General features: G+C 34.5%; 2 protein-coding genes across 2 annotated transcripts; one reads left to right on the top strand and one right to left on the bottom strand.

Annotated features, from left to right (window-relative positions):
• The first annotated feature begins 26988 nt into the window (after positions 1–26988).
• LOC129224474 (dehydrogenase/reductase SDR family member on chromosome X-like) lies at positions 26989–41920 on the top strand. Its single transcript, XM_054858927.1, has 7 exons — positions 26989–27191; positions 29925–30032; positions 32087–32158; positions 33026–33127; positions 34487–34694; positions 36801–36993; positions 40325–41920. The coding sequence occupies exons 1-7, from the start codon at positions 27074–27076 to the stop codon at positions 40532–40534; spliced, it is 1011 nt and encodes a 336-aa protein (XP_054714902.1). The 5' UTR covers positions 26989–27073; the 3' UTR covers positions 40535–41920.
• A 3300-nt stretch (positions 41921–45220) lies between these two features.
• Positions 45221–124514, bottom strand: LOC129225223 (uncharacterized). The gene is made up of 24 exons (XM_054859796.1): positions 124418–124514; positions 118369–118462; positions 115714–115790; positions 113717–113846; positions 112477–112649; positions 104665–104761; positions 103604–103761; positions 101615–101776; positions 98213–98342; positions 95581–95738; positions 89720–89839; positions 89549–89632; positions 86618–86750; positions 85480–85592; positions 80259–80319; positions 77018–77132; positions 69699–69793; positions 59141–59256; positions 55794–55866; positions 55149–55394; positions 53725–53973; positions 52662–52910; positions 45660–45695; positions 45221–45550 (listed from the first exon to the last, which is right to left on the bottom strand). The coding sequence occupies exons 2-24, from the start codon at positions 118451–118453 to the stop codon at positions 45450–45452; spliced, it is 2961 nt and encodes a 986-aa protein (XP_054715771.1). The 5' UTR covers positions 118454–118462; positions 124418–124514; the 3' UTR covers positions 45221–45449.
• Positions 124515–144179: the final 19665 nt, after the last annotated feature.

Raw genomic sequence — 144179 nt, 5'->3', positions numbered from 1 at the left:
TATGTGCATTAAATAGTTTTTTATTGAATGTGTCATAGAAATTTGTGTAAGTGCATTGCAAAAATGATATATATATATATATATATATATATATATATATATATATATATATATATATATATATATATATATATATATAGGTTTTCGCAGAAACAATAGAAAATAAATACGTAAAACCTGTGTGTAACGATACTATCTATAACGATAACCTGTCTATTACGATATTTTTTTTAGGTCCCAACAGTATCGTTGTAGACAGGTTTTACTGTAGTAACAGTACGAAGTAATATCAAATTAAAAAAGAAAAAATATATATAGATGAACCCAACCCCGATACTATAATTCACTTTCTAATTTCTAATTACCTTTGAAAATTTGAATGAATTTCATCTCACGCAGAAAAATCAGGGTTTTCTGTTGACGTTTCATATTAATATGTATAAGTATTTTTTCACCCACATATTAGACGGTTTAGGTAAATTTTTTGCTTAAAATGGGAAAAAACTAATTATTAGGGGATTTATAATTGATTCTCTCTCGGGGGTTCTCTCAATTTGTAAATGAGCACGGGGTGTGGCGTCCCCGAGGTACCTAATCTACCCAGTATCGGGGGGTTTAGCTGGGCACCGGGCGTGAGACCAACGATCTCATCCCGGAAAACAAACCTTGTTCAGAAATCTCAAGAAGCTAAATCCGGACGGAATCTATAGAGCAGACGACGTGAAATGAATAGGGACTTGAAAATAGGGGCATGGAATTTGCGTATCCTATATACTAGGGATTAAGCATTGAAGAAAACTTTTTCGAATATTGAGGCAGTGGCGGATGGGGCCGGCGGGCAAATGCCCGGTGGGCCGCCTCTGTTTGGGCTGCATTGAATTTTAAAATTGAACAACACAAAAAAAAAAAACATGATTTTTCTTTTCTTTCCCTTCTTAAAAAAAAGAAAAAAAAAGACTATTTAAATATCTTTGGAAATTTCATAATAATCCGGCCCAGATCTAAAAATTTTGGGTCCCCTTGCAACTTGGAACCCCGTCCCTTCTCCTACCACCTACCGTCATCAAAGATGACCTGCAATTGGCATTTATTAATTCAAATTCGAAAAGCTTCCAGGAGAGTGATCACCTAAATCATGCAGAAACGCCCTCGCTCCATCTTTACAGATCATCTAAAATTTCACTTTTAGGACTTCAATTCAGAAAATTTTCAGAGGTCATCAAACCCTCCTCCCCTCGTATCAACAAAGATGGGCTAAAGTTTTTTTAGGGGTTCAATTCCAAAAAGATTTCTGGGAAGAGCCCCCGAACACTTGATAACATTAGCGAATATCATCTACAACTGCGTTTTAGATTTCAAATTTCAAAAAATTACCGAAGGAGCGTCCCCGAACAGCTTAACCATTACTAAAGATTTTCATAACATTACCAAAGATCGTCAAAAACTGCGTTTTAAGATGAGCTAACTTCGCTAAAGGTCGTCTTAAATTTCGTTTCATGGCCTTCAATTACAAATTATCTTCCGAAGACTCCTCCCCTCACGTCATTGAAAGTCGATGAAAATAACGTTTTTTTAGCTTCAATTTCGAAGAATTGTCGATCCCCTTTACTTTATCAAAGAAGACTTACAATTCCATTTTTTAGATTTCAATTTCGAAAATTTTCCTGGGGAGCACCCCCGAACCTCTTCACTCCCTAACATACCTAAGATCATCAAGAATGCATTCTTAAAACAAGAAATAAAAAACAATTCCGGGGGGGGGGAGAGGCGCTGGATCTTTGCGCTTATTTCAACATTGTCAGAGATAGTCTAAACCTGTAATTTTTAAGTTTAAATTTTCAAGAATTTCTAATGACAGCCATCCTATCCTTAACGTATTTAGTGATATAAACAGCGTTTATAAAGTTTCAATTTCGAAAAATAGTTGGGAAAGCACACCCGAAACTCCCTCCCCCCTAACTTATGCAAAGATCGTTAAGAAGGTGACTGTACAAATAAGAAAAATTTCCGGACCTCGGTCCCCGAATCTCTTTTTTCCTTAGTATCACCAAAAAAAAAAAAAAAAAACCATATAAAGCTGCGTTTTTAAAGTAACAATTTTGCAAAGATTCTCCAGGAGAACTCCCGAACCCGAACCTCTTCTCCCCCTAACATTACCAAAGATAGCCTCAAGTGCATTTTTAAGACTACAAACCCGAAAACATTTCTAAACCCCCGGAGTAAACGTTACGGTTCGGTTCAAATTGTCAATACTTAGATCTTCTAATTATTTGCTCTTAAACTAGAATCTGAACCCATTTTCTACCTCTGTTTTTGAGATACATCTGAAATAACTAAACGACCGCTCATTTCATACATACGTAGTATGTATGAAATAAGCGGTCAAGTGTAAAAATGTTACAAGAGTAAAAAACGTAGACGATACTTTTTTGACTTAGCGACGTGCCTTAAGTCCATTAGACATCGGCTGATGTTAATAAAGGGCCAATGTTTCCATGAGGGCTTGACATGTTGTCCACCTGAAGCCTTTTGAGAATCTACTCTGCGGAAGATTCCTCACCTTATCCGTTTTCCTCTACATATATATGTGATTCCTATATGTTCATATACATGTAAGATAACCTATACATGTATGTTCCTAGAACTTGAATTTCAACAATTTTCTGGGGTATCACTTCCTAATTCTCCTCCGCAAGAATCGTTTGAATTTTCGCTTTACACGTTCATTAAAATTATACACTCTGTTTTCACGCGATATCACGTGAAAAGTTCCTTCTCTTCAATCGTTATTGCTCATAAAGCCTGCATATACTGACTTAGGGGCCGGGAGGGGGGGGGAGAGCAATTTATCGATGACAAACTTTTCGAAAAACTTCAATTTCAAAAAACATCGCCCTCCCCCACAGAGAATCAACTGTCGTCTAAATTGGCGCTTTGAGAACTTCAATTGAGATATTTTGCCTAGAAACAATTTCTGTACCCCTTTTCTTCTCTTAGTGTTTCCAAAGATAACTTACACATGCGATGTTAAGCTCTGATTTCGATAAAATTTTGGGGGAAATCTCCAAATTCTCCCTCCCGCAAACATCGCCTAAGATCATCTAAAAATAGTCTAAGAATACGTTTTTGTAGCTATAATTTCGAAAATTTTCCGAGGGAGCGCCCCCGCCCTCGAAACCCTCCATCATCTGCACGAATATTACACTTTTTAAAGTGCTATAAAGCATGCGAGTTTGTAACTTTAATTCCTTCTCTCCACATTCGTAAACGCAATTTTCCTAATATGAGTCCTCCTGAAACTTCCTAAAACTTTCTAAAACTCCTCCTAAAAGTGGAATCTGTATCCGCTCTCCCTTTTACATTAAAAAGAAAGGAGGAGGGGGGTGGGCATCTCCTTTTCAAGGAGCAACTCTTAAAGGGCCGGCTGGTTAGTAAATGCCAGGGCTGGTTCATGCTGTACCATCCGCCACTGGATTGAGCGTACTAGGAAAAGAGGGTGATCAGCTACAAGGTGATTGGACAGTGTCGAAGTGAGATTTGAAGATCTTAGAAATAAATAGGTGGATAAATTTAGCAAAAAAGTCGTACTGCCTGGAGGAAACAGAGCAAGCCTTGGCCTGCCCCAGGCTATAGTGTTGTTGAGGAAGTAGATAATTGATTCGATTTTAGAATATTGAGTTGTCACCCGGTATGAGATCGTATGGCTTTCAAAGAATTGAAAAACAGGAGGGGGGGATTGAATTGAACGATTCCATGTATATAGATAGGCTAAACTGCATGAACCTGTTAATGATAAAGCTAAATTAAATATTTTAGAGCCCGATTAGCCAGCAAAGCGAGGTCAAATAACATAACGATCCAATGGAGTCTGTGTAAGCAGTTCCAGAGGTTGAGGAGCAGCAGGGACCATAGTGACCCCATTGTATAATTACTAACAAATCTATTCAAATGAAAAGCCGTGCGTGACCCGATGGGAGGTCACGCACGGGAAGTCACTGCAACCTCCCAAAAATTCCCTTATTCTGTATTTTTTGTCGGACGATTCGGCAAAATCATCACAATTCGGCAAAATTATCATCTTTGGCAAAATTTGGAGCAACAAGTTGAGATGATTCAGCAAGTTGAGAATTTCTGTCCTGCCGAAAATTTAAGTTCGGAACGAAAAGTTTACTTTTACGGATTTGAAGCATTCATTTATGCTACTAAAAACTAGGACAATTACTTAGCTGCTTGTTTCTTAATTCAAAAGTAAATGATTAAAACATATTTGAGGCAGTGAGAAGGAAAAGATATGTTAGTGGACTTTTTCAAGTTTCGAGTAAAACGCGTTTCAAGTTCAGATCCTGGGTAGGCTTTTATATTGACATTTATTCTACTAAAAACAAGGAAAATTACTTAGCGCTTGTTTCTTAATTCAAAAGTAAATAATTAAAACATATTTGAGGCAATGAGAAGGAAAAGAGATGTTAGTGGACTTTTTCATGTTTCGAGTAAAACGCGTTTCAAGTTCAGATCCTGGGTAGGCTATTATATTGACATATATTCTAAAATTAGTGATACCCGCACGGCTTTGCCCGTAGTTGAAAATTAAAAGGTCATTCGGTTCGCCTGTATATTTACAAGTAATGTATGACGAATTTCTCGCCAATTTGCTATGTTCATTCGCTCTCCCATTCCACGTCATGATAATTTCGTAATTTACTCGTCCATCTTAATATAATTTTGCTCCGGAAAATGTTCTTAAAATTGAAATAGAAAAAGAACAAAATCGAATTTTCGAAAAATCGCTTCGAGGTGCACACCCCCATGCTACAAACTAACTTTGTGCCGAATTGCATGAAAATCGGCCAAACAGTCTAGGCGGCTATGCGCGTCACAGAGATCCAGACGTCCAACAGACATCCAGACATCCTCCAGACAGAGAGACTTTGAGCTTTTTTATTAGTAAAGAAAAACAAGAAAAATTACTTAGCTGCTTGTTTCTTAATTTTAAAAGTAAATGATTAAAACATATTTGAGGCAATGAGAAGGAAAAGAGATGAACTTTTTCAAGTTTTGAGTAAAACGCGTTTAAAGTTAAGATCCTGGGTAGGCTATCATATTGACTTTTTTTTTTCTTCTAAATCATGCTGTATAGCAGCGCCCATCATATTTACTAATACCATTACCATCTCGTGCCCTAAAACAGAGGAAAGGTTCTCCTACCATTCGCACTGATTATCTCCAAATTTTAAATTTTAGCACACACATCCCTTTCAGGGTGTTTCCATAGGGCATAGGGAAAACTCCATGTACGCCGAATACTTTAAAATTTTTTTTTGGACATATTATGTATATGGTCTTATACACATATTGTGCATAATGGATTACGGACCCTCAGAAAAATTAATGAAAACATCACGGATCCCTTTGCTTCTCACTGCCTTTTATATATTCTAATCGTTTGCTTATGAATAAGTTGAATTACTGTAACGTGTTTGAAAAAGTAACAGACAAATTGCACCGAAGAGCACGAATTTCAATTTGCGTAACCGATTAGATTTCTTTCCTTCTTTTTTTTTTTTTTTTTTTTGACATTAAGGAAAAACACTTTTCGTTCAAGTTAATTTCAATATTTTTATTCGTTTCCATTGTTGAATATTAATTTATGAAATCTAAAAGCATATTTTACTTTTTCATTATTACAAAACAGTGTCGTTTTTAAACAATATAAAATTCGTAATGTTTTCGGTATTGTTGTCTTTTGTGCTCCCATCGTACGTATCGTAGCTAAATTTCTCAGTGCAGTCTTCACCCATTTTCAACATCTAATAGCATCAACTGACATATGTTATTAAAATAGAAAGAATTTTATTGTTCTTTATCTGGTAAGCAATTTTATGGAAGATCATAACGGGGAACGCCTGGTCCGTTTTCAAAAATTTTCGTCAAACTAGCTTTGGAAATTGACCAAAGCTAGTTTGACGACTGCTTTTAAATGACAGGCTTGATTTTCATGTTTGTCAGTTTTTTAAATTAGCTAATTTTTGTTCCATTATTTGGAATCTTTTTAGGCACATAATCATGAATCGCAACACTGAATTCAATTCAAAGTTCAAAGATTATTGCGAAGAAATACAGAAGCACCAGTATGAAGTGCAAAAAGAACCTACTATGCAACTTAAAGACAAAAGAAGTAAGTATGATCTTTTCGAGAGTCGGCGTAGGGTTATCAATACAGCCTGAATTATATGCAAATACATATATATATGCATATGCAACTGCATATTTTTGCTTCTTTCGGTCATTAATGCCTATAACTGCATAAAAATGACAAATTTTCCAAATAAATGCATATTACTGCGTTTTTGATTTCCTTTAAAAAAATTTCATAAAAGATTAATTGTAACCAACTCTTTTAGTTCTTCAAAAAGCACGAAAAACCGAGCGACTTCAGAGCCGGATCTAGAGGGGGGGGGGGTGGCAAAATAATCATGGCCCCTTCCAAAACCTCATGAGTGTAGAAATGTTTTTAAGAAAACAAAAAGAAAGAAAATATTATTAGAAAATAACAAATTTTAACATATTTGTTTTACTTTAAAAGAAATTTAGATTTTATTGGATGATAAATTATAATTATATCCCTCTTCTCGAAACAGAACTATTTTATTTTAAAAATTTTGCTCCATCGTTCACATCATTCCTTGATGCCAACTTTAGACAACTGGATGATCGATAATGTTGCTGAACACCTACTGCTCACAAAACCAAAGAGAGCCTTTATTTGCGTTTTTATGACTTTAATTAAAAAAATTTTCTGGAGAGAAACCCCCTATTTCCATGCTGCTCCAGGAATGCTACGCAAAATAAATAAAAAGTGCATTTTAGGACTTTGATTAGGAAATTTTTATGCGAAGAGTACTTTACCCACAGCCTTTTTCGCTTAACTTGCATAAAAGCGGTTTAAAATGGGTTTTTAGGGCTAAAATTATAAACGACTTTCAGTAGAAGCCCCCTCCATCTCTCCCCGGTTAATACCGTGATGACAGCTTTAAAATGAGATTTTTGAAGATCCACTGATTTCAAAAGACGGTGACCTCACAAACCTTCCATCCTTTTCTCTAACACGTCCAAAAATAGCTTAAAGTTGTGTTTTTAGAGCCTCAATGATGGAAAAACATTTCCAGGAAGCAGAGATCCCTTGCACCCACACTCTCCCTTTAATAATGTCAGACAGTATTGCTTGAATATGCATTTCTAGGCTCGAGAGCTAGAAAAGCACCCATCTCCAAGTAAAACTTCATAATAAATTACAAATAAAAAAAAATGTGGGGTCTGTGCCCAAACACTGAATTTTCTTCCAACGTCATCAAAAACAGCCTTAAATGTGTTTTTAGGCTCCAATTTTGAAAAATTACTCGGAAATTTCAGTTTAGTAGCATTTTTGAAGCAGATTCCCAAGTCCAACCCCCTCACGTAATGGCTCCAAAGATAGCCTGAAATTGAGTTTTGAAACTCCAGCTTCAAAATATTTCTGGGGAAGGCAGACCCCCCTAACCTTTCCTTTACAAAATAGCCTGTTTTTAGAACTTCATTTCAAAATATTTCTGAATTAGAGCTGTCTGACGTCTTTTTAGTGACATTAGGACATCCCATAATGACACAAAACATAGCCAACAATAGTTCTCCAGACTTTAATATCGAAATCTCTGGAAAGAGTCTCTGAGCTTCCCCAATTCCTTAAAGACAGCTAAAAATTTTGCTTTTTGGAATTTCCGCGGGAGAGCCACCAAATCTTTCTTTCCCAAAGATAATCTAAAATTAATTTCAGTGTCGAATATAAAAAACAAGGGGGAAAAAAAAAGAGAGGTATCTGTAACATCCAGTCCTCCATTGTTAGTAAACTTAGACTTTTATAATTTAAGATTTCACAGTCGAAAAATTCCCAGAAGAAAACCGCCGGCATCTTGAAAAAACTGAATTTATTTTTAAAAAAAATAACAAGGGCCCCTTTTCCCTAAAATTACCAAAAAAAAAAAAAGAAAATTAACTTGAATTCTGAAATCTGGAACTCAAATTATGTTTTTCGCAATCACGAGTTGCGACAGGACTCTGCTTATTTAGGGGCTCTTGTTTCTAGAAACGGCTCCTGACCTCCCAAGCCTACCCCTCCTCCTCGGCGGTTACGTGTGTACAGTTAGTTGTGTGTGTGTGTGTGTGTGTGTGTGTGTGTGCAGGTGTGTGTGTGTAGGCGCGCGTGCGTGCATGTGTAGGCTTGTGTGTGTGCGTAGACCTGTGTGTATGCACGTAGGGGTACGAAACAGGGAACCCCGCTCTGCTATGCCATCTGGGGCTTCCAGAGAACGGACCTTTCGGCCGGGGCCCCCTTACCCGTAAGGGAACGAGATCTAAACCACTTACGACTCTAGACACCGTGGACCCAGGTACGGACCTGACTCCGGTGGTGCCCATTGCCTACTCACTGTCCCACTCGATAGCCGTTGGGCAGATACAAACCTGCTCACACGCAAGTAAAGAGTGAGAATGCACGTAGGGGTGTGTGTATGCACGTAAGCATGTGCATATGTGTGTAAAGGCTTGTGTGTATGAGCGTGCATGTGTGTAGAACATGGACGCCACCGACCAGAAGAAACGGAGTCCAGGAGGCAGTGCTCGGAGCCGCGCCTGCCCAGGCCGGTGGGCGGTGGTGCTAGCAGAGGCCCCTGGTCCAAGCTGAAAAAGGAACCACAACATCAAAAACGGTCAAATGAGAACAATAAGCAACCGTGATTGCTCAAAAAAAAAAAAAAAAAAGCACCTAAAACTGAGATTTTTTACTATAATGTAGAAACATTTTCTAGGATCAAGACCCTCTGTGCTTTGCTACCAAAAGTCTAAAACTGCATTAAAGACTTGCGTTTCGAAAAAAATTCGACGAAAATCTCCTCCACCCCTGTCTATCCACGTAATCGAAGACAGCCTAAAATTGAGTTTTAAAGAATTTTAAACTTTTGATATCTTTTTCTTCAAAGCAATCACTTACACATAAAGATCTTTTTCAGTATTAACCTTAAGTTTTATAAATTCATCCTATTTATGTTTTTATTTTTAAATTCATACTTGGTGTAAAAACTTGAAGATGGGTACAGGCGGTGAGTTGTCGGAAAAAACAATGATCCGGAACTGTTTGAGAGGTGATCATTAAGGCAAACATTTTAAGAAGGTTGGTAAAAATTTTAAAGTGTTTCCTCCCAAAATGATAGGCTAGATCCGTCACTGTGCGTCACCATGGATTTTCCACAAGTCACTCGATTTTTTATGCGCATATATTATGCTATTAATGCGCATACTATTTTTCCCAATTACCAAAAATTAAAATTTATCGTCAAAAATATGAAAAATGAAGGAATAGAGTATGCCAATCGTGTTTTTTTTTTTTCATATGAGAAAAAATTTCTTTCCGTGAATAAAAAAATATTAGTGCATATTTTTTAATTTTTAGTGCGTATTTTATGCATTTTTAGTGCATATTTACCTGAATGTTTCGAAAACTTTATTGTGCGTATAATCCGGGCTCTAATAAAGAATTACCTTTAGAATCTTTTTGGAAACAAAAACTGTATGAATGTAAAAGCGGTTGTTGCATATTCTTAGATAATCTTTATCCCACTAAAAATATGGAATTTAGAGCGAAAATTAACACTTTGTGTTTTCTCCATTCAAAGAAATGGGAAAGAAAAGCATAAAACTGAGGGAAGGGGAGAGGGAGGGGGTTCTAATATGGACACCACAAGTATTTTGATAACTGAAAGGAACTTGGTTCGTGTACTCATGTATGTGCATTAAGTCTATGCTTTTAAATAGAGATGATCTCACAAACAGTCATGTCCATTTATACTCAGAGCCCGACTAACTAAAATTGAGAGCCCTAGGCCCACAATAATTTGGAGGCCCTCTGAAGACTCTATAGCAAAATACAGTGACTGATTTAAAAATCTGAGGCTCGGCAGAATGCATTTTTGGCTCCTCTTTGTCCATCACAGAACTAAGTAAATCATTTATTGTGTGCATTTATGAATCTCCTTCGAGGCCCCTCATAATTTTGACAGGGTAAATTCACTGCTGGCAGAATTAATAAAAATTCTCCTCTAAAGAAGTTTTTTTTTCTATTAACAAATCATTACTTTTCTACTATTATTTTAAAAATACGTGTATTATTTGTATAGTTGTAATGCTATGCATAATTCTTCAAGTAATTTGGGGCCCCTTAGAAAGATGGGGCCCCAGGCCCAGTTGGCCTGTGCGGTAATCAGGCCCTGTTTATACTTGTAAAGACAGCCACTGCAGTCTTTCATGGATAACTAGGAATCGGTCTCTTTTCCTCCAAAGTACTCCATCTCTTGTTAAGAGCACGTTGCATCATATGTTGTTAGAGAATTTTACTGAGGGTCAGGTTAACAAATAATTTTGAAGTATGGAAGGAAAGTGGAGGATTCATTCCTTCTTCCTTAGCCAGTAAAAATTCTTTGGGAACTGTTTTGGGCATTCAAAAAGTCCTGTAGCGCATTCTTAGAATATGACATTATAATTACTCTTAAAAAAGAGTGACAGTTATTGTTTTGCAAGAGCTTCAACTTATCTTACATCAACTTGCATTTAGTTTTTTGATTTCATATTGCCTATAGCAATAATAGTATATTAAAAATGAGATACCTGTAGTTTTGTGCATGAAATTCATCTTTTGATTTAATAGCTAGGTTAGGCTACCCTAAACGCTTCAGTTTAAAATTCCAATAACATTACTTGTGTTAACCACATATAGTGTGGATGAGGGGGGCGTGATCTCATATTAGTGTTCAAAGGAGGGCATAGAGCCTAACAGGTCGAGCACCCCTGCGCTGAAGCAATCTTTTTAAAGAAAAAGCTTGTTTAAGAACTTAAGTCTATTTTTTGTCATTGTAAAAATCAAATTTTTTAGTTTTCTTTTCTGTTTGGCAGGAGTGCGTTTTGCAATTGATGACGAAAAATCTGAAAACAAGACAAACGCTAGAAAAATCAGCACTGAAATATGTACATGTTGCTTAAACTCAGAAGTCACTCTTAAACCGCTGACCAAAGTTATTTTTTATGACGTTCCACGTCAGAAGCTTGATGACGTTTCGATGACAAAGAAAGATTTCGTGCGACATCAGACTATGCCGAGGTAAAATTTCGAATTATTTCCCTTTTGTACATTGAAATACCTAGCAAAATTCTTCCCTTCGGCCAGTAGTCTATGGGGTGCTCATCCGTAGGGAGTAAAGCCGGAGCCGCCGCGAAAGTAACGGAGAGCATCTCTGCCTCGGAATGTATCGAAATTTTCATCATCGACGTGTTAATGTCGATGTTTTTTCTAACAAACGATGTTTTGCGTTTGATGTTTTTCCTATATCAAGGTTTTATAACTGAACCAAAAATGCTCCTAAAAATGTCAAATATGCTTGAAGTTACGACGAAAGATACTTGCGACTTATCCATCACTCTGGAAATATTTCAGTAAAGATATCTGTCGAAGAGAGAGAGGAGAGAGAAGTATACTTACATTGCAGAAAAGTTAACAATCCTTTTTTCCAGCTCACTATTAACTAGAATTTCGAGTGTTGGGGGGGGGAGGGGGCGATATCGATGATTTGTCATCGATATGCGAAATTAAAATATCAATGACATGGATGCATCGATCAAAAAATAAAAACATCGATGTTTTGAAACATCTGTGTTCTGAACTGAAACATCGAGTTTATTATTATTACAGTGCTCGTCACTAATAAAATCACTGGATTATAAAATCAGCCGCTTTATAGAATCAAATCTGGAAGAACAGAATCATTTCTATATCGAAACATATTAGGTTTATCCTTTAATAAAATCATCTTCGCCGTTTTATAAAATCAAACTTTTGGAGAGCATATGTTAATTCTTCTCTGAATAGAACCAGGATTTTATTTTTTCTTTCAAGGATTTAAAACATTGCAGTACTAATAAAATAACGAATTCCACATAAACAAAAACGAAAAAAAAAAAAAAGGTGAACGTTGTACGTTTTTTTTCGGGGTGGGGGGAGGGGGGAATTGAATGAAAAAAAAAGAAAGAAGAATGAAGCAGTCTTAAGAGAAGTGTTTCAGAGGCATATATTTAGTTGGTGCTGCCTGTTTCCACTTCGCAGAACTGTTTCGACATGCATCCCTACTCACTCACCACTGAGTCAATCAGTTCGTGCTCATTCAGCTATCTACAGGGGTTGACAGTTGATTATTTTCACAATTGAGTTAAAATTGTTATCTAGCAAGTCGTGACGACTTGAGTGTGAAAGATTAATTCGAAATTTTGAATTAGTATGACAAGCTTCCTAAACGTAGTTAGTGTGATGCTGCAATTAAATTAGGGATTTCTTAATCTTTACTTTCAAATTATCTTATTCAAACAACAATAAGTCAATATTTTAAGACCCTTGAGAAATTTTAAAAATTCACCTTACGTAAATTAAAATGTCAACTGTATTTTGCAACTGAACTAAAATAATACAATACAACTAGACTAAAAATAAAATACAACTAATCGTAATTTATTTCTTTTCTAGAGTATTTATACTTAAAAACGTTATATTTTTTTCAGTGCATGAGTGCCGGTTTATAAAAACAGCCGCTTTATAAAATCAAATGTCCTCAGAACGAATGTGATTTTAATAAGCGGCGGGCACTGTATATGTATGTAACTTTTTGTTGTTCAAATTTTAAACATCGACAACGAATGAATATCGAACGCAAAATATTGTAACGGATTCGGTGCGACTTCCACTTTCTTGAAATGAAGACACAGTTCTTGATAAAAACACAGGAAATTTATTCACACTATGTACAGGAAAGATCTTCAACAACTGCTAAATTATTCATCAGCAATTAAGCAATTATCACACAACACCGTAAACTCAACGTTTACACACGTATTTACTTCCAAATACGAAAACAACACAGCGAAATGCCTCGCTATAAACAGAGCAAAATACACACTCTCAGTTCGAAATCCTCAATCGAAACTCTCCGTTTATCCATCGCTAACGGCTTTTATAAACATCCAAGAATTTTCCACAACATTCTTTCTGCTTCGAGAAATGCGTAGACCGTTATCAAATTTTATCAATGAAAATAAAAAGAATAGGGGGTTGTATACTTTAGCCATATGTTAAGGGGTTGTATATTCATTACGGGAAATTATTTACAGGTTACGTTGCTACAATAATTACTATTTACAGAATTTGTAACATTGCCCCCTTCCTAAGGACTGCACGTCCCGGGCAGTACAATCCCCAGAAAGGGTGTAATGTTTGATGAGCGGATTTTACATCACTTTCTGCAGGGAAAACGGCTATGTCTTCTCTCATCGAGTGCAGCTCATTAGTCTTGAAGTCGAGAGTGAAGTCATATTTCTTCAAAAAGTCCAATCCGAGAATGAAGGGGTCCGTGATATTAGCGACGAATGCCGTATGATGGTAGGTGGCATTCCCAAACACTATTTCCAAGTCCACTTTACCGTCAATCTCGATTTTGTCACCTGTCACAGTCTGGAGATATACGCGTGGCGATGTCTACAGCAGTTTCAATCCAAATTCACGAGCCACATCTGTCCTAACGATTGTCACATTGGCTCCAGTGTCGACAATCAGTTTGCAAGGATTCCCATTTACATGGGCGTAAATGAAAAGTCCATCACTGCCACTACTAGAAGAGGAAATCTGCAGAGCTCTGGTGGTGGTGATTTCCTTCCCTCGCGTAGCTTGGCGAGCCGGACAACTCCTTCGCAGGTGTCCTTCACTACCGCATTTCCAGCACTTCTGCTCATGTTTCTTTTGGACTGTTATGCTGCTCAAATGTCTTGTCAAGTCACCGAGTTGTCTTTCAAGTTCAGCGAGGTGGGACGACCTGGAATCAGACTCATCAGCTTCCTGAGTCCGGATTAGATGGCGATCCACACGGGTTGCTTCTTGGGCGGCCTCGTATCTCATCGCATACACAACGGCAGAATTCAGGTCTTTGACATCCGCCATCCGTAGAGCTTTCTGGATTTCCGGATCTCGAACCCCGTCGATGTAGTAGTTGAGTGCCAGGTTGTCTCGAACATCCGCAGGGCAGTCGTAAAAAGCAAGATGAGACAGTCTCTCGATGTCCGCCGCAAGCTCTTGCAGGGTTTCCCCAGTTTTCTGGAAACGGGACTTCAACTGGAGTCGGCTGAAATCTTTCTGGCACTTTTCACCGAAGCGAAGCTCCAACGCAGCTGTGAGGGATAATAGTATTTTATTTTCATGTTCTCATGCGCTTAATTTGTTGTACTCTTGCTAAGTTTGGTGTTTTTTCCATTATTTTAGCTCAAAATTACTTTAGTTCTTGAAACTTTACCTGCATGTAGACTTTGTCTACTATATGCCAGTTTTAAACACTGCGCTTACGGGATTGGTGAGAAATTTTAGAAACATCGCCAAGTTGGCATCATTTGCAGCCTTATTCTGGGCGCCAAGTTTGGCTATAGATCACCAAATGTCGCCAAGCATGGCAACATTTCAAACATTAACATCTTTAAAAAAATTGTTCAACTCTAATAATGAATGGATAACTCCTATACTGTCTCTAGAATGTAGTACATAGAATGTTTCTGAATTTCGAAATAAGAATGTTCTTGAATGGCAAATGCTAGAATGTTCATTCAAGATTCAACGCTATATAAGGTACGTCGCTTCAGTGGGAGTCAGCCTAGCTTTAAGCGTCAGCCGAATGTGCTGGAGAACTTTTAGCTCTGTTTATGTGAAGCCTTACGCTGTGATTTTAACTTAGTGTTTTTGCGTTTTTGGATGTAAATACGAGTTTACTTTTCTATTTACGGTGTTAAATGATATCATATTTGCCGAACCGAGCTATCTACGGTCTCAATCAGTTCGAACTTTGAGCGTTTTACTGTAACGCGCAACAATTCAGTATTTTAAAGATTGTGTTTCACTAGCAACGAATTGACATAGTTTTCCACTGATCCGACGGTTATGCAAATCGATATGTTTCATTGCAGAACCGACCCCCCTTGGCATCCTCACATAAAAGAGCGGTGGACGCACATCTCTGTCCCTAGTCTTCGTGAAACCACCTATCAGAGGGAATTTCGGCCGCCTATGGTTCTTGGAGCTCCTTCCGGCAAACATAATGGACTGCAGTCGCCACTAACTTTGAGTAATAAAAATAGGTAAATTTATTACAAAAATATTAAATACCTTTATACCATAAACAACATTTCCTCAAATTAAAAATAAGTGTTCTCAGATCCCACATGAAGCAACAGGGGCACTCGAAGTTGTTTCTTCGGGTCCCGTTGAAGAAAGGAGTCCCCAAAAGAAGCACTCATAAAGTCAAAAATAACACATTTTTAGAAAAAAAAATAGAAAAAGAAAAATCTAATGACTGAGTAAATTAGGAAGATGGAAAACCTGACAAACAAGCAAATAATCAATAAGGAACAAGAGAAACAGAACAAGGAAAGCACATAAAAAAACGGTATGACTGAAGCGGTTGCCCCAAACGTTCTCTGCCTTGTCAATACTAACGCCCTAGAGTCTAGATCGCAGTGGTTTAACGTCTTCCATCTAGTATCTTATGCCTTTTTCTTCCTATGTCTGCTGTAATGAAATAGCATGTTTTACTCCTTGATTGTGGATTAACATGCAGTAATTAAAGAATCACAATCAAGGGGCAAAACAAGTCACATCATCATAACCGACATAGGAATAAAGCACCGTTTTAGACCCAACATGGCGGACGTGTCGCTATTTGCAGAGTACAGTGACGTCTCAGCGCTACAATCTAGTGATGTACAGGGTGATTGTAGTTAAAGTTCCGATTTCAAAACGGTCTAATTTAAAAACTACTGGTCAGAATCACATATGGTATTTCCCCAAAACAGGCATGTGGCCACAGGATTTTGTTTCGCGAAAGTATTAATCGCATTGGGTTTTCTGCTCAAAAATTTACCCCTCAATTTTTTTAATCATTATATAAAAGAATGATTTCAAATCGTAAAAGAATTATTTCTTGACAATGCATTCAAATACACAATGCAAGTTATAATTTAATATTTTCAGTGAATATTGCCAAGAAACAGCTGAAAAATATAAACGATGGCTCAAAGGAGAAAATATTAAAGAATCTGTGTGTGAAGACTGCGCTAAAAAGTGCCCGACATTGAAACATCCTGCCCTGGAAACCGAGAAATCTCTAAAGGGTTCTGCTGATCCAATCTGCATGAGAGGAGATTGTAATATCAAGAAGACACACCTGAACTCTGATCCAAAGATTATTTTCCAACGTGGAGCGATAATTTAAAGCATACTAGTTGCTTCTTCACTTTCAAACATATTAATTGTATTTTCATCTAAAATTAGCATTATCTATCAAATCATCACATTATCTTGACTTGAAATAAAATGATAAATAGTATACTGCATTCTATTTGTATTTGTATTTTTTGCTTGAATAATAGGGACGTTCCGAAATTAAGATTTGGCGAGCTTTAGGGGGAGGCTGGATAATGCATGTATATGCATTCTATTGCGTTGATGCACTATGTTTAGTACTTTGCCTTAGTGAGCTATACCAGTTACTGAGATAGAGGTACTGAATTTTGGATTGGTGGTTAGTGCAGCTAACTCAAGCAGTTAGTTTGAGTTAGCAGTTAGTGCTAACTCAAGTTAGTAGGTCCTTAGCTCTTGCATATATTTCTTTTTTTTTTTTTAATTTTTACATATCAGTCAACGGTTAAATAATAATATACAGCTATTTGTACGATACCTGAAAAAAAAAGAGTAGTTTTTAATGTGTTTTTGCATTGTGTATTCTCGTGCAAGACGCGTATCATCCAGGTGAAAATGTTTCTGGGTGATTCTCCGGCATTTTGCTTTGTGGCTGTGTGTAATTGGTCGATTAATATGCTCTGGCCGATTTATGATCATAATGATTCTTTTTAATGCTACCAATTCCTCCGTCACATTTTCTTCTTTTCTTTTCTTTTTGACTTTAGAAATAGTTAACAGTTTATTTCCGAGAGACGATTTTTCTCCTCTTTCTTAATTTTCATAAATAATTTCCAAATTTCATGCAATTTCTTCCAGCCAATTTTTATATTAATGTTAATAAAATCACATAATAATTAGATATGAAAAGCATAGCACCTAGACCGTTCTGCAGATTTTCATGAAATTTGGCACAGAGTTAGTTTGTAGCATGGGTATGTGCAAATCGAAGCGATTTTTCGAAAATTCGATTTTGTTCTTTTTCTATTCCAGTTTTAAAAACATTTTATCGAGCAAATATCATAACATGGACGAGGAAATAACCAAATTATCATAACATGAGACCGTAACATTGGCGAGCAAATGAACATAGCAAATTGGCGAGAAATTCATCATCCATCATTTGTAAATATACAGGTGATCCAAATGATCTTTTAATTTTCTACTGCGGGCAAAGCCGTGCCAATACCGCTAGTTTAAAAATATTAGGGCCAGCCTGTGGTCAACAGGTAAATTTAGGAGCATTTTTTTAATTTAAATTTAATTTATTTTTAAATTATTAGTAGCCATTTAATCCAAGTTTTTATTCATTTAAAAAATATACAAGGTTATCTAAAAGCATTATTCTAAAGGGGAAAAGTATATCGACTCATGAAAGATAATGCAACATTATATATGCGTATTCATTCAAAATAAAAAAAAATAAATTAAAAAAATATTACTTAAACCATCAGTTTGTAAAAAAATAAAACAATGTTCTTAAATAAAACTAATAATGTTATAAAGTATTTGGAAGTTTTTCTTTTTCGTTGGAGAGAGTTAAGTGGAGGTTCCAGTGAGATCATATATACATTCGTTTATTTCTGTTACATTTCTCTCCTTCAAAAGATAAACAGAAATGTCATTAATAGCCATAAAAATAAAACGTAGCTACAAGGCAGTGCTGATATGAAAAGTGTGTGGGGGGATAGAGGGGGGGGGGGTAAAATAGTTTTCGCATTCTAATTTAAAAGTCCAGTAATTTAATTATTTTTTGTAATGTCATGTGAATTTCAGCTGTGAGAATTTTTCTTAAATTTTTCATTCAGTTTTATGTACTTTCTAAAACTATTTGTTTTTACTCTGTACACTTTCATACTGCAGTTCTAAAATAAGGTATGCAGCAAATTAAGTTTATTTATTGTTCATAAATGTATTCACCATAGTTATGCTTAAAAAAATATTTTGAAAAATTTCCGCCGATTAATTCGCCAAATTTGGCCGATTACAAATAATCTGCAAAGTGGCCGATTAATCGGTGCATCCTTAATTTCTAAGGAAGTAATAAAAGGAAGAAGTAAAATAATTTAGTGTTTAGTTTACTATAGTGGAGGATTTCTAAATTGGCTACAATCTGGTGTAGCTTACGGCGGATAACTTCCATAGGCAGCAAAGTGTTGAAATCAGATATTTCTTCAGCATTCATTAGAAACCTATTATCCCCTAATTTCTTTCAATTTTGCAAGAAATGTAGTACAGGCAGTAATTGTTTCATCATAATATAGACGGCAATTTGTTTCAACTTGTTTGCGGCGAATACTTTTAATACATATAACATATTACACTTAAAATGATTAGTTCCATATGAAATAAAAGTTACTGAAAACTGTTATCTAAAACTAATTACTAATGTCAAAATAACCCATAAATAAAAGAAAACAGCACCTGAAAAAAAAAAAAAAAAAAAAAAAACTAATGAAAATCGATTCTGTCTTAAAACACATGTTGAGTACCAAACTACAGATAATGCAGCCTTCTAGCAACTATTCGGCCAAAGTTTTCTCCAAGACACAACACCAGTCACGTGATATATTTATGAACCAACCATCAGCAAAGAAGGGGAAAGCTCAGTCTACTCTTATTACTAGTCTATAGAAATAACAGACTTATTACGAAAATAAGACTACTCAAGCACAAATTTTACGACCGTGCCAGTTTCCGAATTATCGAAATATACCTGCAAAGACCGAATCAAAGAGCAAAAATTGAAAATCAATTCAAATTCAATTACAAACATTTAATTTGTCAACAAATAGAAGATAATAAACATTACAAATCATTGAGATTTTTCTGATCATTTTTAAACAATTAAATTGCGTCAAAGTCTTTCTTGATCAGAAGACATTTTAAAATGATTTATCTTTCATATTGCTGTATCAATTAAGATATATGTGTTCGAGCGAAAAATAGTAAAACTCAACCCCTCTGCTTGGAGCGATTAACTCCAAAGTTGAATCAGCGCCTACTCTGTTTCCGTGTAGGATCGTATTTATTCCACTCCTTTTTGAGCCATAGACGCCAGTGTCGAATCAGATCATGTACCCTCTAAGCCGAAGGTCTACCTGCTGATCGATTATATTGTTTGATTTCGTTCATTATTTCTCAGGATATAGCAGTAACGGGAAAAAACACATTCGATTGCTCAACCCCAGCTTGAACTATTAGCTCCAAAAATGAGTCACACCTGTACAGTTTAAGAACAGCATATGGACCAAAACTTGTTCGATTCCGCCGATTACTTCCACAATAGAGCATCACATCACACCCGAGGCTCCCTCGTTCCTATCACAGTAGTGACTTGCCCAGATTAGAGACCCTCGGGAAGTTCCACAATAGAGCAGACACACATAACAGAGAAACGTTTGATTGCTTCGGTCTCCTTGGAGGAATTGGCAAAAAAAAAAAAAAAAAAAAACTAATGGGCACCAATTTACATAGGAGCACATATGTGTGCCAAATTTCTTTCGATTTCATGCATTACTTTTTGCTCTAGAGCGGCCAAAAAAAAAACAAAAACAAAAAAAAAAACGGAGAGTTTACACACATACAGACACACACATAGACAGACAGTTTCCAAAAAGCAGTCAAATTAAGAATTTTCGAGGGTTTGGGGGCAGCTTGCATGTCACGTGATCCGTGAGTCTCACGTCACATGAATAGAACACATTGTCCATAAAATACACCGCCAGCTCAGTTATTCCATCAGCGGACTGCAGTTTCGTGCTTTTTAGCTCTCATTAGCCCAGAATTAGAAGAAACCAAGTTGGAGGCGGAAAATCTCTTAATGGAGCCAAAACAAACTGGTAGCTAATGTAAAATCAGCACACCAGACGAGTGACCGTAGCAATGGTGCGGTTACCCCGCCCTAAGCCACTCCTTAGCCCTGGCTTGGGGAGGTAACTTACTGCAAAATACCTAGCTTTGCCTTCAATCTTTGAGTTTGAACCGCACCATTGCTGCGGTCACTCGTCAGGTGTGCTAATTTTACTTTAGCTACCCCACTTTGTTTCGGCTTTCTTGGCTCCTTTAAGAGGTTTTTCGCCTCCAGCTCGGTTACTTCCTATTTTGGGCAGATGAGTGCTAAATGCACGAAACTGCAATCCTTGGATGGAATAAATGAGCTGGCGGTGTATTTTATGTATTTCTGCTTTAGCCCTGGCTTTGGGCGGTAACTTACTGCAAAACACATTGTCGTTTTTCAAAGTTCCTGCCTTTCTTGTTATGATTTTCATTTATGAATTATTTTAATAGAGCATGGGACTCTGTTTTATTGTGGAGATAGTTAATTATAATAGATATTAGTACCTTCGGTTTTTATAGATTTATACCCTCGGGGGAGCCTGTAACCCCTAGAGGACGGATGGCGCGTCCCCAAATGGCGGGTCGGGAAATGCTTCCATTGGTTTTTCCGTAGGTGTGGTAGAAGGGAAATAAAATATTTTCCGTGGACCAACAGGCAGAAGTCCAACCTTCTCGGAGGCAATGGCAACAACTTTTCCATGGGAGATCATCTATACATATAATAAAATAAGATGTTTGTGTGTGTGTGTGTGTGGCGCGCATCCCAGGAAAACGGTAAGGCCTAGAAAGATGAAATTTGGTATACAAGTGCAGTTTTTGCTGAAGATGTGCACCTCGGGCTTCGATTTTTGATATTTTAGTTAGAAAAAAAGTTATTTAATGTTTTATGTGATTTTTAGCATTTTTTAGCACTTTTAACCTCACAGACCCCGAACCAACCACGCCAGACGAATATTTTTTGTACTACAGTGTAGGAAATTTAATTTTAAATATGATAAATGAAAAAATTTTGAAGATAGAGCAATTTTTGTATTTTTTATAGATTTTTGAAAAACCCTTTAATTTGCATTTTTTTCTGGGTTTAGTTTTTTTCGAAACCCATCCTGCGAAAAGTATTGAACCCTCAATTCTAAAATTTTAATTGGTAATATCAAAAATGTTCTGCCCCCTTCAGAAGAAAAAATTTTTTAAAAATACCCAATAGTTTTTTTTTTTTTTTACAATTTTTTTAATGCAAAACGCAACGCGAGCTGTCGCTTGCCGACTGAGTTCCAAATCCAACTGAAATCGTTTGCCTTCTCTTCACCTTTTTTATTTATTTATTTATTTTTTTGCAAGCGTTACTTTTTGCTACACTACGGGAAACATAGAGCCTTTTTTTTTGCGGGCTATTTTGATTAAATAAATAAGGCCCGCGATTTTTTGCATGATCTGTGTTTCTGTTACAAATTGGCGGTTATGTTAGGTAGATATAGAAATAGAGTGGACAAAAAATGTTTTTTTTTTCGAAATAATACTTATATAAATAAATAAAGAGTTACTTACTGCCAGAGGTAGATATGGTTTGGGGTCGAAATGTCGCCACCGAAATGTCGCGGGACAAAATGTCGCGGCCAAAATGTCGCCGGTCCAAAATGTCGCCGGGCCGAAATGTCGCTTGTCCAAAATGTCGCCAGGCCAAAATGTCGCCGGTCCAAAATGTCGCCAGGCCAAAATGTCGCCGATCCAAAATGTCGCCGGGCCAAAATGTCGCCGGTCCAAAATGTCGCCAGGCCAAAATGTCGCCAGGCCAAAATGTCGCCGATCCAAAATGTCGCCGGCCCGAAATGTCGCCGGGCCGAAATGTCGCCGGTCCAAAATGTCGCCGGTCCAAAATGTCGTCGGGCCAAAATGTCGCCGATCCAAAATGTCGCCTGTTCAAAATGTCGCCGATCCAAAATGTCGCCGGGCCAAAATGTCGCCTGTCCAAAATGTAGAACCGAAATTCGCTCATTCAGTTGGTAAGAAAAATGCAAATGTACAAAAACGCTGTTTAACACCAAATTTGCAGAATAAATGATTACTGCCTTTAATGAATGTCTCCGTTAAAAATGGGACTGGACTAACTGAGTTTCTTGATGAATTCTAAAAAGATTATTCCGTTTTGGTTCGCAACTCTCGGCTGTTTTTCAGCAAACAAATAGAATACAAGCGTTACGTTATCTTATTTCTTGGGACTCGCTATCTACCAACTGTAAAACGTTCTGACGGCGTTCAGTTCTGACGTTCGATAAATTATTTTAAACTTTTCTTCAAGAATAGTGTGCGTTTGTATGTGACCGACTTTTTGGGGCCATTCTACGTCAAAACCTGTAGTAAGAATTCGAACGATACCCGCAAGTACCCATATATGATTTAGGGCTGCGTGGTTTTTTTGCGTCAATTCGTTCAAGATAGTGGAGTAACTGAACGTTTTCATCGATATGCGTGACTGTCATTGCTCAAAAAATGATGAACGGAATCAAATAAAATGTTAGGAAGCAGCAGGGGGACAGATTTTGGGGCCAATAACACCAGAGGGTGGAGCAATCGAATGTTTTTTTTTCCTTTCTTTTTTATTATCTGTGACTGATATATCTCAAAAAGTAATACAGTAGACCCTCGTTTTCAGCAGGTTTATTTTACGCGGTTTCGATTATACGCGGTTGAAGATTTGACACCTTTATTTTATTTACGCAGATGAGTTTCGGTTTTACGCTGATGCGGCAATGCAAACAGATAACATTTTCCTCTCTTTCAAAACCCAAGCTCCTATAGATTGCAGATTACTCGTAACCAACTGCATTTTGGCGTGCTAATAATCGAACTTGGGTCCTTGGAGACATTTTTTGCGATTGGTTCCAGAGCTTTTTCCATTAGAAGTAAAGTGATTAAACTCACACAGTTCAGAACTCACTGGAAGAAGAGCTTTTAGGAGTGACAAAGGAGGTCAAAACCAACGAGGATACCGACTCCGGTGACACACAACCAAAAACGCTCACATTGAAAATTTTGAACCATTCGTAGACAATAGAAATAAACTTTTTTTCTGATTTGTTAGTAAAAGAAGATTTTATCAAGGAAATGACGCAAGTGGTCATGGATGCGTTAATGCTCAGCAAAGAATTAGAGGAAAAATTCTTAATGACTACCAAAAGACTATCATAGCCAGCTCTTCTTCATAAACAGAACACGAAATTAGTTTGTTTTCTTTATGCATATTATGCATAAAAATCGATATAAGTACACATTAAACTTTTTATACAATTAGTCATCACTAGAATGAAGTATTTTTTTTAGCTACGGAACCTAATCCCTATTTTGAACCCATTCCCTATTTTTGATATTAGGTCTCAATTTACGCGGTTTCGATTTACGCAGCATTTCCGTGGAACATAACACCCGCGTAAAACGAGGGTCTACTGTACAAATGTTAAGACAAAATTTGGTCTACAGGTATATCTTAAAGGGCGAGTTGCTCATTTATTTTTGGCTTCAGTCATCCCAAAAGGATGGATCACCGAATAATTTTTATCGTTTTATATGACTGCTATATCTCAAGAAGTAATGCGAGGATTCATACAAAAATGTAGTATGCAAGTGAAATTGAACGAAAACAAGCCTTATTTTCGATCTAAGTTGCGTTTCGTAATCGTTTACGTGAGTCAGTGTAATTAAATAAACAATGAAAAATATACTGAATTTAAGTATGAGAGGTTGAGCAAGATATCAATAAAATCTAAATTAGCCGTGTATTCTTCTCATTTTTGTAGCACTTTAACTAGCGTGGGTGTTAAATAAAAACTGAGTTTGCATTCTTATACAATTTGCGTAGTAAAAATTCAATATTTAAAACAGCAATTTTTTCTGAGAGGGAAAAACTTATTTGTTTATTATTATTATTATCAGTATTCTTTTCTTTCTGAATTACCAAGCTATATTGAGCTGGAACTATTACTTTTTGAAACTCATTTTAAAAATAAGTCTAGGTCAAAATTGATCTGAATAATCTCATTGATATCAGTTATTTCACCCTACATTATGAAATTTTTTCTTTTCTATTTAAAATTGGAAAATGTGATTCAGCTGACAAGCGCTACTTCGCAAGCATGAAAGTATCCTTTTGAAAACCTCTAATAAAATAGCTGTTCTGAAATTGTCCCCCTTGATGTTCTATCGAATATATAAATTTCATGAATGTTGAGAATTGAAAATATTTGTCATCGCGTAGAGTCGTTTTTCAAAAATCTGAGTGAAAGACACCTGTTTTAGCAGTTACGGGTTTCATTGATTTCAAAAGTTTTGACGGTGAACATTTCGACGTAATTTCAGAATTTTACTCATAAGACATGGGAGTTTCCACGGCAATAATCTGTCATCTCTGTTAAACATTTGTTTTGCTGTCCCAAAATCCCGGTCGCAAAGGACATACAAATGTCCTCTCCAGTTTTTTTTTTTTTTTTTTTTTTTTTTTTTTTTACAGTTCTTAGGGTGATGTTAAAAAATCTATGAGAAAATTAAATTCCCACTCTGGCCCGTGATTTCGAATTTTTCCAGTGAAAGGGGAGAGGGAGGATAACGGGCATATAACCATAACCAATGCAAATTTCATAGGATTGCTATAAAAAGCACTTCCACTTGTATATATATAAAAAAAATTCAAAGTCGGGGGCCATTCCACCTGATCCCCTAAATGACTGACTTGTCGCTAAGGTAATAATATGCTAGAGTGAAGGAGTTATTTGTTTTTACTTCATTACGCCAAAAAATACAAACCGCCTATTCTCTTGCCATATTCACATCGCGCCTCACTATTCTTTCATTCGCCTTTAGAACAGTTTAGTTTTACTTCCATACCAATTTTTTGTCTGAATCCTTGCGTTACATCTTGATCCTTTGCGTTACATCTTGAGTATTATTATTAATCAGATTAAACGAGAAAGAGAAATCCGTTGCAGCAGCCTTTCGCATGTTTACGTTCGTAATAGTATATAGAAAAATAACGTATGTTTTTCTGAAAACTATTAATTTTCTGGAATTAATCTGATGTTTACGAATTAAGACAGGAGAAAACGTTTGGAATTTTTGAAGGAACTTACTTTGAAAGGCAATTAATATTCTTTCGCAACTTTTATGCTGAAAAGCATCGACGTACATTTAAATTTTTCGTACTAATTGAACTAGCGAATTTTGGGCCGGCGACATTTTGGACCGGCGACATTGTGGACTGGCGACATTTTGGACTGGCGACATTTTGGGCCGGCGACATTTTGGACCGGCGACATTTTGGGACGGCGACATTTTGAACCGGCGACATTTTGGACTGGCGACATTTTGGACTGGCGACATTTTGGGACGGCGACATTTTGGACCGGCGACATTTTGGGACGGCGACATTTTGGACCGGCGACATTTTGGGACGGCGACATTTTGGACCGGCGACATTTTGGACCGGCGACATTTTGGACCGTCGACATTTTGGGGCGGCGACATTTTGGACCGGCGACATTTTGGGACGGCGACATTTTGGCCGCGACATTTTGGCCCGCGACATTTTGGCCGCGACATTTTGGGCGTATACCGGTAGATATACATAGATCGTATAGATAGATAGATAGACAAATATAGAGGTCGATATAGTAGATGGAACAGCAAGAAAGAGACATGCCCGTCATTTAAAAAACTTCAACGGGGTGTCAATGCCCCCCCCCCCCCACACACACCATGACTTTGAAAAAACAATGCTTTCACATAAAAGTAGGAGTGCTTTTTGTTATTTTTCGACAAAATTTGCATGAAGAGTACGCCGTTTGTGTCTCCCCTCCCCTCCTTTAAAAGTATTCCAAACGACGGAACTGGAGATAGGTCTAGAAAATATTTTATTCAAAATACTACTGATATAGAGAGATATAGATTGATTGATAGCGCCACGAAATTTATTTAAGCAGCCGCCGAAGGCGGCAACATTGGCGTAAAAAGGCAAAGACAATATTGATACATAAAGAAAAACATTAATACCGTCGCTAAATTGTCTAAGCAGCCGCCGAAGGCGGCAACCCTGGCGCAAAAAGGCGAATGGCGTAAAGAGGCGGACCAGCTGGTCGCCGAAGGCGGCTAGTTTAAAATATATTATCTGAATGGGGCCGTGGTAGACCGATCGGTAGAGTGTCGGATTCGGGGCCGGAGGGTCCTGAGTTCGAACCTCGATGGTCGAAGACCCACCGTCGTCATTGAAGAGGACTGGGCGACGTTAAATATGCTCGTGGTCTCAATGTCCTCCAAGTGAAACGATATCTCTGGGGGCGCTAGCACCAGGTAGCTATTAGCTCCTGGACTAGTTCTAATTCTCATTAACTGTTCGATCCGGTGATGGTGCTGCCATCTATCGGTATAAAAAATAATGGAGGCAAGGCACTTCGTATGCAGTCCTCGATACAAAAACAGTTGTAGTCTCAGTTGTGACTTGGAATCGGAAATATTATCTGAATGCTACCACGTCCGGGGCATTTGGCGCAGGTTCCATCGCCACATATGCATCCCTGGAAATGAAGAGGCACACCAACTTGCCAAAAGGAAGGGAGGAATCTCAGTAATGATGAAATTTCCGTTAAGGTCTCTCTTGATGATGATAATGCGATCACAAAGTTTCGTTTAAGAGAAAACACTATCGGTAGCGCTATGCAAACGTAACCTTTATTTCGCCAGCCTAGGTTTTTGTTGGGCCGTCATTTTCGAATTGTCACGGTGACTGCAGCGGTTTAAAAACGTACACATTCCAACGTGAACGAAAAGCTGTTGCAGTGTAAATCGTAAACATTGAGAGCTTTTTAATGTACTTTATTGCAGATTAATTAGTTATTCCCAATATATATTGAAATGACGAGAAATTGTAGCATTTTTGAAACTGTTATTCTATATACATTTTCTTTGTGGTATTTAATAAATGAATGGCTTGGCCGATTGTTTTGGATGAAGTCTGGCTTGTCGGGCCAAGGTTCGTTTGTGCATAATATACTTTTGTCTTTTAAGTCACCACTCCCTTCCTATATACTTTAAGGCCTGTTATCAGGGTTCGCATTCCAGTTCTAAATCCATTACAAGTTTATAAATGAAAATTCTTATTCCTCATTTTTTAAATTATCATATTCAAAAACTCTTCCCAGTTTTTTTCTTTTTCTTTTCCTGTTGTTTTTCATTGTTTCACGCAGATTCTTTTTTTCTGGATGTTGTCTTAATTGATGTTTTAAACGTATTTAGCTTATGCTTCAGGGTCACTTCACAGTATTTTGGACAATTATGTTGAGTTCGTAGCATGAATCTTTTTCCATAACTATTTCATTTACTCTTTACTGTTTTATTAGCCTTTTTTTTGTTTTGAATTTTTTCTTACAACACGCAAGCTCAAAAATGTGCTAATGAAACAATAAATTAAATAGCTACGGCAAAAAAAGTCATGTTATGGACTCTTCATTTGTCCAGAGTGCTGTAAAATGGCCTTTCAAACAATGTATTCCGAATAGTTAAACTGCATAGGTAGTGAATCTATGTTTATGTGTACAGAAACAATTCCTATCTTTAAAGGAATTTTTTAATTTCTCATAAAAATATTGTTTAATTTTGAGTGGCATTTCATGATATTTGTGACATGGGGTGTCTGTAACAAAACTTGTTAAAAGGTTAAAATTTTTATATGTATTGAAAAAACATATTCCAAAGGACATGAGTGTCATATTTTTTTCTTTATTTACTTCATGTTATCCATGTAATCGCAATCCAAACATCAAAAATACAAATTTCATCGTTATGGACTCTACATTGAATTTTTCGTTAATAGTGACTTGAACTGAATTTCAAGCCAAAACTGGTGCTTGGGACAAATAAAGTAAAGAATCATCTCAAATACAGATAACAATTTTAATCAAAAAGTGCATTGGATAAAAAATTAGTTGTGAAAATGATGATTGTCGAGTCCGTAACAATAATCGGAAGGAAAGTTTTGTTAAAATTTTTATTTATGCATTTTATATCACTAAATTGATTATTTTCTTTCTCACCTATAGTGTTACAATATTCTTAAATAAGTTTCATGATTATTTAAATTCAGTATTTTTTATTAATTTTCTAAATTTGGTTCGGACTCTACAAAACGTTACGGACTCGACATTCTGCAACTGTTTAAACATAGCTCTTTCTTTACCGAAATGCTTAAACAGCCTGCACAGAAAAAAAGAACTAAAAGTAAGCCCTTTAAAAGGAATTACATCTTATACTTTAAAAAAACTTTGACTTTCAGAAGAGTTTTGACTGCACAAGTCTATAGGAGGGGTTAGGCACATTGGTCGGCTTCTCTACTTTTCTCTCTTTTTTTTTTATCTCATCATAAAATTCAATTAGTAGTTTTATTTTCTACCATGAGTTTCATTAAATATTTCTCATCATCCCAGAAAAGGTTTAATACATTAATTTTTTTAACATTAATATTTTAGCAGCTAAGCAGTTAAAGAACAGCAGTTTAAATCAGCATCTTCACAAAATGTCCTTTTAATTAACCTGCCTTCTATAACAATCCATAAAGCCTTTAATTATAATTTATTGCTGAAGCTCCAGGCTAAGAATTCTGAATAGTAACTACTATCTACCAGAGTCACAAAAAGTGGTAGCCACTTTTGAATTTTGGTAGCCATTTTTCTTTTAGCTGTTGAGCGCAAAAAATAAATAACCTAAAAGGAATTTATTCAAATTACATTGGCAAGGTGGAGTCGACTGATGCGCTGAACATCTCAGGATTGGGATTGTGTTGTTGTAGCACAATATGCAATATGATTTTTAATGGTTAAAGAAACACATGTTTGCCACTTTTGGCTACTAAGACTTGATTTTTTGGTTGCCTTTTCAATGAAATGGTCGCCCTTTGGTGACTGGCAACCACTAATCTAGAGTTTTACTAAATGCACTGTGTTCTTACAGTTAGGAAGTAATATATATGCTCATTACAGATAGGGCCTGATTACTATGTACGCTCCAAATGTTAGCAGCCTGCAGAGTTAAATTAGTCTTTTTTCCTTCATGACACATTTATGTTCAAAGTGACTTTGAGCAATTATATTTTCATTGAAGCATTTTTAAATGTTAAGCAATATCAATTTGTCATATTATTGCAATTTTTTGCACAAAAATAAAAATCTTCACTCTCTACTAATAATAAAGCTGAAAGTCTGTCAGCATCTCTGTGACGCGCATAGCGTCTAGACCGTTCAGCCGAATTTTACGAAATCTGGTACAAAGTTAGTTTGTAGCATGGGAGTGGGGCACCTCGAAGAGATTTTTCGAAAATTCGATTTTGTTCCTTTTCTATTCCAGTTTTAAGAAAATTTTACTGAGCAAATCATCACGACGTGGTATACGGTTCCACGTTATGATAAATTACAAAGTTATCATAACGTGGAATCGTAACATGGGTAAGTGAATGATTATAGCAAATTGGCATAAGAATCATTATCCAATATTTGTAAAAATAGAGGCGAACCAAATAACCTTTTCATTTTCTACTACGGGCAAAGCCGTGGGGGTACCACAAATAATAAAATTAATTGAATGAATTTTAGTTAACAGAGATTTTGAAAGAAAAAGGTCTCAGATAATTCAGACTGTACTGTATATTCGTTGTGGGAATTATTCAAAATAACCCTGAAGAATATTTTATTTTTAACTTTCCCTTTTATTTTAGTTTTCCTAAGGTGTGAAGGGAGAACTGCACTTGTAACTGGTGGAACAAGTGGTATTGGATTTGAAACAGTAAAAAAACTCCTTTCTTTTGGAATGAATGTAATTATAGGTAATGTATTTGGTGGTTTTCATCATCATTCAAATGCATTTTTTTTTTGTTAGTTCATGTTTTTGCTAGAAACTTTGGCTCTCCTCTGATATGCCCCCCTCTTGGCGAGATTTTAATTTTTCGCTCGATACGAAAATCGCCAATAAGGCGATAACTTGGCAACCCTGGTTTTGCAACTTGAACGCTGGAAAGTAGTTTCTCGAAGTCTGTCTTTTTGCACGTGTCTGTGTGGTAGGAGGTAGGTGCTCATATGGTTCCGCTCTTAGGGAGATTTTAAGTTGAATACTCTAAAATAAAGTTTCAATTCAAACTTTATTTTAGAGTATTCTTTTTCTTGTTGTTTTTTAATGTTAATTTAGTTGAATTTTCTATTTTAATTATGAGTTCGGTTTGTGATGTTGTCCAAATGTATCAATTGAAATTTTTGAATGAATCTTCTTTTTCTTTTTCGTCAGGTCGTCCAACGTTTGGACGTACCGGAGTCCTAAATAGATTTTTTATATTTAAACTAATTGAAAATAAAGAGGTTTTTTTAGAATTTTTAAGGGAAATTGGTTTACTTAAGAATGAAATGTTATGTTCTAGATGTAATTCTGTTATGAAAATTAAAAAAACTAAAAAATGTTCAGATGGGTTAATTTTTTTTTGTAGAAAGGTTATTGGGGGTGTTGTTTGTGGAAAAGAAGCAACGATCAGGAGTGGGTCATGGTTTAGTTCTAGCAAGTTGAAAATAGAGGAGATTTTTTTGATAACATATGAGATTTTAATTGGGACCAAAACTGCTGATATTGAAAGTCAATATTTTTTTTTCATCACAAACTTTAGCCGATTGGCGAAATTATATTAATGAAGAAATATTAAATTACATTGAATTAAAATCCGAACAAATAGGGGGGGGTTGGGAAAGTTATTGAAGTTGATGAATCTAAATTTGGGAAAAGAAAATATAATCGGGGACATGCAGTTGAGGGACAATGGGTTTTTGGGGGGGTTGAACGGGGTTCGGGGAAAACTTTTTTGGTTGCTGTTGGGGATAGGGGTAGGGAAACTCTATTTTTGGCAATTAAGCAGTGGATACTACCAGGCACGACGGTGCACTCCGATTGTTGGAGGGCATATGATACATTGGGGGAGGAGGGGTATGAGCATTTAACAGTCAACCATAAACTTAATTTTGTAGATCCAGAAACTAAATGTCACACTAACACAATTGAATCCACATGGAGACACGTTAAAAGTACTCTACCAACATATAATAGATTAGGGGATTTTAAATTTTATTTAGCTTATTATTTATACAAAAAAAATTGTGAATACAAAAATGAGGATATGTTTGTAAAGTTTTTGGAAATAATTCGCGAAATTAATTGGGTGGAGTACAAAATACAAGTAAAATAAGGTTGTTTTTTTTTGGAATTTTTTTTGTCTAAACAAACATAATTTAAATATTTTTGTAAAGTAATGATAATAAAAAATGGGATAATTTCCCTAAGAGCGGAACATATGTGCACTGCCTCACGTGAGGAAGTAAAAGAAAAGTAAAAACGGTAAGTGAACATATTTTGAATTATTGTGTTTTTAGTGTGTTTCTGGTAGTTTGTATTTTGGTCTGGTTGGCATTTTTGTAGCACAAAAATGGTGTTAATTTCACATAAAATCTGTGACTTTATTGTATACTGAACGGAGGAGATCTGTGACTTATATCCGACTGTGATGTATATTAAAAGTCGGAGGGATAACGGACCGAGCGGCAGCGAGGTCCTGGCGAGGGCTCGTATCCCGGAGAAACAACGGAAAAAAATTAATGCATTAATTTCATTAAATAATTAATGACATAATTTGAATTTTTCCTGTTGGCGCTAAAAAAGCATCGCTAAGAACAATGTATGACATATGACGTCATACATAGTTTTCTTGGCGACGCTTTTTTGGCGCCAACAGGAAAAAGTCGCCAAGAGGGGGGTATATCAGATTTGTTCCGAAACTTTTGTTTATTGCTCCTTCACCATATTTTGTGCATACAATTATTTTGAAAATAAATTTTTTAATTTTAGCTTCTAATGTATCTGCTCAAGAAAGTGAAAAATGCGTGCAGCAATTAAGAATCTTATATCCTAAAAGCAAAGGTAATTTTTGTAGTTTAATAAAAGTACAACTGGAAAGTAATTCTATACAGTGGACGCCAGTTAATTGAATCAGTGGTTAATTGCATCAATCACTTTAATGACTCAAATCTTCAAAAACAGAACAAAATTCAGCTTTATTGAATTAGCCTCTTTATTGAAGTAGTTGCTTTATTGAAGTAGTTGATTTATTGAAGTAGTTGCTTTATTGAATCAGCCGCTTTGTGGAATGAGGTTGTTTCCCTCAGTCAAAAGTACTACTTTTAGTCACTGAAATTGATAGAATAAGCAAAAATAATAACATACATCCAGAAAATATTTTTATTTTCCCAATTGTTTCTTAATTAATTTTTTTAAATGTCCGATTTTTCAAACAAGGCTTGATGACATCACAAATGATGCATTTTGGCGCATCTTTCTACCACGATTCCACGTTACGATAATCAACAAGCAAATTAAAATTGCACTCTACGCTTGCTATCAACCCTATCGTTGCCAATGCACGTGAGTAAAGATGCAAATTAAATATTTTGGTCTGTGAATGGCAACACTGAATGGCATTTCATCATTTGTGATGCCATCGGGCAGAAACATAAACAATGAAAGCATACAGATTTAAGTAATTTTTAAAAATATTAAACTTAAACAAATTATTTAAAAAATAGTCATATTCAATGTTTTTAAGCATGCTATTTCAGAAAAAAATTCTTTTAAAATTTCGGAAACGACCCCATTAAAACTGTTTGGAACAGACATGATTCATGTAAGCGGCGGACACTGTATTGTCGTATAGAAAACTCGCACACTCAAATTTTATTTATCACTTTATACATCATTTTGATCCATATTTATGTTCCTATTTTTTCATAGTGGAAGTGTGGTATGTTGATCTGTCTTCCTTGGAATCTGTAAAAGCATTAGCTGAAAAATACTTACTCTCTGGCCTACCACTGCATGTACTTATTAATAACGGTAATGAAGTTTTTTATTTTATGAGAAAAAAAAGATAAAATTACCTCACTTTAATTATGTATTGTTAAATTTACAGTTATTTGGATTTTTTATAACTACCAGGGATCGCGCTAAGGATTTTGAATCGTTCGCCAGTAAGTTAGCCAAATTTTTAAAGTGTTAGCCGAATTTCCAAAGTCTTAGTCCAAGACTAACTTTTACTCATTTTAATGTATTTTTGTCTGCAGAAATATTTAATCAGAGAGTGAAGTATAACTTAATTTTTGACAATTTTTTGAGGATAAGGACAGGGGTATATCCAGGAATTTTTGTCCGTTTTTAGGAATTTTGTGAGAAAAAAAAATGCAAATTAAATACAGTTTTTCCACAAATCATATCTAATTTTTCAAAGGAAAAATGGCTAAAAACAACTTAAAGTGATATTTATCATTCTTAAAAATATTTGAGAGTAAAAATAAAAGCTTTTAATAAAGTAAAGGCTGCATTCCAATCTTACTCCGATGTTTCAGACATCGAACCAATGAAACTAACGTGCCATTCAACAAGGCATCCCGCCAATAATTTCTACTCGGTAACAAGGATGCGCACTCGATATCCGATCAGCGAGAGGCAAACGCCATCCTTCCACCGATCCGATGGACGGTAACGCTCCGATCCGATACGTGCGTGCGCGCACCTCATTCTGCTCAGAGTGGTCTGAGGATAAAACAACTTTCAGTGATTGCTAGTCTGGGAGTTTTGTGAAAGGTTCGTTTTTAGGGGTCTGAATTTTGCGAAGGGTCCGTTTTTAGTGGTTCGAATTTTGTGAACGGGCCTCATTTTTATCTAGATTGACATTTGAAGAGCGATTTTTTTTTCTTCTGTGTATAATTTAGAGAATTTTCAGTTCGCCAATAAATTCGCCAAATTCGATTTTTTTTCGCCGAATTTACGATTTTATCGCATTTGGCGCATTAGCAAATGCTTAATGCGGTCCCTGAGTACAAAGGCAAAATTGAGAAGATGATAGTTTAAACTGATGAGAGCAAAGAGCAATAAAGAAGAATTTGAATATTACGTAATACGAGCTAAATAAAATCATTTTTATTTTGTGAGAAACTGACAATTGAACAGTTTTGTGGATAAATAATGTTGAGTAACATTTTTATACAAATAAAACTTGTAGCTAGATCTGCATATTTTTTTTTTATCAGTAATGTTTTTTTTTTTTTCTTATTTTTCTTTCTTTCTCTTTTTTTCCTCTCTTTGCTATTTAATTCAGAATTAGTTTTGAATATTCAATTTTTCCATTATATTTTTCATGTGAAGAAGCATTTATGAATTTTCAATGCTAATCAAAAATATATTCTTGTTTTCTAGCTGGTATAATGTTTTCCCCTTATCAGAAGTCAGCTGATGGATTGGAAATGCACATGGCAGTCAATTACTTTTCCCATTGCCTGCTGACAAAGCTCTTGTTGCCACGGCTAAAGCAATCTGGAAATTCAAAGTGTAAAGCAAGAGTTGTAAACGTCGCATCGTGTTTGCACTATCTTTCCGAAATTGATTTTCATGATCTAAATAGTGTGTAAGTATTTTCTTATTTTTTATTGTTAACATACTTAGAATAAATGGTTACAGTTACATAGCTGCCAACTTGTACAATTTAGCCGTACATTGTAAGATTTTCGGAAGTTTTGTACGATTGTATTCTCTTATGGCAGATTTGTACGATTTTTAGGTTTTTAGTTTTAACTTTACAATAAATTGCGAATGGTTGAAGTTTTCTTTTACTTCCAACACTTTTGAGAGCAGAAAAAACTATTGTTTTGAACAAGTTTTTGATAGATAATTTTTGAAAGCTGCGAAGTCTGCAACTTTTCAAAGTTTAAGTTCAAAGAAATAAAATTTTATTGATTTACTTATGTTTAAATTTATGTATTTTTTTTGCTTATAAAAGCACTGATCAAGTCAAGGTAAGGATTTGAAAATATTATAATATTTTAAATTTTAATTCTTTGCTTTATGATGGTCAAAAAAGCGTAGAAATATAGCCACCTCGCACATTGTGAGATATTTTAAGCTGGCAAGTTGGCAGTTATGCAGTTAACTCTCATTTATCTGCGGAATCAGGAGGCACAAGTGCTGTGGATGATAAAAATCTCGGATAAACCGTAAAAAGGACGTTAAGTGGGGGACAAATAAGGTCAACATTGTCTTCTGATCAAAAAATTAGCTGTACTGATGCATAATACATTCTCCAAACTGAAAACATATACAGTAGAGTAAAAATTTTTGTATTTTTGCACAACAGAACTTAACATCAATAAAAAAAATTAATTTGAATTTTGACATCTGGAATTCAAATTATGTTTTTCGCAATCACGAGTGCGTGTGTAGGCGTGTGTTTGTGTCTGTGTGCAGGTTTGAGCGTGTGTGTGTAGTTGTGCATATATGCGTGTGTGTGTAGGATATGGACGCAACCTGGATATGGTTTTCGCTAGAAGATCAGCATCATGAGACCGGTCGACAGTGGTGCTGCAGCGGAAGATGGGGGAAAAATAAAATCATTGGAATTCAGAACAGTCAAATGAGAACAATAAGCAATCGTGATTGCTCGTTAAAGAACAAGTGTATGTACGATGAAGAAAGCACAATAAATAAATAAAACAACCAAATTTAAATTTAGAAATTTACGACAAATATACTGCCATTGGTATTTACTTTTTGTTGCGAAAAAATACAAGTGGATGATTGAGAGTTTACTGTAGTTAAATTATTTTTTCAATAATGATTATTTGAAAAATTCTTTCTTAGCCTCAATGCATAACTTGTATCCAAGTGTACTGGTTTTTCTGATAGTTTCTCATATTTTGAATATTACTCCCAAACACACAGTTTTCATAAATCTCGGGGGAAAAAATCCCTTTATTTAGAAACTTTGGAGGACAAAAAAAGGGGGAGAGGAAGAACCCAGTAAACTTTTTTTTTTTGTGACAATTGTACCTCATTTTATCCACAATACTTTCCGAAACTAAGTTTTAATTATATGTAATAAACATTAATTATTTATTAAGTAAAATTTTAGTTTTTATTCTTCCATTTCATATTTCAGTTGATAGTTCTATGTGTATATAATGTAAAGAACTTGCATATGATTGTAATTTGAGAGGAATGACAAAAAATAGGATAGGAATAGAGGAAGGAAAAAATAAAATAAAATGCAAAATTATTTTTGTGAAGATTGTCTCTCATTTTATCAAAAAACCTTATTTTCCCCAAACTAAGTTTTAATTACATAATAAACATTAATTATTTTTTCAGTATTAATTCAACTTTTATTCTTCCATTTCATGTTTCAGTTCATAGTTCTATGTGTATATAATGTAAAGAACTTGCATATGATTGTACTTTGAGAGGAATGATAAAAATAAAGTTTTACTTCATTTTGAAATTGTTTCATGTTTTTTTTTTTTTTTTTTTTAATGTTGTAATTGTTTTGCATTGATTTTCATTTCATTGTCCACATAAATAAGGTAATTTTGTATCTTGATAATTCTCTTTCTAAACAAACTCTTCTATTTTAAATTCAAATATTTTTTTTTGAATACAGCCTGTTTTTGTTCTGTTAATTTCTTATAAGTAAAGCTATATGTTCATACCAATAAATAGTCAATGTTATTTTCATTATTAGGCAACGCTATTGTCGTTATCACAGCTACATGCAATCCAAACTGTGTCTAGTCATGTTTACTCTGTCTCTGAATCAGTTCCTTCGAAGCAGCGGCTGTGAAGTGATAGCACATTGTGTTCATCCTGGTGTGATATATTCTAATTTATACAAGCATGTTTGGTGGGCCTCAATTCTAGGACCTTTATTTTTTCAGGTAAAGTGTTTGTTGATTTAGTCTTATTTGTATAGATTTCTATTCTTTGAATCCTAATAAGCTACAGTAGAGTCTCGAAAATCCAATTCTTAAAAGTCTGAGGTTCCACTTTATTCAAGGGGCTTTGTTGTTATTTTTAACACGCTTTTATTAGCTTCACTTGTATGTTGTGAGTAACTCTCCTTTGGACTAAGAGCTAGTGGCTTATTACTGTTAGTACATTCCACCACTTTATGAGCGTTCATGGCCAAGCGGTCTAAGGCGCGGGTCTTCGCTGACATCCACCTCAGGGAATCATTGGGCGTGCGTTCTAATCCTGTCTACACCGAAATTAAATTTATAATCTCGCAACCCAATTTTCGCCCACTTTTTGTGATCAGATACTTTTAAAATTTGGAATGCAACCTCAGACCCGATGACAATGCAATATTCTATAATCAAATTAATTTATTCACGATAAGTTATTAGTTTATTCTAATTAACACGCTTTTATTAGCTTAACTTGTATGTTTTGTCCTACTTTTCTTTGGACAAATAGCCAGTGGCTTATAAGAATTACTTACAATGTACAAATCAGAGCTGCGGAGTGTAACAATGTTTGCACATGAATTTACCAGAAAGCTTTCAAAATGTCTGATGCAAATAATGCAACAGTATACTAAGATACATTCCATTATAAAAATTGAACACACGCACAAAGATTTCATTTAAGAGTTACAAGTGTTAGCAATATTTAGTATCTAAATCTTATTTGAAATAAAAAACTAAAAAAGCACGCTTTTGTAGCAAAATGAACTAAAAAGTAAAAAATAATCTTTGGATGACAAATATATAAAGTAATTGACCAAACACTTAGTCGCCTTAAAAGACAAACAAACAGCTCTTTTAGAATATCCGATTGCAATTTAAAAGGGAAGTGCAAAGCTTGACGCTGTACAAAGGGTATATATGAAATTTTATCCTTCTATGACTAACATTTTTGTATTATGTGAGGTACATATGTACGCTCTCACATAGAAACAAAAGTCATGACAAAACTCGTCAAAACTTATTCGAGGCCGTTCAAAGGAGTTTTTGGTTGCCTGCAAGTTGACACTCAAGTACGTGCAGACATCAAGAAAAAACTAATCAAAACTCATTTAGGGTTAATTGAAACATAAGTTTATTTTGATATTTGAATGATAAACTAGGATGAGGAGACAATATATCTTTTTCATAGCATAAGGAAGTTAAGAGCGCATGTCCTTATGTAGTCCAAAGAATTTTTCGTATAATCCGAGTCATCAATAATCCCAGGTGGGGCAAGCCCCAATTATTTCTGATTTTCGAGACTACTTTATTTAAAAAAAAACTTTTAAAACCCAGATTCTTAATGCATTGTAGTTAAATAAATCTTTTTAAAGTTATGATTCTGCAAATATTATTGTATTAAAGTGAAAGGCTAAATTTCAGCAGAAAATAACTTGTGCTCTTTTACGAGCCATGAAAGATTACAAAAGAGCAGATGAGGGTGTTAGTTTTCCATTATAGGGTACGTCATGGCTCATTTTCTACTTTTTTCGCAAAACTGGTCAAGACAATGCACTTAGTACAGGAGTTCTCAACCTGTGAGTCGCGATCCCCAAGGTAAAGTTTTTGAATTGCCTCAAGAACATCACCCATTGAAGTTTTTGACTTTTGCTCTGAATGATTGCGATACATATTTTTTTTTTTGAAAATGTATTGAGTGTATTCTGTAAGTTACCGCCCTATAGCCAATGCTAATGCAGAAATACGTGAAATACACTGCCAGCTCAGTCAATTCCAGCCGAGGACCTATCATTGCTAATTCTGTATTAGCTACCAGTTTGTTTGGCACTCTTGGCTTCCTTAACAGTTTTTTTTTTCACCTCCAGCTCAGTCACTCCTATGCCGGGCTGATGAGTGCTAATTAAGCATGAAACTGCAGTCCTTGACTGGAGTTGACTGAGCTGGCGGTGTATTTCATGTATGTATTGAGTGTGTTCTTGACTTGAAAAATCTTGTTCATTTTGAAAAAGAAAAGGACTGCAACCAACTGATTTATTTAAGTTTTAATTACGAAGTAATAATTTAGTTCATTGGCGATTTTTGCCTTTTTGTTAGTAGTTTATTCATTTTAATTTTTATAATGATTTTCATGCATCCCAATAAAGACCACTACTCAAGGGGCACTTAGGCACATCCCATCAGACATTTTATGTTCGGAAGGTTACTGTAATTGTAAAATTACTACTTTTACAATTCTCTAGTTGCACGGTATTTTACATTAGTTTTTTTGTTTTCAAAAGCTGAAGTTTGATCTCCCATAGTTTGTTTATAGCAAATTATAGAAAAGTAAAATATAAGCTTTTTTAGAAAATTTGAAATATGGATCACATTGATGGCTAATTCTTTAGCTCAACTTAGATTTATTTTCAAATTGAGTAATATAAATTCATCAATATTTATATTTTGTGATTTTTTTAATCATTTACCGTATTACCCCGCATTATCCGGCATGTCGCAAAATTCGGGGGTCACCAAATTTTTAATAATACTTTCCTGATCCTTTCTTTCATGCCAAAAAAAAAAAAAAAAAAAAATCGAGATTAGGGGGGAAAAATGAATGCTATAAAAATATGTGTTCAACTTAAAAATGAATTCTAAAAATGTCATTTGTTATTTTAACAAGAAAAATATTCTTTAATAACGAATAATTTTATAAAATTTAAATTAAAACTAAGCAAACATTTAAGCAGTAACTTTCCGCCCCTAAACCAGTGCTAAAGAATTTTACCATAGCTATTCAATAAATTAAAATTAAACTTACCTGCCTTAAAGGAACCTAAAATAATTTGTTTAAAAAAAAAATATGAGCAAATCGCAGTAACAATGATTGCTTCTGAATTGATTACTTTACTGGCATATACTTAAATCCGTTAATAATGACCTAGACCTACCATAACTAACAAGAACATATTTATGCACACAATTTTTTTGAAAGATGGTTACTTTCAGGATTTATTTTTTTTCCCCTCACAGTGGTAGTTTACTTTCTGATTGGAACTGAATAAGTAAATTTACTTTTGTTTTGTTGTAAAATAAACCTCAAATTATCCGGTATGCCAGAAAATTTGAATTTCCCGGCATGCTGCTCTACCTAGCTTTTTTCCGGCATGCGGGGTAATACGGTATATCGGCGCATCAGAGCAACAGTAAGATATTTAATCCCAGAAATAACACTAAGATATCTTACTGTTGCTTTGAGGCGATGATATATTTTCTCTTTTAATTTTTATTTTTTTGATGTTCTATTTATTGAATCTAACAGAAGCCAGATAAAGGTGCTGAGGTAACTGTGTATGCTGCTTTGTCGGCTAATCTTGAAAATGAAGGTGGTAGATATATTGAAGAGTGTCGTCCTGTGAAACCAAGCAGATATGCTAGAGATTATCAACTCCAGACCAGATTGTGGAATGAAACTTTTAAAACTTTATTACCATGGTTAGATGAACCAGATGATCTCCAGCCAGAGTGTTAAGCATTGGAACTTTCAACTACAAAATCCAAAATGCTGCGAGTTTGTATGATGACTGAAAGTATTGAAACATTCCTGGTAAACAAAAAGGTGCAACATGTAGTGTGTAAGATATTACATGACATTTAAAAAAAATATTGTTTAGCAAAATTGTTAAGTTGTTCGTTTTTATTGGAGAAAATACAAAGTAACTGAACTTTTGTTTGCTCGAAATAAGCGCACATAGAATGTAATTTTCTTCATGTGTTTAGATCGTATTATAATTTTTTTCTTCATTTCTTAACTTTGTGTTTTCTTGAAGAAATTCGAGTTCAATAATACAAGTAGGTTAATTTGAGGCAATGGGGTGCTCTTTCCTGAATATATATTTCCATAAGCAATAAACAATTGAAAAGTAGCTGAGTTTGAATTGAAATGAAATCCTTTGTTCTTTCTTTGCTTTGATAGATGTTTTTCTTTTTCGGATCTGTTAAATGGGCATTTTCTCGAATAAAGGTCAAAATTTAGTTTTATGCTATTGAAAACATTTTCCTCTTATTTCGCTTAAATAATATTTAAAATACGTATGAATTAATTTTTTTTTAAACTTTTTATTTTCAGAAGACTATATGAAGCATGTAGCTGAAAAATAGGTATCTCCAATTCAAATTTATTCACAATTGCTTTACATTTTTCAGTTTTTTTTAATGGCAAAACTGAGGTTGGCCAACTACCAGAGACAGTCAGAGAGTTTAGAAATGGCCTCTTTAATAATTAAAACAAAACAGGAAAAGTTATTGTAGCTCATATCTTTTTGTAGCGGCAAATATATGAATTTTTTTTTGGAGATGCCTACTTTTGCAAACATATGTTTAATCTTTTATGCTTAATGTTAAAGCAATTCACTGCTAAGAAAAATGATTGTAAGTTAATTCACTTACAACTTTTCAAATGTGGTGCTAAAACCAATATATGTCATATAATCATCTTTCACATTGAATTATTGAGCTCTAACCATTCAGCTGACAAAACCTTTGCAACAAATGTGTTTTGTATCGTGTTCTTCATTTTGTTAACAGTATATTGTTCTTTTTTGTTAAAACTTCTTTTTCCAATAACAAAATGATTTTTTAAAAATCTTTTTCATCTGCTTTTATAAAATTAAACGTTTGAACGTAATTTGTGGTAGAAATCTGGTATTTATAAATGAGGTGGTGGTAATTTGGGATACCATTTGATTTTGAGGGTGCCGAAACTAAAGTAATAGCCGGATTCAGTTTTTAATTTATAGATGTGGTGGTGTAATATGAAATATTGCTTTGAGTCAGCTGAAACTCAAGTAATAACTGGGTTCAATTTCAAATTGTTTAAAGTCTGTCACTAGTTTTATTATGGTGTAACAACTAATGTTATGAATAACAATGTTTTCACTTTTTCAAAAAAGAATGAAAATGACTTCTGATTAAAAAGAGTGCTGAATATGTAGAACATGCTAATGAGATGAAAAATCCTCAAAATAAATAAATAAATAAATAAATAAAATAAAAATAAAAAAATAAAACCAACAATCATTTTTTTAAATATTTTTTTTTCTTTCATTTTATGCATCAGAAGTGTTCATTAAGTGCTTCAAAAATTCTAAATACTTAATGGATGTAGTGTTTAGCTTTTCTTGCTTTTAAATAGATTTTCCTTTTTTTTTTAAACCTGAATAAATTGTTAGATTTTGTTTGTTTTTCGTTTTTTAATATCCAAATCATTTTGTGTCTAATGTTCGTTTGCTTCTAATACATATTTTTTTTTTTTATGCAATCTATGTAATGCATGGTTGTGTTCAATTTTTTTATGACATTGCAAAGAAAAAAAGGGAGGGGGGCAGTGTAATTATAAGTGGGCAATTCCACGGATAACTGAGTGACATTTTTGAAACAAAACGATACATATTTTGTAACACTAAATACAAAATATATGTTGTACAAACAATTTTTTTGTCCAGGAATATTGTATTTTTTGAGCTAAATGGTATATTTGAATTCCCGAAAATTGTTAATATAATATTTTTAATAAATTTTTAAAAGCATTTTAATGGACAGGCTTTTAAAAACAAGTTTGTCAGTCAGTTACCATGCTTTCAACATTTTTTTTAATCGTGCAAAATGTATTTTTGGAATTTAATTAAAGCATTGAATTTAGCTTAAAAAAATCAATATTCCACGTCAAAAGATGCTTTTTACAATGTATATTTTGCATTGAATATTACAAAATAAGTATTGTTTTGCTTCAAAAATGTCAGTCAATTACTCATGGAATTGCCCAAGTAATTTACATTGATGGCTGTATCATCTCACTCAAAAAACTGTGATTGAATTTTAACTGTGACAATACAACGATTACTTAGTTATAATTTTTTCTTTTTTTTATGATGTCATAAAAAAATTCTTGAACCTATGAAGTATTATGGCACACACTGCAGATTCATGCGACAATTTATTATTTGTCTATGAATTTTTAAAATGTGTCAAGGACTTTTTGGACACCCTGAATTTTTTTTTATGGCGTTCAAAATTTGACTTGATTCCTTGATTGAAATTCCAACTCTTAATGTTTAAATTATGTTCCATTTTAAATGAATTCACTTTTGTTCATGCTATGATTTTTTGTTTGTTCAGTCTTGTGATAATATATACTTATATATTTACAACCCCAGCCTTGAACACAGATCATTAAGCTCCAACAGTGCTCCCAACTGGTCCCTTTTTTCTATGAAAATCCTTTTTTTAGTTTCAAGTCCCTAAAAGTTCATTTTTCCCCTATAATTTCATTTCCATTTTGAATTATCTCTGTGACCTCTTTTATTCATTTGTAAATTTTTCTAAAAAAAGTATGAATGTGTTGATTATATCTCTTCCACAATAATTTGTAAATTTTGAATCAAATGGGTGCACAACAATTAGAGTTTGAACCTATTGGTTGTTATGATAAATTTATAGAGCATATTTTCTTGTTCTAGGCAGTAGCAATTTTAATTAAAAAAATAATTTTTCAGCCGATTAATCAGTTAAAATTGACAAAGTGACCAATTATAAATAATCAGGTAAGTGGCCAATTACTGCTGATTAATAAGTGTATCCCTAATTTTAACTTTTAGAAGTTAAGATTCAGGTTTCTCTTCATTCTCCGTTTTTTATATTTAAAGTATCTTTTTCTCCCTAGACAGGGTTCGTATGCTCCTTCAATACATCTTCATTTAGGAAATTTTTTTGAAGGGCCCTTCAAACTCCTTCATTTTAGTTTTAACTCCTTCAAAACTCCTTTCTTAGTTCAAGACTACATAGTTCTCCTCTATGACATTGACTTAAAATACTTCGATCAGCAACTTAACATCAACACAAGGGCAATGGTTACAGTTTTAATGTATTAATTTTGGATTTTTTTTTTTTTTTTCATAGAGATGTGATTTACAAATTGAGCATAGAAGTCGCTAAAGTTGAAGATGAAAATATTATATGACTAAGACATTTCATAAGTTACTTAAAACATGCTTAAATAGTGCTTGGCTATTTTTTCAAGTATTATGATTGTTGCTTTTCCCTCCACCACTTTCTCAGTAGCAAAAGTCAGTTTGTCTAATTATTATTTAAATACTTAAAAATACATTAGTAGATGTACTATATTAAGTGATTGTGTTAAAAAAAAAACTATTGTTTAGTAAATCGTAGTGACGATATTGTAAAAAGGGTTATATGTTTATGAAAATGTGACATGTGACAAGAGGAGGAGTTAGGTGAAGTATGACACTTTGGGACAAAAGAGAAGGGGGTCAAAAAATGTGATGTCATTTAAGGACAGTTCAAGTACTTCTTCAAAATCTCCTTTTACTCCTTCAAAACTCCTCCAAAACTCCTTCATTTTATTTCTGAAATTGAGTACGAACCCTGCTAGAGACAAACTAAAAGTCTCTTAGGAGCCCTGTTTAGGTGGTCTTGATGTACTTGCTGATCTTAATGTATGCCATCGGTCAGAACAGTCTTAGGGTTGAGTAAATGCTAGGAGAAGAACTAATTTTTTTTTTTTGTAAAATTTGAGCACTCTGAAAAATGTCAAAATCAATTATATGTTTTTATTTAACATTCCAATCATTTTAAGTGGTATTTATTTAATTTTTTTTAAAGATAAATTGGCTGACTTTTGATTGTCTTCAGTCAAGTCTGTGCAATAGTGTTATTGTGTGTTTTTTTTTTTTTTTGTATTTACAATAAATTTATCACAAATATGTTCTACACATCCCTTTTCAACTGGAACTGAACACAAACATAGTTTTCAAACTTTGTTTTTTAATATTCCTTTTTGAAAATAAATTTTTAAATCTTTGATGCATTTTTCTTTAATTATCACAGTTGTATTATTATTATTATTATTATTATTATTTTGGAATAATGTTTTCCAAATGAATGGTATTTGAGTTTCTTCCTGTAAATGTATTTTTTTTTAATTTAATTACATCTTCTATAGACATAAATTAGTTTAATTTGTTTGTACCTTAAAATATCAGAATGATCTGCAGAGTGAAAGATTCTCATTGAAAATTTTATGGTCTTTGCTCTATTGAAAGTAGTCTCCCAAATTACAAATTTCATGTTTATTTTCCATTTAAGAATAAAACTTCATTATGAGCTTTGATCTCATTGACATAAGTGGTTGAAACATCTCTTCATGCAACACTATACGGAGGACTTTTATTTCCACCTGGAGTTCTACACAAAAAAACATAACATTGATCTCTTTCAGAACATAATAAGTTAAAAAGAATTCTTCCACTATTTGAGTATGTACAGAAATTGGTGTTCATCAGTAAAACAGTTTATGAAAAGAACTTTCATTTTATACACTGATTTTCACATCCCTAGTGGTGAGGCTCAATTTAAGGCTGAAGAAATCATCATCGTCTGTTAACTCGTATGTATGCGATGAGGAAAATGACTCCTGCTCCTACTATTCCACCAATTAAGAAACAAAGGAAAGCAATTCCTCCGGTATAGCCTAAAAGAAATAAGAGTATTAAATTTTTAAGCTCTAATTTTGCTACACTCAAACTTACGAGTATGAATATCTTTAAATGTTTCTTAATGTGAATTTAATTTATACTTACTGTTACTGTATGCTGGCGAAGCAAAAAATGGTTTAGCTGTAAAGAAAAGAAAATTTCTTTTATTAAGCTTCCAGATTTAAAAAAAAAAAAAACCCACACACACACACACAACAAAAATAAATTTAAAAAAAAAAATGCATGAAAAAAAATTGCTGATAAATAGAAATGTCTCATCATCACATCTTGCTTAGAAAGAACATTTCTATTTTATCATTGATTTTTTATTTCTAATTAAGGAAAATAGATGATATGTGAGTTACAATTTTTCATAATATTGTTCATTGTTGATTTTCTTTCCGTTATGACTTAAAATCAGCTAAAAATTATAATACCTTTCTATAATCTGGAAGGTTTAAAAAATTAATGCTAGAAGACCACAGAATGAAAAAAACTAAACAGACAACATCGTGTTGTGCTGTACAAAATCAATCAAATGAGATTTCAGTCTTGCGCATAAGTTTTGAGTTATAAGTAGTAAAAGTACATGTAAGTTGTAAGTGCAGATGGATCTCTGTTTAATGACTTTCTCTATTTAATGACTGCTTTTCACGGTCCCAGATGGTCCACTATAGTTATAAAAGCATTCTATTTAGGGACACTTTCTACTTAAGGACAATTTTTTGTGGTCTCTTGAAAGTCGTTAAACAGAGAGCCAACTGTAACAACTTACAGACTCAGAGAAAGCAGTACTCGTACTTTTTGTACTTTTGCTTCTCTATTGCATCAGTGGAAGATCTAGCTGCAACTGAAGTAATGTCGTCCTAGTGGGGAACTTCATATTTTAGGAAAATATGTGTCAGTAACAATCATAGTAAGATGTAACTTTTCAGACCCATAGAGACTCAAGTCCTGATAAATGCACAGTCCATCATATTTCTTATGAGCTCGAATGCTTGGGTTTAAATTCAATCCTTTTTGAAGTCGTAATGAAATGTTTTGTTGCTCTTACATGATACTTACTGTTTCTTTCACTTTAATATGTTATACTGTTAAATATAAATGCAACAAACTTCAACTCATTCGAGCAGGTTTCCAGTATGTCCTGCTGTAAGGAGCCCTTGGGTTTATGCATTTCAACTTTGTTTATAAAACCGCTGTTTTTATACTTTTTTTTTCTCTTTGTGCCTCTTATTACCTAGCCATATTTTAGTTTTCGTATATCAGCATTTCTCCTTTTTTTTCCCTCTCAGTGACTACATTCATTTGCGTAAAATACACATGAATGAGGCCTTAAAATAACACAAAAATTATCCTTAAGTACACCACATATACCAAGTTGACCAGTAAACCTGAATTGGTTTACTTAAATTTTCGTCTGTGAGTTTTGATTCAGTGTTAATAGCATCAAAGAAGCATGTTTAATTTAATAACTATTGGACTTAAGACAGTAAATGAACATGCATATCGTTTATTCAGACTTACGAGTGTGTGAACGATGTTGAAAAAATTGATAGATAAAAGGAAAATGCAAGGTTTCACTGACTTTCTGCTACAAACCAAGATGCTTAAAATGAGGAAAATATGGTTAAAAAAAAGAATTTCATACCAAATAAGTGATTTGTCATTCCTTTACCACATTTCCAAGTTTAAAACTTTCAAAAGGTAGCTTTTTTTTATATAGAAGAGTTTTTAAGCTTCAAAAATACATGTGTTAATGGACACCGGAAAATTAGACTTTTGTCTGCTACAGGACCCTCGGTGACATCTTATGCATCGAGTCCGTTGATGCTATTTGTCTCAGAAGAAAATTAGCTCTTTATTTGAACTGCTTAATGGACAATTTTATTAGAGGTAAGTACATCAGGGTGGCGACAGATCAGGGAGATCAGGGAAAAGTCAGGGAACTTTATTAATCAGGGAATTTTGAAAAAATAACAAAAAATCAGGGAAAATTGATTTTATGAAGAATTTTTTTTTTTTTGCTTTACAAAATTAAGTACTCTAATTCCCTACGCATTTTCCGCCAGTTATCTGTTCAAAAAAAAAGTAAAATTAATGAGGTGCGATTATACACTGCCGCATATTTGTGCATCTTTTTTCCTCAACGTCAAAGTATTGAATCTTACTTATTAACCACAGGATGAACTTCCTGAAATTGTTTCTGTGTGTGTTAGGTTGTTTATTTTACCTAGGTTGAAATTTCCTTTTACGCTTTCAATGCTACGTAAAATAAACAACCATACAGGCAAAGAGGAAGCCTTCCTTAATGCCTTAGCTCCTTTGCCTTTATTCCATTGTCTCGAAGTAATTAAATACTGTAATCAAGATTTCAAGAAGAAATCTTTGGTTTTTGAATTAATACTATAAAAGCTTAAAAGTTATTACTTCTTCGGGTTTTTAATTTAATTGCTAAAATTGAATTTTCTATAAAAAAAACTTTGATTTTTGCCGTTATACTATTTGTTGTCACCGCAGATTATAAAGGTTTTCTTTTCTTCAGACTTAAGTAATTCTTATAACCAAGTTGTATTCTTCTTTTATATATTTTGATATTAACTAATTGCTTTTTTTTTTCTTGCATTTCAAAGTTGTTTTTTACAAAAGCAATCTAAGATTTTTTTTCGTTGCATACTGAAATTATTTGAAATAGAGTTAACTTGTGTATTTAAGTAAATATCTTTATTTTTTATTGTTAAAATGCTGTATTCATTCATTAAAACCTATGTTCTTGATTAGAGAAAAGCTCCCTATGAATGGATGTCAAATGGTTTCATCTGTTTTGCATAAATATGTCAATTAGTTATATAAGAATAACTACATTAATTCTATTCTTTCACTATTATTTGTTATTCTTGCAACAATTATTATACTGTTTGAAAACTTAGTTCAAAATAATTTCAATTACTTTTTAGTTCTATCATAAAAACACATATGTTTTTAAGAGCAATTTTAATAGTTTCTTAAAATTCTTATGCTAAGTGGTTTCTGGAAGTAAAGTTTTTTTTTTTTAATTTTCTATAATCTTTCCATTGTATAAAAATTTAATATACTGTTTTGTAGGTCCCCCCCCCCAAAAAAAAATTGTCTTGGTTTTTTTTCTTTTTAACCACTTTATTAAAAAAGTAGCATCTTTTTAAAATATATCTTTAGTTCAGCAACTTTACACAACTTAAAACGTTTAAAATACTGCATTTTATACATACAAACATACAATGGATTTCAAGTAGAGCAAAGAAAGAAAACCATTATCATTGGTAACGTAAATCAGGGAAATTTGGTGAACTTAATCAGGGAAAAGTCAGGGAACTTTTTTTCACAGTTCCTGTCACCACCCTGTTTATTATTTTTTAATAGTTAAAATACTGTATTCATTCATTAAAACCTAAGTTCTTGATTAGAGAATAGCTCAATATGACTGGTTGTTGAAAGATTTCAATTTGTTTTGCATAAATATGTCCATTCTGCCGTGTGCAAGTAAAGGGCAGTAATTGCACATTTTTCGTTCTTTCTTTTTCATTTTTGTCATCTATTGTACGTTATCTTTACTGTACATGCTCGCTTATTTGGTTTCCGCTGAAAAAGGGGCGCGAAAAAAAAAGGCCAATTGCAACATTTTCTTATTGTTAGTATTGAATCTACCACACATTTCTTCAAATATCTTGAAAACTAATTTCTGCAGATACTGCCGTTTACCTGCACACGGCCGTATTATTTACGTTAGTAAAACTACATAACTTCTATACTTTAACTATCATTTGTTATTCTTGCAGCAACAATTATACTGCTTGAAAATTCAGTTCAAGATTATTTCCATTTAAATGTTTTAGTCGTATCATGATTAGATATGTCTTTTAGAGTGGTTTAATAATTTCTTAGAATTCTTATGTTAACTGGTTCATGGAAGTAAAGTATTTGTTTTAGATTTCCTACAATATTTCTCTGTCGATAATTTAATGCACTATTTTTACCAAAAAAAAAGGAGCATCTTTTCGAAATATATTTTTATTTAACAGCTTAAACCGTTCTAAACACTGCATTTTATTTAATATGCAATGCTATTCAGGTAGGGCAAAGAAAGGAAACCATTATCATTGATAACATAAATCAGGGAAATTGGTGAACTTAATCAGGGAAAAGTCAGGGAACTTTTTTTTCCAGTTCCTGTCGCCACCCTGTACATAAAGGGATGCCACTAGCGACTAAAAAAGCGACTATTTTGAAGAGTTGCAGACTATGACGACTATTTTAGCTTAAATTAATACAAAAACGACTAATTTGTAAAACACTGCTACTATTCCAGTCTAACAGCAACTAAAGTGTAAAAAATACAACTGATGTAAAAAAAGGAACTGTAAAGAAGTAAATAAAATAATAGTATTAAAAAAGCCACAAACACTTTTGTAGAAATGTAAAAAATAAAAAATAATCTTTGCATGTTAAGTATCTTTACTAATAATAAAGCTGAAAGTCTTTCTGTCTGGATCTCTGTCTGTCAGGATCTCTGTGACGTGCATAGCACCTAGACCGTTCGGCCGATTTTCATGAAATTTGGCACAGAATTAGTTTGTAGCATGGGGATGTGCACCTCGAAGCGATTCTTCGAAAATTCGATTTTGTTCTTTTTCTATTTCAATTTTAAGAACATTTTCCGAAGCAAAACTTTCATAAGACGGACGAGTAAATTACCAAGTTATCATAACATGGAACCGTAACATGGGCAAGCCAATTGGCGAGAAATTCATCGTACATTATTTGTAAATATACAGGCGAACCAAAAGACCTTTTAATTTTCTACTACGGGCAAAGCCGTGCGGGTGCCACTAGCAAGGGCGCCCATATGCAAAATTGTAAGGGAGACCTCAGATACTTCCCCCATGGGTTAGGAGGGTATTTTCTCATGGAAACCGATTTCAGGAGAGATTAGAGTCATTAAAAGATTTCATTTTTAATAACTTATTCATTAATGGCTGGAGAATAAATGTTTTTACATTTTTGCAAAGAAAAAAGTACCAAAAGCAAGGAAGTTCTAATTTCAAAGGTGGGGCTCGAGCCTCCACTTGCCCCCCTATATGAGCGCCCTTGACCACTAGTGATAAAATAATTGACGTGGGGGATTTCTAATCAGTTGTCTTAAATCTCGTATTTGTTGTCCTTGCAAAAATGTGAATTGTATCCCAGGCTTTTTTTACATTGAAGTTTATTGTATGGTCAATTATTTTATCATACTTTAACATTAATTAAAACTTAACATTGCTAATTAAAACCTAACATTCAACTTATACTTAACATTAATAAAAAAAATAACATTTTCTGCCTATCCATGAATTATTGAAATTCAGCTCATTAAGATCGTTGATATCTTTCTAAATTTTTAAGATATTGAACTGGAGTTTTATTAGGAGTTTGCGATCTACTTTAAATTACCAAGTTTATATTGCTATCTTTTGCGCATGCGTGGTGAAAATTTGATTGCTTTAAACGTTCATATTTCATCAAATTTTCAAAATTTTGGTTTCAAATTTTAGTATAATGGTTCTCCCATACACTGTTAAGTTTTCTGAAAGTTTGATAAGCCAGGATGGAAAACTGCGTGTTATGAGCCAAAAGCATGCAAACAAAATTGATGTTTTTGAAAGAAATGCTTATATTTTCGTGAATATAAGTGATACTTTCATGCATAGAATTATTGTTCACAGTGAATAAATTAAATTCTGAAAATTACAGATTATCCACAGATATTTATGAGGAAGGATGATTAAAAAACATTTTTGACTTCAATTTGTTTCTGGTTTCTTAAATGCATCGGGAGTTTACTTTTTATTCGAAAACTAGTGGCACTCGCACGGCTTTGCCCGTAGTAGAAAAATTAAAAGGTCTTTTGGTTCGCCTGTATATTAACAAATAATGTATGGTGAATTTTCTCACCAATTGGCTTGTACCCATGTTACAGTTCCACGTTATAATAATTTCGTAATTTACTCGTCCATCTTATGATAATTTTGTTCTTAAAATTGGAATAGAAAAAGAACCACATCGAATTTTTAAAAAATCACTTCGAGGTGCACACCCTCATGCTACAAACTAACTTTGTGCAAAATTTCATGAAAATCGACCTAACGGTCTAGGCGCTATGCGTGTCAGAGATCCAGACATCCTACAAACATCCTCCGGACATTCAGACAGAGAGACTTTCAGCTTTATTATTAGTAGGGATGACAGCTGGGGCATGCTTTTTATGTGACAAAAGTTCCTGAACAATTGGTCTCTTAATTTTTGGGAGATCCGTAAAATCCGTCCTATTTATAGCAGCTGAGGTACGCCTATTCATTAAAGTATGTGTAGCATGATTTAATATTAATACTTTTTAAAAAATAATGGGAGACTATTTTAGATAATATTTTTCTTATTTGGCGACTATTTTGCTAACTATTTCTCATTTGGGAGGCTACTAAAACGACTATTTTTAGGATCGATTAGGCTACTTTCTGCATATCTGACGACATAAAATTTCATAGTTGGCTAATTTTTCAGATTCTTAAAATTTTGCCAAAAATTGAAAAAAAAAATCTTAATTTTCTGAATGGCACAAATAATCTGCTTCTAGGACAAAAATATCTCTAAAAAGGATAACGAACTGAAATCAAGAGAAAAGAAATTGGGCCTACGACATACAAACTAAATGACTTTTTAAGATGCAATAAAAAATGTAAGTAATTCAAAAATAACTTCCTTTTTCGAGTCCCTAAATGAATTTTCTCTTAAGAGATTTTTATGCTGGACTAATAATTAATTTTAACCAAACTATAAGTGTTTTCTTGAAAAATAAAATAAAATTTGTTCTTGAGAAGGCGGGGAAAGGAACTTCCGATAAATGGAACTACTGATTACTCAAAGGTTTTAGCCGGTTCCTTGGGACTTCGAGTTATTGAGAGTTGACTATATATCCAAACCATATCGATGATGAAATGCTTCATTCGGACAATATCTTTGGTTCATACTACATTATAGTATTTAAGTAGCATGATTTGGTCTAAAATAAGCATATAAAGCGATTGTACTTACTTCTTACGAAATTGCTGCAGATGGGGCTGAAAGTGGTAGTCATAGCTGATGGCGATGTAGTCACGAGTACGCAATTTGTAGAGTACATGGTTCCTCCCTGGCAGAAATCGAATGCCTGGCAGGAATCCTCCCCCGTCCATTCGTAGCAGGTCTTTGCACACTCCTCCAAAGTGAGATTAGTTATCGGTTTGACTGAACTGCCAACGCTACGTTTGTTTGGGAATTTGTTGAACTCTGTGCTGAACTTTCCTAAAGTGAATGAAAGCTTTCTTGAATGTGGATGTTAGTGAAAATTGACGTACATTTTATCAATTAGGAGAAGGAATAACTTTGGAAATGCTTGGAATGGTTCCTGAAATGAGTTTGAAAGTACTTGTGAAAGACTGTCTTCACAAGTCTTAGAGCTTTAGTGTTGCTTTAGACTGCAATAGCAATAATAAAACAGGGGTTTGGGCATTAGTAAGATACGAAAAGATTCAACATCTACAAAATAAATAAATGCAAATTGAAAAAAAAAAAAAAAAAAGCATGGAGGCTGAATAGCGTGACGATGTTACTGGACCTAAGGTCCTGTCACTGACACTACAAAAAGCAAAGGATCATATCATTCGGTATCTTCCAATCACGAAGACAGTAGAGTGAAAAACGTCAAGTCAAGGCAAGTGAAATCATAAAGCAATCTTGATTGCTCAAAAACAAAAATGATAATCATTCTGATTAGTGAGAACTTTTTGCCAAAATGTAATATTTATGTGCGAATAAGAACATACAAATTGTGCTTTCTTTTTTTGAATTTCTTGTAAATGGTCGTTTTGTTTGTACTTTATATATATAGTAAAATCCGTCTAATGCGGACACTAACGGGACAATTTTTTTTGTCCACAATAGAGGTGTCCGCAGGCGAGGGGTTTAATAATGTTAGTTGCCTTGGAATCGGAGAATTAAAAATCGTCCACATAAGAGGGGTGTCCGTTAGGAGGGGTGTACTTCGACGGTAGCTACTGAAACTTTTTTATGCATTAACAACGGTAACAGTGAGCCACTACAACTATATTTTACTTACTATAGTAGTGTCCGCAGTTTACATCTTTCTGCTGTATTGCTTCACGTGACTTGGAACTGGGGTAGTGCACAACGTGGAGCTTGCACGTGCCAGCTGTTTGACAGTGGTCGAACGACAAGCACGAGAAAGATGTCTCTTTTAGGCATGCTCTCGCACAGTCTTCTACCTTGGGCTTGTCTTTCAGCACTTTGGAAGCACTGGTACTCAGGACAATGCCTGGACTGCGTACAAAGTTATCTGCATACTTTCCTGCGACGAATGAGATGTACAAAGTTTTTTTTTTAAAAGAATAACATGACTTTGATATAAGTATCATTGTTTAACAAAAGAAATAACCAGGAAAAAGCTTTCCAGAACGCAAGGAGTGGAAATATTTCGATGATTGAGATTTTGGTGAGATTGCCAAATTCTGGGATATTAGCATTTTGTTCCATAGTTGGTGCATGGCTATATGCGATCCTACCAGCTAACCTACCAGCATGCATAATGGTATGATGAAGTTCATAGTAGCCTTCGCAATGCTTCCAAGTTCCAACTCGGGGGGGGGGGGGGGAGTCATGACCCTCTTAAACCGTCGACAATAGTATCCGTTCACATTGTGTTCAAACACTTTATGAATAAAATGTAAACTACTTCAGTTGTCTTTCATATCATTAATTGTTTTTGAAAGTAAATATTGGAAATGCTGCTATTTTTCTCATTGCTTATAAAATTAGTTTGTAACGCTTAAGCAGTTTCAGAAATTTTGCGTACCCAAAACCGTGAGTTTGTTCGTAGAAGGTGGGGGCGGGACATTCTTCAGCATGACCCTCCTCTCCCTAAAATGGCAGTCTGTATCCGCCTTTGCCCCAACTGTAGCAGCAAGGCCGAGATACGCTAGCTCTTTATTATCAACTATCAAAGGGACCTCTGACCCTCAAACTATGAAGGACTGTGTGCCAGGCGCCTTGCCTTCAGAAGACAACACAATAGATGGTGGTGCCATCTATGGACAGTTCGAGAATTTAGAACCAGGCCAGGAGCCGAAAAACTTTCTGGTCCGGCACCTTCAAAGGTATCATTTCACTTGGAGGACATTGTGACCATGAGCATATTTAACGTCGGCCAGTCACCATTAATGACGACGGTAGATCTTCGACCAGCGAGGATCGAGCCCGAGACCCTCCGGCCCCATGTCCAATCAATGCCTTACTGATCAGGCCACCACGGTCTGATCGGTAAGGCATTATTAGTTAGTATTTAAGATCGGAAAGGCATTATTAATTAAGGCCACCACCTAGCTCTTTATCTATAGCGTTAAATAATTTGGTGGCAATTGGGAACGTTGTCAAGATACCAAGAACCTCAAATATCAAGATATCTCCCCTCCCATTTGTATATCTATGGGGGCATCAAGTTAAATACGTGCCTACAGGATTACTCACTTGTGACGAGGATGCACGTATTATCTTCGATCATATCAGAGTCAGACAGTTCTTCCCCATATTTTGTGTGCAGTACACACGAAGAATCCATAAGACAATAGGAGGCCGTTTCGCAGTTGTCGAAGTCTAGGCAGAGCTTTTGGCATTCGTCAAATTGCAACTTGCCCATATTCTTCACCTCCTTTCCCAAATCGTCCTTTAGCCTAAAGCCAGCCCTATAGGCAATCATGCGAGGATTCAGTTCACCTGGTAAGACAAAATTTCCATGTATAAATTCAAAATCTGTTACATGCATCACAAAAAAAAAAAAAAGTTTTTAAAGATAACTTCGAAACATGTTGGTCAACTTTTCACACCACTTTAATGTTTTTTAGTTTGTTTGATTTCTAAAAGAAACTGTGAAAGGCTCGATGCTGTTGCTGCACTGTGTTGACAAAGCTGTGATATCAGTTTTCTACTTTTTATTTCAAAAAATAAGTTGGCTAGAGAAGTATAAAGCCATGATTAAGAACGTTAAATGATTTTTAAAAAACAAAAAACGCAGCCTTTGTCTTACACTATTAAATTTCAGTTGCTCTACAGACTAGTTAAATCATACCCAAAAGTTGATGAAGTACTCAAAGAAACGCTAATGAATTAACTTACGTCCCATTCTTTCGAAAATGCGGGTGTCTTCGCCTGGTTCACTGACTTGTATCGAGCTAGCTGTTAAAACAACCTGAAGAACAAAAGAAATACATCTGTAGATGAATACACGCATTGTATAAACATAATACGAGCATGATACAGGGTAATAACCTGTAAAAGAAGTTACCACCATTAACCAGAGACCTAAGACAAAACAAAAGCATATATCGACAGCCTGGTTATGTCATCAACACTGCAGTTGCGACTTTGTTTTAAGCCTGGCTAAAGGGCGATAACCTATTGTAACTTATTACCTATAGTTTTTGCCTTTCGGGTTGAACCGTACCGTTGCTTGCAGATTCTCGCTGGTGAGCTAAATAAATTTTAGCTACCAGTTTGTTGGTAATCTCAGCTTCAATGAGATGACATCTGCATCCAGCTAGGACTATTCCAGAGTCATGAGACCATAGCAAGGATGAAGATGTCTCTAATGTCACAACCAGGCTGTTGGTATATGCTTTTATGGTACAGGGTGTTTCAGAAAGAACTCCCCTACTTTGAACTAACATAACAGCAAGGCAGTGAGAGAAAGAAAGGTGAAACAACTAGTACGTTGGACACACAGGTCTGGAATTTTTTGCCGGTTTTCAAAACTAGTAGTTCAAAGATTAGAAATTACAAAGCGCTGTAGTCATAAATGTCTTTTAAATAGTGTATGGAAATGTGCTTATTGAACAGGAAAAAATCTTATTGCAGTGAGCTCGCTATAGCCACCTTTTACAACAGTAACATGATGTAATAGAAGGGTTAAGTTTGAAGTCACTCGATGTAATGTTTGAGGCACATGAAACCAGTGGCGTTGCCAAGGGGTGGGATAGGGGGTTATAACCCCACCATGAAGCTCAAAATTATCTGTATGAACTAGTGATGTGCGAGATCTTTCATAATGTAGATATGGGATACGGATCATTAATGTCTAGATCCGCGGATACGGATACGGACCTCAACTTTTGTACCCAACTCAAGTCCGAACCACTTGTAAAATTTGTCATGGAAGGTATTCCCGTAAGGATAAATGTACAATTTCTGTAAAAAATCATTTACGGAGAAAACATCCTCAAGAATACGATTTATTCTTAAAAGAAGACTCCGCGAAGAAGATTAGTCGAGAGTCAGAAGGAATGGAACAGCGAGTAAAAGTTAAAAAATTATTTCTGACTTGTTCCGTAGACTTAGCAGCAACAGCCAAAAGGAACTTCATCTACTGTTAAAATATAGAAATAATTTTTCACATTCTAGTTCGACATAAATGTAACGATGTCCCACTTTTCACGACTCTCCCCTACCTTCGAAATTACACATCTAGTACACCGTTTATAAACAGTGAATAGAGAATTTAGACTTTTTTTTTTTTTTTGAAGAAGAAGAATACGTGAAATACACCGCCAGCTCAGTCATTTCCAACCGAGGACTGCAGTTTCGTGCTTATAAGCACTCATCAGCCCGGCAAAGAAACTGCAGTCCTCGGTTGGAAATGACTGAGCTGGCGGTGTATTTCACGTATTTCTGCTTTAGCCCTGGCTAATGGGCGGTAATTTACTGAATATAAGAAGAAGAATGCCTAGAAAAGACAAAATGAAGAATAAAACAAACCCCAAAAATCTCAATTCGGCCGAACCTCATAGAAAGATGAATTTCTTGGGTTCAGAACACATATTTAAATGGAAAATTTTTTCCCCCCCCCCCCTAGACAACATGGGCAGCACGATAGGGGAAAAATAATCTCACAACTTAAAAGTTTTGGTAATCGCAAAACCAGAGTCAAAAGGAAAAAATGAAAATCCTTTTAAAAGTTTCGCTTGCTAAAATATTTTACAAGTATTTTATTTGTTAACAAATAGAAAGAGGCAGTAGATCAAAATTTTAAATCATTGAGCTTTCTCTCCTTCGTTTCCAATCACGTGAATAAATGCTTAGAATCGTATTTAAAGTTTACCAAAAAAGGTTATAACTCCAACAGGTCCAAACAGGCTTCAATGTACGCAGAAAAGTTGGTTCTTTTGATTGGTGCTAATATTTTAAATGTACGAGTAAGATTTCGAAAACATCTAAAAATTCAAATCCGATTTTTTAAATGATATCTCTGGTAGTTAACGTTCTTCAAGAACGAAATTAAGCTAAAAACACTTTCGATTAAGTCGCCTTTCGAAAAAAAAAAAAAAAAATCGGCATCCATTTAGGAAGTACGATGCCACAGACAGACACACAGATGTACATTTCAAACTTATAACCTCCTTCCTTGTTGCTTCGGGTGTTAAAAATTAACTTTTTCAATTGCGAAAATGATACTTTATAATTTCAATAAGAAATAAAAACTAATTTAAATAGAATTTAATAATATTTTATACCTGCCTTTATTTAGAATTTCAAATATGAAAATAAATTTAATAACGTGAAAGATCCGTTTGAAATCCACCAAAATAGTAACGAATATGAATACAGATCGTTTCCCCTGTCGGATATCCACTGATACGGATATCTGACACATAACTAGTATGAACACACATGCAAGAGCTTAAAATTACACGTTTCGGCCTTTAATTTCGAATAATTTCATATCACCCTTCCCCCCCTCCTCATGAAGGATTTCTCACTACGCCACTGCAGGCATCCATCTCAGTGGAGACTGTTAAATTGAACTTCCCATTTCGGTTTCGATGGCCGAAACACTTCGAGTAAGTTTTTTCCGATACTGCTCTGCGGTAGATCTGCCATAAATATAGCATTTGGTCTACATAATGGGGTTGTTTCCTTCTGTCAAAAGTAGTACTTTTTGTCACGAAAATTGATAGGATAACCAAAAAAATAATAACATGGACCCAGAAAATACTTTCATTTTCCCAACAATTATTTTTTAATTAATTTTTTAAAATGTCCGATTTTTCAAACAAGGCGTGGTCTTGATGACGTCACAAATGATGCTCTTTGGCCCATTTTTCTACCACGTTTCCACGTTATGATAATCAAGAAGCGAATTAAAACTGAGCTCTACGCTTGCTATCAAACATATCGTTGCCAATACACGTGAGTAAAGATGCGAATTAAATATTTTGCTCTGTGAATGGCAACACTAAATGGCATTTCATCATTTGTGATATCATCGGATGAAGCGTAAACAATGAAAGCGCACCGATTTAAGTAATTTTTTAAAAATATTAAACAAATTATTTAAAAAAATGGTCAGATCCTATGTTTTAAAGCATGCTCTTTCAGAAAAAAAATACTTTTTAAATTTTGGAAGCAACCCCATTCGGTGTAGAGCAAATTTTTTCCAAAGATTTCATAACAAAAAAAAAAGTTCTTACCTCCTCTTCTTGACCTTTAACGGGTATGCTCAGTTTCATAGTTCCTATTTCTACTTCTTCTCTGAGAGCAGATACCATTTCTTCTTTCGATCGAAGGTACGTATCGTTGTTGAAACCTACAAAAGGAATCTTTCATTAGCCGCCTATTTTTCTAAACGTAACTCTTTTTTTTCTTTTTATGAAATCAGAATTCTTATCACACGAATAGTATAATAATGAAAAAAGTTGCAATAGATAGCAATTGAAAGAGAATAATGAGACATTTTTTTGACGTAAAAATTATTTACTCTCGTCCGTCCGTTTCCGTTACTGAGATATAAGGTCTTAAAATTTGGCGAAATTTAAAAAAAAAGGACCAAATTTAAAGACTTAGTTTGAAATGTATCACGCATTTTCACCGTCTGCATTAATCTACAAATCATGTGAGAGACGTCTTCCGTTTTTTATATTTCGATGACAGGGACACGAGGGCAAATAACTTATGCACCCAAAAACATGTTTTACAATTCTTTTGAGTGCTACCTATTTATAAAGTCGAACTCGCAAAAAACGAAAGCAAAAGGACTGCCATATTTGCTCGTTATAACCGTGAGCTCGTAAAACGCAAGTTCGTGAAAAAAATCCATCATAGTTGCTTTTTTTCTTCTGCTTTTTAGTCATTCTACAGTGAACAGTACCAACTAAGTTGGTTACTTTGCTTTAAATTGTCTGAATGTCTCTTTCTTATGTCGTTGTTTTTGATAAATATATATATACATATATAATTTCTAAATGTTTCTTTACTTCACAAATTAAAAAAAAGTTCTGTCGTCGCTTGTTTTTAGGATTTATGATTTATCACTAACTTTGGTTGTCTTTGGAATTAAAAATAAAAATTACCAAAAAAAGATAAACTGAGCTGGAAGTCAATACAAATTTTTCAAATCACAAAAATATTGCTCGCTCTAAGCGGGGTTTACTCGTTAAAAGCGAGTTATGCTCCCATAGACTTAACATTGCACCAACCAAGTATTTTAAAATTCCTCGCTAAATCCGGCTTCTCGTTAAATCAGGGTATGTTATAAGTGAGTTTGACAGTATTTTTTTAAATTATTACTGTCGTGGGGTTTTCCTGGTTCGTACTGTATTACGTTCGCTTAAGTTTGGATTGGCTTTTATCTTGAATTTATCAGCACTGCGGCAAAGACATTATTTTTGAACTTTCGTGTTTATAGTTTTGCTGTTATTACGCTAGGTTTGATTTATTTATTAAGCAAACCGTTTAACGCAGATACAAGAAAACAGGGAACTCATTCGTAGTAATACTCTACGAGTAATCCAGATCTACTGAGCAGTTAGTAGCTCTAATGCTATTTCTAAATAGGGTCACAGTTAAATTAAAATTTAGGCTTTCTATTGCACAGTGTTTCTTTATTTCTTTGATAAATGGAACACTTTTTGACATCCAGTTTTTCACGGAACCCCTGGTTTTTCTTCATTAGTATAGTTGGAATGCAGCGTTCGAAAATAGTTTACTTGCAATAAAAACGAAAAATGTTTCAAATAATACTTTTTGAGATCAAAAAGAAAAACGTTTTTGTAAATAACTATGTGTCAATTCAATAAAAGTTCTGTATTCTTGCACTAACTCAGTCGTAGGTCATTCATTGACAATAATCGAGTTTTTAATCTACAGTTCGTTTTGATATTTGTTTTCTCTGCCGTTATTCAGATTTTATTCCGATTTTTCTAAGTGACTATCTTGAATTCAAAAAAAAAAAAAAAGAGCTTTAGAACCCTTGATTGATATCCATGAAACCCTGGGGTTCCACGGAACCCAATTTAAGAAACGCTGCTATAGCACGTAATAATAAGGAGCTTCAGTTGCGAAAATGCAAAAATCAAAATCTGACAAGTTTTTCCTCATACGGCGCATGTTCGGGTTGCACGGAAAACGCGTTTCTTTGCCAATTTAGTCTCAATGCAGGGAAAGCAACTTGTCTTTGTTGAGGCATCAAGTTATGAGCATAAGAATGATCGAAATACGATCAAGTTTTCTTCTGCCCAAAAAAAGTGTCTGTAATACTTCTGAGATTTGTGATTTTAAGGTTTTTAAAAAAGTTTCTGTAAATTTTACTTCTTTGTCAACTTTGTATCAATCTAGGGAAAGCAATTTGGGGCAGATTCCACCGTCGCAGTGGGGGAAAATCTAGACTTTCCTTACCTTTTTAATAAATGCAAATTATGTAGGGCTGAAAGTTAAAAATTTGTTGACATAGCGAAAGTATTTTACTTGTGTGATTTATTACGCAACTTTCTTTTTTATTATTATCTTTTTGAGTTGTTATTTTTCATTGAAGTTTATACCTGTAACGTGTAGGATATGCTTTTAGATATGGGTGTCCCCCTAATTTCGCCGACGCGAAATTTCTTTCCCCCTTGTTTTACAGTTTCAATCATACCTTTTGATATATTGAAGGCAGGGTTGGCTGGATTGGACCCAATGGGTTTTTTTGAAAAATGCCATTTAAAAAAAACTCATTATTTAGCCCACTTTTGGGTTTTTAAAAAAATTTCTGAGAAGTTTTTAAAAAAATTAATTAATTTAAATACTTTCACAATTTAAACTTCTTTTTTATTTGTTCTTTACCACAGACAACGGACATAAAAAATGAATTTTGATTCTACTAGTATTTCTTAACTCTTAATGGCATTAAAAAAATACTTCAAAGATTTTAAATAAATATATTTAACTTTTTTCTTTAACTGGTCAATAAATAACTCAAATTATCTTGATTAAGTCCTGTCACGTCTGATTTTCTCAATATTTGTAGATTGTACAGAGGAAACTACTAAAGCTAAAAGGCTTTCATTTGAATTATTTTCTGCAAACCAACACGTCACAAATCTTGAATAAACAAGGTATATTTTTTAGAAATTAACAGGTGTTACAAACGATCTGACAGAATAAGATGTACAGTATTTTCATTATCTTACGAAAAAGTTTAATATTTCTTACCCTGTACACAGAAATAGAAAAACGGGCAACATAAAATTGAAAGAAATGTCTTGATTAAGCTGGAATTCAGTAAAAACGGATTTAAACTACTTGAGGTTCTACAGTAGTTTTGCATAACAAAATGAAATACAATAAAATAGAATTCAAAAAAAAAAAGTAGTAATTAAAAACGAACTAACAAACAATAGATTTTATCATTCGAGAAGTAACTTTGCCTTAACTGTTGATAATCATGGAAACTAAAAAATCTGAAACTTCACCATTCTTGGGTTTCCTCGTCTTTTATACTTTTCTTCAGAAAACGCTGAATTTTCAAGCTTTTTTTAGCCCAAGACAATTTTTGTGCTTTGTCCATATACTTACGATACAATATGCTACAAGTACCCAGATTTTCCCTAAAAAAAGACAAAAAAATCCACATTTCTTTTAAAAATCCAGCTTTAGTTGGGTTTTTTTTGGGTTTTATTTAAAAAAAACCCAAAAAACCCTGGGTCCATGGGCTTTTTAAAAAAAACCCGGGTTTTACCAACCTTGATTGAAGGAGGGGGGGGGGGGATTTTAAATGTTGGCGAAACTGGGGGTAAACCTGGACATTAATGTTAGATTTCTCTATTCTGACAAAATACTCTCCCAATCTATAGTTGCAATTTTTTAAAATATGTATTTTGCTTGCCTGCTAATTATTTTTCAGTGTTAAGTTAAAAAAGGAAAAGAAAAGTAAACAATTCCACATAAAATAAGACATTTTGTTCTGCACACAACGCATTCTTTATTTGATTTCATAAGCGACTTTTAAAAAATCATTTTGCACGAAAAATCACATTTATGTGTGAGTTCTTAGGCAAAAAGTTTTTGTTTGTTACGCGTTTCGAGATAAAACATAGAGCTGTCACTTGCAGGAACAGGGTTGCCCATCTAGGAGGGGGGGGGGGAGGGAGTCATGGCGCAGACTGTACCATTGAAATTTTCATTTGGGGGGGGGGGTAATTTAAGGCATATTTTCCTCTTTTTTGGGGGGGAGGGTGCGCCTTCGCTCTTAGGGGGGGGGCACCACTGTGCAGAACAAAATATCTGCTTTTTCGTGGAATGACCTCTTGTCGAAAAGCTGTGAGCTTCATAGTAGGAGGGCATACTACATTCCGTGGGAAATTTCGTGAGGAAATTGTGAGACCCATTCTATTATGCTCCTTGTGGCCTGTGTAACTATGCCTCACCGGGTGTTTTGCTTGAATTTGTGTCAGACGGCTTGTATGACGTCATCAATCCAAGATGGCGGCTGTAATGAGTTTTTGCAATTATGACTCAATTTTTGGGTATTTTGTGATAATTTTCTGGTGAATTTGCTTGATTAATATTCTATTACTTTTCTTATTGTAAGTTGAAAGTAAAATACTTAATTTATTTGTTTATTAACTCATTTTTTAAAAAAAATTCTGAAGTCTTCATTTTTGACTTTGGCATTCAGAATAAGCTAGTTTAAAAGTACCTCGGGTGAAGTTTTGCAGTTAAAAATATTGTTAGTTTTCAGGCTAAAATCATTAAACATTAGTACAGTCGAACCTCGTTAATTCGGACACGCTTATAACGAATTAAAGCAAAAGCGAACTACATTTGCGATCCCCGTCCTACCGTACTAACACTTAAACTTTTTTTTTTTTTTTTTCAAATAAAACGAGCTACTGTTGAGACAAATTCACTTTTAAAATCCATTTGAGTTCGTTTTAACAAGGTTCTACTGTATAATCGTTTAACAGAATTCCTTATAACCTGTATAATTACTCCTTAGGAGCTTTTCTTGCATCTTTTATAACGCATGTTTAATTTCATCAACGCAGCTTACGTTCATGCAGAAACTGGTACATGTAACTAAATATATTTTAGGGGAAAATTTACCAACAGTAATCATCATGGATATTGGATCATACAAACCAGTTTTAAAACTTGCCCTGTCAAACAAAAACTTTTACAGGTCTTGACGACAATTTGACTGAGTTATACAGTGAATCTGCAGTGTCAAAAATTCTTGCAGGAAAGTGTGTTAAACGGGCTACAGAAGCACATTCTGCATTAAGGGTTGCACTATTTAAATGTTACCTCGATGCTTTTTATACAAACAATGAAGAAATTAAATTTCAATGCGATGATAGAGTGCAAAAATTAATTGCTTTCAAGAAAAAAGTATGGTGAAACAAAACAACTTTCCTCAAATATAATGCAGATATTACTAGATTCTAAAATACATGAAAAAATGAAAGATTTGAGGACACAGAATCAATTGGAAGACCAACATTTAAACTTGCTTTGTTATACATGCATATGATGGATACCATGTTACTTTTATACGGTCTGTTAGATCAGGAAATTGGGAATTACACATTTCTTCATTCGAAGGTTTCGTTCCCTATTTATTTGCTTTGAATTTAACAAATTATGCAAGTATGATATCATGGTACTTGACTAATATGAAGCGTCTTAAAGTAAAACAACAAAATCTTCGGAATGAACTCATGGAAGGCAATTGGGCTGTTAAAAAGTCTCTTGTACCGTTTTGTGCTTTAGGGTCAGACGAAGATTTGAAGCAAGAGAAAAGGAGTATGAAAGTAATTGGTAGAATAGTAAAGACATAACTCAATAGAAAAATAGTTTAGTGTTAAAGAGTAAACATTATCATTTGACAGGTTCAAGAGGAAAGCGACTACATGAAGATGTGCAATGTATATATAGTGCCATCAGAGTATCAACAAGCCCTATAATATATGAAGGAAGTGAACTTATTAACACAACGAAGTCTGAACGTAATTAAGCCATACAAACAGATATATTTAAGGCATTTTAAGCAAAATCCGTGACATGTACGCCACTTTCAAACAAGAGGGAATTAAAACTGGAAACACGAATTTTTGGGTCCCAATTAAAAAAGAAAAGCTAAGTCTATGTAAAAATAGCACGAAGAAAGTTGCAACAAATATAGCTGGCACTGTTCTACAGTTAAATGCCGATCGTTATTTAAACTTCTGCTACTTGTATCAAGGAGTCGAGCAGATATTAATTTAAAAACAGCATATGAATTTTAGGTTGTTCCACAGTTTACATTTAATCTGGATGGGTAGATAAAATTGTCCCAAAGCAAATTAAAGTTAATGAAGGTTTTGGAAGAATGTAGCTTAGAAAAAGTAGACAGCAGCATCGAAGATTCTTTGCCGAACCCCATGAAGACTCAAGCATACCGAAGCAAATGAACAGAGAATCTTACAGTTTTGCTGTTCTTTATGGAATGGCACAGCTACAATCATAGAAGAAATCAAAGCAAGTGAAAACATGTAATGATTTAGCTGCAGAATTTAATAATAAGATCAAGGAAATTCTTTTAAATTATGGTGAAACACACTTAGTGTTTGACACATACATTGAAAACTCGCTAAAATCTGCCATGCGGAAAAAAGAAGTACATTAACACCCATTGAGTTCAAAATAACCGATTGCACTAATATTAAAAACGTACACATGAAGACCCTACTTTCTCGTGTAAAAACAAAGGATTACTTAACAGCTTATCTGGTGAATAAAGCGTTAATGTACATACGCAGCATTGAAAAAAAACCTAATCGTTAGCTGGAGAAATGAAGCTAAATCATCATTAAAAGGTGATGTGACTGCACTGCAAAGCAGTAGTGGAGAGGCGGGTGTTAAAATAGTACTGGACTATCTTCATGCTTCTAGAGAAAGAGCAACCAGTACTCATATCACTGTACATGCACATTTTTGGCTGGGGTAGGTAGCAACCGAAGAACCAGCATTATGTCCGCATTAGGACTAGATAAAAGAAGAGGAATATTATGACTCTCTGCTCTGCCAGGAAGTAATATAACAAAGTCACTTGCTTGGAAGGGAAAACCTTCTTTTTGGAAAATTTATAAGACGGCTGACAAAGATACTCTGGGGGTCAAATGGGGGTCAAATGAAGAATTCGATACAAATGATAAAATTGTTATTGAAAGAAGGCTATATTTGTTCTGACAAAGATTTCTGATATTGGAGAATTTCTTTGGTTCATGTTTTCCAAGCAGAAGACTCAAAATGAAAATTTGCCTCCTGCAAGAGCATCTTTGTCCCCTTACATTTTAAGAGCGCATTATCAGGTATTGGAACGGCATCTTGCTGACCAGCAGCACCCGAATTTGACATCACTTTCAGACTTCAGATGGGAAGAGAAAGACAACTTCTATATTCCCAGTTATGTGTACACTTTTTTTGTGCTCCTGAGTCCATTTTAAAACTAGTTCGATGCTGCTGCGTAAAGGGAAAATGCATTGTTTCATGTAAATGCAAATCTCAAAATATTTCATCCACTGAACTTTGTGTGTGAAGATGATGAGGACTTCTGTGAAAATCATAGCCAACAAAGCGACGTTGATAACACATCAGATGAAGATCTTTAAGTAAGAACTGTTTATATTCTGTAAATTACCGCCCACTAGGCAGGGCTAAAGCAGAAATACGTGAAATACACCGCCAGCTCAGTCATTTCCAGCCGAGGATTCCAGTTTCGTGCTTATTAGCTCTCATCAGCTCAGTCACTTTCCTATGCCGGGTTGTTGAGTGCTAATAAGCACGAAACTGCAGTCCTCGGCTGGAAATGACTGAGCTGGCGGTGTATTTCACGTAAGAACTGTTTGTTTACCTTTAAATCTATATTTTGAATTAAAATCAGGGTTTAGATAATGAAATCAATCATTCATTACTTGGGTACATAAATAAAATTATCATTATATCTAATATTAAGTAACGGAAGTTGTAATTTTTTCTGCATTGAAAAAAAAATGCTTCTTATAACCCCGAAACGCGTGTATGTATATTTTAAAGGTTTTTTGGAATAATAAATTTGATTTTATCGTACAAGCTTTCCAAAATATTTTTTAACTGTTACCGGTTACTAAAAAGCTGCATCTAAGCAAAAAAAAAAAAAAAAAAAAAAGAAAAAAAAAAACCTAAATGAATAACTTATTTTAAATTGGCAATTAGTTTTGAAATTTGAAATATAATAGTATTAAAATATTAAATATATAAGATAAGTTGCAAAAATGTCATAATATGCCTCAAAAACCAGTTAAAACCGAAAATTTTCATCAATATCTAGTGCAGCCGCCATCTTGGATTAATGACGTCACACAGGACATCTGACACAAGTTCGAGCAAAACACCCGGTGAGGCACAGTTATATAGGCCATAAGGAATGTATTAGAATTGGTCTCACAATTTCCTCACGAAATTTCCCACGGAGGGTCTTTTTCCTTAAGTATGCAACTGGACTTTTTAACAGCCCAATTGCCTTCCATGAGTTCATTCCGAAGATTTTGTTGTTTTACTTTAAGACGCTTCATATTAGTCAAGTACCATGATATCATACTTGCATAATTTGTTAAATTCAAAGCAAATAAATAGGGAACGAAACCTTCGAATGAAGAAATGAGTAATTCCCAATTTCCAGATCTAACAGACCGTATAAAAGTAACATGGTATCCATCATATGCATGTATAACAAAGCAAGTTTAAATGTTGGTCTTCCAATTGATTCTGTGTCCTCAAATCTTTCATTTTTTCATGTATTTTAGAATCTAGTAATATCTGCATTATATTTGAGGAAAGTTGTTTTGTTTCACCATACTTTTTTCTTGAAAGCAATTAATTTTTGCACTCTATCATCGCATTGAAATTTAATTTCTTCATTGTTTGTATAAAAAGCATCGAGGTAACATTTAAATAGTGCAACCCTTAATGCAGAATGTGCTTCTGTAGCCCGTTTAACACACTTTCCTGCAAGAATTTTTGACACTGCAGATTCACTGTATAACTCAGTCAAATTGTCGTCAAGACCTGTAAAAGTTTTTGTTTGACAGGGCAAGTTTTAAAACTGGTTTGTATGATCCAATATCCATGATGATTACTGTTGGTAAATTTTCCCCTAAAATATATTTAGTTACATGTACCAGTTTCTGCATGAACGTAAGCTGCGTTGATGAAATTAAACATGCGTTATAAAAGATGCAAGAAAAGCTCCTAAGGAGTAATTATACAGGTTATAAGGAATTCTGTTAAACGATTATACAGTAGAACCTTGTTAAAACGAACTCAAATGGATTTTAAAAGTGAATTTGTCTCAACAGTAGCTCGTTTTATTTGAAAAAAAAAAAAAAAGTTTAAGTGTTAGTACGGTAGGACGGGGATCGCAAATGTAGTTCGCTTTTGCTTTAATTCGTTATAAGCGTGTCCGAATTAACGAGGTTCGACTGTACTAATGTTTAATGATTTTAGCCTGAAAACTAACAATATTTTTAACTGCAAAACTTCACCCGAGGTACTTTTAAACTAGCTTATTCTAAATGTCAAAGTCAAAAATGAAGACTTCAGAATTTTTTTTAAAAAATGAGTTAATGAACAAATAAATTAAGTATTTTACTTTCAACTTACAATAAGAAAAGTAATAGAATATTAATCAAGCAAATTCACCAGAAAATTATCACAAAATACCCAAAAATTGAGTCATAATTGCAAAAACTCATTACAGCCGCCATCTTGGATTGATGACGTCATACAAGCCGTCTGACACAAATTCAAGCAAAACACCCGGTGAGGCATAGTTACACAGGCCACAAGAAGCATAATAGAATGGGTCTCACAATTTCCTCACGAAATTTCCCACGGAATGTAGTATGCCCTCCTACTATATATAAGATAAGTTGCAAAAATGTCATAATATGCCTCAAAAACCAGTTAAAACCGAAAATTTTCATCAATATCTAGTGCAGCCGCCATCTTGGATTAATGACGTCACACAGGACATCTGACACAAGTTCGAGAAAAACACCCGGTGAGGCACAGTTATATAGGCCATAAGGAATGTATTAGAATTGGTCTCACAATTTCCTCACGAAATTTCCCACGGAGGGTCTTTTTCCTTAAGTATGCAACTGGACTATCAGAGAAGAGTGAAGGAAATGCGAGAAGAGAGAGGTTTTTTATCACCCCGATACATGTCTGCAATATTTTTGCAATTTGTGCTTGCTTTTACGTTGGTCTTCTCGTTAATTCATTGACTGTGCACTGTGCAGTCCAAGGAAAGGTACAAATGAAGCAAGATAAGACATGGGCTTGTCAAAGTTTACGCTGGTAAACTGCTGGAAATTTAGTGGCTTATAGTAGTGGCAGGGTTCCACAGATACTAATGTGACTGGTGGCCAACGTGCTTTTATTTTCAGCGCTGACTCCTAAAAACTACTTGACGCAGAACTTTTATTTGCTTTTTATAAACTTTTATTTTCCATTAAAAGAATATAGTTATTCACACTCAAAGATTGTTATACGCCACTAAGAATAACTCTGATTTCAATTGGAACCAAAAAGGTTTAAAAAGCGTAATTGTGCAAATTTTAATTGTTTTTAAATTTTAAGTTAATTTATTAAAAATAAATTAAAAATTCAAAGTGTATGTGAGATATTTAAATTGGTAAAGGAAAAAAAATGCAATAAAGTGCAAAAAATGAATGACGATTCTATACTTACGCATCCATAGAGTGCATTCTTCGGAATCGACAATTGTAGCAGCTGTCTCTTTTTTGGTTCCATAATAACACATTTTACCGCACATGGAGAAACCCCTTTGTGAAAATAAATAAATGAATAAATCAACTTGATTTATACTTATAAACAAATCTTACAGTACTCCCAATATCATAAAATTTAGTGGGAGAATACATGGCTTATCAAATACGTAGATTCTTCAGTTTCATGATCGTAAAAAGAGCTGTAGAAAATTAGAAAAATTTATATTACACATATTCTGTTTCCATGATGGCAGTTTTCATTAAAAAAAAAGAAGCTTTGCATACTTTATTGTAACTCTACTCTCGCCAATTTTGAATTTAAATTAATTATGGAGGCGTTATTATTTCTGACCAATGGCTGCTGAAAGAAGTAAAACCAAGACCCACCCACTTATGTAGGATGGTGGACAGGTACGTAGGACTACGTACCTGTGGACAGGTACGTAGGACTACGTACCTGTCCAATGAGACATCACCTTGACCGCCCAAAATTAAAATGTTTTACCTCTTTGACTAATTTCTTAAATTCCAAGGTGAAGTATTCAAGCTCTAGAGCCAATGACGCACTTGCAAATTACATTCCTACTTTACTCTCCATATCGCCCCCTCACGAAAATGGACAATGGGTCGTTTCCAAAATTTTAAAAGGATTTTTTCATGAAAGAGCATGCTTAAAAACATAGGATCTGATCATTTTTTGAATAATTTGTTTAACTTTAATATTAAAAAAACTTTAATCGGTGCGCTTTCATTGTTTACGCTTTTGACGATGACATCACAAATGATGAAATGCCATTCACCGTTGCCATTCACAGAGCAAAATATTTAATTCGCGTCTTTACTCACGTGTATTGGCAACGATATGGTTGACAGCAAGCATAGAGCGCAATATTTAATTCGCTTTGTGATTATCATAACATGGAAATGTGGTAGAATGATGCCAAAGTGCATCATTTGCGACGTCATAAAGACCACGCCTTGTTTGAAAAATCAGACGTTTAAAAAAAATTAAAAAATAATTGTTTGGAAAATGAAAGTATTTTCTGGGTCCATGTTATTATTATTATTAGCTTATTCTATCAATTTCAGCGACTAAAAGTAGTACTTTTGACTGAAGGAAACAACCCCATTCTAAAACAAGGAGGACTCAAGGGTCAACTCTTCGTAGTCTCACGTTATCTAGCCTTGGATAGTCTGTGCTTTGAAAATTGCTTTCCAAAACAAGTGAAGTTATTCAGGTGCTGTCAGCTGTCACTTTGAATACAAAGTGATGTAGCGAAAAAAGAAGGGGTGAAAGTTTGTGACTGAGTACGAAGTTCGAATCGTACAGGGAGCTTGCTTATAGATTCTATTCTAAATCCCGCTGGAAATCAAATCATCAGAACCTGTCAAGGCTTCTTCTAGCATTTCTTGCAACAAAATTTCTTTGTACTTCTCCTATGAGTGATTCGGTAACGAAGACCTATTTCTTAAAAGGTCATTTTTATCAACCGATAAACTGGCTGATTGCGAAAAATGTGGTTGTTTTTTTTTTGAAAATCCTTTATTTGAATTAAAGCCCTCGATCCGTCTCTTAATGGCGACACGCTCCAGCGTCCGCCATTTTGTGTCGTTCCGCAACTTTCTCCCTATCTCAACAGTAGAAAAATGCAGAGTTTACTCATTGAAAAGTATATTTTTATCAACGAATGTTTACAGATTTTTAATCGTAACTTATGTAACTGATAATATACATAAAAAATGTTGAATTTTACCTTAGTAAAATATTTTTTTATTATTAAACTGAAGATTAGTAGAAAGGTGTTTTGAAGAAATTTTCGACTATTTTTAAGAGTAATTTCCTTTTTTCCCCCATATAGACCTTCTGAGTTACAAATTACTTGAAGTGTTTTAAATATGCGTTTTATTATTAGAAAGTTGGTGTAGTAGAACCAGGGGTGGATACAGAAAAATCTCTCGGATGGGACCCGGGAAATTGAATAGCTCCTCCTCCTCCTCCTTCCCCCTGACACATGCAATGTTTCATAACAAAGTTTTCATTACTTTATTTTAAAATGCTTTTTTTTTCTTAATTTTTTAGGATCCCTTAAAATGATCCACTTCTAAGTACATACATATTATGTACCAATATACTTTGAATGTGGACGTAAAACAACTTTAACGTTTCAAGCCAATTAAATACTAAACCATAATAATGTTACCGAAATGCTATACAATTATCGGTTTTAATTTTTGGAACAATGTCGTAATGATTATAACACGAGGGCAAGGTTATTTAATAAAAAAATATACCCATACCTCATTTAAGGTTTTAATATTATTTTATAGTATTTTATAAAATATTATTTAATTAAGAAAATCATAGCTATTAAACATATAAGTTTTTTTGAAAAATTCAGGACAATTTCTGTGCGGATTTCAAAGCAGTTGCTGATTGTTCTTGAAGCCATGATACAGTTGAGATAACATATTCATATTACATGCCGCCTCCATTAATATCAGGGTTTTCTCAAGAAACTACAATATGATTTCTTTCCTTTTGCATTTTTTAATAAGCTGAAAAAGAAAAAGCTATTATTTCGCAAATAGCTTCCTGGATAAAAATAATTCTTTTATGCACGTCTGCACATTTTTTGAAGAATGTTAGTTATTGATTCCATTAAAGAAAAATTAATAGACGAATCGCGATATTACGTTCCCTTGAATTCAAAATCAGCGAGTTAAATGTATAAATGTATTCTGTCACTCTAGGACTCCAGTATGACTTCTTTAACAAACGAAAAGGCTATTATTCCAAATATGCTCTATGTGTGTTTTGTGTTCTGTTTAACTATATAAAAAAAATGCTATGTAGAAATCAATTAAAAAACTATATGAATAAAATAGATAAATAAATTCATCCTTTTTTCGGGCATGGGCCTCCTGCCCCCCCCCTTAAATCCACTACTGAGTAGAACAGTAATGAGCTAAATTAATTATGTCATAAATTATTTGTGGGCAACAGTTTGAACCAATTTTACCAACACTTTCTTGTTTCTCATGACGATTTTAGAATATAAAATGCCTTTCATTAAAAACCTGATTTTTAAGAATACTACTAGTTCTTCAAAATTCAACGAACTGATAATAAAATGTAACCAGTTTTAAATCAATATTAAGACAATAATAATAATTGAATTATTTGATACCCATAGGAGTTCAAATAAATAAGTGCAGATAAGATCTGTGACGAACTGTTATAAATAGTAATAATGAATTTATAAATTAACAGATATATATGACTGGGATAAATCATATATATATATATTTTTTTTATTAAAAAGGTTTTCACATCAAAATAAAAATTAAACGAAAACAAATTTTTTCCGGGCAAAAAAAAAAAAAAAAAAATCTTCACGTAATTATATAACTCGGCTTGAGTTACATGTTACTATAATCTCAAAGAAGCTTATTTTTTTAATGAATAATTTCATACTTTTAATATCTTAATTTTTATGCGCAAAATAGATAAATAATTAACTTGGCAACACACTGAAACTCGTGGCTATGACACAATTAAAAGCAAAACGACGTGTTCTTAAAATAATTTTGCTACAGTTATTGAGACATTTTGAAACTATAACTAAACAATAGAAAATTTACATTAAAAATAAATAAAATAATTAGTATATTTAAATTTTGACGGCTTTGTTTTCTTAAACTTAGAAAAATCAGTTTTAAAAACAGGGCAAATATTTTACTACTGCTAGCAATTTATTAGGTGCCGTTACATAGTTGAGCTTTACAATGTTTGAAGGAACTATTTATGATGATTTTAGTGAATGTCCTTATTATCCCATGAAAATTAACACACCATCAGACAGTTTCATGAAAAGTAAAAAATATTACAATTTCAACAAGAGTTTCAAAAAGTATCTGAAATTGCACAGCAGTATTGATGAAAACATTTAAAATACATAAATAATCTTTCAATATACTTCGATATAGTAATTTTGAACTGTTAGAACATCTTAATGCACTACACCAAGGCATCTTCACATGAAAGATAGCGTTTGATGAAAAATACGAATAGCAAAGAGAAAATATCTAGTATTCCGCTCAGTGAAATCACACAGGCAACGACACAAAATGGCGGACTGAACCCACGTGACTGCCCGCCTCCAATCGCAGTCGAAAGCGGCGCGCAGTGCATGGATCAAAGTGTGGCGCCACTTAAGAGAAGGATCCAGTGCTTTAATTTGAATGACTGAAATACAATTTATTAGATCGTAGATATTTTTATGAAGTTTTACGATATTCAACTGGAATTTTATAATGTATTGCAAATTGAAACGTTGTCGGTACTGTGTTTTGAAAGAAAGCACAGAATAGCTTTTCATTTTGCAGACGTTATTGATAACGTTAATATGTACAGCTAATATTATACACTAGCAAACATACCCATCGTTGCCTGGGTCAGTAATAAAATTGAGGAACAATTTACTTTCCTTTATTTATTTTTAGCTGTGCCCTGCGGCTTCATCCGCGTTAATAATACAACAATGTATTAAAAAACTATTTTAAGTACATCACGCTATGATAGATATATGATATATGTTTATATATAGCAAAAAATTACACACCCCTATCCACATCGATGGTTACCGTTAAATAAGAAAATCAAAAAAAAAGAAAACGTTTTTCAATAAAAACTAATTGAAAACTCATGATTTTGAATTAGTTAACTTTCAAATGAACCGGGTAATAAATGCTGAAAATCTTCCCTCCCGCAGCCGGGCTCGAACTTGGGACCCTAAGGTTACTGACCGAGCGTTTTACTGACTGAGCTATTCGGGCAACAAAAGTTCGAACCTACAAGGAGAGAGAACAAGAAAAGCACAAAGGGATTTTGAGACCAAAAATGCATCATTATTATTATTGATTTATTTCCAATTTATTGCTGCTCCACTCCTATTAGTCATAGCGTGATGTTATATAGCCTATAGCCTTCTTCAATAAATGATCTATTCAAGGCTAAAAGATTTTTTTCAATTCGAACCAGCAGTTCCTGAGATTGGTGCGTTCAAACAAACTCTTCAGCTTTATATTATTATGTAGTATAGATTATATACATTGCAAGAGTTTTTTCCGACGTTTCGGGCCAACCAGAACCGCAAGACATAACCTCACAGTTAGGGTCCGTTGGCAAGTTCTCTCATCTACACCCCTAAAATTTCTGTATAAACAAGTCCCTCTCGAGAGAGGTCGTATATCCTTCAGACATGGCACAGGCAGTGTTGACAATGACAAGAAGTTACATTTTCTGTCAAGGAAATTCAAGTGGTGATGAAAATGGAGCGAATTTATGGTCTCTATAGTGACGGAGAATATTCCATCGCACTTAACAGAGTTTATCATGTTGATTCAAAATTTCACAATGCTTGAAAATAAAACCATTATCTGGGCCAAATAACCGTCGTCCATGAGGTGTTATTTGAATATCTGTTTGCATGTGCAATGTTTCCATGAGCAACAACAAGTTATACTCTGTATTTTCCTCTTGCGGAGCGGTGGACGAGGGGGCGGGGCATATTCCAAAAATGTCCCACACACAGGGGCGCCTTGAATTTAAATTTTTTGGGTGCGGAAATTCTCAATTTGCCGAATTGAGCCCCAAATTTCGCCAAATGATGATAATTTTACCTAATGGAACTCCCAGTTTTGCCGATGATGATGGTTTAGCCGAATCAGCCGACGAAAATTGCCGAATTAGGATTTTTCTCAGAGGTCACAGCCTCCATCTTGCTGCCCCTGCTCACACAAAGCGATTCGAGTGAAATATATTGTTTAGTGCACACTACACTGCAGAGAATCTACACTGTAGAAACATTCAGCCTGGAAGTAGAAAATATTCGACGAAGCCGTGGACTTCTGAAACTCCCTCCTGAATCCGGACTTAACGTACGCAAGCTTTCACAGGAATGGATCAGAGAAGATGCCTGAAGAAGTAGATGCCAAGCAGACCATGCTGGTTGCTCCAGCTATAATTAAAGAAACATCTTTAAATCGGATACTGGACAAGATCCGACGAAATGGTTAAAGGAGTATCTTATTAGAGTGTCAAAGTTTAACCGATGAGATGATACTCTGTGTCGAGTCTTGCTAAAGTCTATTTCTTCCTTGATGGGACTGCCAAAGTTTGGTTTGAAAATAATAAAACCTTTTGAGCTTATGGAAAACCTTCGAAAGATAACTGAAACTTTTACTTTTGGTGATACAAAAACAAATCTGTATTTACGGCGAGACAAGAACATTAAAATCTAGGACTCAGCAAAATGTCGATTCGACCCAATTATATTGGGATTGTGCAATCAAATGGATTTGAATATGTCTGAAGGTGACAAAGTGTCTCACTTGATGAAAGACGTAGCAGAAGATATGAACCCGGCGACCCCACCAAATGTCACGTAGACTGCAAGATCACATCTGCCAACTCTCAGCTCGAGAGAAGCTTTTTACACAGAACTGAGGAACATTCTAGAACAATGCAGATTAAGGATATTTACTTAGTTGGGAATTTTCCACTAATTTAGAGAATGTAGGGAAAGTAAAAGAGGAACGAATGAGTAAGTGGAACATGGAGACCCGAACTCACAATCTTAGAAACCACAGCACAGCGCTCTAGTTATTCGGCCAACCGGATGCGGTTTACGACATTATAAACCCAGCGCGTTGGTACAAATGAATACTTTTAGCAGTTAAATCATAAAGAAAAAAATATTGAAATTAAATAAATTGCCATTTTTCGCGCATGGGCTTTGATTCAATGTTTTTTTTTTTTAAATTCTATACAGGGGGTTTTAGTCAACTGTCTAAGAGGGATAATGTGCATCGTGATGACTCGAAATCAAAAAACATTAGGGTCGGAAATGCTTTACTGAAGCGGTGATGTACACAGAAGTGCCATAAAATAAGAGACCGTAAGTGAAAAATCTTTTTAATTTTGCATTTAAAAAAGAAAAATGTACATAGGTCAAAGTAAGTGTTCGAAGTTTTTTTTCTACCGGATACAATGCCGTCACATCTTCAGCGAGTGGAACTCCGAACAGTCTGGAATACTCCCGGCATATATAAAAATTCTCGGATCAAGAAATCACTTCCGACACTCCATTGCTATATGATTTCGAGTCGACACAATGCACCCTACACCTCTTAGAAGTTTTGAAACACCCTGTATAATACTTAATTCTGTCAACAAAAAGAGACCTGAATTTATAGAGTGTAAAATGAAATTCTCACCAGCAATTTTCTTCTTTCTCCAAGCATGCTTGTGCGCAGTCACTGAATTCTGAAACACCTTGGGTTCGAGTCGTTTTGTCGATCTTTTTGCCCCGTACTCCGTCGAGGTAATCCACTGTAAAAGGGTGCAAAATTAGGCTTAGATAGTTTACTGTAGAGTTTTTCGGCTTGTATTTTAAAACGAAGTTTCAAAACGAATAGGTTATTCTTACATAGCGGGTTTTTACTTCCTTTTCCAAAAAAACGAAGTATTGTATTCGCGAAAAAATTTTCACTCAAAATTCGGCCTTAATTTCCATTTTGCTCACTCCCGAATTAATGTTGAGTTTTTTTTTTTTTTCAACCCGACCACATGCGGATAAGTGCCTAAGAACGTATAAACGCCCGAAATATCCATTTTGACATTCCCCGAATTAATTACAACGACTTTTCTCGTGACGTCCGTATGTACGTATGTATGTATGTGCGTATGCGTATGTGTGTATGTATGTCGCATGACTCAAAAACGGTATGACCTAGAAAGTTGAAACTTGGTACATAGACTCCTAGTGGGATCTAGTTGTGCACCTCCCCTTTTGGTTGCATTTGGGTGTTTCTAAAGGGGTCTTTTGCTCCTTTTGGGGGGAAATCATTGTTAATTTCGATGTAAACTCAAGTGGTGTTATAATTTGGCGGGCACTTGGCGATACATCGCCAGTCTTTTGGTCGCCAAGTTTTGTCGCCAACTTGGCGACAAATTTGGCAATTTTTTCATTTTTTTAAATCTGTTTCAATTTGGCCACTGTCGGTGAATGGGGAAATAATGGGGAAATGATATTAAATTGGAGCAAAAGGAAGAGTCATGTGATGCACACATCAGTTCGGTTCTTTAAAACATTTTGTCCCATTCAACTCTCTGAATGAGCTAATTATGATTTTTCATTTTTTATTCTATAGAGGGTGGTCTCAAGTCCTATACCATCGTTTAACCATATTTGTTCTTTAGAAAGAATATGGGTTTAAAATCAGTAATTTGCATGTAAATTGGAAAGTCTTACTTTGATTTATTTTTAATGTATAAAGATTATCCCCAGAAATCAAGAGAGCTCGATCCCTTACATCAAAGCCCAATGGTATTATTATTCAAACAAAAATTGGTTTACAGGAAGAATTGACCTCCAGAAAAACTGGTGCAGCAGAGTAAGTAATTAAGCAGAGAAAGTTTTGGGTTGCCTTTTTAGCAGCTAATGAGAAACTGGTTTTTGCCATTTGACATTCAAACACTCTCGCAATTTCAAGTACTGAATTGCATGCATTTATAACCAAAGAAGATGATCGTTGTCTGCGAAAAAATGTTGTCTTAGCACCGTTTTCTTTAAATAAGTTGAGAAAAAATGTGTGTAGTTGGGTGTAAAGAACGTCGTTGGAAAACCATTAACTTCCATTAGAAAGTGCGTACTTTTACACGATCTCAGTTATTTTGATTTTTGTTGATTTAATTGCTAAAAAAATAAATAGATAAAAACAAGTTTATTTTCAAAAAAAAAAAAGAGTTAGGAAATTTATCTTTCTCTCTCTCTTTTATTAGGAAAAATCGTTTCGTGCTTCCAAAGCTAACAACTATATCTTAACGCTTGTGCTGTTTTTTTTTAATCTCACAACATATTAACCTAGAAATTCACATCTGCATTTATAGGGTAAAAAATTTAAGTTCTTATTTCTTTGTTATTTCAGTTCTACTACATACATTTTATGATATGAATCACTAGCATTTCAAACATTATAGACTAACCAATATTATTAATAGAAACTTTAGGGACTATTATTCATACCTTACTTAGGGACTTATACCATACTTAGGGACTATTATTACATTCATTTATTACATATATGCATATAATTGTTTCTAAATATTCAGAAAGTCAGTAAAAAATGATGCTCTTCCTTTAGCAAAAAGCGATTGTTCAATTGTTTCCCCCTTTTTTTTCGCCATTAGCTCTATTATGCTAATTTTGCTTCTTTGTCTTCGTATTATCATCGTATAAAAAATAGTCCGTCCTTATCAACTATAAGCAACAAAGTGGGAGGGGGAGGGGAGGGGACCATAACAAATGCCTACAATACTGCCGAGTGCAGGTAAAGGGAAGTAACTGCAAATTTTTCTTTTTTGCATTTTTGTCCTCTATTGTACGTTAGCTTTTTTGTACAAGCTTGCATATTTGGTTTCCGCTGAAAAAAAAGGCACGAAGAAAAAACGTCTAATTCCAAGATTTCCTGATGGTTAATATTGAAACCAACACATATTTCTTAAAATTATCTCCAAAATTCATTTCTGCAGATACTGCCGTTTACCTGCACACGGCAGAATACTTCTGAAAGTAGCGCTTTTGCATCGCTTCCCCCCCCCCCCATTTAGTATTCTGTAAAACTTGTTTCTCTGAAAGCGGAGTGTCAATGCACTGAAAACATCATTCGTCAATAGGGTAGAGTGAAAAACTTGATTTTTCAAATTTTGAAGAATGTATATGGGGTCCAAAAAAAGTTATCTTTCGCTACCTATAGATTTCAATAAAAGTTTACCCCCCCCCCCCTCTAACATAATTTCTTTGGGGTCTCAAATCGGCCCAGATGATCCGAAAATGCGAAGCAACGACTTTTTCGTTCTTAAGAAAAAAGTCAAAATATGCAACTGTGAATATGCTTTGGTGTTATTTAACTTGCTGGGTGTTGTTAACTTTACTTGATGTTTTTCTCTCTTAAAATTTGCTACTCAAGTTTTTTCCCCCAAACTCCCAAGAGTACAAAAATTTGCTAAACATCTACATTTTATCTTTTTAGCCGACTTTCCCAGTAAAAGTCAGAGAAAAAAGAAAGAAGCATGAAAAAAAAAAAAAAAATCAAAAATAAATAAAACAATTAAATAAATATTTAAAAAATAAAAATCGGAAAGTAGGGCATTGAGATGGGAAAAAAAGGTCTATCGGTCCGCCAGTCTGTCTATCTGTCTGTCCTCCCCAAATAACTTTTGAGTGAATAGTCCGATTCGAACATTTTTTTTTTTTGTTTATATTACTATGGTCTTACAAATGCTTTCAAGAACAATTTCATTTGAGACCACATTTATTAAAAATTATGAACTATTATCCGCTATTTATAATATTTTTTAAAGCAAGAAATTGATTAATGTCGTGGTAATTGAAACAATATGTGTGCTTAGGACTGTGACTTACATTTTAAATTGAAAGGAATGTTTATAACTTACATTCAAGTGGAGGCTTCCCCAAAACCATCAATGTGACGTAGATCGCATCCCTAACATCAACCTGAAAAAAATATATTGAATTTAAATATAGCTGTAGAGTCTAATTATTTATTGATGAAAATGATTTGTATTAAGCTGGATTTAAAGTAAATCAGTTTTGCTTTATTGATATAGACTAGCTGTGTCGCCCGGCTTTGGACGGTCTACCTTGAAAATCAAAGTTATGTCAAGTGACGAGTGTTCAACAATCAGGCTTTAAAAAAAAAAGAAAAAAAAAAATCTGCAAAATTTTCCGACAGATCGCGGAAAAATAACCAAAGGGGGAATTTTTTTCGAATGCAGTAAAACCCTCAAAGCAAAAGCAAGAATTTTATTTGTTCACAATCGAGAAAAAAATGGCAACAGATTTTTCTTCTCAATGATTTTATTCACGCTAATTAAAACTGAGCTAGCGGCAGACGATAAATTTCCGATTTAAAATTGATTTTCCTTTACTTAAAAATTCTTGTAACTTTTCTGCTGATGATTTTAGGAAATTGGTGGTTTCAATTCCAGAGAGAAAAAAATCTTCCACAGGGGTATTTTTCACGGGCCTTCGAATGACGCTTAAATAGAACTGATTGGATAATCATTTCGGGTAGAAAGAGCCATTCAATGCTATTTTCGGGTCCTAAAATTCAAATTCGAACGGTACTTTCGTACTTTTTTTGGTGTTTGAAAACTTCTCTACGTTCCCTCTCGGGTGCTCAAGCACCTCCCTGCCAGATTTGGTGTAGATCCGACGTAAACTGTGGATGTGTATGGAGAACATATACTTACACACACATATATTCTCTGAGTCATTTATATAGATTTAAATTGCGCATTCAAATTTTAATTAAATTCATGTAATTTCTAACTTTTATGCCACGTACTAGCCTGTACAATCAAAAATGTGCATTGCTTAAGCAATTTATTACAAAATGTCGTTAAGTAGAAACATGGATTGAACTGACTTTGAAATAAATTTTTGGCAACAGTTTTCGATCCGACTGAGAGCAATTCGATCCAAACGGCTTTTGTAGCGTGATATTATCTTCCAGGAAGTATCAAATTACGAAGGGAAATTTTTTTTGAAAATTTATGTATTAAGCTGGTATCGGTTCTACTCGCAGTTTTAAAGTGAAAACAGTAGCCCCTCGTTATATCGCGCTTGCTGGGAGACAATAAAAAAGCGCGATATATCCAAGAACGCGATAGAATCGAGGTAGTTAAAAATAACGGTTCAACTAACATTCAAGTAGTTGTTATACATATTTCATTCCTATATTAGGACAATTTTTTTTAATAAAAGAGAGAAAATTATCTTGCATTTAAAAAAAGAAAAAAATAATAATATTATAAAAACAATAAAACACAAATAAATAGTTAAGGCGCTACGGTGGAGGATACGTAAACACAAACGCTGCTAAAATAAAAAATAATTTATAAAAAAGGTCTCCTGCTATTGTTGAAATCGGTTAAAATGCAGCCTATGTTACGCGGACTACAAAAACGAATAGAGTGACACCTTATTCATCAAAATCGGACAAATAAGTTTAGGCGCTACGACGGAGGAATATACTTAAATACAAACATACATTGACTACTAAAATCATAACCCTTCTTTTTGGCTTCACCGTAGTCGGGTAATTAAAAAAATAGGCGAATGTTTTTTTTTTTTTTTTGTGAAATAATAATGCAATTGAAAATGCTACAAATAACTGAAAATATTACAAATTCAAAAGAATTGAATGCATTCCTGCTTTATTTTTTGCCTAAAAAGGGAAGGTAAAGAATTTTCCTGAAAAATAAAAGCATTTTACTTGTTAAGTGGTCTCAAAGTTGGAACGAAGTTTTATTACCTTTCATTTTCTGGAGACAGCGGGAAAGCGCGATACATCCGAATTAGCGGTATAATGAGGCACGATATAAAGAGGGGTTACTATATCAGAAAAGTCTGAGTTTTTCACGTGGGGTATGTCCACGAATGGTGTCACGTTTTGAGAGGGAAAGGACTTTAAGTTGTGAGCGTTAATGACAAAGGGGAGGGAGGATTAAAAAGAGGGGTGATATCATGCATTTTTTCATGAAAATATGCTTATAACGAGAAGTTCCGTCTAGAACTAAACGAGCCAACTTTCCCGTATACCCATATCGACTTTCTAGTACCTGATCAATAGTCTCAAAAATAGCTAATATCGCAAAATCTTTCAAACATAATTTTTTAATATTTTAAGCTGATTTCTAAGAATAAAATATTCCTCACTCAGCTAAAAAATAGATGCGTAAAAAAAAAAAAAAACGAACAAATAAAATAGCAGCACCTTTTAAACAAAGCAGCTAATACACTTTTTTCCATTAAAAAAAAGGAAATTCTTTAACCGCTTTCAAAACGAAAAAATAATAATTAAAACCAATAAGCTCATTAAAATAAATACATCATATCAAAAAAAAAAAAAAAAAGTTTCTTTTTCCCCTGTTGCCAAAAATATTTTTTTTAATGAATGAATGAACTTACCAAAATAAATAAAAACAATAAAATGTCAACTAAAAAAATAATTTTCATTGTCAAAAAAAAAATTAATTTGAATTCTGAAATTTTGAATTCAAAGTATGTTTTTCGCAATCACGAGTTGCGACACATCCTACTCATTGGAGTTGTTGTTTCCAGAAACGACTCCTGTCCCCCCAAGCCTGCACCTCCTCTTGGGTTGTTACGTCAGTTGTGTATGGGTGTATGTGTAGGCTTGTGTGTGCTCATTGATCTGTGTGTAAGCGTGTGTGTACGTGTGTAAAGGAGCGAGTGTGTATGTGTGTGAGTCTGTGTGTGTGATTGTTTGTGTAGGACATGGACGCACCGACCATGAAAAGTGGATTCCGGGGGACAGTGCTCAGGACCGGAAGGGGCCGCTCCTGCAGAGGACGGTGGGGTTGAAAAAGGAACCAAACATCAAGGACGGTCAAATAAAAACAATTAGCAATCGTGATTGCTCAAAAAAAAAAAAAAAAAAAAAAAAAAAAAATAATAATAATAAGAAGAAGAATAATAAGAATAATTTGAATTTCGGCATTTTTAAATTCAAATTATATGTTTCGCAATCACGAATTGCGACAGGATCCTACTTATTGCAGTTATTGATTCTAGAAACGGCTCCTGTCCCCTTAACCCCTTCTCCTGGGTGGTTACGTGTGTATAGGTGTGTGTGTGTGTGTGCAGGCGCGCTTGCGTGCATATGCAGGCTTGTATGTGTGCGTATACCTGTGTGTATGAAAGTAGGCTTGTGTGTATGTGTATAAAGGCGCACGTGTATACGTGTGTGAGTTTGTATGTGTTTGAGCGTGAGCGTGTATAGGACATGGACGCCACCGACCAGGAGAAGCGGGGTTCTGTCGGGAGACAGTGCTTAGGACGGGAGGAGCCGCGCCTGCAGAGGACGGGGGGCGGTGGTACTGCAGAGGGTTATGGACCAAGCTGGAAAAGGAACCGGACATCAAAGACGGTCAAGTGAGAACAATAAGCAATCGAGATTGCTCAAAAAAACCTTTCGAATTTTCAAAATTAACTTGAATTCTGAAATTTTGAATTCAAATTATGTTTTTCGCAATCACGAGTTGCTACAGGACCCTACTCATTGGTTACTACCCCACTCGTTTGTTTCTAGAAACAGTTCCTGTCCCTCATTTTGGGCGGTTACTTGTGCGTAGTTGTGCATGTGTAGGCTTGTGTGTGTGTAGACCTGTGTGTATGTGTGTTAAGGCGCGTGTGTGGATGTGTGGGAGTGTGTATGAGCGTGTGTGTGTAGGACATGGACGCCACCGACCAGGAGCAGCGGCTACCGGGAGGAGTAGCGCCTGCAGAGGACGGTGGGGTTGAAAAAGGAACCAAACATCAAGGACGGGCAAGTGAAAACAATTAGCAATCGTGATTGTTCCAAAAAAAAAATCGTCTGCGCATATCTTTATGCAGAAACATAAATGACTTCAAATTTATACGCCGAAGACTGAGTACCTAAATTTAGAGTGAAAATAAAAACAAGGCATATCAACAATAATTATTTCACAGGTAAAACCATGACTGCGGAGTCGGAGTCAATCTCATTTTGAGATAAAGGAGTCGGAGTCGAATATCCAAGAATCGGAATCAGTCATTTTTCCTTCCGTGTATAAATTTTTGCCAAAGCTACGAAGTCAGAGTCGAAGTCGGGAGTCGGAGTTCGACTAGTTGTCGGGAAAAGGAGTCGGAGTCAGGTGCCCCAAAAAATTGTCGGAGTCGGGAGTTGGTCGTCAAGAGCTATTTCCAACAAAATTTGTTTGAAGTAAATCCGCCTTCATGTACGGAATTTACATTGACTTTCAGTTTCCCTGTAGGCGCTAATATTAAGGGATTTGAACTGTTCAAAATTGAACGGAAAATTGTTCAAATCAAAAAGGTATTTTATATACAAGTTTTTCATCAAGAGCTTTTTCCTACAAAGTTTGTTTGAAGCAAATTCGTCTCTAAATTCGGAATTGCCTTGAATTTCCCCGTAGGCGCTTATGTTAAGTTTTTTGAACTGTTCAAAATTGAACAAAAAATAGTTCAAATCAAAAAGTGAAATAGAGGAATAAGGTGTCCTTGCCGAGATGTTTCGAACAAAAAATTTTTTTTCCAATCGGACAATTCACTCAAAGTTATTGGGGGGGGGGGGGGGGGGGGCAGACAGACAGACCGACAGACATTTTCCCCCATCTCAATTCACTACTTTCCGGTTTTTAATTTTTCGATATTTATTTAATTATTTTTTTTTTTTAACTTTTTTTTTTTAATTTTTGTAATATTTTCAAGATGCATTAAACCTTCTTTCATGCTTTTTTTCTTTCTCTGTCTTTTGCTGAGAAAGTAGGCTAAAAACAGCGTGACATGTAGCGAGGGGAGGGGATAAAGGGAAGTGTGACAAAAAGAAAGGGGTGAAAGGGTTTCTTTGTGACAAAGAAAGGGGGAGAGGGGGTCAAAAATGTTTGAAAAAGTGTGACGTCATGTATGGACTGTTACTTGAATAAGGAGACAAATAAAAAAAAGCGGGGTTATTCAGCAAACCCAAAACTAAAAAACACACTATCTTTTTTTTTCTTCCTATTTTTGAATTTAGAGCTCATTTACGTCCAGAGAATGAAAAGTTTTATAAATTTAGTTTCAATTTAATATGCATGATAATCTTACCAAGATTGTTGGAATTCTGACTGAATTCAATTCCGTGTTGAGCTGTATTTTTTGCAGAATATTTGCTTGAATGCTGGGAACATATTCTGTGACTTTAGTTAACGTGGCTGGATCTGGAAGAAAATGCAAAAAGAAAAGAAGATGTATTATTTTAAGGAAATGAATGAACATGTACTTTAATAAGTTCTAAAAACTGATATGGTTTTTCAATTAAGCTGCATAAATTATTCTTTAATGCTATTCTAAAATTTCAGCTCATAAGTTTCAATTTTGAAGGGAAACTTTCCGTTTTTCCTTTATTTTGCCGAAAACTTTGCCTCGCGTGTTTTTAATTTCACAGAATTTTAAGAAACGGCTGTTTTTAATAACTATTCCTTAAGTTATTTTCTCTGTCCTAAGATCTGCAAATTTCACTTTTTAATCGTCGCAAAAAGCAATGAAAAATATAATTAAATTGATTTTGTTGATTAAATTTCAATATTAATTTCAAAGTTGAACTTGGGCAGGCATAGATTGGATTTTGGGTATTGAAACTTTTTAAATGATGACGGTTTTCGAAGCTTTCTTTGATTCAAAGTCAAGTCATCAGTTTAAAAGCATTCAATATGTACTTGTTCAAAATTGTTCTGAAAATTTGAGTATACAAACTTTACAACAAAAGTGAATTTCGTTTTACTTATTTTTTTTAAACTTCAAAATGAAATTTTTTAAAAATAAAGTGTATTTGTTTTTAATATGAAGGTGTACATTTTTTTTTATATCGCCAAAAGGAATGTAATCGTTTCTCAAATGATTGACAAGGGTCGTTTCTTCGCAGTCGAACTATGTCTACTCTACGATTGAATCTTATATATCTCACTTAAAAACTCACTTCCGCGTGACAAAAATATTTCAAGAGCCAGGAATCTATCATAAATTGATCCCCCTCCAAGGTAAACCTTCAGACCAATAATAATATTGATTACGCCTTCCATTGTTCACAAGACAGAAACTGGTCTTCAAGATAAATGTTTATGTTAAAGGATTGAAATTAACCTTTATGCTGAGTTGAGTTACATTTGATGTGAGGGTAAATCATTTTCTGACAGCCACTTTTGGTGTCGGATATATCACCAAAAGTCACCAATGCTTGACCTACCTGCATCAAAAGTGATGGTGACATAAACATAATCATCGTCATTCTGGTAGCATCTTTGGACGTTGAAGATCCATCTCTTGTTGCGAATTTTGGTCGAGAAATCGTAGATGTTGAAAGTGAGTTGTTCTACTTGCTAAAGAAAAAAGAAAATATGTAAAACAGTTTAAAGACCACTGAATACATTATACCTACACAATTCAAACCACAATGAACAGACCACGCCTTCTCTGGCAATCCATTTTAACTTTGAAAAACCCTTAAACTTCCTCTTACTAAAACGAAGTAGAAGAACTAAGGGCTTCAACCGGCTTTGGCTTTAAGACTAATTACTGATCCTAGTATGATAATGCATTCACTGCCACTGTTATGAACCCAGGGGTGTCCACCGCCCCCTAAGAACAAGAGCTCAACCCCCCTTAAAATTGCAACGAACCCCCCAAAAGCAAGAGCCCCCACCCCAAACGTGAAAAATACCCCTCAACCCCCATTTTAATGACGCAGGCTGCGCCAAGACTCACCTTAGGTGGGCACCCCGATGACCCCCCCCCCCCCCAACACACACACACTAACAGAAGAAAAGTTTGCAAAAGCATCGATTGCGTGGACAGGAGTAAAAAATACTTTTTTTCTATCTTAAAAGAAACAATAGATTCTTTGCTCAGAAAAAGAGAAGTATTCTCGAGAAGCCTTGGCGGTATATACTGGAAGATTCCCTCAAATTTCTAAAAAAAAGGTATACGGAACCAAAACTTTATTTGAAGAATGTTTAGAAAACATTAATAACCCATTACTTATATAAAATAAATACCTTTGTGCGGAAAAGTAAAAGAAAATGAACGCACAAAATCAGTAGATTATTGCATACTTTACATCCAAAAGCTCACTATTTTGCTTTGAAAAAGGAGTGCCCCGAAACCCTACACGTGTATACAGTAATCTGCTGATTTTTTGCGACAAAATGTTGTTCATTTTCTTTCAACCCATTACTTGTCCATTGTAGTTTCAAATCAAATGTGAAATCTTTTTATCATTTCTCCCAAATACATTCCTCGTTTCTTCAAAAGAAAAAAAGAGATATTTTCATGAAATTCCCGGATTATTTCAAGATGAATAAAATATTTATCAATCAAATATCAGTTTATTTACCAACTTAAGTAACATTTTGTTCTCGGTAATTTTTTGAGAACAGACTACTATGGATAGCCTGCTCATCGTTATGATTCTTTGCATGTTTTTATAGAGGTTCTCTAAAGAATGCATTTGAAAAAAAAATTAAAAAGCGTATGCTCAAGAGTTTCTTTCATAGCTAAAAAGCATGCCTTGAAGTTATCTCCTTGTATCATAGTCTTTTATGCTAATATTTTAGTTTTTGCATGTGCAACGGAAGATTATTCCTTTGAAACTTGTATTTCCTTGAATGTATTCGTTGAAATTTTCTTTTTAATGGTTTTTGCTAAGGCGATTCCGAAAGCAAATTGTGATTAACATTATTTTGAGTTGTTTTTTTTTTCCCATTTTTCAAAAATATTCTTTTTAAAAGAGCATGATTAAAAACATGTGGGTTGAGTTACTTTTTTTTCTTCAAAATTTTGACTTATTTTCTCTTTTAACCCTTCATCTACTGCATTATGATCCACTGCACTATTTTTCATGCGTATTTTTTTAGAGTTACTACTCTCCAAACTAAAGGATATACCTAAAAAATTTACTCACCCATGTAATACATAATTAGTTAGAGATAATTAATCAATGTAGTACTTTAAAATGCCGTCAATACACTGTGGCTAAGTTATTCTCATAACGAAAGAAATTCAAAGGCTATTTTAAATGAAGTTTAAACTGTTTAAAACACTAAAAGAACAAAAAAAACAAAAAAAAAAACCGCCAGAAAAACATTATTGCACTACAGTTTAGTATATTACAGCACAGAAAAAACTATACGACACTATACAAATAGATTCAAAATTAAAATTTAATGAATAATTAAAATTCACAATAAAACTTTATTCACTACTTTAAACCATTAAAATTTGATTTACTTTGTTACAACGCAGAATACAAATTAAAGTTATTGCTAAGATTTTCAAAAACTTTTGAGAACGTTAGAGAACTAAACAATTTAAAAAAATCACTGAATATGAAACAAAAAACATGCAAGAGAAACATTCCTAAACAAAAATTTAGTTATTACATTGCAGCACAGAAAAAACTATACGAAATTACCCAAATAGATTCATTATTAAAATTTATTTAATAATCAAAATTCATAATTAAAATTTTTTACTTCATTACAACGCAAAAGATAAAATCAAAATAGGTGCTAATATTTACAAATATTTTTTAAACGTCTGTAAAATAAAAAAATTAAAAACAAAACAAAATATCACTAAATGAAACAAAAAAAGACACCAGAAAAATATCGCCGTTGCTGTTTTTTTTGCTGTTGTCGTCACAAGTGAACAAGTTTCTAGGGTTACCAAAACAAGGTTTCAGTACATTTCCAAACTTCGCCAAATGAATATTTTTTTAACTAACAATTCTCGTTCCGCTTGTGATTGCACGCAGTGAAAAATCCTCAAAAGGGCCAAAAGCTTGCCAGAAAAGATCACGCAATCCGATCCAAGATGGCTGCCTTCACTTGTGACGTCACACGATGAAACATCTTGTTTCAGAAATCGGACATTTAAAAAAAAATATTAAAAGGTAAATGATGGGAAAATGAAGTATTTTCTGGCTCCATGTTATTTATTTAATTATTTTTTGCATATTCTATGAATTTCAGGGATTAAAAGTAGTACTTTTGACCGAAGGAAACACCCTCATTGTGCTCAACATTGTTATGTACAATTCGTTTTTGGAATTGGGTTCATTAAAAGTGTGTAAGATTGTGTTTCATCAGTTAAATTTCGTGACGAATAGTTTTTTCTTTACCTTCTCCAATCGTCCCATTAACCATAGTTGTACTTGTGTCAAAGCGTTTCGAATTGTTCCGGTGTTCTCCACTGTTTCGTCGAACTGGAAGAGCAAATAATTGATCAATTTCATTTCCACCAAGAGTAATGACTATTGACAACTAAAAAAAAAAACAAAAGAGAGACTCACCTGCAGGTATGAATGCGAAGCATAAACTTTGGGGATCGTCTTTGACGGATCTGATGAATCGAGTGGATAGTTTTCGAATTGAGCTTCAAAGATATCCACGTTCAGACCACGATTTGTGCCCTGCAAGTATTTTCCATTAAAGGGAGAAAACTAATTTAGACGGGGGAAAAAAACTTTTTTTTTAAAGTCATAAAATGTTAGTAAAACTATTCAAGAATATGTTACCAAAATTTAAGTGAAAAATTAAGATTAGTTCCGATGCTATGAACACTTAAGAGCCATTGTCTGTAAGGATCAGGCAGGTTGTGATTGTTGACATTTTTAATTTTCTTTATTTTCACATATGTTGTTCCTTATCATGAATGTAATGTTTGTACAAAATATGAGCTTTGTATGCCTTACCGTTTTTGGGAAATTAAATTTTTAAATTTAGGGGGAGTGGCACATTTTTGCGTGTTTTTCAAATTTGCAGATTTTAAAGTTCTTGTTGCTTTAAGCGCCCCTATAATGACATGGATTTTTAAATTCTATACTATTATATGGTCTTCTTAGATACTACTACAGCTGTCAAATCGGTATCACTACGAGGGCAACGGCCACAAATTACGTTTAAAAATGACCGAAAATGAATTTTTTTACTACATTCAATGCCAATTTTCTCAAAGCGCCTTCATGATGACACCAACGTTTTTACATAAATTCCTAGCTACACTTGCATACATCAAAAATATGTAATAAAATTGGTGTCACTATAAGAGCGCCAGAAGATATTGGAACTTTTATGTGATGAATTTCACAAAAATGCAAATGTTTAAAATCTAACTACTACTCTCGCGCTCATAGCAGAGATCTGAAACTAATTAAGTTTGATAACCAACATGTTTGTCTAACATATGTGGGAACTGTATGGTTCGCGCCCGGTGAAAGACTTGGCTGAGGTCTAGTACCGCTTCAAGTACCAGTGCTGGAAGGTACCGTGGTACCATGTGCCAGATTGGGACCGGATGCCGTGGTATCCAGTAGTTACAGGACATTCATTTTCACGTGTAAATAGATCATCATCGTCGTTAAAGTACCATTGTAGATAAGCACCTAATAAATAATTAAGCAGTTAACGTGGAAGTCTATGTGTCCCCCCCCACACATATGAAATAAAAAAATCGGTGTCACTCCTATTACTTTCGGAAATATAATCATTCGAAATTAGTATGTTATGGAGTTATTAAAAAAAAAAAAAACTTTTCTAATTCGAATGACTTTTTGCACGGGTTGTTTTAAACTTTAATATAAAATTACAGTAGTGACACCTAAAATAATATGTTTCTAATGCTTTTATATAAAAAAAAGCATTATAAAAAGCTTTAGAAACACAGTAAATCGATATAGGTACAGATGGATGTATTGTGTAATGTGCATTACGGCTAAAATAGTCGTACTAATATTTATATTTTTCCAACCATACTACTTTTTTTTATCTGTTATTTATATTAAAAATGCAACTATTTATAACATAATGTCTTAAATAGTAATGAACATAAGGTATTATATAGCGAGTATTCAGAATCTGAAACATAATTTGAGGATGACGTAGACTAAAACAAAGAAAACACATAAAAAATCAAATCACCCAGTTTCAGAAAGACGGTCATTTCTTATTGATATCTGGTAATTTTGTAGCACTAAAGCTTGGGAAAACATGGTATCCCTGAGAAATAGTAGAAGTTGACCATTTGCAAGTAAAGGTGAAATGCATGGCAAGAAGGATTGGTATAAATAAATTTATTTGACTGGAAAGACGGCGAGTATTGGTGTGATAATCTAAACATATTATGCACAATAGATCCACCTGTACCTATATCAAAACGAGCATTTTCTATTCAACATAAAGACGCTCTTACTGCCCAAAGCTGTTTATGTTAAACGTTGCTTCTTTGTAATAAATTAAAAATAAATATGGTCAAAACACTATATGGGTGTGGTAAAATTAAATTAACAAAATACATAAATAAACAGATAAAATAAACTAAAAATAATAATAATAAATGAAAAAAATGCACCACAACATAATAACTTCGAATGATTATATTTCCAAAAGTAGTAGGATTGACACTAATTTTATTAGTTTAAATGTTAGACAAACGTGTTGGTTATCAAACTTAATTAGTTTCAGATCTCTGCTATGAGGGGGCTAGTTGTATTCAGATTAGCAAATGGTCAACTTCTACTATTTCTCCGGGATACCATGCTTTAGTGCTACAAAATTACCAGATATCAATAAGAGATGACCGTCTTTCTGAAACTGGATGATTTGATTTTTTATGTTTTCTTTGTTTTAGTCTACGTCATCCTCAAATTATGTTTCAGATTCTGAATGCTCGCTATATAATACATTATGTTCATCACTATTTAAGACATTATGTTATAAATAGTTGCATTTTTAATATAAATAACAGATAAAAAAATAGTATGGTTGGAAAAATATAAATATTAGTACGACTATTTTAGCCATAATGCACATTACACAATACGTCCATCTGTACCTATATCGATTTACTGTGTTTCTAATGCTTTTTACAAAGCTTTTTTTTATACAAAAGCATTAGAAACATATTATTTTAGGTGTCATTACTGTAATTTTATATTAAAGTTTAAAACAACCCGTGCAAAAAGTCATTCGAATTAGAAAAGTCTTTTTTTTAAAATAACTCCATAACATACTAATTTCGAATGATTATACTCCGAAAGTAATAGGAGTGACACCGATTTTTTTAATTTCATATGTTAGACGAACATGTTGGTTATCAAACTTAATTAGTTTCAGATCTCTGCTATGAGGGCGAGAGTAATAGTTAGATTTTAAACATTTGCATTTGTGTGAAATTCATCACATAAAAGTTCCAATACCTTCTGGCGCCCTTATAGTGACACCAATTTTATTACATATTTTTGATGTATGCAAGTGTAGCTACGAATTTATGTAAAAACGTTGGTGTCATCATGAAGGCGCTTTGAGAAAATTGGCATTGAATGTAGTAAAAAAATTCATTTTCGATCATTTTTAAACGGAGTTTGTGGCCGTCGCCCTCGTAGTGACACCGATTTGACAGCTGTAGTAGTATCTAAGAAGACCATATAATAGTATAGAATTTAAAAATCCATGTCATTATAGGGGTGCTTAAAGCAACAAGAACTTTAAAATCTGCAAATTTGAAAAACACGCAAAAATGTGCCACGCCTCCTAAATTTAAAAATTTAATTTCCCAAAAACGGTAAGGCAGACAAAGTTCATATTTTGCACAAACATTACATTCATGATAAGGAACAACATATGTGAAAATAAGAAAAATTAAAAATGTCAACAATCACAAATGTCGTAAACTGCCTGATTCTTAAAGACATTGGCTCTTTAAGTGACTGTGGAGATCCGAAAACGTGCACAGCAGTTTTTTTTTTAAATGCAGTTTCCTCGAAATAACTTTTTTTCCACTGGTGGGCATTCTGGCTCAAAATTTGTGATGATATTTAATAAAAATATTTTTTGTAATTCAAGAAATGTGAAAAAAATGGTAGAAAAACATGACATTGCAATCAAACATGTCGAAAACATGCAACTTTTAACCTTTTTTTTAAACAAATAGGTTCATATTCTTAGGAAGTATGTTGCCTATGCAAAAGATAAATTGAAATGGTTACAGCTAAAAATTGTGGCTTCGGTAATGCCCACCAAAAACCATTCCATCCCGGAAGATGCTGCAATTACTTGAAACTCGATAACTAAAAAATAACACGGGAACAAAAAAAAAGTTTTTTCTTTGGTGCCTAAAGTTTGAGAACGGATTTTAGATATGTTTGGGGCTCTGAATTGAAACATGAAATTTAGTTTTTCTCTAGCAGCTCTCCTTTTTTCAGATAAGTGCTGCTGTTTTGCCCAAAATATACAGATTTAGCCCCATTTTGCGCACTTCTAAACCAGTGGCGTAGCTAGACCCGACTTTCGGGGGGGGTTACTTCTTTTATATTATATATATATATATATATATATATATATATATATATATATTACATATATATATATATGTAATATATATATATATGTAATATATATATATGTAATATATACAATAAAGAAAAAAAAAGAAAAGGAAAAAATTCCAAGCGATTATATATATATATATATATATATATATATATATATATATATATATATATATATATATATATATATATATATATATAATCGCTTGGAATTTTTTCCTTTTCTTTTTTTTTCTTTCTCTTCTCTCTTCTTTTTCTCTTTTTTTTTGAGACTAACTTTTCGGGGGGGGTTTTGTCCCCAAAACCCCCCCCTTAGCTACGCCCCTGTTCTAAACCAAGCATAGGCTTCTGGATCAAGGATTGCTTTTAGCATATTTGTCCTATTGTCAGTCTGCGGTCCAGTTACGTTCAGGAAAATTCACTACATGGAGTAAAAGTTTATTAACAGAACTTCAACATATTAAGGTCAACTTGTAAGTTCTTGTTATGCATATATTCGCTTCGCATGATGCGTGACGAGTTTTATCTTTGTATATAATATCTTCAGCGCCCGATTAATATTGTGGATGACTCTAAACAAAAATCTTTTCGGAGTCCTCTGCAGTCATACCTCATAAACATAAGCATTAATGGCGAACCAGAGGTGGTGGTTTCAGGGGTATTGATGAGTTGAACCACTTATTCAAAATACTTGTTGTTGGTAGGTAGGTGTACAAGTGTTGGGCAGAGAATCTCACACTTGTACACCTCAAAAAAGGTAAATAAATAAAGGAGAGTACCTAAATTTTCTTAAATAATAGACTGCTACAATTTTAGTCTTTTTGGGGCCCTTAAAAATCGGGGACCCATTTCCAACAGCCTAATTTGTCTGTTTGGTAATTGAGCTCTGATTTATTTGTATAATAGGGATAAAAATTCCATCTTTGGTTTCTTATTTGGAACTATGGATGTAATTTAAACCTCATATCACACACATTTCATTGTTATATCTTTGAAACTTGAGCTCCTGTGCAAGAACTAATGTTATACTTGAACTCAAGGTACCAAATTCATACGAAATAATATATATATAATAGTAATCCATAACCCGTGCACCAAAATGACTGTTTCCCTGTGCAATTCGTTATTACGTGCTATTTTCAACCTGAACGCCCGGATTCGCAATAAATATGTTAAAATGAACTAAAATGGTATGTAATAATGATTTTCTTTTCGTAAAGTGATGATATTACACCTTTTGAGAGAGTCATCTTTATTACCTTCAGTTTTTTTCTGTTTGATTTTTGCTTTCAATGTATTTCCCGTATTTTACGTTTTTTAACCCTGTCCCACGAGAAACGTAAAACTGAGGTTCATTGTTAACTTTCCACGGGACCTGAATATAGTGTTCTGCGGTGAAAAACGAGTAAACAAAACTTTATATACAAAATACACTTAAACCTGTAAAGTGGACCACCTGTCTAAGTTGATCGCTTTTTTCAGGTACAAAATTAGTCCTACATCATATAAATCAACTTCTGTAAGTTGACTACCTGTTTAAGTTGACCACTAATGTAGTGCACTGCAAGTGATCAACTTATACAGGTTCACTATTCATCGTTGTCATCATTGGTACGCATTCATCCTTTAAAAAAGTTTTGCTAATATGGCACAAAAGTGCTTGACCGAAAATGTTTTTTCATAGTTCTTCATATTTTTTAATTTACTGATAGCCTTATTTTGAAGTTTCAATTTAAATGATCGATAGAATGCTCCTATTATTAAAAACAAAACAACCTGTTTTAAATGTTGCAAAATAATTGATACAACTTTGTAAATTACTTTACCTCTGTAACGTAGCTGAACTCATTATTTGGATAAAGAATCGTTGGGTCAGCCAAGTAAACAGCTCCAGCTCCCCTTGGAAGTTCGAATTTAGGAGAGTAATCCTTAATCCTGACAATATCACATCGACCAGTATCGTAGCTCATGTTGTAAAGGTAGCCTGAAAAGATGCACTTATTTAAAAAGCATAGTAGCCCCTCGTTACGTCGCTCATTCGGATACATCGCGCTTTTCTTTTGTCTTCCGCAAAATTATACACTGGTGGACAACTGCTGAGGACGGATATTTAGCGAACAAAAAAGTAATTTTGATTGGATGTCAAGTTTTTTTAAACTAAAACCAGAATGCTAAAACACTACAATGACGATAATTTATTGCGCTGTGAAATCCAGAAGGCATTAAAAAGTGTTCAAAGGGCAAAACGGTCATTTTGTGCTGAATACGTAAAAGTGTAGAGAAGTAATTATCTTTCGTAGGCATTCCGGCGTAAGATGTCAAAACGGGATTTGGTCACCTTGGAGAGCGATGTAAGCTTCCACACATCGTGTCATGCTTTGCTCAACATTAACCCCCTGCTGTTGGCGTATTTAATCCCATTCCTCTGTCGGTGCTCGGATGAAGGTTGTTTTCTTGTTTATTGGAGGGCAATGTCGACCAACAAGACTCATCTCCAAAGCATCCCAAACATTTTCAGGTCTGGAGAACGGGCTGCTCGCATCCGATGGGTTGAATATCTTTGCTCTCTAGACGCTCCTAGACAGCGATTGTTCGATGACATGTTGCTTTGTCATCCATGAAAAATTTAAAAAAATATCACCGACAGCACCACAGAACATGTGAAAGTAAGGCAAGAGAACAACATTAATGATCGTTCATCAGTCATAATCCCAGTCGGAAGCATTGTAGTAGAGAGCTGACTTGTTGACCATGGGATGTGCACAACAGGTCGGCGGTATAGCCTGACTTCATGCAAAGGTTTGGCTACAGGTTTTTGGAATATTCGCTAGTCATTATCAGCTAGAAACTGATTTACTACCACAGTAGCTGAGCTGCGCTGGTTACTTTTTGTTGCTAGCACTACGTATATCTATCTTCTGCAGGCGTCGTACTACGTACACGAGCTCCTCATGACGTTTGCTACACATTTCTTTTGTTTGAAATGATTTCCAAGGCCTCGAAACAACATTGTGGCTAACGTTGAACTCCCTGGCAACATCTGTTATGTTTCGCCTTTCCTCCATCTTGCCAATAATACGGCTACGCGTAAAATCGTTTAAGTGAGGTTGGAAAGGCATACCGAAAATTGCAAATTCTTCAGTTGATTCTTTCCCGTCAATCTCTACCTTTGAACAACGACGGTCCTCACGCGCCAAATCCTTTATATCGCTTATCAGCTTTATCACGTGACGAACAACGTCGTGAATCCAAATTTTGCCTACATGCAACTCATCTTGCTGTATGCCGCTGTTGCCATTTTTCCTTAGCAATCGTCCACCAGTGTGTTAAAAAGAAATGTTGCTTTAAATTGAAACACTGAAAAAAAAGTTATATTTCTAAAGAGAAAAAAAATCTGTTTTAAATGAATGAGCAAAACTGACATGTTTACTTGATATTTTCCAACATTGACATATTCCACTTAACTGCCTACTTGAAAATATGATATAAATCCTCTTGAAGGTTTTTACTTGTTTTACATTTTCAACACCCCATAACTTTGAAATCATCAGCAAAAATATTGATGTTTCCAGAAAGCATTCTACTAACATCGTTAATAAGAATAATAAATTGAGGAATCTTGTGGAACACCACTTTTTAAATCTGCCCACTGAGAATGATTTGCTTGGAGCCATGTAGACTTGGATTAAATGTAATGCACAATGACTGTCGCTAAAATACACAGTATGATCTAGAAATAACCGAACTTTTTAATGATAGAATAAAATAATATGATTTAAAGCTAATGTTTATTTAAAATAGGAGCCATTTAAATCATCACAACGTTTTCAATGCTCTTTAGCACCTCTGTCACGGCTGCTTTAATGACTAGAACATCATCGTAAAAAGCTCCTTAAATTGCAGTTTTCGGGACACAGTGGCTCTGCGGTAGAAGTTCCGGCTTCATAAGCCGGAGGACGTGGGTTCGGTTCCCACCGGTAACCTGGGTGTTATTTCTATCTTTTTGCACTGCGAATCTTTATTGTGTTGTCATGGCACCCTATTTTTCTTTAGTGTTTACTAAGGACATGACAACAACAACTGTAGTTTTCAAATTTGGGATCAGAAAATAGTCATATGGAGATAGATCAGGTGAATACGGAATGTGATCGAGGATGCAAATTTTTTTATCTGTTCCCGAAACTAAAAACTGCAATGAAAGGAGCATCTTACGATGATATTTCAGCCATTCAAACAGCCGTATCACGGGTCCTAAAGAACATTCCAAAAACCTAGTTTAAACAGTCTATGGATAAATTGGTTTACAAACGTCGGTAAACGTTGTATACAGCTAAATGGATCCTCCTTTGACTAAATATTATCTTTAAGACACATTGCCACGCTTATTTTATTACATCAATAATAAGTTTATTTATTTTTAGATCACACTGCTTACGTTTCAGGTTCAAAGGTCCTTACCGTGAGTCATGTCAAAGATTGCACCCACCGGTGGTAAAGCTGTTGGTTCTGCATCTTCGGGTGTTTCTTTCGAGGAATTCCAGTTTGAGTAATAGTAGGCTACATGATTGGAGTCAGTGTCTAGAGCCATCTGAAAGTTTAAAACATTTCTTCTTGATATAAAGATAAAATTTTTCTTGCAACAGCCAAAATAACTGTTGGTTTGTAATAAATTGAGTCGCGTGCCTCTTTGTATTTATGCTGGAGTTTGTACGAAACGCGAAGGTGCACAGGTTCGAAATGTTTCTGATGGTAATATGTGTGCGAATCACTCAAATTCAACTGTCGATTTTATTAATTGTCCATGTTTCGCATGCATGCCATAGTTTTATTGAGTCGGTTGTTTTATGGATATCCTGTATGTTTTATTTGAATTTTTATCATCGGCTATTTTCGTTGATAGATATAAGTACAATCGCGTCCGTTTATAGCGAAGCCGTAAATGGCGAATTTACGATTATAACACAATAGCTTCAAATCCTTTCCTCGTTTCATTACGTATTATTAATTGAATTTGTATTATGAAATTGCGGCTGTCACGAAATGTTTATTCGGTCCATTTGACTTTTCTATAAATGGGAGTGACTGTATTGTCAGTTTACCAGGAGAAGACACTTGGCTCTGTCTTCGTCACAAGGTATCCGACGATTCTATTTCACTGTTCTTGGAAGAAGGCTTATGATCATAGCAATTTTCCGCAAAAGCAGCAGTTTTTAACATTTTAGCGCTAAACTGAACTCTGCATTAGAGAAGGCGGAGCGAAGTGCCATTGGTTCGAAACTTTTTGAAATACGGTTTCGTTACTTTTGCTTAATACGTTCGTTTTCACAAATGGAAGAAGCGAGTCACTATGATTCCACAGCCTGTGTGCATTTCCATTGAAAACGTTTATTTTATAAATAGAGCACAAAATATACAAATAAGTATAACTAGTCGACCCGTGCGGAACTCCGCACTGTACTTCAAATCATTTCATGTGGCATTTCGCCCTTTAAATATTTCAAAGATAGAACATTTTGAAGAACTGCTTGTCTGTATTTTCATAAAATGCTTAATCGATCCTTGACTTTCCTGAATCATCGTGTTGTGTAACAATAAAAAACTTTCAAGAAAGTTGTATTTTCGTAAAACCCGAACTAAAGAGTTGTACTTAAAGGTGTTGGCAGGGGTAGTTTTGACCCTTTTGAGAAAAAAATTAAATACAAAGCAATTATTGATGTTAAAACAGAGCAGAAACTCAAAAATGCCTCTTAGAACATATTATTGCAAGGAGTTGAAGCATTCATGATGTTTTTGTACATAAAAGAAAGCATTAGCTGCTAATTTCTGAAATGCAACTGAAACAGCGCTGGTTATTCTAAGCGTATTTTAAACTTTTTCCCAATACTTAATTATATGTCCTTAACATATCTGTTTAATTTAAATAAATTGCATTTTAAATACAGTTATTTTTAACAAATTTTTACAAAGATACAACATTATGCAGGGAACTATGCAGCTGCCTTCCCAGGGATCAAACTGAATCCCGCCGTATTTCTAGGTATACGAAGACCGTCATAATTCTAGTCTTAAGCATTGCTTTACATGTAATGTAAACAGAAGGGGGAGTCGGGGCTCGTTGGAGCTCGTGGCACATTGGATCGGTGTCAATTATTTCAATGTTATTAATACTTTTCTTTTAATTTATGAACAACAAATAGCACTATATGTCTACAAATCCTATCATGAAATCACTTGGTATAGTTATATTGAACAATTTTATTTCAGAAAATAATTTTGGCAGTGCGGAGTAATGTTCAGAAGTTTGCAACAATTTTCATCAAGATCGGAGCAATAAGTTAAATCTCTCTGGTAAAGTAAGTTCTTTTAGTTCATAATTTTTTGTAGTTTCTTTATTTTTTGTCATAAAGAAAAAAATTATGACAACATTTTTTCAAACGGGTATGCTAGTCTACTTATAGAAAAATCAAGAAAAACGGAAACTTTTAGAAATTTTCAGAAAAGCAATATTTTAGAAAAAAAAAAAAAAGCAACACTGAAGTTGATAAAGATCCAAGTTGTGTTGAGTCTTAAGAAAATGCAGATGGTTCTGACATACAGAGCGCAAATGTAGTTGGTTCATTTAATATTTGGTTTAACTTAATGTGTTGTATTGATCTTTGAACTTTTTTTTTCATTCTAAACCCAAAAAAGCTTAATTTAGTTACAATATTGGATAATATTTATCATTAAAATTGTGCCTGCACTGTAAAAAAAATCAGAAACGTTTCTGGGAAATAATGAGCAACTGATGTGCCCAATTTCTGTAAGTAACTTGTCTTGAAAATAGCAGAAATATTTTCCACTAAAACTCAGTAACCTTCCTGAAATTACCCTAGAATCTTTCCTGAAGAATTCAGAAATCTCCCTGGTTAAAGCCATTCGGGTTTCTGAAACCTTCAGAGAAAACTTAGGTAGGTTTTATGTGATAGCTTGGCACTCTCCTGAATTACAGAGAAAGCTCCAAGAGCATTATTGCAAGCATAGCTAAAGCTAAGAAAGAATTGCAATAAGCATCAAGACTTTAACTCGCCTGTAATTCTTGAATAGCTAAGGAATCCACAGACTTTTTTTGCTCCCATTGGGAGCTTAGTCACTCCGGACGGTCTTTATCTAACTGAAGCCGATGCACTTAATAAATACGCTGAGTTTATCTTTAAACTGGATGCTAAAACTATTTTTTCACAATAGTGAGAAGTCTGCATTCGTGTAGACTTCTCATCTCTCATGAACTGTAGCTACTCAGGAAACTTTTTGACAAATACTTTTCCTCAGGAAGTGGATAAAAACCTTCGAAATTTCGAAGCGTTCCACGGAAATAATAAATAACGTTTTCGATTTTTTTTTTACAGTGTGAAGTTGTTTTCTTAATGGACTGGGGCGCATTGACTCATTTCAAAAAGTTTTGTTAAAGAATAATATTAACAAATTAATGCATAAAATTTTCAAAAAAGAATAAATAAAATGGGATGATGAGAAATATTTAATGAAACTCATGGCATAAAATCAAAATGCTTATTTAATTTGTTGATAAGATAAACAATGAAAAGTAGAAAAGCTAACCAACGTGCTCCAACTCCCCCAATATGGTTTTTGGATAGAGTTTTTGCAACCATTGGTAAATAGCCAGCTTTAAGTTGCCAAATTTTCAGTTGTTTATTATGAGGACTACCATTAACTGGCTAGGATAACAAGTTTAAAATTGTATGTTCGAAACATTTAATGAGGCTCCGAAAATTATGAAAAACATTCAAAATCCAAAACTTTCCAGTATTTCTGAAAACAAATTTTTTTGTTCCGCGCAAAAGGTTGAATATAGGTTACCATGAGTGTGCTGTAGTAACTATACAGTTGGGAGTCATCTCCGCTAAAATCAAGGACTCTGAACACAGCTTCAGCATCGAACCGCAGGCTTTTTCCTGTTAGATCCGGCATGTCTGGACCGTCGGCGAGATCTCCACGCTTGCAGAATCTAGTTTTAGGAAGCTGGAAACGATATAGAGGTATAAAGTTTTTGTTGCAGAAAGCCCCCTTAGTTCTAAAAATGTTTTAAGGAGGCATTGGTTAAACATAATAGAGGTGGAGAGACTGTGTGAATGTCAAAACGGAAGACAGAAATGTTTGCGCAGTGATTCATATTATGATATACGGTGTAACTTCGATGTAACAATACCCGATTCAACGAATTTCTCAATTTAGTGATACACTTCACTGATCCGGGTTTGACTGCATTAAATGTTTATGCTCCTCGATTTAACAATGTAATTGATTTAACGATAACTTATTCCAGTCCCTTGAAAATCGTTACATCGAGGTTATACGATATTCATATATGATATTCATCTTGTAAATGACAATTTTTATTTTTAGAGAATGATCGCTCAACAGTGTTAGAGATTATTTTTAGCTGAGTAGATGCTTTATGGTAAAAATGTTTAAAACACTTCAAAGTTGTGCTAAAGGAATGAGAATAGAAAAGGATGAACAAAGGAACTATCTCAAATTTTGTCTTCTTTCCCGTAAAAGATATTTAAGAAAAAAAAGTATGAAAGATGACTTAATGTACTGTAAAAATATCGTTAAAAACAGGAGGAAACACACAAACCAATGAAATAATTAAATTAATATTGAAAACAGATAAAAAATAATAAAAAAAGAAGAGAAAGAAATAAAAGAAAGTAGGGTTTTGGGATGGGGAAATCTGTTTGGATACTCCTATTTAATCACCATTGCAGGTTCCATTTCCGGTAAAGGTTCAATAGGAACAAAAAAATTTTTGTTCAAAAGATCTCGTTGATGATACAAATGTTTGATTTTTTTGATTAAAACTTTTTTTGCTAAATGTTGAACAGCTCAAAAAAATTTAGCCCCGGCACCTGCGGAAAATTTGAACTCTTTATAAATCCTGATAAAACGAGTGAATTTGCCCCGAACAAATTTTGTGAAAGTAATCTTGAACGAAAAACGGGTGTGAAATAGTTTTTTTTTTCAGGGGGCGGGGGGATAATTTACTCCAAAACATTTCCTAACGCCTACGGGGGAAGTTAAAATCTTTTTTTGTTTAAAAAGCTCAACAACTTTAATTCACCGTTCCCTACACAGTAAAATAATTTTTTGTAGGGAATTTTGTGTAACCTTACTCCATAAAACCGGTGGCAACTTAGCTGACTCCACTACTCTTGAGTTACTGAACTGATACAGCTGAGGGAAAGTTACACATCGCTTGTGGAAGGTTACACCATTGTAATCAATGTAACTATAGCGTAACGTCTCACTCATTTCTGCTTAAGGTTACACCAGAATTTTCTGTATGCTTACAGAGAAATTGCTTGAAAGCTTACACATTAACAAAAATTATGCTTTAATCTGGCTTTCTTGAACATTTTATCAAGTTCATGTTTTTTAACAACCAATATACACCAATTATTTTAATGTACAATATTTATTCATTTTAATGTAATAAACAAGACATTTTTATTGCAGTAAGAGAGGAAATGACCTGAGTGTGTCCGAACCTACAGCGCGAATTTCACAGACTCGCAAAGCAAGAGCTTTTACCGCTCGGCTACCAATGTCGGTTTTCGTCTCGCTAATAAGAGTTTACCTGCTCTGCGCCGATTCTGATCTTTACTCATGCGCTTTGAAATCTACTGAAACCATAATGCAAGGTTCCTCCAAAAGAGTTTTTAAAACGATGAAGCTACACACTTTAGAATTCTCCCCATTTACACCCATTGATACTGGTAACCTTACACATTTTTTTACATTGCAATTATACACAACAGTCACACGTCTGTTTGCTAGGTAAATTACCTGAAAAGGCTTCAAATCCTTTTTGATGTATGGTTGGAAATCCATGACTTCGTACTGTTGCCGAGAGAGCACTTTTGCTTCCCCTGTCCTTCCAGGACCGAACACCACCCGGAGTGGAATTTCCAGTTGAAGATTTTCTGCAGTCGTCACATTCTTTGCTAAAAAGAGAACAGTTAGAAGATTTGAGAGATTTTAAGAATTAATAGAGGAAAAGTGCCAAAATGTCATTTGGAACTTCTTAAACAGTAAGATACGTTTTTAAAAACCACATTTTAAAGCACTTGTCACATAAAAAAGTAAATAAATAAATAAACGTAATTAATGAATAAATAAATACAACTAAATAATAATCAAAGTAAAATAAAATAAACAATTAAATAAACCTTTTGATTCGGTATTAGTGATGTATTGGTCAAAGAATTGAGAATATTCAAACCCCTTTATCTGAAAAAAAATCAAGGGTTTTTTATTTATTTTTCGAGCCAGTCGTAGTAACTGCGACAACCAAACACCACTTTTTCTTTTGCCATAGCAAATCATTTTATCAATTTTTGAAAATTGATTCTATTATCGTATCTTTTGATCTTTACTGTTAACTTTCCTGACTAGAATACACTACATGTGGTAACTTACAATGGTAAAATATTACCAGATAGGTGGCACGAAAAACAGAGTAAATATTTCACCATTTCACTTTGCCTCACATTCCCCTACTACTCCGCTCATAAAATTGGAAATATTAAACATTTTTTAAATAATAAGGTCAATATATTAAAAACAAAAAACATATGCTTGCGTAAAAGAAACTAATCATATTTCCAAAGTAAAATGCCTTATCCCTCTCAAGATTCGGACGTAACGCTGTAAACTACTTTTTTTGCTAACGCTCTGCTTATTTATTCGTCGGTAATGTAGTGAAGAGAAAACTAAATAAAATAAACAGAGAAATGATCGCAATTTTTTTCACAGTTAACTTTATTTCATGCATCACAGAAACTATGTAGCATAGGCAATTTAGGCATATAGGTATACTATTTTAAAATTAAATAATTTTTACTTACTAGTAAAATAATAGTCAACGTAAGAGTTGTCTTTGCAAAGTCTCCAATATTGAGCATTAAGACCACGAACAGGATCTTTGGCATCCCCCATGTAAGCCTTTGAATAAAAGTATATCAATCAATATTTTCCGCAAGGTATTATTGAGCACAAAGGTATAGACTTTCTCAACTTTCGATAATATTTGGGGAATTTTCGACAAATATGCATTGTGACCAAAGCCCGAAGTTTAACAAATTTTTTAATCGGCTGGCTAATTCAACCAAAAGACGTAGCCTAAAGCTCTAAATCATAGCTTAAGTAGCGACAAATCTGCTATCTTGGGGCTAAACGCTGCTTTCTTCATTTGTAGAGTCAATAAAAAACCACCATCAAGAAGCAAAGCACGATACTTCACCATAGCAGACATGGGAAGAAAGCGGCGTTTAGCCCCAAGATGGCGGACATGTCGCTATTTAAACAACGATTTAGGGCTTTAACGCAGCCGACGTACAGTGCCATGTATGTATAGGGACAGTTGGGGTAAAAGGAGACTTGGGGTAAGTGGAAACGAACTCTATTGCTACACTTGTGGTAATTTTTGAAACTAAACTGTTGATGAATGAAAATAAGGCAACATAAAGTAGACATTCTGAGAGCTAAGAGTTTTTCCAAACAATGGTGAAGGCATCATTATTGTTTGAAGATGACGTTGAAAAAAGTTGTTTTTGTAAGTTCAGTAATCTTACATTTTTCACTCCAGCAGATCTACAATGCGAGGTATCTGGTTTCAACTAGTTTTACTTGTCATATGGAAGGTTACTAAAAACAGTTATTTATGAATGTTACCTAACCAGTTGTTTTTGATGAGCAATTTAGGTGTTTCCATTTATCCTATAAATACTGTACTCTGAAGTAAATGGAAACAACTAAGTTTCTCATTCTTCCTTTTTTTTTTTTTTTTTTGGAAAATTAAATTTTGATGTAAATTGCACTTTTGTATGTAGTTTACATAAATTCAGCGCATAATTAATTTTTTTTGCATGGCTTTTCTACTAAAATGCTTTCTGTTTACATTTGGGGATTCAGCGAGTCGCGTGCGACCTGCGAGTCACAGATTGAGTATTGCTGGTGTAGAGCGTTTTAAGTTTCTAAACTTAGAGTGAATAGTGCGATTATCTACCTACATTAACCCATGGGTAAATAATTGAGATGTTCCCCCGTAGTCTCTGGGGTAAAAGTAAACATAATTTTATTCGCTAACTATCAGTAATAAAATTAAAATTTTCATACCCAGTTACTCTCGTTGAGTATAGTCTCGGAGACAGATCACAAAATTTTGTCTCAATTCATGTAAAAGAAAGGAGTGGATCTAAAGTTGAAACATTGGAATTCTGTTTCGCTTTGCCTCAACCGACCTTATACCAGGGGCGCCCACCTAGGGAGGAAGGGGGTCATGGCGCAGACTGCGCCATTGAAATTTTTAGGGGTGTTTTTTCGCTTTTGGGGAGAAAGTCTTGCTTTCGGGAGGTCTTTGCGAAATTTAGGAAGGTGCACCCTTGCCCTTAGAGGGTTGGGCACCCCTGCCTATACTGTCGTGCTAAGCAGAAAAGTCGCATCTGCGCTTTTTGTCAAAATTGAATATGGTCACCAGGTAGTTCTTTGTCATATACTTCAACTAAATATGATGTTTTAAAGTCATGTCACAATGGGAAATAATTTCGAAAAAAATTCTGAAAAGCTGCATCTGAATCTAATGCATGGAGGTTCAAAACTTTAAACGGTAATTTCTCATTTTAAACTCGGCCGCTACTGATTCGACTTTTGCACACAGCACGGCAATATACTGCCGTGCGTCTGAAGCCGTGTCTACCACCGTGCGTACTAAAGTCGTATCGACATTTTTTTTTTAAAATCAAAATTGGATATAGTCACCAGGTGGTCATACATTTCCCCTAAATATAATGTTTTACAATACAATGAGAAATAATTAAAAAAAAAGTCTTATATCTAAACCAAATACATGAAGGCTCAAAACTTTAAACGACAATTTCTCACTTTGAACTCGGCTGCAGATACGAACTTTTGCACTTGGCACGGCTACTTTACTAAGATCATTTTCATTTCTATGGTATGATTAGCGAGTTCGCTCACCGAACTTCGCAGTACTACTTTACCTATACTTTCATGAAACGTCTAGGAAATAAATCAGCCGACAAATGCGAAATTCTGATATAAATTCAATGCAATATAAATATTTACAACGCATAGCATTGGTTCGTATTTTTGCATAGGGGAGACTAGGGATACTTGATTCCCTAGGGATACATGATCCCATAGCCTAAAAATGTACCAAAATCATTAAGTATAGATTTGAAACCTGACAATTATATTAAAGTTATACTTGTACATAAAAACTGGCAACATTTTGTTTTTTTTTAGCCATTTTGTTTTTGCTCAGGAAATGATCGTCTGAATGTGACAAGGGAAACTTTTTTTAGGAAAGCATTCCGAAGTTTACATTATCCGTTAAATACAACTTTAAAAAATTCCAAAGTGTAATGTTAAAGTATAGACAGTCTTAAATAATTGAGACATATTTTTAGTAAATTGCCACTGATTGTTAATACATAATAGAACAAGTATGTTTTTAAAAATCGCCTATTAGGGATACTTGATCCCTTCGTTTAGAGGGATCAAGTATTCATATGACAATATAGACGCAATGAAAACAATATAAATGTTTATATTCAGTAAATTACCGCCAAATAGACACTGGAGGTGTATTTCATGAATATAAATGTTGTTTACTTAGTTGACATTAACTTTAAACATTCAAAACCATGTTACCATAATAAAATTAATCATAGTTTGAGTGATAGATTTAAACAATCACTATTATAAATATGCTAAAAATTGAAATATCAGTTCGCACTTGTAACGCACGTAACACTTCAAACATCTGAACAAAAACTAACTCTACTGACAAATTATGTTCTGATCAGCCAAATGAGCTTGAACAATTTGAAGTAGATATCAAATCTTTGTTTGAAAGAAAAAATAAATTATTTTACAACACAGATTAGATTTACAACAAAAAAGTGAGTTGCCCATTATGTTGACCTATTAGCGGATAGAATGCAAAGTTGGATTTCGAGAGTTTGAAATAAGTTTTCTGAAGCGAAAAGGTAATATGTTTAATCAATCTACTTTTCCCTGAAAAATTGACAAAATGTGTTAAGCTGCACACATCCAGTTGGGTTGAGCGGAACTTAAAGAACTACAACAAACGAATTGTTTGCATTTGACTTTTCAGGTTTTGTAAACATATAAGCTAGGCTTTCTTTTTTATGAGTACACTGATGTGTACATTTTTCTTCCCTCTTTTGAAAAATTAATTCGAATGATGAAATTCTTAATTTTACTATTGCAAGACAAGAAGCAAATAAGATGATTTTCGTGCTCATCATCCTATTTTTTTTTATTCGTTGTAATTTTAGCTTCATTACGCTACTTTAAAAAAATTGTTAGTTTTATTTATAAAATATAGTATTTTTTCTTTTTGTTCACAACTGTATTGGATAATAAGTAACTGATCAAAAGCATCATAAGTTCATGAAAGTTGTGTACATTTTTTTTTACAAATGTCTAGTGAAATTTGAAATTATGTTATTTTGTGATCACATTATTATAATCTAATAAAGAATAGTAGAAATTGTGTTTTTTTTTAGAAACATTATGTATAAAACTAAAATCCATAAATAAATTGCCGATCTAATGAAAAGTCTATGTATTTTCTCAGTAGGATCAAGTATCCCCCATGAAGGGATTATGTATCCCTTGATGTGGGGATACATGATCCCTTTATGAAATTTTTGAAAAGAATTATTTTACCAAAAAACTATGTTTCATTTCAACTAAAAAAAAATACTGTCGGATAGAGGAAAAAATTACCTTTGTTCACGTACTTAAAAAAAAATAAAAATTGAAAAAAAAAAAAAAAAAAAAAAAAACTCATAATTTGCAGCAGAGAAAAAAAAATTGAAAACTAAAGTGGAGATCAAGTCTTCCCAGTCTCCCCTATATATGGCCATTATCGCAATATTTACAGATAAATGTTAGAATGAACAGACAAAATATATCGTATTCAAGCAAAAGTCACTGAATCCAAAACTCCGGTTTTGAGATACTGGTAAGTTTAAAATTTTAAATTGTTATGAAAAGTAGCAAAAATCATTTTAAAAACCCAAAACACTTACAGTATGGTTACTGATGTATTTTTAAAAAGTTGCATAATTGGTCTACATCATGAAATAACTGGTTGTAAAACTAATCATTCCAATGATTCATCAAATTTATTTTGTGAAATCAATGACTTTTGTCAGAACGCCGACGTATGTAGTAATTTATTTTACTTATCTTAAATCAATAACTGAATGAATTGTTAGGCATACTTTTCTGTTTGATTGTTTACCAAAATTTATTTCAACAGTTGCTATTATTTATTCCTCAAAAGTTAGAAAATTCAAACATCAAACATCTATTTGATATTCTAAGGAAGCAATAATTTTAGCGCGTTTTATTAATGAGCATAGCTAATTTAAATTGCTTCAAATTAAATGGAAAATTTCTGCAGAATATTTATTTTTATTTTAGATTAGCTGCATTGCCCGGCTTTGCACGGTCTACCTCGAAAATAAAATTTATTTCAAGTGACGCGTGTTCAACAATCAGGCTTCAATTGGAGGAAAAAAAAAAAAAAACTATAAAATTTCCCGTCAAAATAATCATTCTGAAAGAAAGAAAACGGCAAATCAAAAGTTCCCGAAAAATCCTCCATATATATATATATATATATATATATATATATATATATATATATATATATATATATATATATATATATATATATATATATATATATATATATAAATAAATCACCAAATAATAATCAAAAGGGGGAAATTTTTACCTCAAAACGAAAACAAGATTTTATTTAGTCACAGCCGAGAAAAAAAAATTGGAAACCTTCTGAATTGTTTTAACGCTAATTAAAATGAGATCGCGCAAACGATAAATTTCTGATTTAAAATTTCTGTTCCATTAGGCTAAGCAGGGCTTTTTAATTTTCCCCCGGTGATTTTACATCCTTTTTTTTTTTTTTTTGAAATTCGAAGGAAACGAATAAATTCTTTTGGGTGTTTTTCGCGCGCTTTCGAAAGGCGCCAAATTCGAACTGATCGGATATTTATTTCGGGTAGAAAGAGCCATTTAATGCAATTTTCGGGCCCTGAAATTAAAATTCGAACGGTTCGGTTATTTTTTGGCGTTTGAAAAAATCCCTACATTCCTTTTCGGGTGCCCAAGTACCTCCCTGCCATATTTGGTCGAAATCCGACGTAAACTGTTAATTTGTATACGGAACTTACATACATATATATGAACACATACAGTGGCTCCCAAAAGTGTTCGAACACCTACGACGTTCAATGAAATAGGCCCCTATGCATTGGTTAGAATTAATGTTTCGAAATAGGTATTTAATAATAAGATCTGTGTTCTATTTTTAACAAAACTACACGAAAAATTTTAATAAAATATTAAACCTTAATTTTTTTAAACTAAAAACCAAAAAGTGCCGGAAATTTATCTCACAAAAGTCTTCGTACACTTTGAGAAAATGTCAAAAAATTAGTAAATAATCTAACTTTTTACAAAATTATTATTTAGTAGAATATCATGCAGTATCAACAACAGTTTTTAAACGTCTGAAAATAGATTTCATTGCTTTTTCTTTCTCTTTTTATGCAATTTCTGAATAAGTATTTAGCCGCATTTCGAGTCTTACCGTTTCTAGTTCGCTTTTCGTTTCAATGGTGTATTTTCGTAATCTAGCCACCAGATATCTCCAAATATGTTCCATTAAGTTTAAATCTGACGATTGAGGAGATATTTCTAAGTTTAAGGACAATTTTTGAGGCACCAAACGTAAACGTGTACTTCTTATCATTATCTTGATAAAAAAACCAAGTTGTTTCTGATTGCCAAATTTTGGGCCAATAGATTTATTTATTTATTGATTTATTTATTCATTAATTTTTTTGAAATATTTAAAGGAACAGCATGATTCATTATTTCATCAAAAAATTCCAAATTTCCAAGTCCTGATGCTGTTACGCACCCTCACACAAAAACATCTTCACCGTCCTGATTAACTGATCCAGCTAAGTTCTTAAGATTAAATTCCGCATTTTTTCTTCTATTGGCAATTATACAACAATTGAACTCAAAATTTTCAATTAATTTTCATCTATAAGACGTTGTTCCAAAACGTTTTGAACTTATTTATCATTGATTTTACGACGAAAAGCGTAAGCTTACTGTTTTTTGCACGAACAAGAAAATTTCTGCGGGAAGAGGTCCCCTTTAATCCAGCTAATCAGAAAACTTGGCGAACAATTTTAGGTGAAAATTAAACGTAAAATGTTTCATTCAATTCTGCAGAAACTTTTTCAGCGCTCAAATGTGTATTTTTCAAAATTTTTTTAACTGTATACCTCCGATCACGCTTTGTTAACTTTGCCAGTTGACCTTTTCTTACCTTGTTTTCGGTCCGATTCTTGTCATTAAAGCATTTTATCAAGCACTTCACTATAGAATGATATAAATTAACTAATTTAGAGACGTTTCAAACCAATTTATGGCTATTTTGAGGGGAAAATATCAAATTTCGAATCGTGTTTGTTGTTTTCTACGCATACCTGCCATTTTAAAATAATAAGCAGAATATTAGGGAATAAATAAACAAAAAAATAAAGGCAAATGACTTTACTGTGTCATTACAATGTAAAAATAATAAAAAAAAACCACGTATGATAATTTTAATCATGAGTTTATTCGAAAATATTTCAGTGTACGATGACTTTTGTGGCGTATTTTTTCTGTCTCATCGTTTTTTGACAAATTTCAAAAATAAAATCTGGCAATATTTTGAAAAAAAAAACCCACTCGGTTTTATTCAGAGTAGCTTAGGAATGGTGTGAAAAAAAATCGGACTTCATATTCGAATTCAGTTTTGCGTTATTTTGGTTTTACTACAAAATTTCAAGGTGTACGAATACTTTTGGGAGCCACAGTATATTCTTTATTTTATTTATTAGATTCTGTTTCTCATTGCATTAACGAAACGAAATTATTTTTTTTCGAGTCAAAAATATTATCAGAGGTTAATAATTTGCTAAAGGAATTTTACATGTCTCCAGTGATGAAATATTTTGCTACTTCTAGCTGAATTACAAAACATTAAGCTTCCATTTTTAAACTTTAGATGTGTTTGCCACTTTTGAAAATAAAATCAATTACAATATATATATATATATATATATATATATATATATATATATATATATATATATATATATATATATATATATATATATATATATATATATATATATATATATATATATATATATATATATATATATATATATAATAAGAATAAAAATGTAACATTATGCGACATTAAAATCTTTCTATAAATGTAACGTTAAAATGTTTATCCTAGTTTGCTCAAATGTTTAAGAATATGAAAATGTACAAATTCGTAAAATCTGCTGATGATGTTTTTCTTAACGGCTTTGGGTGATCGCCCTCGCCATTTTGAAAATTGGCTGGTCAAATCCCAAAATGAACTAGAGACCGCATTGGCTGCTCAAGAATAGAAATATAATCCATTTTTCGATTTGACGGAATTCTTTTCATATTATGCTCACGTACACACTTATGTGTGTGTGCGCTAAATAGTGCAAGTAAAATCAAACACGAAATTATACCATGCTAGTTTTGGTTTTCTTTTTCCAGGCATCTAACCCATTCTTGAACATTGCTGAAGGTCCGACAGTTTTCTTATCATAGTCAACATCTCCTTTCGGGTGGGTCCAGTCGCTTTGGTCACTACGAAACATTTCTGGAATGTCTGAGATGTTTTGTAGCTTACAGTCGCGTCCTGAAAATAAATATAAATTGCTCAAAATAATCATCGAGCATGAAGTGCGAATAAATGTGCAATTTTCAACAAACTCTGTAGATCTCTTAACAGTAATTAAATTCGGGTTGTAATAAAGATTTGTTCAGGTTTCTTAACAATAATTGATTTCTCACTCTTGGGTGAAGAAAAATTAGAAGCCCATTGTTTGGCTAGTTTACCAGAAGCAATACAAGGTTTGAAATAACTGTTTTAACAGAATATCTATCTTGTGTACCGTTTCGATATATAAGTTGTGTTTTTACTCAGCAACGAGATGGATTTAATTTTTCTCCTTCCATCAGACAAGCGCGGCCGTTTAATTTTAAAAAATCAGTGAGAATGTGGACTTCCTTACGTAGACCAAACTAAAGCGCTCTTTCAAAAACCGTTGAAATATTTTGAAAAATATGGGAGGGAATAAGAGTTTTAAAAAAATGAGTATTCCTCAGCATCAATGGAATTCCAATTACACATTTAATTTTATTGCCGTAACATTATGCGTAAGTGCTCATTTTCTTTCGGATGGAGCTTGATTTTGTAGAAGCTTTCCGTATTCAGAAAAGTCTACCCAACGTTTGTGATCTTGCTTTTTTTTTCCTGAAGTTTGACTGTCGTTTTTGCATACATATTTTCTTTTTTCCCATTACTTCCTAAGGTTTTTCGATAGGTTTTATGTAAATTTTCTCGCGATTGTCCCAGATAATTTGAATATATTATTTCTTTGTAGTATTTAACCGAAGTTTTTCCTTGAAACTTCGATACACGTGTGTAAAATTCTCATTAAAATTTGCTTTATTTGCGTTGGATTTACTCAAGTGTAAGACACCCGCACCTACAATTAAAGCTTTCTGACTGGTTGAAGATGTCTGACTAAGCATTAAATTGGTTTGGGAATACGACCATTACGGGTGCCCCAACTTCTTTCATCAGCATACAAAATCATGCGTGTAAAGGTATCTTTATATTCCTGCTTCCAATTTTCTAATCGGATCAAACTACTATCATCAATTATTATTGATTCATAACGTCCTTTAACGGCCACTTACCTCTGATCTCCCATGCTTCCAATGATTTCGTTCTGTAGATATAGACGAAATTCTTGTTACTAATGTGACTCTCAACTCGACCTTTCCTAATTTCCATGTCGTAATATTCCAAGTAATAATCAGTTTGAGACTGGAAAGAAAGGAATACGAATGAGAAAGCGAAACGGACCCAAGTGCAAATAAAAGTGAGACAACATATTAGATGCGTGCAAAAGTTAAATCTATGTTTGAAGGGACTAGTTTCCAGTCGAAAATCAACGTCGCACATAATGTTGAAGGGGACAGGAATCATTGATCAAAAAAGAATGAGTAGGGTAACAGCACCAGTAACAGACAAGGGTCCAGTTACAGATAGTCGTAAGTTTGGATTTAAATAATGAGCAATTTGGGCGGGTAAAACTGATGTTACTGGGACCCATGAATACGGTGCAACCGTGTAGTATTATCAAAAGGGATTTTATAAGCCAGTTGGTATTTACAAAGCATTGGTGGAAGGTTATGAACAGCCACCACGAGGTCTGGCGGCGCTTCATGTTCATTTGAATTTAATAAGGTTTTAGATCTAAAAATAAAGAGCTTTTGCACATTTTGAAGAGAAAAAGGGAATTCTGTCCATTACTCATCCTTTCCTCATCCTATATCTGTAACTGGGTATCATCAGAATTGTCGGTATCTGTTACTGAGGGGTCGGACCTTTTTCGAAATTGTGAAAGTAAAAGAATAAACTAATTCAGAGGATCCAGAAGCAGCCAAACGTTAGATGAGATGTAGTTGCATGAGAGAAAAATGGTGTACAAATTCTAAATAGTAAACCCCTCCTAACGGACACCCCTCAAGTGCGGACACCTTTCTTATACGGACATTTCTAAATTTCCCAATTCCAATGCAAATAACATTATTAAACCCATGTCCTGCGGACACCCCTCTATTGTGGACAAAAATATTTGTCCCGTTAGTGTCCGCATTAGAGGGGTTTTACTACATTAAAAGGCTCAGAAAACTGAGTTAACCTGAGAGCGATGTCTTAAGCATCTCTGTTACTGGTGCCATTACCTTAAATACCAACATTCAAAGGCTACGTGTTTCTGATGGTGGCTGCAGATATGAAAAACGGTGGAAACTCATGGAGAATGATAAAGCATACGAGTGATAATATGTGTTGTATAAGATTGAAGTTTCTGAGATTTTTGAAGAAACACATTTTGAAATCCATACTAACAGGGAAATTTTGGAATTTGACGTTTTTTTGTTTAACCAAATTTGCAAGCTTGTACAATAAAGCTAAAGTACAATAACTTACAAAAATGCAGGAGAAAATGAAAAATTTGCAGATGTTGCGTTTTACCTTCCCACGGCAGAATTGGTGTCAAGTACACAAGCAGGAAGAGTGATTCTATGCTCCGCTTGGGCTCTTTTATCACCCCTTCTCGTATGACAGATTCGATCAAACTCACCCTGTATATATATGTATATATATATATTTAGTCACAAGAATTACATATTTAAAGATATAAGATATGACTCTGCTTAATTTAGATGCCAATATATATCTGGAGAAGCTGGTATCCATGAAATCTAGTAGATGCGACCATTTCCTTCTTTAAACCGGATGTTTGCCTTTCCATCTCATCGGCGGTCAGACTGTCCGCCGTTTTGAATCACTTGTTTTCCTTGTGAATACAGGCAGCACACATTTCCACAGCAAATAATTGTGTTTTAATCTGCTTTTCAATTTTTGGAATTTTGGCTTTTGAGTTGCATCATTTTTTTCTAAAGGTAAACTGATTGGTCTCGCAATGTGAATGGCCTTCAATGTGATATTGCCTTCAACTTTGATTAGCTCAGCAAACAATATATTACTATTGCTAATCTAAAATAATCCAAATAGAAGTGTCAAGTTATAGTCCTAATATTATTTTTTAACATTTGCCGAAAGATGTTATATGAAACAAGAAACATTACTTCGTTTTGCAATTTAAAACAACGAAAATACTTACAGAATCTGGTATTGTGTATTCGACTGTCATCATGTACGATGTTGCACCTTTCTTTTCAATATCTGGGAATTCTTTATCTGTATAAGAAAAATAAGCATTTTTTTAAGTTTGCTTGTTTATCTACAACAGAGCATGAAAGAACAATCTATGGCTCATCCAAATATAATCTCATCCTAAATATAAATAAGAAATTAAGCGGAGAAAAAATCTTTGGGGTGAAGTCTTTTCAGCTTGTAACATAATACTAGGTCTTAAAAAAAGTTCGCGGACAAACTTAACAATTCAATTTTGTTCGCTATTTTGGTTAACACTTTGGGATTATTTTTGCAGGCAAGATATCTGGCACTGTTTTCAGTAAGTTATCGCCCTATAGTCAGGGCTAAGGCAGAAATGCATGAAATACACCGCCATTTCAGTCATTCCAGCCGAGGACTGTAGTTTCGTCTTTATTAGCACTCTTGGCTTTCTTAATAGGTTTTCCACCTGTAGCTCAGTCTCTTCCTACGCCGGGCTGTTGAGTGCTAATAAGCGCGAAACTACAGTCCTTGGCTGGAATGACTGAAATGGCTGTGAATTTCATGTATATCTGGCACTGGTTAAGAGATTACCCAGCTCAAGAATCAGAGGATCCAAACACAAGTTTAAGGAATTGCATGGAGTGGAGTTTCGGCATCACCCTCTCCCAGTTTACATCCCAAATTGTGCACCATCCGATTACAATCTTTTCCACTCAGAGCAGCACTTTCTGAAAGAACGCAGGATCGAGTCTTAACGAGTCTGTCTCGAGATGCCCGGAACTTAAACTTTTGGGAGAATGGAGAATCTCAATTGCCGAATGATGATTACTTTGCCGAATCGTCAGGCAAAATTTGCCGAATAAGGAAATTTTTAAAAGGTCACATTCACCTCCCGTGACCTCCCACGGGGGGCCTTGGTGAGTCATTTGATGAAGATGAAGAAGCGTGTCAAGAGTGTTTTGATTCGAAGTTGTCTGTATGGTACATTGGCCCGGATTCAGAAACTTGCAAATCGATTGCAAAAGGTGATTGATAGTGACCGATTTTATTTTTAACCCCCGACACACAAAGAAAAGAGGTTATAAGTTTGACATGTCTCTCTCTCTCTCTCTGTGTATCTGTCTGTGGCACTCTAGCGCCTAAACGGATGAAACGATTTTGAAAAAAAAAAATGTTCGAAAGGAGAGTTGATGGAGAGTGTTCTTAGCTAGGTTGCGTCTTCGGATGACATTAATTAACGAAAGTATTAATGAAAAACCTCTACAAGGTTTTTGCGCTTTTTACAGTGAAAACTTATTTAAAATTTTAAAAATTTAGTACCGAAATAAAGAGTATTTTTTTTTCTGCATCTGATAGAATGTGTTTGGATCTTCCATGTTACACAGAATTCGAACTATAATGCTTTTAAAAATCAGATTTTAAATACGGCTAAGCCTTCATTCAAGCAATTGGTAACCGAATTCATTGTTGACTGCCAAGGAAATAGAAAGCAATGATTAAAAACTTTATCTGTTGCCAGTTTCTATTTGCTAACAAACAAAATACTTGTCATTTTTTTAAAATTAGTACAAGCCTTTCAAAAGGATTTTCAATTTTCCCTCTTGATTCTGCATTTGCCACTCAATCGGGGGTTTTCAAATTTTTAACTTTAGTTACTTGTGAGGAATAGTTGTTGTTTTGAATATATTTATGCTTAAAAATAAAATGAAATTTCAATCTTGGCCGTGAACAATTTTACAACGGTAGTATCCTTTCGAGTAAACCATCTACTTCTGAGTTCACTCGGCTGTGACCTGAATCAGCTGTATTCCGACCCTTCTGCTGTTTTGGAGGGACTTTGTTCGCACGGCTTCATGGACTTGGTATGATGTTTCTGTCTGCCAAGTGGGACAAGCAACAACAACACTTCTGAGTTCTCATCTAATTGATGTAGTGTAGAACGAGTTCAAATTTCAATGTGAACTTAAAAGCTCATTGTTGAAACTCTTGCAAGGAGTGCTTTTGCACAATGAATAATTCATTTATTTATGGCGTCAATATCTTTCTTCCTCGCAACATTTAGATTTCTAACAGATAAAAGTTCGTGGAAGGTTAGCTGCAGAAAGCGGCATTATTTTGGTTTTCGAATAATTTCATTTAGTTTTATGTATTGTATCCTATTAATGAACTTTTGCGAGTTAATTTAGAAAAATATTCTTACTTTGTTTTTCGTAATACAAACCTTCGACGAAAAATCGCATTTACGAGAAGTAAATTGAAAAATCTTACAGGTGGAAATATGAAGACATTTTGCAACTTGCTAACAAAATGGTCATTATTCTTTCAAAAAAAAAAGAAGAAAGAAAAAAGAATCTGTTGACTTTTTATTCATTAAACAATGAAAATTGACAAAAGTAGTTTTTCATTTTAAAATTATCCATTATGTTAGTAGCAATTTAGAATTTTTTAAAGGGTGTATTTCAAAAATGGACATTTGCGAAAATTTAACATGCATATTTGCTTAGAGGTTGATCGGAACTTTTATTTCATGATCTGTCAATTGTCTAAAAGAGATTAGTTTCAAACAGTTAGGCGGAAGAAAATTTGTGTTTCGAATCTATTGTTGGAGAATAGCAATTATATCTCAAATTCAACTTACCAGCTTTCCGGTCTGAAAGATCACACTTTTCAGACCAACAGAGAGGCAGAAGACTGCATGCTAATAGAAAGACCCAGGGCTTCATCTTTTTGAGCTGCAAAAAATTAGGAAAAGAAGAATTAATATATAGCTTAGTTTTTAATGTAATCACTCTTGATCATTTCAGAGAGAAATATGACGTCAATTTTTAATTTTGCCTTTTTTTTATATCATAACTTATGAATCTTTTTCTCAGAGGAACGTGTCAGTAAAAATATTACTTTGTTTATACTACAGTAAACTTTCAGTATTGCATAAAATATAAGCTCTCAACTGTCGGTAAAAATAAGAATATCCGCAATAACGCTGTTTTGTCCATAGAGCAGGAAAAGCTCTATCCTTTGCAAAAGCTGAGGCGTAGACGCCAAGTCATGTGACTCAACAATGACGAATGTTTTGCGTAAACCAACGAAAGAAACCTGTATTCTTCCAATGCTTTGCTTTAAAATCTATTACGTGACTTCAGATCTTTGCTTCACGAACGTGTCTTCCCTCCCTCCATTTTATCTCATCTCAATGGTTTAGTCCACAGCATAGCTAACAATTTTGTTGTAGAATCTGTTGCAGGTCTCTGAGTAAAAGTAGGAGGCTTTCGGGTAACTCTTATGGATAAGCTGCAATCGTGGCCAATGTTGTGAGTGGTCTTCCCGAGAAGTTTGAACTGCGAATGGACATGTGCTCCAAATCAGTGACTTTTCCCTACCAGACATCGAACATGAAAAGTCGCATAAAAAGAACCGGAAGCATTGCACATTGCCCGCATTAAAATCTTTGGAATAAAGATGAAGTTAAAGACATGATTGACTGCATAATATGTCACCAGTAACATTTTCATGCACTTGATCGAGTACATCAATTTTGTGCCAAAGGAGGGCCAAAATATCACTTCGGAATCCTATAAAATAGCCATAATCAACTCACTAACTCAATTATAAAGTTTTCTGACATTTCCTGTCCTTATCCAATTTAAGAAGCGCATGGTCCATTTGAGAGACAGATATTCCTAATTTGGACTTTTGCAACTTTTTGAAAAATGCATTATTAAAAAAATGTGTTCGCGTTTAGAGCAATTTTGTCTACTTAAACCTGTTCTTTATAAAATTTGGTTTGCGATGCCCTATTTTTTATTTTTGTTTCACTTCACGCATAGCGACGCAGTCCTAGGGGGTCCAACATAGGTGGTCTTCTCTACCCCTTAATAACGAAGCGTAGAGCAAATAGGTGATATTAAAAACATGAAATTATTTTTGTAGAGTACCATTCCATAACATGTTGTCCCAAACGCGACAAATTTGTAAAAACTTTCGTTGGTTAAAACAGGTTTTTAAAATCTCCCTTATGTAACTGGGGGGGGGGGGCGTGAAGAATACTTTTGAATGAGGAGTGAAATATATGTACGGACATAGGAACAACAATATGAAGGGGGGTAAGGAGTAAAAGTCATTTGTGACAGGACTCGAAATTTCTGTGCACACCCCTGCATACAAAGACTATTGAGGCAGTGAGAAACAAAGGGATGTAAGTAGACATTTTCCGGGTTTGAGTAAAACGCGTTTAAAGTTCCGGTCCAAGTTAGGCTTTCATTGGAAAGTTTTTCTAAATCATGCTGTATAACTAAACCTACCAGGGCTCTGTGTTGTGCTGTTTGGTAGTAAGTTTTTTATTTTATTCAAGTAACTATTATTTCAATATGGTATTAACTGTGATGCTTTGATAGTATATTAAAGCATGTATTATTCCCCATAGAGCTTAATTTTTATAAGGTTTTGGTTAGCTGAAAAAATAAATAAACTTGACGTTAAGCACAGGACATTTTTTCGAGAATCGCCCAATTAGAGAGATATTCAGAGCGGCGTTGATTTTGATATTAAAAATATTTTCTTTTTCCAAAAACTTATTAGCATACCAAAGGCAGAGTTTGTCAAACCGGGCCCAGCCTGAAAGAACCCGCCCGGGTTTTTTTTTTCGGTCAGGCATACTTGAAAAAACACGCTATCTCGGTAAAAAGTGGGTTTTTCACAATTTTCTTCATTTTCAAAAATTTTCTTCAGAAACAAACTAAATATTGATCAATACGAAGTACAGAAATAAACATCATGCTTTCTAGACAATATATCAAATATTAGAAATTTAAGCTGCATTATAGCCGTTTCCCATTTTTTGAAGTAATTATTAGACTAAAATAATAATTATTTCAATCAAATTCCAAGATTTTTTTTTCTTTAATTGTTGGGGTAAAATGCTTTGATTAACTGAAACTGGTCGCCTCTTTTTTAACAGCTGCCCAATGCAAGGTTTCCAGGAGAAAAGTCAGATTTCAAAAGTCAATTTCGATCGCCTCTCTCTTACATCCGCCCTTAATCGAAATAACTTCGAGATATAAAGTAAAAACGTAAACTGTGTTCAAATAATAATAATAATAATAATAATAAAAATAATAAATAAATAAATAAAATTGTTTAAAAATTGTTTGTTTTTCTTTTGATAAATTAAATGCCAAACGTATTCTTTTCCATATTACATTTGTCTACAAAATCTCACCTCAGATGTTAACTATATTTTGCCCGAACGTTACTGCATAAAGGCACTCAAAAGACACTTGCACAACGACGCCGATCAGGCTTAGCGCGGGCCTGGCTACTAGTACTGTCTCTTGCCCCAAGACAGAGGAGAGGTTCACCTACCATTTGTGCTGGATATCTCCAGATTTTTAATTGTTGCACTTACAGTCTTTTGCTTCTCACAATCTCAAATCACTTAGGCATTTTATCTGCTCTTCATTCGGAAAATACCATCAAAAAGCTTCTCTCAAACCTACGTTTTATCGTTTTTCAGAGTGACTTATTTGAATTAGAAGATATGATGTTACCTTCGTGGAACCCTTAAGTGATCTCCATAGAATCCTGAGATTCCACATAACATAATTTAAGAAACTCTGTGCTAGGGTAAAACCTTGTGCACAAATCAATACATTATGTAACGCAGGGCTGGTGAAAAGTCATGTAAGCCTAGTTGGAAACAAAGGGCCAGTCCCTTGAGGGCGCATGTCTCTAAATCGAAATAATATACATTTGGCAAGTTTTAGGGGTGGAGGGGGGGTGGCGATCAAACTGACATGGAGCCCGCCTTAGCTCTCGGCGGCCCTGGTACTATGACTGCGTCGACTGGTATTGAAATGTTCAACAAAAATGTCATAGCGGTTTTCTTTACCACATGAAGTAGGGAAATATGGCCCAAAATAAATACTAGTTAAGATAAACTGCCCCTTTCAAAATGAACGAATTGTAAATTTATTTTGAAAATAACTGTACGAAGGGAGAACATTGTATTTTATAGTAGAATGTGTACTCACAGGCTATTTTTATTTCTAGCAGCAAGTTAGTATCTTCTACACATATAATAAAATAAGATGTTTGTGTGTGTGTGTGTGGCGCGCATCCCGAGAAAACGGTAAGGCGTAGAAAGATGAAATTTGGTATACAGGTGCAGTTTTTGCTGAAGATGTGCACCTCGGGCTTCGATTTTTGATATTTTAATTAGAAAAAAAGTTATTTAATGTTTTATGTGTTTTTTTTTGCACTTTTTACCTCACAGACCCCGAACCAATCGCACCACACAAATATTTTTTGCACTATAAGGTAGGAGATTTAATTTTAAATATGATGAATGAAAAAAATTTGAAGATAGAGCAATTTTTGTATTTTTAATGAATTTTTCAAAAAACCTTTTATTTGCATTTTTCCTGGGTTTTTTTTTTTTTTTTAATATCATCCTGCGAAAAGTATCAAAGCCCCATTTCTAAAATTTAAGTTGGTAATAGTAAAACCATTTCACCCTCTTCAGAAGAAAAAAGTTCTTAAAAATACGCAATAGTTTTTTTTTAAACAATTTTTTAATGCTGAACACATTATGTCTTTCCACGCATCGGTCGAAAAAAGCGTTCTTCAATCTTTTATGCCTTTGACGTCACTACTTGGATTTCGATTCGGTATTTACGATGGAATCTTAATCGCAAACTATGTTTATCTTTTGTTTTTACTATACAGCTTACTTCTACATTTTATGACGTGATGACCGCGTGTTTTCCGGCAGAGCTTGCTTTTTTTCTTTCCTTTTTTTGTTTTATTTAGGGATTGCATTTATTTCTTTTTCCGTCCCCCCCCCCCCAAGCTGCAACGTTTTGCTGCATCTATATTACGTTACATTTCATAGTTATGAACATTTAATTCAGTAATAACAGAGTTTTCTTTTTTCTTTGACAAACGCTACTTTTTGCACACTATGGGGAATTTTGAAGATAACTTTTTTTTTTTTTTTGCTCTACTTAAATAAAAAAAAAGGTGTTTTTTTTTTTTTTTGAATGATCTTTGTTTTTATCAGGAAATGGGCGGGGAGGTTAAAATAAATAGAGATGGATAAGAAAATTTAGAGATAGATCGTAAAGGTAGATAGCCGCCGAAGGCGGCAATCTTGGCGTAAAAATGTGAATGGCACAAAAAAAAAGGTAGAGATGGATTGATTAATGCTGCTGCCAAATTTATTTAAACAGTCACCGAAGTCGGCAAACTTGAAGTAAAAATTTAAATGACAAGTTAGCCAAACAGCCGCCGTAGGTGGCTGCTTGCATAGAAAGGCGAATGGCGTAAGAAAGCGGACCGGCTGGTCGCCGCAGGCGGCTAGTTTTCAAATAAAAGTGGAAAATTACCAATTTGCTCCATGGCACATGGGGTATTTTATTTATAACTTTGCCCCATACATGGGGCAAAAAGTGATAAATAAAGCACTTTTCTAATGAAACATTACCTTATTGACCATTTGAATATTTTCCCTGGAATTATTGAATAATAAATGAATTAATTCATATTGATTAGCAAAGAAATAAAGGTATAACAAATTATTAAATAAATGAGTGAATGATGAATAAGTAAGTAAATGAATAAATGACTGAATGTGTAAATAAATTGATTAATGAATGATTAGGTGATTGAATAAATTTAATTAATGAGTGAAGTAAATAAACTATTTCACTTTGGTTACAAAGTTCATGCATAGATGGGTAGCACATGCAGCACAGAATCATATCCTCCACCCGATACTTCAGTGTTTTAATAAGAACACCGGATTCCTAATAAAGCCAATGATGGTCTAATTGGTGTATAATCTATGTTTCTAGGGTCATCAAATCACAGAAAAAAATGACGGTACACAGCGACATTTTTCTCTTTGAATTCGTCAACTACATAAATTAGGCTTACTTGAACAATTAACAACTATTTTATAGTAATAAACTACAGTGAACCATGAAGAAACAAAATTTAGCGTAAAATAAGATTAGGAAATTATGAAAAGTCTCTTTTGTAATAACTGGGTTGACAATTTAACCTGTTGATAACATACTGTTTGATGGTAGCACCCTTATAGGCGTTCTGATGACGATAAAATTACGATCTGACAAATTTTTGCTTTGTGGAGGACGGATGTGGACATGAAGTTTGAGTGATGGTTGAGTGTTGAGTGTCCGTAGTGGTGTTTGATCCGCGGATCTTGGTAGTGGAAACCCAGTGCTTTAACCGCTGAGCCAGAAGGACCTCAAGGCTCGGGGACAAAGTCTGTTCTTAGCTGTACGCCACACTATAGAGTGAAAGGTTATTAACCTTATTGGTTTACATAGTCTTATTCACCCCCCTTAATAAATATTTACACAAAATTTCACATGATTGAAAACTATGAAGATGCTGAAACAATTCCCCCCAGAGACTGCCGGTTGAAACCTTACCAGTGTTCTATTCTGTCACTTCTAAAAACAGTAGATTTCTGTATCTCGAAACTATATGCAGGGACAATAGAATAGGCTTACTGAAAATGGGACTGTCCCGTTCTAAACAGGACGAATAGACATCTTACTTATAGATCAATTTACTTTGCCCAATTCAGCTGGCATTTAAGGGAGAGATATATTGAATATATTTCGCTTAGTTGGTTAGTAATAGAAAAATAATTAATTACTCACTTTATTGACCTTCTGTAACCATAAAAGCGAGACGAGCACCTAGCCTGGAGATGCTGTTCCAAGAAGAGATGCCAACTACGCCCCCCAGCCGAAGAGCAAAAGCTGTCTCTCTTATCGATGGAACCTTTTGTTTTCCCTATCGGAAACACTGAACGGGAGAACAGATAAACAGATACTCCAGCTTCAATGTCTTTTGTTTTAAATATTCCGTGCAACTTTCCCGAAAAGAAATCAATTGATAAGATCTACATTTCGGAGGGCGTATATCTAGTGATTGTTGGAACTGAGCATGATGTTTATCTGTAAGGGAACTCTTTTTTTTTTCTTTTTTTCGTTTCATTTTAAAAGTATAATAATACTGTAAAAGCACTTATTTTTGCGAGATTTTAATTTTATGGAGCCTGTCCTAATCGTGAAAATTTAAACCTCCCAAAATGTTTTTTCGCGGCAAATTTTTCCAGGTTCATATAAAATGTTCACATAAAATTCGCAAAATTTTCAACTCGCGAAATCAATCACATCTTCATTTTCGCGAAAATAAAATGCTTTTACAGATTTTTAAAAATTTATTAAAAACACGGTAACCGACTGACATTTTTAAAAGTACCATGTCAGTCTGTTACCGTGATTTTGATGTTTTTTTAATATCATCCGAAATCTATTTCAAGAATTCAATTAGACCATTAAAGTCAGCCTAAGTAAGAAGTTCCGTCTAGAACTAAACGAACCTACTTTCCCGCATACCCATATCTACTTTTTAGTATCTGATCAATATTCTCAAAAAAAGCTAAAATCGCAAATTGTTCCAAACATAATTTTTTAATATTTTAAGCCGATTTCTAGGAATAAAATATGCCTTACTCATCTTAAGAATTAAATGCGTAAAAAATAAATAAATAAATAAACGAACAAATGAAATGTCAGCTCCTTTTAAACAAAGCAGCTAATACACTTTTTATCCAATAAAAAATAAAATTCTTTAACTGATTTCGAAAAGAAAAAAAAATAATTGAAATTAATAAGCTTATTAAACTAAATACATTATATCAATAAAAAAAAAACGTTTGTTTTCCCCCCGTTTCCAAAAAATATTTTTTTTAAATGAATTAATGTACTTTCCAAAATAAATAAGAACAATAAAATGTCAACTTAAAGAAATCATTTTCATTGTCAAAAAAAAAAAAAAATAAATAAAAAATAAAAAAAAATAAAAATAAATAAATAAATAAAATAAAATAAAATAAAATAAAATAAATAAATAAATAAATAAAAATTATATTAATTTGAATTTTTGGCATCTTGAATTCAAATTATGTTTTTCGCAATCACGAGCGTGTGTGTGTATATATGCGCGTGTGTGCTTGTGTAGGCGCATGTGTGTGGGTGTGCGTGTGTGTGTGTGAGTGTATGTATGCATGTGTGTGAGTCTTGTGTATGCAGTGCTGTGCGTGTACGCGCGTGTGTGTAGGCATGTGTGTTTTTGTTTGTGTGCAGGCATGAGTGTGTGTATGTGTGTGTGTAGGATATGGACTCAACCTGGACACGGTTTTCGCAAAAGGAGCAGCATCGTGAGGAGGCCGGTCGACGGTGATGCTGCAGAGGGTGCTGGCGGGAAAATAAAATCAGCGTAACGCCAAAAACAATCAAATGAGAACAATAAGCAATCGTGATTGCTTAAAAAAAAAAAAGTCTGCGCATATCTTAATAATAAGAACATAAAGGACTTTGAGTTTATCCGCCGAAAACTGAATGCATAATTTAAAACAAGTCATATTAACAATAATTATTTCACAGTTAAAACCATGCCTGTGGAGTAGGAGTCAATCTCATTTTGGGATAAAAGAGTCAGATTCGGGAGCCGAAGATATTTAATTCGTAGACTCACAGTTGGAATCGGTCATTTCCCTTAGAGTACGCAACTGTACAATGTTTGCGGCGTCGGAGTTGGACTTATTTTGAGATAAAGGTGTCGGAGTCAAAGTCGAATGTCCAAGAATAGGAGTCAGTCATTTTTCCTCCGTGTATAATTTTTTTTTTCTAAAATTACGAAGTCGGAGTCGAACTTGAGGAGTCGGAGTCCGACTAGTTGTCGGCACAGGAGTTGGAGTCAGGTGCCCCAAAAATCTCGGAGTCGGAATCGGGAGTTTGTTGTCAAGAGCTATTTAGAACAAAATTTGGTTGAAGTAAATCCGCCTTCAAGTGCGGAATCTACATTGACTTTCATTTTCCCCGTAGGCGCTAAGGTTAAAGGATTTGAACGAACTGTTTAAAATTGAACGGGAAATCGTTCAAATCAAAAAAAAATTTTATATACATATTTTTCATCAAAATCTTTTTCCTACAAGTTTATTTGAAGCAAATTCGCCTCTAAGTTCAGAATTGCCTTGAATTTCCCCTTAGGCGCTAATGTTAAGTTTTTGTGAACTTCAAAATTGAACGAAAAGCAGTTCAAATAAAAAAGTGAATTATAGGAATGAGGAGTCCTCGCCGAGATCCTTGGAACAACAAAAAAAATTTGTTCGAATCGGGCTATTCGCTCGAAAGTTATTAGAGGGGGCAGACAGACAGACCGACAGTCATTTTTCTCCATCTCAATACCCTACTTTTTAATTTTTAATTTTTCGATATTTAGTTATTTTTTTCATTTATTTATTTTTTTTTTTTTTTTGTTGTTGTTGTTGTTTTTGTTTTTTGAGATCATTTCAAGATGCATTAAGCCTTTTCATGCTTTTTTTCTTCTTTTTCTGATTTTTACTGGGAAAGTAGGCTAAAAATACAATTCAGGAGAAAAGATCGTTTGCACAACGTACAGTGGCTCCCAAAAGTCTTCGTACACCTACGACTTTCAACGAAATAGGCCCCAATCAGTGGCGGATCCACGGGGGGGGGGGGGCTAAGGGGGCTATAGCCCCCCCCCCCCCCCATGAGGTCTGAACTTACACTAGATAAAATCGAAATTTTAGAGATTTTTAATACTGCAATATTGTTACATGTTTAAGTTTGTATTATATTTAAATAAATATAGAAGCACTATCAGTGGCGGATCCACGGGGGGGGGGCTAAAGGGGCTATAGTCCCCCCCCCATGAGGTCTGAACTTACACTAGATAAAATCGAAATTTCAGAGATTTTTAATACTGCGATATTGTAACATGTTTAAGTTTGTATTATATTTAAATAAATATAGAAGCACTATATAGAGCGGCGTATACATGGGGGAGGGGAGAGGGCATAAGGGACTGTAGCTTCTTCTCTCATTTCGTCAAAACTTACGACAGATTAAATTGTGATCTGCAATGGCACGGAACGGCTCAGAGGGAATAATTTCATTCTGCGATCGAGGTATTTTTTAATCTGAAAGTTAGCCGTAATATATTTTACATCATTCCAAGGCTAAGGGAGCTATAGCCCCCCCCCCCCTCCTCTCCCATGAGGTCAAAATTTACACTAGATAAAACCGAAATTTCGAAGATTTTAAATACGTCAATACTTCTGCGAATTACAAACATGCATTATATTTTATTAAATATGTACACTATATACGGTGGTTTATTAATGGCGAGTTTGGGGTGGGAGGGGGGTAGTAAGGGGACTGTGACCCCTTCTCCCATTTGGCTAAAACTTACAACAGATTACAATGCGATTTGTAATTTCATGGAAAGTCTTCGAGACAATAACTTTGTTCTGCTATCGAGGTTTTTAATCTGAAGTTATTACTTTCCAATTAACGCCGTCAGTGGCGAATCTATGAGGGGGGGGGCAAGGGAGTATAGCCCCCCCCCCTACCTCTATGAGGTCAAAACTTATACTAGATAAAACTGAAATTTTATATTTTTTAATACTGCACTACTTATGGATATTTTATGTTTGTATTATATTAAATTAAATTTATACATTTCACTGGCGGATCTATGCGGGGGGGGGGGGCTAAGGGGGTCTATAGTATCCCCTTGAGGTCAGAACTTACACTCGATAAAATTTCAGTTTTAGATATTTTTAATACTGCAATATTTTTACTAAGTTTGTAATATTTCATAAAATTTATACAGCTTCAATGGTGGATCTGTAGAGCATTGGGGAGGAGGGGGAGGTGCTAAGGATACTATAGCAACCCTTACCATTTGGTTAAAAATTACATCATAGAAAATGAAATTTCAGCGATTTTCATTACTGCACCACTTTTGTAAACTTAAGCTAGGATTATGTTTACTAAATTCTCTTCCTGTCAACGGACACCACTGTTCTTTCTTTGAAGCCCGCGATATCCAGAATGAAAACCTGTCGTTCACTAATCCTTTTCAAAAAGTTTAGGCAGTAAATTAAGCAAGTGTACTAAGCAAGCCGGAGAGGACGATACATAATGGCTACTGACAGGTATCATCAGGAGCAGGTATGGTGCATCCCTATTTCCGCGGAAACCGATAATAGAGTCCCTCCCACTGAATTAGGAATATGCAGTCGGACTAGAAAAAAAGCAATAGTTCCTTTCTGTAATGTTGAATTGCTGACCATGTGTCTCGTCAGGACTTATGTTTATTGTAAATGAACTCTTAATAGGCTGTTTTTGCCCAGAGAGAACATTGAGTACCAGGGTGAAGGAAAAGGAGGGTGGGACCGTGTCTTTGATCTTTCAGTTTCCCCGCTTCATGGCTAAAGGAGGGGTGAAACGGCCGTCTCTGACGTCATCCTGGAAGCACTGACTTGCGTATTTCCATAGCTCAATACTGGTTTGCATCTTCAATTTTAATTTTTCTGCTCGCACTGTTTATCGCACGAGCTCCCTTTGCCCGTGCCCTGGGCATGACATTTCCAAGAAACAGGCCCCCTTTGTTTACTTCATCTGTCGGCTCTCGCTGATTGGGTTTAGCAACCTTTTCCTCAAGAATCCAACATTAGAAGGTGGGAGGGCAATTTTTCATACTTCATTTAAATTATTTTTCAAAAACTATCCCAGTGCTTTGAAATAAATTCTTTAATTCTTAGTATTCCTTCCTATATTGTTTTCCCTTTTTCGTTCGGTGAGAGGGGGGGGGGGTGTAGTTTATAATGAATTTAAAACACAGAAGCAAAAATAAAATAACTAATGACTAAAATTAAGAGCAGCTGCAACATAGGTTTTGGTATAATTGAAAAAAAAAGGGGTCTGACAGTGATAGGGGTGGACGGGCCCGCCGGCCGATGCGCCCTCAATGCACCTTCGTTATTATTATTTTCTTTTTTGCACCCTCAAATTTGTCTGTGACTTCGTTTTTTTTTTCATTCATTCATTCTTTTTTTTTTTCTTCTCTTTTTTTTTTTTTTTTTTTTTTTGCACCCCTTCAATCCTGAGCCTCTTCTTTTTCTTTTTTTTTTCTTGCTTCCTCAAACCTAAGCTCAGTTTTTCTTTCATCCCTTGAACCTGTGTACCTTCGGTTTATTTATTTTATTTTACTTAATTTTTTACGGACTAAAACCTGTGCGCTTTAGGGGTGTCCCCCCCTTAAACCTGTGGGCTTTCGAGGTTTTTTTTTTTTTTTTTTTTTGAAACCTTTGGGAGTCAAGGTTGGTTCTATCTTGGGGAATCCTGTTCGAATAGTTATGGATTTCAGAGTGGTTTTTTAAAAATTACCTATGAATTCAAAATGTTATGCATTTTTTTGTTATTTCATAATCAGTGATGTTTATTGAATGAAATTATTTAAGAATGTAAATTAATTGGAGATTAATAAAAGATATGCATATATTTGATGACTTGTGCATCTTTTAATTTCAATTTGTATTAATTCGTATCGCTTCATTATTATTTCCGTTTTATAGTTGCGTACCTGAGTGGTTATTCTTTATTTTTTTTTTTTTTTCGAGTTTAAAATCTTCTTATGAAACATACTTACCTGTACACAAGAAGCAAAATATTTAACAAAAATTGCTTAACATAAGTTCGAAATTTCTTCAATTGAGCATCAAGTCGAAAACATGAAAGGGTTGGCGGTGCATATCTTTGATGTTCAGTTTCGTATAACGCATATTTTTCCATCTAGAGTTGCGCATATATTCTACAAATGCAATTATTTCAGTATATGTATTTATTGCAGCTTATTTCATTTATTTGAATCATAAACATCAGTAATTACATAGTTGATCATACTTTGAATGTTCATCAGTGGTATCCATTTGAAAAGTCACAGCCAATAGTTCTTGGAAATATCAGTTTAAAGTAAAGGTTTGGTCTTAAAAATATTTCATCGGATAATTTTTTTTTTTTTTTTTTTTGGGGGGGGGGGGGGGGTTATTAAAGAAACGTTATGTATCAACCAGCTTCTGATATTCCGTACTTATTCCTCTATAGTTATTTTAATATTCTGCAAAAATAATATTTTAATATATATTTATTGTAGTCATTTATGTACACAGCTATTTGCATTTTGAATCAACATAGTAGTTACAAAATCTTTCCATTATACACGAGTAACAGTACTTGGGAAATATCTGCTTGTAATAACAGTAATTGCTTTAAAAATGCTTCATGAGATATTTAATTTTTTTCATAAAAGACGTATAAATGAAGTATTTCCATGTGGTAATCAGTTTCTGAGTATTTGTATTTTTCCCTCTATGTTGTTGTATATATTTTATAAATGTAAATATATAACTATTTTGAATTAATATAGTTGCTATATATTATTAAATTCAATCATTATTCATTGAAAAATTCGTTTTTTACTTCTTAGAATTAATATTAATTTATTATATTATTAATATTAATCATGATTCTTTCTCTCTTCTACAATTTTTTGAAGATAAACTTTAAAGTAAATGAATAACAGTAATTTCTCTTTCAAATCAGGAAAAGATTTTTTGTAGTAGTTTACGAATTTAATGACTCAAATAGATTACCATTTTCTTCTAATAAAATTATTTTAAGTTGTAGTCAAACTTGGTTTAGTTTCATAATAATTATCGTTTGAAATCACTCATGATCAAGTTTTGTTTTTCCATTTTATTCGAACTCAAAATAATTCTCGTAAAATATGGGTGAGACACTAGTATCAAAAAAGGTAAATTAAGACACGAAGACTTATTTTTTTTTAATTTTTTTCCAAATTATGCTTTTATGTCCAAAAATAGGAGCGAAGCAATGCCATTTCCTATTGAAATCGTCTTAAAGTGCTCCGCGAGTGCTTCCAGAGCTACGTCACCAATTTCATTCCCCCTCAACCTGTTTCGGGAGATGGTCCAACCCTAGTCTCCTCTTCTAAAGACCCTGATTGAGTACTCCTCTTTTGAACAACCAGCAATAGCACAACGAAGTAGTAATGCTCATAATATGCTAAGGTTACTGATAAGGAAACACCAAGAGCGAAAATTTAGTTAAAATAATAAAAGGTGGAAAATTGTGGAAAAGTTTTTCTGGGACGCGGCATCGGTTGTCGCAGTATTGAACTGTTGTTTTAACGAATTGCTTGTATTAAAATTCATACTTGGATTCTTGGTTTTTTCACACTTGGAAGTTTTGTTAAGAAACAAATGTGGCGATTTTGTTGGACTGGCGCTTTAAAGGGCGGGCGCTAAATTGGAGTTTGACTTGATTTATTTCGCAACTGTTTTGATATTTTAAATATAAGTATTGTCGAGTGAATATGAAGCGTCGACTTACAGATTATTTTAGTAAAAGCAATACGCATATAACTGATGATTTCCAAGGACACGATGGAGTTAGTATCGATAAAATACCATCAGATTCCAAACAGCCGTATTCTAATAATGGACTACTACAACGCATGCCGACTACATCTAACGTTGAGAATGTGAACAACTGTACAGCTGGATGTGAGACTTCTAAAGAACAAGTAAATATATTTTCTTTAAAATTCAGCTATATTTTAAATATGTTATAACATACCAACTGTATATTGATATACAAAAATAAAATTAAAATTATCGTTTAAAGCATAAATAAGTAAAATAGTAATCATGATTGCTGGTACATGGGGGGGGGGGGGGCATGTTAGCAGGAACCCCCTTTTTCAATGTAAAAAAAGGTGTGAGATTATGGAGTCTAAGACGTTTAACGAATTTCTGCATCCATAAGCTTGCACTTTTTTTTTTTTTTTTTTTTGCATTGAAAAATCTTTTTTTTTTTTACCCCAAAACATGGGCAAAAGATGAGGTGATTTCAAAGCAATCTGATAAAAATCAGGTGCCTTTGTTCAATTTTTAATTCATTTATTTATTTTTCACATGTTAAGTTTCAACATTTTATACTGAGGGTTTTTTTTTTTTTTTTTTTTTGCAATACTACTATAGTTTTTTCTCTCTTCTACATTGGTACTCTCATAAGTTGAAAAAATAAAGGTGTGAATTTAGAATGTTTGCTAATGAATTAGACAAATTTTTTGAAATTTACTAAAACTTTGAAAAGGAATCTTATTTGTTCATATATTATTAAATAACTATCTTTTTGCATGAGAAAGATAGTTTCGTTTTCAGAAAATTGGTTTAACCATAAAAAATAATGAAAAATTATAGTGCTTAAATTTAAGATTTTTAAATTTTTTTTCTAGAGAATAATTCTTAAAATCGTGAGTGTTCGTAAATAGAGTTTCGTAAAATTGAGTGTCAACTGCATTTTAAATGCATTTAAACCGTTTTGCACATTCAAGATTTTTTGTATCAGGTAAATTATTTCTATTTGAATGTATTTTTAAGATAGGAATATGTATTATAATTTGTAGGGAATATATTGTTACAAATTCTGTAAATAGTAATTATTGTAGGAACGTAACCTGTAAATAGTTTCCCGTAATGAATATACATCCCCTTTTTCATATGGCTAAAGTATACGACCCCTATTTCCTTTTTGTTCATTGATAAAATTTGATAACGGTCTACTACTTTACAGAAGCGTGTGGAATATTTGAGAAATTTCTTTTCGGTGTATTTAAGCCGTTAGCGATGGATAAACAGTTAGTTTTCGATTGATATTTCGAACTGAGAGCATTTTGCTCTGTTTATAGCGAGGCATTTCGCTGTGTTGTTTTCGTATTTGGAAGTAAATACGTGTGTAAACGTTGAGTTTACGGTGTTGTGTAATAATTGCTTAATTGCTGATGAATAATTTAGCAGTTGTTGAAGATCTTTCCTGTACATAATGTAAATAAATTTCCTGTGTTTTTATCAAGAACTGTGTTTTCATTTCAAGAAAGTGGAAGCCGCACCGAATCCGTTACAATTTGGCGCCCAACGTGGGGCTTCTTCTGGACTTTCTTGGAGTAAGTGTGACTTTGGACATTTTTTTCATAAAGACTTTTTGAATTTGGACTTTATTTTTATGGTGATTACTCGCGCAATGGATGAACAATTAAAACAACTTCTTGACGCAATCAACTCTGTAAAAAATGATATGGCGACTAACCAAGAACAATTAAAAAATGATATGGCGACTAACCAAGAACAGTTAAATAGTGATTTAACTGCTAAAATTACTACAAGTCAAAATGAAATAAAAAGTGACCTAACGTCGATGAAAACCATGATGGAGAATCAACTAACCGCCATGGGAGATAAAGTTGATGCTCTGGAAGAAAAATTTGATACTGTGGAAGAGCGTATCGCCAATGTGGAAAATAAGTTGGAAGAAGAAGACAAGAAATTTACTTCATTTAAGGAAGAAATAATTAAAGACCTGGAACGGAGATTGGCGATCGCGGAAAGCAGTTCTGTACAGTTTGGCGCTCCCACATCTGTTGCTCGACCGTCCATTAAACTGGCCACATTTGATGGGAAAAGTTCGTGGCAGGTATACAAGACCCAATTCACGATAGTGGCGGAAGCGAACGGATGGGACTCTGCTACCAAGGCCTGCCATCTTGCAGCATCCCTGAGAGGTGACGCAGCGGACATTCTTCAGACCCTTCCGGACAGCCAGCGCCTGGATTTCGCCGCCGTCACATCTGCGTTGGAGCTTCGCTTCGGTGAGAAGTGCCAGAAAGATTTCAGCCGACTCCAGTTGAAGTCCCGTTTCCAGAAAACCGGGGAAACCCTGCAAGAGCTAGCGGCGGACGTCGAGAGACTGTCTCATCTTGCTTTTTGCGACTGTCCTGCGGATGTTCGAGACAACCTGGCACTCAACTACTACATCGACGGGGTTCGAGATCCGGAAATCCAGAAAGCTCTACGGATGGCGGATGTCAAAGACCTGAATTCTGCTGTTGTGTATGCGATGAGATACGAGGCCGCCCAAGAAGCAACCCGTGTGGATCGCCATCTAATCCGGACTCAGGAAGCTGTTGAGTCTGATTCCAGGTCGTCCCACCTCGCTGAACTTGAGAGACAACTCGGTGACTTGACAAGACATCTGAGCAGCATAACAGCCCAAAAGAAGCAAGAGCAGAAGTGCTGGAAATGCGGTAGTGAAGGACACCTGCGAAGGAGTTGTCCGGCTCGCCAAGCTACGCGAGGGAAGGAAATCACCACCACTAGAGCTCTGCAGATTTCCTCTTCTAGTAGTGGCAGTGATGGACTTTTCATTTACGCATATGTAAATGGGAACCCCAGCAGACTGATTGTCGACACCGGAGCCAATGTGACAATCATTAGGACAGATGTTGCTCGTGAACTTGGATTGAAACTGCTGTGGACATCGCCACGCGTAAGTCTCCAGACTGTGACAGGTGACAAAATCGAGATTGACGGTAAAGTGGACTTGGAAATAGTGTTTGGGAATGCCACCTACCATCATACGGCATTCGTCGCTAATATCACGGACCCCTTCATTCTCGGATTGGACTTTTTGAAGAAATATGACTTCACTCTCGACTTTAAGACTAATGAGCTGCACTCGATGAGAGAAGACATAGCCGTTTTCCCTGCAGAAAGTGATGTAAAATCCGCTCATCAAATAATAGCCCAAACAGATTTATCGATTCCCTCAAGGTCAGAATCATTAATACCTGGCTCCATTGAAGAAACCAATAGTTTTCTATTTGGACTCATTGAATACCCTAACCTAAGCAATAGCCTAAAAGGAGTGCTGGTAGCATCTACGCTTGTGGACCTTTCTAAGGATGTAATTCCCGTGAGAGTCGCCAACGTGAGTGAAAGTCCAAGGAATATCCGGAAAGGTGAAGTGTTAGCAACTTGTACTCCAGTAAACTGCATCATTAGAAGAATCAATTCCCCCGAGACTGTGTCTTCCGAGTCCTTGACATCGAAGTTAATTGGGAGTGCGCCGTTATCGAAAGATCAAAGAACTGCTGCGGAACAATTGGTGGATGACTTCAAGCATCTGTTTTCATCTACATCGGAGGATGTTGGCCGTACGAATTTAACGCAGCATAGGATTTACACTGGAGAACACCCCCCTATTAAACAGCATCCAAGACGACTACCGTTCGCCAAGAAGGAAGAGGTTGAGACCCTCCTGAAAGAGATGAAGGAGAATGATGTAATCGAACCCTCTTCCAGTCCTTGGGCCTCTCCCATCGTCTTAGTCCGAAAGAAAGATGGCTCCACCAGATTTTGTGTCGATTACCGACGGCTGAATGAAATCACCAAGAAAGACAGTTACCCTCTTCCACGGATAGACGACACCTTGGACACTCTTTCCGGACACAAGTGGTTTTCGACCCTGGACTTGAAGAGCGGCTACTGGCAGGTTGAGATACACCCTGATGACCGAGAGAAGACAGCGTTTACAACTGGACAAGGCTTATGGCAGTTTAAAGTGATGCCCTTCGGCCTCTGCAATGCACCAGCTACGTTCGAGCGTCTTATGGAGACAGTGTTAAGAGGACTTTCTTACGAATCCTGTCTGGTCTACTTAGACGATATCATCATCGTGGGACGCAGCTTCGAAGAACATCTGGCAAATCTTAGGAAGGTGCTGCAAAAGCTTAAGGAAGCCAATCTGAAGTTAAGCCCGTCCAAATGTAATTTGTTCCGCCGGGAAGTGAACTACCTTGGTCACATCATCTCTTCTGAGGGTGTACAAACCGATCCAGAGAAGGTATCTGCTGTCAAGAGTTGGAGTCATCCCGAAAACATCCACCAGCTGCGAAGTTTCCTGGGGCTCTGCACCTACTACAGGAAGTTTGTAAAGGGTTTTTCCAACATTGCACGACCTTTGCATAAGCTGACGGAGAGCAAGCAAAAGTTCGAATGGTCCAAAGAATGCGAAGATGCATTTCTACGACTGAAGGAGGCTTTAACATCAACGCCTATCCTCGCCTACCCTCAGCCTGAAAAATCCTTCATCCTGGACACTGATGCGAGCAACGAGGGCATCGGAGCTGTTTTATCCCAAGAAATTGACGGAAATGAACATGTCATCGCTTACTGGAGCAAATGCTTATCAAAGTCGGAGCGAAATTACTGCGTCACCAGAAAGGAGTTACTGGCCATAGTGAAAGCTGTAGAACACTTCCATCATTACCTCTACGGCCGAAAATTTCTGCTTCGGACAGATCATGCCTCATTAACTTGGCTTTTGAACTTCAAAAATCCGGAAGGCCAGATAGCCAGATGGATACAGCGGCTCCAGGAATATGACATGAAGATCAAGCATCGAAAAGGGTTATCTCACGGTAATGCTGACGCTTTATCAAGGAGACCCTGTCCTGAGAACTGCCACTATTGTTCCCGAATCGAGAAACAGTATGGAACGACTAGCCCTACCGCCTATCAGGTGACAGTGACTCCAACATCATCAGAACCTGATCCATGGAGTGATGACCAAGTTCGAAAAGATCAACTTGAAGATCCCGACATAAAACCAATTTTAGAGTTCATGGAAAGTGACAGTCGACGCCCTAGCTGGCAGGACGTTTCCATCTTCAGTCCTGCAACAAAAAGATACTGGGCTTTATGGAACTCACTCCATTTACGGAACGGCGTGCTACACCGGAAATGGGAATCTGACGACGGCAAAACATCTAGGTGGCAGTTACTACTTCCCCGATCAAGGATTACAGATGTTCTGAAAGAAATACATAGCAGTGCGACTGGAGGACATTTTGGTGTCTTGAAAACCCTCAATAAAGTTCGGGAGCGCTTCTTCTGGAGCAAGGCGAAGGATGACGTGGAGAAGTGGTGCCATTCTTGTGACGCCTGTGCTGCTCGTAAAGGACCGAAGAAGAGAAGCAGAGGGAAGCTACATCTGTACAACGTTGGAGCTCCTTTCGAACGAATTGGGATCGACATCCTGGGTCCTCTACCAAGAACTGCTGATGGGAACAAATACATTCTTGTTTCCATCGACTACTTCACCAAATGGCCGGAAGCATATCCCATTCCAGATCAAGAGGCTACCACCGTAGCAGAGACTCTAGTCCAACATTGGATCTCGAGATACGGAACACCTTTGCAGATTCACTCCGATCAAGGGAGGAATTTCATCTCTGCTGTGTTTAAGGGCCTATGTCAAATTCTCGGAATTGAGAAAACTAGGACAACACCACTACACCCACAATCGGACGGCATGGTGGAGAGATTTAACCGCACAATCCTGAACAATCTCTCGCTTATGGTATCCAGAAATCAACAGGATTGGGACAAGAAGCTACCTTTGTTCCTGCTGGCCTACCGCAGTGCTGTCCACGAGACTACCGGATACGCCCCATCTCAGATGCTCTTCGGACGAGAGCTTCGGTTACCTTGTGATCTCGTCTTCGGTCGTCCTCCGGATGCGCCTGCATCGCCTGAGGAGTACATCCATGATCTCCAGGCCCGGTTGGAAGACGTTCATAACTTCGCACGAGAGCGAATCAACATCGCGGCGGAGAAGATGAAGACCCGATACGACACAAGGTCTACTGGACATGAATTCAACGAAGGCGACAAGGTTTGGTTATGGAATCCCATCCGACGGAAAGGTCTTTCACCCAAATTGCAGTCGCATTGGGATGGACCCTACAAAGTCCTTAACCGACTGAATGACGTCGTAGTGAGGATCCAAAAATCACCTAATGCAAAACCTAGGGTTGTACATTATGATCGGTTAGCCCCATACTATGGCCATAGTTCATGAGTATTACGTAAACAACCATGGTTGATAACATAAAAGTTGTAGATAATTTTTGCTTTTAATGTTTAGTAATATTTCTTGTTATTATTGTGTTTTCTGTATCTGTTAGTTATTAATTAATGTGTATATTTGTAAACTTGTGATAGAAGTTTGGCACCCTTTCTGGGGATTGTACTGCCCGGGACGTGCAGTCCTTAGGAAGGGGGCAATGTTACAAATTCTGTAAATAGTAATTATTGTAGGAACGTAACCTGTAAATAGTTTCCCGTAATGAATATACATCCCCTTTTTCATATGGCTAAAGTATACGACCCCTATTTCCTTTTTGTTCATTGATAAAATTTGATAACGGTCTACTACTTTACAGAAGCGTGTGGAATATTTGAGAAATTTCTTTTCGGTGTATTTAAGCCGTTAGCGATGGATAAACAGTTAGTTTTCGATTGATATTTCGAACTGAGAGCATTTTGCTCTGTTTATAGCGAGGCATTTCGCTGTGTTGTTTTCGTATTTGGAAGTAAATACGTGTGTAAACGTTGAGTTTACGGTGTTGTGTAATAATTGCTTAATTGCTGATGAATAATTTAGCAGTTGTTGAAGATTTTTCCTGTACATAGTGTAAATAAATTTCCTGTGTTTTTATCAAGAACTGTGTTTTCATTTCAAGAAAGTGGAAGTCGCACCGAATCCGTTACAATATTAAATTACTTAACTTATAAATGTATTTTTTTTTAGAATCCTACTGATATAACATCTTTAACAAATTATCAATTATATGATATTGGATTAGCTGTTGGAAAGATTTTAGATGACGATAAAAAGCTGAAATATTTAAATGAAACATGGAAGCCTCCGGTGAGTTATAGCTTTCCAACAAGAGCTGAAGGAAAGCAGAACCGTAAATTTAGACGAGAATGGTTGGAGCAGTACAATTGGCTTGCTTACAGTGAGCTTTCGTCCGGTGGATTTTGTAAAATGTGCGTTCTGTTTGCACCAACTGGAGCTGGAATTGGAAATCAGGTGAGAAATTCCATCAGTTCATAAGTGGCATTTTTCAGAATTGAATTGAATTTTTTTTTTTAATAGTGTCAATATTCTTTATAGGCAAAATAATAGTTTAAGCGCTCTTCTCGATATTTTTTTTCTGTTTTTTTTTTTTTTTTTTTGGTTTATTTCTTAGATTCTTCCATAAAGTGGTGGTCAAAAGTTCTTTTCGGCTATTTCATTTATACTGACTGTCGTTATTAAATACATTTGAAAAATAGAAAAATTCAAGATAAGAAAGACCGCGATCTTTTAAAAAACGGGAATCGCGCAACCCCGCGCCTTAGTGCGAACTCAGCTTTAGGTTTTACGCAAATCTCATGAATACATTTCACGATGTCAATATCGATCAAGCTTCCATCATTCACAAGCCAAAGGAAGAAATAAACCAAAACAACCTCGTAGATAGAAAAATTATTATTAAAACAGTTCATTTAAATTAATTTTTAATTATTTTTGAAACATCAATGACAAAATATCTATGTTAACAGTTTTAACGTCGATGGCATCGATACATCATATTTTTTACATATGTTTAAGGCTTGTAAACTAAAAGTTATCATATTAGACAAGTAAATTCATAAGCTGTATTTATTTATAACAAATTTTTTTAATTGTCTAAGCAAAGTCCATAAAAATAGGAAGAATGGTAATTTTAATGAATTATTGAAATTACCTCAATTCGAAATCAAGTAATACAAAGGAATAAGCAACTCATGCATACTGTTAAAAGATAAAACCTCGAATATCAACATAAATTAGTTTGAATAATTTCGAAAGACTTTTGCTTCTAATGTTCCACCCGGTTCTTAACACCTAAATTGGGATATTAATTGAGCGTCAAATTTTTTTTTATATTGCAGTTTAATAAGATGTTTATTTATTTTCAGGTGCTTAAAACATTCGTTAAGGAGCCGTTGATTAAGTTTAAGAAAGCTACAGAAGAACTAAAATATCACCAAACTACCCAATACCATCAATTTTCTGTGGAAAAAGCCCTGCATTTTAAACAATCCATGGAGCCTATTCCTGGAAGTTCAGTAAGTCATGTTGGCCTCTTTATAGACGCTAGAAAAGCCTCTATAATAGAGCAAAATTTAAAACGCTTGAAGCCTATAGTAAAAACCGTACTGTTTTGTGCCCATAACAATCTGCCTTTGAGAGGTCATAGGGATGATGGCAATTTGAACAGCAGGGAAGAGCAAGAAAATGCATTAAGAGGAAACCAGGGTGTTTTCAAAAGTCTATTGGCTTTTAGAATTGATGCTGGTGATGAAGATTTGAAAACGCACCTTACCACTTGCAGAAAAAACAGTACACATATCAGCAAAACAATCCAAAACGACATAATCGAATGCATTGGCGATTATATCCGTTCGGAGATTACGAGTAGTATACAAAAAGCCAAATACTTCTCAATAATATGTGATGAAACCACAGATGAAAGTAAGAAGGAGCAGCTTACGTTTTGTGTGCGATATGTCGACATAGACAGTTTCACAACCAGGGAAGATTTCCTTGGATTCGTGGAACTCAAAGCGACAACTGGTTTATCGATTAAATCCGCAATAGACGAAGAACTGACAAAACTGAATTTGTCTTACAAATACCTCTGTGGACAAGGCTACGATGGAGCAAGCAACATGTCTGGGCCATTTAAGGGCGTTCAAGCTCTAATTTCCGAGCAGCAACCCCTCGCCATTTATACTCATTGTTTCAGCCATTCCCTGAATTTGTGCATCACAAAAAGCTGCCAAATTCCTGTTATAAGAAACGTAATGGGAACAGTTGAGACTGTCTCTGTGTTTATCTCGGCTTCTGCGCACAGAACAAATGCATTAATCGATGTTGTAGAAAAGCAAGACTTTTCGGAAACTAAAAAAAAGAGATTGAAAGCACTTTGCCCTACACGGTGGGTAGAAAGGCATGACAGCCTAATAACATTTAAGGAACTACTTGTTCCTGTTGTGACTGTGCTGGAAAGTTTACATACAACTGCCTCTTCCGAAGCGTCAACAAAAGCATATATGTTAAATGCTTCAATAAAAAGGAGTGAATTTATTGTTGGCGTCGAAATATCAGTGTACTGTCTCAGTTTGACACTGAGGCTAAGTGAGCAGTTGCAAAGCCCGAAGCAGGATTTGTCTTCTGCATTAGCTAATGTGTCTCAAGTTTTGGACACTTTTCGGAGTGTAAGACAAAACGCAGAACTCGAATTTCAAACTATTTACAAAAACTGCCTTGAAATTGCTGAAGAATTGGATCTGGAGTTAGAAATACCCAGATCAGGAAAGCGTAAAAGTGCTCGAGACTGTACACCTCCAGAAAATCCAGAAGTTTATTTCAGACGAACAGTCTTTCTTCCTCTGATAGATCACTTCATTTCCGAGATTGATTGCAGATTTAGCATAGATTTTCTTGGAGTGCTTCCCCTCGAAGGTCTAATTCCATCGAACTTGTCGAGGTATACTGACAAAAATATTATAACTGCTGCAGACAAATACAGGAATTTTACAGATGAACTAGGAAGTTTGAGCTTGCTATTAGCAGAAATCAAGATGTGGAGGAATAAATGGCTGCCGATATGCGGTCCTCCTACAACAGCTATCGGGGCACTGAAAGAGCTAGACCCTTCGTTTTTCCCATCTATTGCTGTTCTTCTCCAAATTTTCGCAACAATCCCAGTAACGACTTCAAACAGCTGAAGGTAGTTTTTCTACCTTAAAAAGGATAAAAACCTATTTAAGAAGCACAATGGGAGAAGTACGGTTAAATGGACTTGCTCTAGCAAATGTGGCAAGAGATAGAGATGTATCTGTCGACAAAATAATTGAACTCTTCTGCAAAAGTAAGAAGAGGAGAATGTGCTTGGAAAACTGGGAACATGTCAAATAATGTTTAAAGTATTTTTTTTTTTTTTTTGTTTTAAACTAGAGTAACAAATTAAATCATTTTATTTTCTTACAACTAATGTGCCGACTGTGTTTTTGAAAAATTGTTTCATAATCATTTTAAAAAATAGACTCTTTTGACGATTTTTTAGTGTATTTCATGTTTTACAAGTTAAAAATAAACATATGCTTATTTTAAATAACAAATGTCGTAACATTCTCGTGAAAAGGATGCTGAACGATATTATACTGGATTTTTTTTTTTTTTTTTTTTTAACAGACCTAAGTTAGCCCCCCCCCCCCTTGTCCAAGTTCTAGATCCGCCACTGGCCCCAATCCATTGGTTAGAATTAATATTTCGGAATAGGTATTTAATTATAAGATCTATGATTAATTTTTAACAAAACTACATGAAAAGTTTTTAAAAAATATTAAAACTTAATTTTTAAAAAATCAAAAACCAAAAAGTGCCGGAAATTCTATGTCACAAAAGTCTTCGTACACTTTATAAAATGTCTATATATTATTGAATAATCTAACTTTTTATTAAGTTATTAATTAGTAGAATATCATACAGTATTCATAACACCTTTTAAACGTCTGGGAATAGATTTTATTCTTTTTCTTTCTTTTTTTTGCGTAATTTCCGAGTAAGTGTTCAACCACACTTCGAGTCTTACTGTTTCTAGCTCTATTTTCGTTTTAAAGCCGTATTTTCGTAATCTAGCCTATAGATATCTCTAAATACGTTACATTAAGTTCAAATCTGGAGATTGAGGGGGTACTTTCTGAATTTTAGGACGATTTTTCAGGCACTAGACGCGAACGTTGAAAACCGAGTGCTTCATATCGTTATTTTGATAAAAAACAAAGTTGTTTCCAATAACCAAATTTTTGGTTAAGAGTGCAAAATTGGTTTTTAAAATATTTAAAGGAACAGTATGATTCATTATTTCATCAAAAAATTCCAAACTACCAAGTCCTGATGCTGATATGCACCCTCACACTAGAACACCTCCACCGTCGTGATTAACTGATCCAACTAAGTTCTTAAGATTAAGTTCCTAATTTTTTCTTCTACTTACAATTATGCAACGATTTAACCAAAAATGTTGAATTCATTTTTATCTGTAAATAAGACGTAATTCTAAAACGTTTTTAGCTTATTTATCCTTGATTTTGCGACCAAAAGCGTAAGCTTTGTGTTTTTCGTGCGAACAAGAAAATTTCTGCGGGAAGAGGCCCCATTTAATCCAGCTAATCAGAGAACTTGGCGAAAAATTTTAGGTGAAAATTAAAAGTAAAATTTTTCTTTTAACTCTGTAGAAACTTTTACAGCACTCAAATGTGTATTTTTTATAATTTTTTCAACTTTCAATCTCCGATCACGTTTTGGCAACTTTGCCGGTTGACCTTTTCTTACCTTGTTTTCGGTCCGATTCCTTTGTTTAAACCATTTTATCAAGAACTGTACTATACAAACAAATAAATTAACTAATTTTGAGTCATTTCAAACTAATTTACCGCAACTGTGGGAAACAAATTCGAATTTTGAATGGTGTTTGCGGTTTTTTACGAATACCAGCGATTTTATAGCAATAAGCACAATATTAAGAAATAAATAAACAAAAAATTAAAGCCAAATGACTTATAAGGGTCAACACAATGCAAAAATATTAATAAAACGGCATATGATAATTTTAATCATGAATTTATTCGAAAATATTTGAGTGTACGATGACTTTTTTGGGGAGTGTTATTTCTCTGTCTCTTCGTTTTCTGACCCATTTCAAAAAGTAGATCCGTTAAAATTTTGAAAAAACCAATGG

Source organism: Uloborus diversus, chromosome 6 (genome assembly GCF_026930045.1).
Source record: "Uloborus diversus isolate 005 chromosome 6, Udiv.v.3.1, whole genome shotgun sequence".
Classification (NCBI taxonomy): domain Eukaryota; kingdom Metazoa; phylum Arthropoda; class Arachnida; order Araneae; family Uloboridae; genus Uloborus; species Uloborus diversus.
This window is presented reverse-complemented; position numbering and strand designations above follow the sequence as displayed.

Excerpts from the sequence above, each read along its gene's own strand:
- LOC129224474 (XM_054858927.1), top strand. The coding sequence starts at position 27,074 with ATGACGAGAAATTGTAGCATTTTTGAAACTGTTATTCTATATACATTT. Across the intron at positions 32,159-33,025 it reads CTTATATCCTAAAAGCAAAG|TGGAAGTGTGGTATGTTGAT; the intron begins GTAATTTTTGTA and ends ATTTTTTCATAG. Across the intron at positions 36,994-40,324 it reads TAGGACCTTTATTTTTTCAG|AAGCCAGATAAAGGTGCTGA; the intron begins GTAAAGTGTTTG and ends TGAATCTAACAG.
- LOC129225223 (XM_054859796.1), bottom strand. The coding sequence starts at position 118,453 with ATGAAGCCCTGGGTCTTTCTATTAGCATGCAGTCTTCTGCCTCTCTGT. Across the intron at positions 103,762-104,664 it reads CGTTGACTATTATTTTACTA|CAAAGAATGTGACGACTGCA; the intron begins GTAAGTAAAAAT and ends TTCTCTTTTTAG. Across the intron at positions 45,551-45,659 it reads TTCGCCAGCATACAGTAACA|GCTATACCGGAGGAATTGCT; the intron begins GTAAGTATAAAT and ends TATTTCTTTTAG.